At 34.6% G+C, this 144,179-nt stretch overlaps 5 protein-coding genes and 1 long non-coding RNA gene across 9 annotated transcripts; 4 read left to right on the top strand and 2 right to left on the bottom strand.

Annotated features, from left to right (window-relative positions):
- The first annotated feature begins 14,867 nt into the window (after positions 1 to 14,867).
- Positions 14,868 to 50,700, top strand: LOC128207152 (HHIP-like protein 1). 2 transcript variants are annotated; one of them, XM_052909928.1, is made up of 9 exons: positions 14,868 to 15,997; positions 23,816 to 23,901; positions 25,017 to 25,201; positions 28,963 to 29,100; positions 29,311 to 29,449; positions 30,623 to 30,765; positions 32,371 to 32,452; positions 34,981 to 35,114; positions 50,384 to 50,700. In XM_052909928.1, the coding sequence occupies exons 1-9, from the start codon at positions 14,951 to 14,953 to the stop codon at positions 50,656 to 50,658; spliced, it is 2,229 nt and encodes a 742-aa protein (XP_052765888.1). In that variant the 5' UTR covers positions 14,868 to 14,950; the 3' UTR covers positions 50,659 to 50,700. The 2 variants fall into 2 exon arrangements, with proteins under 2 accessions (XP_052765888.1, XP_052765889.1); XM_052909929.1 differs by lacking the exon at positions 50,384 to 50,700 and adding an exon at positions 43,461 to 45,203.
- Positions 50,701 to 56,058: 5,358 nt separating this feature from the next.
- LOC128208703 (saccharopine dehydrogenase-like oxidoreductase) lies at positions 56,059 to 85,884 on the bottom strand. The gene is made up of 10 exons (XM_052912250.1): positions 85,843 to 85,884; positions 85,146 to 85,226; positions 84,417 to 84,546; positions 84,161 to 84,210; positions 83,423 to 83,553; positions 82,432 to 82,546; positions 60,670 to 60,789; positions 58,989 to 59,045; positions 57,824 to 58,029; positions 56,059 to 57,378 (listed from the first exon to the last, which is right to left on the bottom strand). Exons 1-10 carry the CDS (start codon positions 85,882 to 85,884, stop codon positions 57,270 to 57,272), a joined length of 1,041 nt encoding a protein of 346 aa, XP_052768210.1. The 3' UTR covers positions 56,059 to 57,269.
- Positions 85,885 to 86,798: 914 nt separating this feature from the next.
- LOC128209488 (DNA-directed RNA polymerase II subunit RPB9-like) lies at positions 86,799 to 92,058 on the top strand. The gene is made up of 5 exons (XM_052913535.1): positions 86,799 to 86,910; positions 87,258 to 87,312; positions 89,579 to 89,652; positions 90,385 to 90,511; positions 91,439 to 92,058. The coding sequence occupies exons 1-5, from the start codon at positions 86,846 to 86,848 to the stop codon at positions 91,499 to 91,501; spliced, it is 384 nt and encodes a 127-aa protein (XP_052769495.1). The 5' UTR covers positions 86,799 to 86,845; the 3' UTR covers positions 91,502 to 92,058.
- Positions 92,059 to 93,171: 1,113 nt separating this feature from the next.
- Positions 93,172 to 103,452, bottom strand: LOC128209560 (uncharacterized). Its single transcript, XR_008257019.1, has 2 exons — positions 103,173 to 103,452; positions 93,172 to 100,262 (listed from the first exon to the last, which is right to left on the bottom strand). It is a non-coding gene; the product is annotated as an uncharacterized LOC128209560 (long non-coding RNA).
- Positions 103,453 to 111,111: 7,659 nt separating this feature from the next.
- LOC128209229 (endoplasmic reticulum membrane-associated RNA degradation protein-like) lies at positions 111,112 to 143,499 on the top strand. Of its 3 annotated transcripts, XM_052913170.1 has the most exons (31): positions 111,112 to 111,197; positions 111,406 to 111,611; positions 112,020 to 112,174; positions 112,910 to 113,011; positions 113,264 to 113,356; positions 113,611 to 113,708; positions 116,058 to 116,179; positions 118,138 to 118,252; positions 119,077 to 119,179; positions 119,429 to 119,458; positions 120,042 to 120,110; positions 120,269 to 120,436; positions 120,996 to 121,076; positions 121,322 to 121,392; positions 121,932 to 122,042; positions 122,221 to 122,308; positions 122,783 to 122,955; positions 123,421 to 123,537; positions 124,495 to 124,578; positions 125,075 to 125,184; positions 132,958 to 133,112; positions 133,795 to 133,851; positions 134,537 to 134,605; positions 137,256 to 137,319; positions 137,952 to 138,032; positions 138,286 to 138,356; positions 139,030 to 139,141; positions 139,279 to 139,366; positions 141,393 to 141,565; positions 142,015 to 142,052; positions 143,159 to 143,499. In XM_052913170.1, exons 2-25 carry the CDS (start codon positions 111,455 to 111,457, stop codon positions 137,984 to 137,986), a joined length of 2,427 nt encoding a protein of 808 aa, XP_052769130.1. In that variant the 5' UTR covers positions 111,112 to 111,197; positions 111,406 to 111,454; the 3' UTR covers positions 137,987 to 138,032; positions 138,286 to 138,356; positions 139,030 to 139,141; positions 139,279 to 139,366; positions 141,393 to 141,565; positions 142,015 to 142,052; positions 143,159 to 143,499. The 3 variants fall into 3 exon arrangements, with proteins under 3 accessions (XP_052769130.1, XP_052769131.1, XP_052769132.1); XM_052913171.1 differs by lacking the exon at positions 133,795 to 133,851 and having other exon boundaries at positions 137,952 to 138,356; XM_052913172.1 differs by lacking the exons at positions 134,537 to 134,605; positions 137,256 to 137,319; positions 137,952 to 138,032; ... (4 more) ...; positions 142,015 to 142,052; positions 143,159 to 143,499 and having other exon boundaries at positions 133,750 to 133,931.
- On the top strand, positions 127,307 to 129,897 carry LOC128209231 (uncharacterized). The gene has a single exon (XM_052913173.1). The coding sequence runs from the start codon at positions 127,451 to 127,453 to the stop codon at positions 128,720 to 128,722; it is 1,272 nt and encodes a 423-aa protein (XP_052769133.1). The 5' UTR covers positions 127,307 to 127,450; the 3' UTR covers positions 128,723 to 129,897.
- Positions 143,500 to 144,179: the final 680 nt, after the last annotated feature.

The following is a 144,179-nucleotide window of genomic DNA, read 5'->3' as shown; positions in this document are numbered from 1 at the left end:
ATGAAGAGACTTAAGTGAAAGGTCCCCGCAACGATACATACGAAAAATAGACTCACAGTTATTACCTCTAAAACCAAGAGTTTTGAGTTTAGAGGTAGATTTTCTCGACACGAATTCACTCTTGTAATGCTATTTTTAACGTTGATAGAGTCTGAATATAAGTACCTAGAAGTGTTATTTGCTAGAATTGGCTCTTTTTGTAAAGCTTAAGAATATAGTGCAAAGCAAGCTACAAAAGCCACGTTAAGTTTGTTCACAAAAGCAAAACAATTATGTATATATATTGCCTTACAAAATGATGTTTTAAAGAAAAATGAACAAACGATTACAATATATGTATAGTGAAGTGCGTAGCTACGGAAATAATCATATATTAGAAAAAGTACTGTTATTTTTTTAAGTATGTATTGAATATGTTAAGCAGTATACTAAAGTGTATGGTTTATTGCGATACCAGTGTAAAGCGATTGCAAATGGAAATTGATACTCAAACGATCAGTTATAGGTCAAAGCTAATAGTCCCACATTACCCATACTCAACTCCCAGTGTTGATATATTTTGGTATGCTTAGTAGATACATGTATATGCATGATGATAGAAAAAAACAATGGATAAAACACATATAAAATATATCTGTAAACTGTTGTATGATTAATATTTGGGATAATCATAAATTCACAAGCACTATTACGCCAATAAACGAGGTTTATGATTAATATTTTGGCTACTGAACTTGTTTCTGTAATTTTTCACATACATATTCAAAGGTCCGGTCAAATGAAACTATATGATTTATAAATAAATGATTGGTATTCTACTTTAAATACATTAAGAAAGTAGCTATAGACTGTATAAAAAAGCTTCCAATTGGAAGAATATTTAGTAAAAAAAACTGCATTTTTGGAAATATTTAGTAAAGTTAAAACAAAAAAATAATCGACTACCATCTGAAGTAGGAAGCTGGAATAATATACAACTAAATGAAAGGAAATGTGGACATTGTGATAAAAACAGTATTGGTGAAGAATTCCATAATGTACTAGAATGTAGCTTTTTACAGAATACAGAATAAGATTTATCGAGAGAAAATTATAGAAATATCCTAATGGTTTGAAATTTAAAGAAATTATGAAAAACATTGAAAAAGATAATACAAAATCATATAAATATGTAAATTCATTAAGAGTGTAACACTATGTCCTCCTCCATAAGTAAATATTGTTTGAACAGAAATAATAAGTTTCAAAAATGTAGTAAGTATTAGAAACTCTGAAAAAATATATGTACTATTATGTCCAATATGTTTGTAATGCCTCATTTTGCTTGTATTCTATCTTTTATCCATGCGCATTTTGTCCTGCATTTCATGATATTAGTGATTTTTAATAAACTTGGAAATTTCTTTCAGAACAATACATCTAGAAATAGTGGTTCTGGTAAAACAAACACGCCCATTCACATGTTACTTAAGCCATTAATTTATTATAATAAAATAATTAATTTCAATGCAATTGTATTGAATAATCACAATTAATACCTGTTACAGAAAGGGATTGTGATCAACAGAAGGAAATACTATTAGTCGATTATGTTTTAGAAAACAAATATAAACGACATAATTTATTATGTTATTCGGGACATGCATCAAAATAACTGTGCCTGTTTATCTTCCCAGTCATATTACAAGACACAACCAGACCTGAGATAACCCGCCCACAAAATAGTCATTTAAAAATAGTCTGACTGGTTTTACTTAAAGTGCAGTGAGGCAAAAACCTTGTATAAAAATGTTTTGTATGTACTAAACTGTAACAAAAAATGGTGATAACAGGCTTTTTATGTTAGACTACAGACTATCCTACTAGCGTTTGGTTAAGCGAAAACGTAGACAATATGAAAATAAAAATTAAGAAATAAAAAGGCTAAGATATTCTAAGCCTCGTGCTTGGATATAAATAACAAATGTTTGTATGGGAGATTTTGACAATTATTTTTCATCATTGCAAAATGATAAACCTTCTGCTGAAAACTATGAGGCAGGCGATTTTACAATCATGATTTTGAAAACTTAAATCGCAGGTTTGAGGAACTGGATAATTTTGGGCAGAAAATTATGACGTACTGAGCGATTCTCAATTTGGATTTCGCAAGGGTCGGTCTACATCAGATGCAGTTTTTGTTTTCAATGCAATTGTGCAAAATATGTTAAATGATAAACAAAGATTGGATTTTTCCTTCATTGATATGAAACGCGCATTGATAGTGCTAGCTTAAATAGCTTCTGGTTAAAGTTATATACATGTAGATCAGGAGTTGATGGAAAAATGCTCGGAATTGATAAGAATATGTATGCAATTGTCAATTCATGTGTAAAAAATGAAGCTGTCCGAATATTTTGATTGTGCCGTCGGCCTTAAGCAACGGGAGCTAATGTCCCAAATACAATTGGCCCTTTTCATTGATAACTTTACGTTACATGAATATTGTGTTAAATGGGGCCTAGAAGTTATTTAAGATAAAACAAAGGTCTTGGCTTTTCGTATTAAGGAAACTACGTAATAATAAAAAATGGTTATACGACAATAAATACCTTTAAACGGTTGATATTATTTATTACCTTGGTCAAATAGTTTGACGCTTTGTACGTATCACCTTGAATTATGGATGTGCAGTGTGGGGTTTTTCCATATCAAAAGAAGCGTATTCACTTAATATTTGGCAAAAATATACAAGGGGTTAAAACGAGCTCATGCAATATGGCCGTTTCTGGTGAATTAGGTAGATATCCATTATATGTACATAGATATGCTAGAATAATAAACTTTTGGTGAAAGACTATTTCAGATAGCATTATTATAAATAAGCTATACAATGATATGTTAGGCAGTCTTGCTAATCGTAATAATTGGTTTAATGATGTAAAGACTTTGTCAAATGTTGTTTTTTCTTATGTGTGGATAAACCAAAACTATGTTAATATGTTTCATATTGTGTTTAAGAATAGAGTGCTCGATGAATTTAAACAGTTATGGTCTGAAATGTTCACAACAGTAATACCCTATGTATATATATATAATAATAATAATAATATATACCTTAAGGGATTTGGAATCGAATTATATCTAGATGTTTTACACTCAAAAATAAGAATGGCTTTGTCTAAGCTAAGATTGTCGTCAAATATACTACATATTGAAATAGGCCGATATAGCCGTAATATTATTGATTTGTCCTTATAGTTATTTGCCATGTTTCACTGTTGCCATATTTAGTATTTGGCATGTCATGTTTTGTCAAGAGACTGTTATGTGTACAACAATAAACAAACTCTGTCTGACTGCCTCTCCAATTTTAAGAAAGTGGTTCTCAAATTTCATAAAATAACACAACTATAGAGGTGATTGGTATTTGTATTTCACAATAGTGCATACAATTGAAAATACAAGAATGTACTTAACTATGACGGAAACTTAAGAATAACAAAAAAATACATAAATGGGTTGAATTTTAAATAAGAACACAAAATACGAAAAAAATGATACTAAATTATGAATACATAAATACATAGCACAATGTAGATATAACTATATCAATATAAACATTTTGGCCATAATAAATATAATAACTTTTTAATGACACATTTTAAAGGTATAGATGAATAGCGCATAATATTTACAATAAATGTATTTACTGATATAAAAATAAAACATATATTAACTCATAACACAACGTACACTTTATTGTAACCCATTCATTTATATTATCTTTAGTTTTACTAAATGGGAAGCAACATCAACATTATGGCATTCTGTCTATTTCGCCAGTTTGCAGCTACTAATGATCCTTTACTCACGGTAAACCATTGGACGTGCTAGTGTTGACTTTCGCATCGGATATTTTGTTTTAACAGTTGCAGTAGTGTCTCTCCTGATTTCTGGTTTTCAGGCTGTACATGTAGCCATTGACAACTAGAGTTTTTTCTGCTATTCTTTATGAACCGTATATTTACTAGCGATTGCCATTTTAGGTGGGTTACGGATGCTGAGGAGACTGACCATCTTTATATACTATGTGTAATAATGACTTACAGTTAGTGACCCTTTCTTGGTGTCCAGCTGTTAATTATCGGAAATGTTAACTTAATTGGGACTCATCATAATTGTTTTTAGACTTTTGTACGTTTAGATATGCATTGAAAACATGTGACAAAAATATAGTTATATTATACAATCAGTATTTTTTAAACAGGATGAAACACGATACTAGTATCTGAAAAAATAAAGTGAGAAAAAGAAACGGTTTGGAAAGTGGGAACAAACCGATTTTATTTATTGAGGGAAGCTACATGAAGTTGAAATGTTTTGTTATGTTTTATACTAATTTCTGGCGTTTATTGGTATTTTGAATTATTTTCGTATAACCCCTTTTTGAAAAGATTGTTTGTTACGCCGCTACCCGTGGGACTGGGGCAGAGTATGTCATTTCATGTTTCGGTTTGTTGAGAAATACTTCTCAGAGTTTATCTTATTGATATCATTTAGTCGTGTTTTAGTGCAAACATTTTAATAAGTGAACAAATAAAAGATATTCCCAAAGCAATAAATCGTCAACCTCTCGTTTACCTATTGCCTATCCCAGTGATGTTAAAGAATTCAATCGCATATTAAAATGGTTTAAAGAGAATGAAAAATAAAAAGAATATATTGACATGAACCAAAATAAACAAAATGAAGAAACATAAGACAAATGAGAATCTTAACAAATATCAGATGAGTATGAAGGACAAAAAGAAGAAGAAATTGGAGTAGTAACAGAAGAAGAAACTGATTGAAAAAAAATATTGAAGAAGAATTGATAGCAGTACTAGGTCACAACGATGGTATTGAAAAAGATGTGATTGAACATTATAAATTACCCTTCTTATCTACACTATTGTCCAAATACGATAAAGAAAAATGGAGAGAAAAACAAAACAAAACAAATCGTTAAAAACTTGTTGGTAATGATTTAAAAAGTTTATCTCAGGATATTGCTTGGTATAGAAACAAATGCAGCAGAAACTACTACATTTGCAAATTTTAAACCACTAAAAGTAGGTGATAATTTAAAAAATGAAATAATTAAAAGAAATGATTAATCTTCACCATAGCTTTTAACAGCATGAAAATAAAAAAAAATAGCAAAGGTCTTACAAAAACTACAAATGGTGAACAATATATCGGTTTATCAATTTACATTTCTAAACAAGTTAACAATAATAAATTAATTGCTAAAACAGCGACAATGTTGTATTAAATGTAAAAGTTTATTCTGATTTGATTGATCTATTAACAAACAAATTTATTCCAAACAATGATTATTCGAAATAAGCCTAACATATGTTTAAAAGATTAAACACAACTCTTTGGAATGTAACCACTAAAAGTAAGTAAAACTTAATCTAATTTGCAAATATGACATTATTTTTCTTTTTGAACCTTGGGGAAATAAAAATTCTAATTTTGAATTAAGTGGCTTTAAATGTTTCAATTTATTTAGAAAATTTCAAAATCGTCGAGCGAAGAGAAATAGTGGCGAGGTTGTAATTTATATCCGCAATAATATTTCAAAAGGTGTAAATATTGTCAAAAAACATTTTGATACCATTGTTTGGTTAAAATTGGACAAAACGTATTTTAAACTTGCTGATTTATATCTTGCCAGGTGTGTATATTTGGGTCGAGAGTTTCCCTGCATATAATTTTATTAATAAAGATTTATTTGATATTGTTCAAAATGATAATTAGTTATTATCAAATGCTTGGTAAAACTATGTTAATAGGTGATTGGAATGCGAGGGTCGGAAACGGGGACAAAAGGGATTGCATTGATTGTGATCGTTTTGTGCACAGTATTGATGATGACGAGTATTGTCCGGATTGGCCCATTGTTCGCCGTTCACAAGACCAAATTTGTAACGGTCATGGTATTAAATTATTAAACTTATATAAATCATGTTCAATTCGCATTGCTAATGGTAGACTAAGTAATGATTTTTATAATGGGGATTTCACATTACGTATGTTCAACAGGTGTTATCGACTATTTACTGTTAAGTGACCATGATTTTAATTTGGCACATAATTTTACCATTGGTGTATTTAACGAGTGGTCAGATCATTCCCCGATTTATTTTAGCGTGTATACCTATTGGTCATGATCTAATATATAATTCTCACGAATATGTCAAATCTAGTATTCGATGGAATGATGCACTTTGTGACTCTTTTAGATGCAATATTATTGCAAAATTGCCCGTTTTCAACTCTATTGTAAATGATGTTACATTTGATAGTCGTATTGCAGTTAATGATTGTATAAAAACATTTACACATGTCATTAATTCTGTAGCAGAGCCATTGTATCCGATAAGCCTATTGTTGATCAAGGCGTATGTAAAAAGGCTGACTGGTTTGATGAAGAATGATTTAATGCTTAACGTCTGTATATCAATGCACTGAATAAATATAATAGTTGTAAAAATGAAATAAATAGGCGATCATTTTGTGAAAATAAAAAGCTTTATAAATGCCTTGTTAAAAAGAAGAAAAGACGTTGTAACATTAATAAGATAAAGGCAATTGAAAAGCTAAGGCACTGTTAACCAAAATATTTTTTAGGCATTTCAGTAAAATGAAATCTAATAATGATTACAGCACTGATGAATTCTTTTGCTTTTTTCAACTTTGAACGATGATATGCCAACTTGCATCAAATGTAAATGCAGAGAAGTTCTGTAATAATCATGATTTTGATAATAATGATTGTATTTTTGAAGAGCTTGATGCTCCAACCACTGTGCAGGAAATTGAAAATATAACAAAAGTATTAAAGAAAAATAAAGCTTTCGCCGGTGACAAATTGTTTAAAGAATACTTCGTTGCAACTATTGATGTTTTATCGTCTTATTTGGTAGACATTTTTAACGGTATTCTTCATACCGGGGGTTTTCCCGACCAATGCATGGAAGGTTTTATAGTTCCTTTGTTTAAGAAAAATGACCCCCTTGATGTAAATAATTATAGAGGTATTACGCTTGTCAGTTGTTTCTCTAAAAAATTCAGGAATACTTAATAAACGTATTACAGATTGGGCTAAAAATAATAATATTATAAGTGATGCCCAATTCGGTTTTAGAAAAGGTCGCCCAACAGTTGATGCATTTTTGTGCTGAATGCTGCTATAAGTAAATGTTTGAATGAAAATAAACGCTTAGCCTGTGAATTTATAGAAAGCCTTTGATAGTATTTATAGAAATGGTCTTTGGGTTAAGTTATATAATGTAGGTGTTCGTGGAAAAACGTTGAAAAATATGCGCGATATGTACTCCAAGGTAAGAGCACGTGTTAATAAGTGTAGCTCATTTTCTGATTTCTTTAAATGTTTTGTAGGCTTAAAGCAAGGTGAAGTCATGTCTCCGATATTGTTTTCTTTATTTTTAGAAGATCTAGAGTGGTATTCATTTGATAGTATTGATTCAGGTATTACTTTAGAAGAAATATCTTTCATATTATGTTATTTGCAGATGATATGGTTATAATGGGACAATCTCCAGAAGATTTGCAAAAAAAGCTTAAATTTGTTGAATTCATATTGTAAATGTTGGGGATTAGAAGTAAATCCAGATAAAAGTAAAATAGTTGTGTTTAGAAAACGAGGTCCTATTAAAATTATTGAAAAATGGACTTACAATGGCTGTAACTTAGAAGTTGTTGATAATTTCAAATTATCTTGGAACGGTATTTAGTTATACTGGAAGTTTTATATTGAATCAATCGACACTTGCTGGTTAAGGTTTAAAGGCTTCTTAATGTCCTTCTTTCAAATGTTAAAAATAAGCCTTTAAAACCAAGTACAGTATGTCAACTGTTTGATGCATTTGTCTCATCAGTTCTTAATTACGTTTGCGAAATTTGGGGATTTGGAAAAAATAAGGAAATCGAAAGGGTTCATCTGTAGTTTTGTAAATTATTGTTATTATTAACATGTTAAACAGTCCACATCGACAGTGTCAATTTATGGTGAACTAGGAGGATATCCATTGTATATAACAAGACATACACGAATTATAAAATTTTGGTGTAAAACACTAAATAGCGATAATATTATCGTAAATACATTGTATAATAATCTTTTATCAGATTGTGCGAAAGGGAAAACTACTTGGGCTAGTAATTTAAAACTGTTGCTTAACACAACTGGTTTTTCAAATGTGTGGATAAACCCTAGCTGTGTCGATGTGAACAGGTTCTATTTAGTTTTAAAAGAACGCCTTATTGATCAATTTAAACAATCTTGGTATAATTATATACATAACAGCCCAGTCTTGTGTACTTACAAACATTTTAAAACTTCTTTCGAACGCTTGTATCTGGATACATTTTCTTCAAAGTATCGAATTCCTCTTACTAAACTGAGACCCTCGTCTCACCAGTTACGTATTGAAACTGGGCGTAATTGAAATAACATTGATCATCATGAACGTTATTGCACCATATGTAATAATGGTGACATTGAAGATGAGTTTCATTTTGTTTGTGTGTGTGATGTATATGATAATTTATATAGAATGTATTTGAGAAGAAAATATATCGTTAGGCCTAGCATGATCAAATTTATTGATCTTATGCAAGGTACGAATTATTCCGAACAGCTTAATTTGTGCAAATTTATTTCTAAAGCATTTGAACATCGTCATAACATTGTAAATATTGTTTGTTGATCTTTATTGAAGGTTTACATTTTGGCTTTTTTGCATACCATAATATACCTTTAAAAATCTAGCTTTCATCATGAAAATTATTATATAAATATTTACTAATTAGTTGTTAGGCCATCCTCACTGTGTAAGTGAAATGTTAGTGAAATGTAAAAGTATCTAATGTTAAAGTTTCATGTTAAAAGATTGATTATAAGTTCTTTTCTCATGTCTGAGATTTCAAACCAATCATGTTATCGTTTTATATATGTTTAATTGAATGTATTATATTTATCATGTATTGAGGAGCATTTGTGTTAAAGTTACTTAATAAATAAGTTGAATCTTCAATCTTGAATCTAATATTCTTAAGGTGGATGCAGAAAGAATTTGTACAATAATCGGGATGAATTATTTGACTTTATAGAATTAACTGTAGATTTGAATGCTGCAGGAAATAATAGTTTGCATGTGATTATTGCAATTATTGACGAATTATTAAAGTTGGTGGCAATCACGGCGGATAAACATCAAGACGTTTATAAAAAAAGAATGTATAATGGCATCATATTGCATAAAAGAGAAACAAAAGCTTACACAATTATTAAATCCTTAGTATGTCTTTTCTAAAAAATAATCCGTTGCCGTTTTTTAATGAGAAAGGTAGAGAAAAGACATCCATAAAGCGATTTCTTCATTGCTTTCTTAAAAATTAAACTTACCGTGAAATAAGAACTGTGGACCAATTTTGAGGGAAATAAAATAAGCAAAGATTGCATATAATTTGATTGTCACACCAGTTATTAATGCAAAGTATAATGTAGGTCTGTGACAAAACGGTAACAACCCCCTCACCCTCCCCCCCCCCCCCCCCCCCGGAAAAATGACTATAACAAGGTAGATTTGTTAGAGTCCAAGTAAGCTGATACATTAGCAAATGATTTACACAAACCAATTAAATGAACATTTCGAAGCAGACGAGTTATTTTTATTGATGAAATATGGTCAGGAGGTTTGGTTGACATGCAAGGCTTTTCTGCATTTAAACAAAATAACAAATGTTTATTAATAATCATTGGCAAAGTTAATATGCGTGGATAATACCATCAAAATATAAAACAGGTATATCTATTTTACTTTATTAAAGTGTCTTTAAAAAATGGCTTTCCAAAAGTTATATTGATATATGCCGGTTCCCAGTCTTAGTGCGTCCCATAACTACCTTCTAATTGTAACAGCCATTAAAAGTAAGTCAATGTGCTTGTTTTACCCAAATAGTGGGTCCCCAGACGTTGAGGGTCAAATTTTGTCAAGGTGACCATAAGTTGGAAGTTATTCGGCGGTACCGAGTGATATCCCTGAATGTCCCCTACATGCCAATACCCGGTCTTGGGGGGAGGGGGGTCACATCGCCTCCTTCTGGTCGTAACAGTTACCCAAAGTAGTTAAATGTGGTTGTTTACCCAAAAGCGGATCCCCAAACGTTTATGGTCGATTTTGGTCAAGCTGACCCCAGAATGGAAGTTATTTGGGTGTAAGGTGATAGCTATAGATATCCTCTACAAACCTTTTCCCGGTTTTAGGGCGTCACATCGCCTCCTACTAGTCGTACATGAAACCGATAGTAAGTCAATATGCATGTATTACCCAAATAACGGGCCCCTGACGTTTTGGATCAATTTTGGTCAAGCTGATCAAAGATTTAAGTTATTGGGCATTGCTAGGTGATAATCCTGGATGTCCCCTACATTCAAGCACCTTGTCTTAGAGCGTCACCTGCGTCATTCTGGTCGTAACAGCAATCTGAAGTGCATGCTTAACTCAAATAAGGGTTCGTAAGACGTTGGAGTTAATTTTTGTGAAGCTGATCCCAGGATGGAAGTTATTTGGCGGTGTAAGCGATAACCATAGATGTCTTCTGTATGCCAGTACTTGATCTAAGGGCGTCATGTCGCCTCCTTCTGGTCGTACCAGAAGCCAAACGTATGTCAATGTACATGTTTTATCCAAATAATCAGCCCCAGACGTTTATGGTGGAGTTTTGCAAACCTGACCCAAGATTAAAGTTAATGGGCGGTGCTAAATGCCGTCGTCACCTACATGTCAGTACCTGTTCTAAAGGCGTCACATCACCTCATTCTGGTCATACTGCTAACCCAAAGTAGTCCAATGAGCTTGTGTTACCCAATTACGGGATCCAACGCCGTTTTTGGTCAATTTTGGTCAAGCTGACCTGAATATGGATGTTATTATGCGTTTTAGGTGAAAACCCTGGGTGTCCCTTCCATGTCAGTACCCGGTATTTGGGCATCACATTGCCTCCTTTTAGCCGAAACATACAACCAAAGAAAGTTAATTTGCTTTCTGTACGTAAATAGAGGTTGCCAAGACGTTGAGGTCAATTTGGTCAAGCTCACCACAAGATGTAAGTTACTGAGTGGTGCTAGGTGATAGCCATAGATGTCCACTTCATGCCAGTACCCGGTCTTGTGGCGTCACATCGCCTCCTTCTGGTCGTTCCAGCAGCCCAAAGTAGGTCAGTGTGCTTGTTTTACCCAAATAGGGGATCCTGGACGTTGGGGGTCGATTTTGGTCAAACTCACCCCAAGATGGAAGTTATTGAGCGGTGCTAGGTGATAGCTCTGGATGTCCCCTACATGCCAGTACCCGGTCTTGGGGCAGTCACATCGCCTCCTTCTGGTCGTTCCAGCAACCCAAAGTAGGTCAGTGTGCTTGTTTTACCCAAATAGGGGGCCCTGGACGTTGGGGTCGATTTTTGCCAAGCTCACCCCAAGATGGAAGTTATTGAGCGGTGCTAGGTGATAGTCCTGGATATCCCCTACATGCCAGTACCCGGTCTTGGGGCGTCACATCGCCTCCTTCTGGTCAGTTCCAGCAACCCAAAGTAGGTCAGTGTGCTTGTTTTACCCAAATAGGGGGTCCTGGACGTTTGGGGTCGATTTTGGTTAAGCTCAAGCCAAGATGGAAGTTATTGAGCGGTGCTAGGTGATAGTCCTGGATGTTCCCATCATGTCAGTACCCGGTCTTTGGGCGTCACATCGCCTCCTTCTGGTCGTTCCAGCAACCCAAAGTAGGTCAGTGTGCTTGTTTTACCCAAATAGGGGGTCCTGGACGTTGGGGGTCGATTTTGGTCAAGCTCACCCCAAGATGGAAGTTATTGAGCGGTGCTAGGTGATAGCCCTGGATGTCCCCTTCATGTCAGTACCCGGTCTTGGGGCGTCACATCGCCTCCTTCTGGTCGTTCCAGCAACCCACAGTAGTTCAGTGTGCTTGTTTTACCCAAATAGGGGGTCCTGGACGTTGGGGTCGATTTTTGCCAAGCTCACCCCAAGATGGAAGTTATTGAGCGGTGCTAGGTGATAGCTCCTGGATGTCCCCTACATGCCAGTACCCGGTCTTGGGGCGTCACATCGCCTCCTTCTGGTCGTTCCAGCAACCCAAAGTAGGTCAGTGTGCTTGTTTTACCCAAATAGGGGGTCCTGGACGTTGGGGGTCGATTTTGGTCCAAGCTCACCCCAAGATGGAAGTTATTGAGCGGTGCTAGGTGATAGTCCTGGATGTCCCCTACATGCCAGTACCCGGTCTTGGGGCGTCACATCGCCTCCTTCTGGTCGTACAGCAACCCAAAGTAGGTCAGTGTGCTTGTTTTACCCAAATAGGGGGTCCTGGACGTTGGGGGTCGATTTTGGTCAAGCTCACCCAAGATGGAAGTTATTGAGCGGTGCTAGGTGATAGTCCTGGATGTTCCCCTACATGTCAGTACCCGGTCTTGGGGCGTCACATCGCCTCCTTCTGGTCGTTACAGCAACCCAAAGTAGGTCAGTGTGCTTGTTTTACCCAAATAGGGGGTCCTGGACGTTGGGGGTCGATTTTGGTCAAGCTCACCCCAAGATGGAAGTTATTGAGCGGTGCTAGGTGATAGCCCTGGATGTCCCCTACATGCCAGTACCCGGTCTTGGGGCGTCACATCGCCTCCTTCTGGTCGTTACAGCAACCCACAGTAGGTCCAGTGTGCTTGTTTTACCCAAATAGGGGGTCCTGGACGTTGGGGTCGATTTTTGCCAAGCTCACCCCAAGATGGAAGTTATTGGGCGGTGCTAGGTGATAGTCCTGGATGTTCTCTTCATGTCAGTACCCGGTCTTGGGGCGTCACATCGCCTCCTTCTGGTCGTTCCAGCAACCCAAAGTAGGTCAGTGTGCTTGCTTTACCCAAATAGGGGGTCCTGGACGTTGGGGGTCGATTTTGGTCAAGCTCACCCCAAGATGGAAGTTATTGAGCGGTGCTAGATGATAGTTCCTGGATGTCTCCTACATGCCAGTACCCGGTCTTAGGGCGTCACATCGCCTCCTTCTGGTCGTTCCAGCAACCCAAAGTAGATCAGTGTGCTTTTTTTACCCAAATAGGGGGCCCTGGACGTTGGGGGTCGATTTTGGTCAAGCTCACCCCAAGATGGAAGTTATTGGGCGGTGCTAGGTGATAGCCCTCTATGTCCCCTTCATGTCATGTACCCGGTCTTGGGGCGTCACATCGCCTCCTTCTGGTCGTATTAGCAACCCAAAGTAGGTCAATGTGCTTGTTTTAACCAAATATGAGTTTCCCATACGTTTAAGTTAATTGTGTTTAGGCTGAATCTAAGATGGAAGTCATGCGGCACTGCTAGGTGATAGCCCAGATGTCCATTTTATGCCAGTTACCTGTCTTATGGCGTTACATCGCCTCCTTTTGGTCGTACCATCAACCCAAAGTAGATTAATGTGTTTGTTTAACTCAATCAAAAGGGCCCAAGAGGTTGGGGTCAATTTATTCAAGCTGACCCTAAGATGGAAGTCATTTGTTGGTGCCAGTTCATAGCCATTGCCAGTACCCTGTCTTAGAGCGTCAAATTGCCTCTTTCTGGTCGTAACAAGGGGTCCCAAGGATTTAGGTGCGGCATCTTGCTGTCGTACTAACAACACAATTTCCTTAATTTCTTTGCCATGCACTGACCCCGTCTTGGAGGATACATATGGTCTTCCTAACCCCAGTACTACGCTTATTAAATGATTACAGGGAATAGTTTTTTTAAAGGGTCTGCGTCGTATGCTTACCCTGTCTTCTGGAGTCTTTATTTGATCAGCATGAATCTTAGATAATTACACTATCAACAAAGCGGGATTTTTTCTTTCAAAAAAACGCGTTGCCACCGCGGGAGAGAATGCGTCATCGCGGAATATCGCAACGATATATTCCACGGCAGCCAACGCGGTGGTGCGCGTCATCACCGCAATCATCTGCTGTTACTGCTGTTTCTGCGTACGACTTAATTCCGTATAAATGCACGCGGCAAATCGCCGTAATTCGGCAAAACCGAGATGTTTAGGTATTTGTGGTACAAATAGAATAGAAGAAGTAGATTAAACCGTGCTCGCGGACAGGATTTTACTTGATTGCTAGGGTAAACAATCGCATTGCTCTTATATAAATACTGACTAAACAACCAGAATGCAACTCATAGTAAAACGATTGAAGAACGTTGGTTAAATATTTTGATACCAAATTTTACGAGAACGCTATTCATATTATACATATTTTTACTTAATATAGCGGGTGTTTCGGATTCAAAACCAAATACCAAATATTATAAAGTACAGTATTTATTTGGGGAAAGGGGGTAAACTGTGCCAGTAATAATATTTTAAAAAGCTGATGTAATATTTTAAATGTTTATGTTATCTGGGGCCAAAAATAAATCCAATTTAAATTATTCCCCATGTGTTATCAACATATTAGCTGGTTATCCCGGATACTATTTAGCCGCGGGTAGCCTCTACTGAGTACTGTAGTACATATTAATTCTATGGTTTACTTTTGTTCGTACTGGTTCTTTTTGATTATGTTTCATCGTGTTTTATTTATATAAACCATTTGCGTTAATGATATTTTCTTTGAAACATTGTTGTTGTGTGGTTGCCAGTTTTTATTGGCTGCTGGAAAATAGTAGATTCCTTTCACATTTCGTGTTTCGTGGTAAAAGTACTTATTGGCTGCTAAGTCCCTTATTGGCTGCTGTACTTATTGGCTGCTGCTATTGGCTGCTAGCTTGCTGTCAGTGATTCGGTTCACTGCAAGTCAAGTCTTGCGATGTAGGCTTATAATTTAGAAAGCTGGTGTTTGTGTGTGTCAGTGTTTATATAACACGCAATCCGTCAACATGGGACGCGCGTGCAGAAAATTAAATGTTATCTGGTGTTCTGGATTGTTGTTCTTGGTTTTGATAGTCGCTAAGATAAAATGCCATCCTCAATGTTTGGATTCTAGACCACCTTTTAAAGGGACAGGTTTAACATTTTGCTCGCAGTATCAGGACTATGGATGCTGTACTAGTCAAGACGATGTGCAACTGAAAGAAAGATATGATAGAATACAACAACTTATTCCTCCGGAAAACCAGCAGGTTTGGACTGATTGCTCAGAGTATGCCAAAACTTTTGTCTGTCAAGAATGCTCTCCTTATGCTGCTCATATTTTTGATGCCGAACAAACCACCAAAGATATTGTCGTTAAACCGAGAGCCTTTCCTGGTCTATGTAAAAACTACTGCAGCACTTTCTATCAAAAATGCAAAGATTTTGTGAAATATTACATGGATGAGGCTGGTAGCGGCTATATGGAAGAAGCTTTGAGATTAACCGAAGCTTTATCAAGTCAGATGGAATTTTGTACAAATGGCACCAAGTTGATTGATAATGACTATTGCTTTCCGGAGCTTCTAACAAACCCAATACTTAATGGGAACATTACGATTGAAAAAGTAACTCAAGAAGGATGTTTATGTTTGGAGCCTATGAGTACAGTTTTTTATAGAAATCCTATTTTTCTGAAGCATGCAAATGACAGTTCTAAAAGAATGTTTGTTGGCGAACAGATAGGGCTGGTGCATATAATGTACCCAGATGGTCGTGTATTGGAGGAACCATTCTTAGATATAACATACGATATCAAAACAACAAGCTCTAAGGGCGATGAAAGAGGAATGCTTGGAATGGCATTTCATCCAAACTATATCAATAATGGGTTATTTTACATTTATTATTCAACTCACATAAGTGATTATGAACAGATTCAGAGCGGAGCAGACCATAAAATAAGGATTGAAGAATTTAAGGTTCGGGATGACAATCCTAACAGTGTTAACTCCAGTTACAGCAGAGTCATCTTGGAGGTCTATGAACCATATTGGAACCATAATGGGGGAGAGGTAATCACAGACATTTTTTTAATGTTATTAAGCTTTATTGCAAAAACACCTCTATGCTTTGTTTATCAATTTAAGGCATTTTCACCTGAACAAACTATGGCCCGGTTTTGCAGACACCTGGCCCCAATATCACAAAAGTTATTGAGTCATTTCTCAATCTCAACTCATTTAACCTCATAGCTGCATAACATGATTCAAAAGTTTATATGATTTCGTTTACTCATTCTTAAAGCTCATTATCTTATAGATTATGTTGAAAACAATATTTGGTCAAATTGTGCTTTAGAAATAAAAGTAATATTCTTACGAATATTGAGCAATGATGTTACTGAAAAAGAAAAACATGAATCCACAAGAGATTGTGTTTTTAAAATGAGTTAAACAGTAGCAAATTTATATACTGTATATATAAATGTGGAAAAATGAGTTGAGCTTGAATTTGAGATATGACAAGAATTTTTGTGATATTGGTGCGTCAACTATGCTGTACAGTGTATGTCTCCCTTCTATAAATACAAATCTCAAAAAAAAAATCATGCACCTATCATTATGGTTTGCCTTACCTAGTGATAATGTGCATACATTTCTGGTGATTTTTTTTTTATCTGGCATAAAAAAGGTCGACATCAGGAAAATGACTGTCCCTGCCATAATGAAGCCCTGTGCTAGCATTACTAGAGGATACTGTGGTGTTTTCAACTGAATAATGGGTTGAAATTCGCAATTCCTAAAAGTTCATGTTTTTCCCAAAAATTCAACTCAAATGTCACAATTCCCCAAAAATTAAATCAGATGAGGCTTTGCTTTTTTGTTTGAAATAAACTCACTACTGCATTGTATGGTTAATTCACTATTTTAGGCATTTTATTTCTATTTTTACAAGTCTAAAGGCCCCATTCACAAAAAATGGAAATAACCCACTGCATATACAGTTTATCCTACTTGTAAGGCCTAAAAAAAAAATACATTCGGTTCGGGTTACCCGACCCTACCTACGGAATAGGCGCGGACCCTACCGTTTTTATAGTCAGTTTGAAAAAAAAAAAAACTAAAAAAAAAATTAGTTGCTTTTCAATATGTAGTTTAAACCTTAAATGCTTATACAGAAGATAACTTTATAACTTTAACACCATTATCCAATGATGAAAATGATATTCTTATATAAAGCCTAATAAAAAAAAATAAAAAAAGCCTACCTACCCTACCTATTTTTGAAAAGGATGTAACCCTAACCAATATTTTTTTTTTTAGGCCTAAGTACCCATTCTCAAAACTAATATATTATTTTTATCATGCTACTGTCCACACTCTTAAAAAATAATGCAGTGTTGTTGTTTTTGTCCTGAAAATTTCAACCCCAAATGCTAAAAACACTTTCTTAAATGTTATAATCAAATTACCAATTTTGAATGTCTTTGTCAATTAAAAAGGTACCAAATGGACTGAAATTGGTTATGTATAATGGAGGTGATTTTGCATTCTTAAACCATTATCACATTTTTTCAGTTTTCCTGTTTTATATTTTTTTAAATCTGCCACTCTCATGAAATTGAATGTTTCGACAACTTTTGTTGTTGTCTTGGAACGAGCCATTTTTTGAAAAATTGCATGGAAACCAGTGAAATAAGACTGCTGACTAAAAAATCAGATCACAGGTTTTCATGTTTATGTTCAAAATTGATGGTTTATCATTTTTCTTAAAGTATTATTAACCCTTTCAGCCATTAATTTAACGATTGGTGACAACAACCCGAGATGGTAAAGAAAGTGTCTGAAGTGAAAATGATCACGAAATAAGAATTCTGTAGGGATAGTGATATTAAGTACTGCAATGTGTGCATGAACATGCATGTACTTTGATAAGGTACATGGTTGTTTTACAACAATACAAAGCTAATATTGTGCGCACTGTTTTCCCATTTAAGAAAGCACCATGCCCCTATTTTGGACCACCCTGCCCTTTTTTTGGCCCAGCCTGCCCTGTTTAATTCCTGGATAAAACACTATCATTAAACATTAATTATAGAAAGGTAATATAAAAGTCTGGAATCTGATCTTTTGCCAGCAGCATCACATGATAATAGATATTTACGCAAAAAATTGGCTCATTCCAAGACAAAAAATAAAAAAAAGTTGTAAAACTCTGTAGGAGTGCAGTTTTAAATCATTCTTGTTAATTGCCATGCAAGTCAAAATGAGGCATCGATCCCAATCAGAATTGCCCTGGCCCCATTCCCAAAATTCTAAAAAAAGCACACACACTGATCTGTTAACAATGATTCAAATATAAATGTGGCCAGTTAACACTATGTTAAAATCATTGGCAGTTAAAGTTTCATGAGGATCTTTATAGTTATGCCGTAGGAAAAGAAGCTGATGTTAGTATTGACATTAATTGATTTACACTTGAGATTTATTAAGTGAAATGATTGGATACATGTACATGTAGGTTATTGTTCATGTATTATAAATTAAACTAAATTATTCCTATAGAGCAACAGTGACCATATGAATAAGTTTGATTAATTTGTTATACATGAATTTGAACCTAGCAATGTTATGACTAACAAGTATCCTTAAAGATCATTTAGCCTATTAAATTATTTGATACAATCATGTAGCAAATAACCAGAATGGAGTGCATGGTTGGCTCTGATTGGCTTGTTTTTAAACGATTAAATATAAATAATTATATGCACATGATGTCAGTATAATATTCAATTGTGATTTAATTAAAGTTAATTAAACTGAGGTCCACCAATTGTTTTACAAATCTAGTCTTATGTTATAATTATATGACAAGAAATACCCATGGGGGCAAATTTTCCCCACCCCCAGACTTTTGGCTTATTTCTCCCGAAGGGTATAATTTACCAAAGCATGTATTTCTTGTCATATAATTGCAACATAGGAAAGGCTTGATATAGCGTTTATATGTACATATTATATGCTTCTGAAGTAAATTTGCCAACGGGGGGGGGGGGGGGGGGGGGAATTTGCCCTCAAGAGTAAATCTTGTCATGTAAGTACAAAAATAAACATATTCCATGACATCAAATTCAGTCCCAATTTGTTAAACATTTATTAGTCATCAAAGCTAAAAACAATCATAATAACTGGATAGAACTAGCAGGATCCTGAACAAAGCGTAAATTCAGGTTCACTTTAAAGGGACTTGCTCGCTTATATGTTGGCAACATTTTTTTCACCTTTCTCGAAATTGAGTTATATTGCGTACATTTTTTTAGCAAACACCTGAGAGATACTGATTTAAAACTATAATTATGAAGATTAACCCTTAACAAAATTAATTTAAACAAAGAATTTCTGTCACAGTTTAAATAATTATTAACAATACTGTGCACTGACTGTGAAGCTGTAATTTAAACTTTTGATAATGTTTTATTGTTTTTTAATGTTTTAAAAAATCATTGTTTTCCATTTTTTACTCATAATATAAAAAATGATATCTGACTATATAAAACATGAACGAGTCCCTTTAACTGTTAGACTCATGATGTGCGTTGTAATGATTTTGCAAAATCAAATGTCCTATGTCAGCTAACCATGTCAAGCAAAAAACAATTTGTCGTTTATCAATTTACTAATTATAGCATTGACGTGGATAATTACTTACGACGTAACATGGTTGCACTCATTCATTAACTTTGGCAGACGTGATCCAAGTCAGCTTTGTAATTATTGGTTTACGAACTTGTACATTCATTTGTCAATACGTGTCTATGCTTAGAACAGTTACATGTATAATTAATGATGTATATTCTGAGCCTTTGAGAAATAAAAATCAACCATTGCTCATTGACAATAGTTGATATATATATATTGCAAACAAGACTGTGAAAAACGCTGCAAAAAAATCAATATTTGGTTTTAGAAACTGCAAATAAACATAAACACTTAGAAAGCTCCACATGCATAATTTATTATTATAACTTCTTTAGTAAGAGTGGAATTGTTAAAGAAATGGATACTGGTAATTAATGCAAATATTCAACTGTTTGTAGTAGACATTTATATAGATTATAATTGTTATAGTTATGGTACCCGCTACACCTGAGTTATATTTAGATTATACATGAGCCCTTTAGCGAAAAAGTATAATATGAATTATTGAATCAGAAGTATTGGTTGGGGTGATCATGCAATTTTGTACCACGTTGTCAACGACTCTGTTCAATAACAGCACCCAGTATAAGGGGAAAGCTTTCTTAATTATCAGCACAGTAGTTATATAATGGTTAATTAATCACTGCCATTCTATTTGTAAATGTTTCATTATGGGAGTTTATTTGTAGACAAAAAAGAAAACAACACTTCCAATGCACAGACTACTTTTAAGGAGTAAGACCCACTTTCCCTTCGTGGATATAGACATTTATATAGATTGTATATTATAATGGTTTATTACCGCCATTCTATTAGTTATAACGTTTCATTATCGGAGTTTATTTGTAGACTAAAAACAACAACAACACCTTCGAACGTATAGAACACTCAACGAGTAAGACCAACTTTCCATTTCCCTTCGTGGATTTTCTCTATCGCGGGCAACACAATGAATTTATCGACTGTCCGCGTTCCTCGGGGTTCGAATTTAAGGCCCTCGGAGGGTGATCAGTCGACAAAGTTCAAATATGCTATTAAAACTTATTGACATGCTAGAATATTTATAGAAAAAAGTTTCATCATTCTATTATTTTCTAAACTGTCACATTTCAAATTTACATTTGTATCTGTTCATTGTGTACTTCAATACAGAAATCCTCTCATTGAACAGAAATTATCACAGATTTATTTTGAAGTTATCAAGATTACTGGGTTACAAAAAGCCTTAAAATATATGATTTAAAGCAAAGCCTCATGCGTTGACTGAATACAAAACAATGGCTTTTTTACAAGCTTGGGCTATATTCAGGCTTGTAATAATTTGATGATGGATTTGTTTATTATAATTTTGTGGCCTCACAGGGTTTTCAAAAAGTTGCTGAATTTGTATCAGTAGGCCGAAACCATTAAGTACAAAAAACTTAACCAGCTATTCTCAGTTCAAAGTACAAAGTCAAGTGTCTCAAGTGTGTAATACTTTATTTTGATGATGTTCTGAAGATTTACAGTAAGCTTGGGATGCATAATAAAATTCAATGTATACCTCTACAGGTCTTTATTCAAGGTTTGTTATAGGGCCCAATAAATTGGTTTGGCTAGGGCAGGCCTTTTTTGCCCATATCTGGGAAAAAGACCTTAGAAATATTAGGAAAATTTGCGTCGCGAAATATACCATTTTGAGAAAAATAACCCCTTTACATAATACATTGGGATATTTTACAGTTATAGATCATGTTTTCCTGTCTCAAGCAAATGAGGAAATTATTAAATATAAATTTCTTTTCCCTTTCAAAGGATCTTAAATAGCTGAAAATATCATTCTGTGTAAGTTTGGATATCAATTGCAATAAATCATGACAGTTAATTATCTGAATGTGATGAAAAATGATTTCCAAATTCAATAATCCCCAAATCTTTACATCACACAATTCATTAGAATGTTGAATAATTACAGATAAAGGCTTTCATTTTATTATCATATTGTACATATTTTATTGCTTTTCAATATGTAGTTTAAACCTTAAATGCTTATACAGAAGATAACTTTTACACCATTATCCAATGATGAAAATGACATTCTTATATAAATCCTAATAAAAAAAAATAAAAAAAAAATAAAAAGCCTACCTACCATACCTATTTTTGAAAAGGATGTAACCCTAACCAAACATTTTTTTTAGGCCTAGGCAATAAGCCTATATATTTCCAATAATAAAACTTAGGATAAGAACGATCTTGAGTACCGTAAATAGCTTTCCTTTTATAAATAATGTAAATTCAAGCCAACTCTACACTTTTGTGCTTCATATTTTCAAATAAACTATTTTCATATATACAGAGTACCCTTTTTGTTAAAGATATTTATGTTATTTATAGCAGTTAAGACCACTAACCGTGAACAATAAATTAAGATTTTGCACCTGACTATAAATGTGTATTTCAAAATTGTGCCATTGTGATTATGATTTCATTATTAAGTCATGCGTTCATTTCATGCTTAATGCTTGAATTGTGATTGCTCTCGTACCCTATTTCTGCCCAGCCCCTCAAAACTTTCAATAAATTGGCACTGAGATGAGGCCCGTCATGTGTAGGGGGTGCTGGTCGGCTTCTGTTCCTGCCCTGGGGGGAGGGGCAGTGAACCCTGTTTTGCTCCATACTATATGAATCCTGCATGCATACCTGATAGGTTGAACATCTGAGGGCCAGTATTCAATATTGATCTTACCCTTTTCCTTGCCTCAAGGGTTCCTTTCACAGGATTGGTCAGCTAAATATACAGGCCAATCAAAACACTTAGTTTCTTATCTTAAATTAAAGTTCAATCTAGTAAGTTGCATATATGGAATACCAGATCGTTAAGTTTATGTTCTAATTTTTTACCGTATCTATTTTTCTCATCTATTATGCAAAACCACCCTCTTACATTATGAAACTCAAACTATTTAAAGCTTTCAATATCATGATGTGGCAGTAATAATGTTCTAGTCACGTACTTGTCCATATTAAAAGCAGTTTAATACATGTTTATAATAATATCAAAACCATATCAGATTACGTCTGTGTTCTTCTTTAAAATTATTTAAGGTTATCCATGCAATACAATGTCATATTTATACTAACAATTGCTTCTTTGAAGTATGTATTTTTTTGTTTCAAATACTTGTAATGTTTTCACCCAGAGCTTCGTATCATATAGGCATTATGTTATTTTAAAGAAACAAATAAATAGAATTGCTACGTAATCATTGCACAATTTTTATTTATTACCTCCCTTAGATATATCATATCATAGTGCACCAGTCAATTGTAACCAAGCCCCCCCCCCCGCCCCAGGTCTAGGGGTATACCAGGGAAAGCGGTGGTTTTGTTTTCGCACTGAAAATAGCTGGAAATGGGCCTTACCTAGGATGTCCCCGGCGTGCGGAGGTATTTGGTGTGGATTTTACTAGCAGTTTGTCCCTGCAGGGTGGGTTTTTTATCTGGGATTGGCTGGACTGAAAGTAAAAGTCCCCCCCTATTGGTGAAAATTGACTGGTGCAATTAATAGCACCATCATTATTGAAATGATGTTATACAAAAATCTATGCAAAAAAATATATTATATTAAATCAATGTAAATTTAACATAGTAATAATCTAAATGTCAATATATTGTATCTAAATGCGCTAACTCATCTTTGCATCCTAATGATGGATGGTTTACCTTAAAGAAACACGCATGGGGGAAATTCAATCCAATAATCATGAAGGTAAAGGGTAGGTATAGGTTAATGTTCAAAAATGCACGTTTTAGGTTTTGTTTATATTTTGTTAATTAAGTTATGTCACGTTTACAAAATATTTGTCAATATGTTTGTGTTTATTTATCATTAATTATAACATAATATTTATCATGAATGATTGATTAATGTTTCAATTTACATAGAAAAACCTCATGCCTTTTTATGAAAGGAAAATAATCTTCATAATTTAAACAATGAAAATCGAAATTCAAACTATGTAGAAATTGATACCGGGTAATCCTTGTAGCAATTTATGATCAGTGCAAAATCTGGCTAAAATCTTTCCTGTGCAAATGGCCTATTGTGGATGTCATATGTGTGTCCAACAGTATCATTAAATTTCCTCCAGGACTGAGGAGTGTGATCTTTTATGTTTTTAATTAAAAAATGGTAATGAATTATTTCAGATTTTGTTTGGAGACGATGGGTACATGTATTTGTTTATCGGGGACGGAGGGATGGCTGGAGATCCGCTCAACTCCGGCCAAGACTTGTATGTATCTATAAAAAATCCATCAGTCTTATTAGTAGTCAAAATTAGCGTAATGCCTGCACTGGTAAAATGCTTTCCGCTCTTGCTCAAGTTCTGGCTTTTGTGCATCAGGGCTTGTTCAAAAATGTTATGGCAAGCAGTAATAACATTCATATTCATGCTTCACATCCAAAATACTAATTTCGATGACTTTTTGACTTCATGATGAAAAAAAAAAAGCATACGTTTTAGCAAATGAAATTGTAAAAGGCAGTCATTAAATTATTAAGTACCAAGGCTTAATCATTAAGAATTTTGCAGGGTTTTAAATGTTGCCTAGCTACTGCCAGTCATTCGATACACAATTCCTGCATCAGGATTTGCGATGAAAATGTATCAGACAATGAGGCTTCATTCTAAGACATTTGAATAACCTGAAGTTTCTATGGTGAAACAGTACTGCTTAGTCTCACCAAACAGATTTATTGTAGAGATAAGAAATACCAAGGACACTGGAACCAAGAAATAAGAAATACGGGACACTCAAACCAGAAATAAGTAATACGGGACACTCAAACCAAGAAATAAGTTATACGGGACACTCGAACCAAGAAATAAGTAATACGGGGCACTCGAACCAAGAAATAAGTAATACGGGACACTCGAACCAAGAAATAAGTAATACGGGACACTCAAACCAAGAAATAAATAATACGGGACACTCAAACCAAGAAATAAGTAATACGGGACACTCGAACCAAGAAATAAGTAATACGGGACACTCGAACCAAGAAATAAGTTATACGGGACACTCGAACCAAGAAATAAGTTATACGGGACACTCGAACCAAGTTATGGAAATTGTACAATGATTGCTTCAGCACATTTGAATAATTTCAATCATGAAGGTAGTGAGTGACATTACTGATTTGTACCTCATTGTCAAGGACAACGCTGAATAACTGGCATTTGGTATAAATGAAAAGCCTTCAATTTATGGGTACATGCATGCAAGTAACTGGACCTTTAAGTGCCACCCCTTTGTTACAATTCCAATAAAGGAGAAAACAAAAGAAACACTCTCTAATTTGGTAGATTTAGACATAACACACAGCAACGCTTTCATAACTTTTCAGGAATTCTCTGCTCGGGAAAGTACTGCGTATAGATGTGGACAATGTAGACTATGTTAGACGTACAGAGTACAGCATTCCACCAGACAATCCGTTCGTCAACGACATAAGGGCTTTGCCTGAAGTTTATGCATACGGTGTCCGAAACATTTGGAGGTGTGGAAAAGACCGAGGGGACCCTATCACTAGTAAGTTTGTTTTTTTTTATTAGAATTCAAGATTTTGTACTTGTATATTCAAAGTCCGCTGGCTCGATATTCGAGGCTTACAGGCCAAAATACTTTCAGCCACACAATTACTGAACCAAATGGGAATTCTTACATATAGTATAAAGAGTTTAAAAAAATCAGTACTTTTCATCAAGTTTCGAGCCAATGAAGAAATCAAGCTAAGAGATATAGAGCCAACAGGTTTTAACTAACAAGAAATAAAACAAAAAACTTCTTGTTTGAGTTACCCACCCCTACCTTATAAAAAGGTGTCTACGTGACTGTTTTTTGTACTCAATTGGTTAAAAAGATCAGTTTTTTGTGCATGTGTTTTACTATGAAGTTTAAGAAGCTTAACCTGAAAATTACTTTTGCACCAATTCCCAATTATGACAATAAAATTCTAACAAAGCCTTATAAGAAATCCACCTACCTACCCTACCTTTTTTTGGACAAGATGTAACCTTGAACCACAAAATAAATTTTCTTTGGCCTTTTTATAGTTCATTTTTTGTCTGTCCGACCTTGTGTCCATCCATCCTACCCTTGTCTAGAGAAACACTTCAAAACTACTGATGAGTTTTAATAAAACTTCAAACATAGACAGAGGGCAATATGGACAAGTGCAGTGGCCAAGAACCATAATCCTAGCTTCAGTCATTGAATTGTCTCCCCCTTTCACTTAACAGTATGCATTTAAGCTGGATTCTCACAGATTTACAATTTTGACAACTTTATTTTTATCTTTTGTCTTTAAATGAGATATTAAGAATGCACAGCTAATTAAATTCTCACTTTTTTTAATCATATTGCAGCCATTTTAACAAAGACGCTATAACTAAGTATTTTAATATCAACTTGTGTTAAACATTTTGTTATGGGGCCAATTGTATTAAACTGGATCAATTATCCGCAGGTAATCTTTTTATTAGTTTGAATATGCAAGCATTTTAATTGGTTAACGGATTATTGGATAAATAATGACCAATCATTGAACATTTCGACTACTTTTAACCAAACCTAAAAATAGCTGTTTTTTTTATAGAATTGGCTGTGAGTCACTAACTATATTGAAAGTGTTATTTAAAAATTTAAACTGTCTGTGTTGAACATTCCCAATAAAACAGTTTGCTTTAAGATTGATAATAATGTTACTAATGGATTTACCAATCATCAATTTGATCACTGATAAGATGTTCCTTCCTACAATTGAATCTAGAGTAGAATACCCATCATCAAAGTAGTGCTTAATGAATCAAAATATTTATTAGCATATAATCCACATTGTCACTTTATTTTATAAGGTTAAGTCATTTTGAAGGACCCAAGGCTCACTGTTTTGAATAAAGATAAACATTTAATGCATACTAAAGGTTATCAAATATTTCATTTAAGATAGATAATTCTTTTTCGATTTTCTTGTCTTTACTTAAAAGTTAACTACCTGACAGAATAAAACTTTGCATCTTGTTTAAGAAATTATTTCACATGCTTTTCGATGAAATATCATATAATTTTCACTTACGTTATTTTTTACGGCAGGGAGAGGTATGAATTCTAAGTGTTATTGAGCATTCACTTATAATGCTGTGTTGAATCTTTTAAATGACATCATGACTTTAAATGCTTCCCTGACATGTGATTTTCCAAATAACAATAAATTTGTCATTAAGAAAGACAAAGAAAATTTGTTGAGTTTTGATGTAAGATCAAAATAAATTCCACTTGCTGATCACAGGAAGCAATACTTTCATAATATTTGATGGCGCAGCAAATATTCTCTAAACAATCATCATCATTCATTACAACACCCCTCAGGTTTTCCCTTTATGAACTTGATTTTATAACCTAATTGACTTGGATAATTAACCTGTTTCTAAAGATAAAATGGCAAAAAACATGTGGAATATCAATTTGATCTTTGTTCTATTTTCTTATCATTAAAACCTGGTAAATATAATCTCTAATCAAAGATTACTGAATGAGTCTGATGCACTTACCTTATTACACTTTGATTGGTTCCAAAAAAGATGATACTATATCAAAATTAGCTATGTAAGTTGATTAGCATTTGTTGATATGATAAACATGTAAGTACCTGCTCTATTTGTGTAAATGATATTTTATTTATATTTTTCATGCTATGCAACTAGATCAAATTATTATGATTTATGAAGTTATGTGTATTTTGAGCTGGTGACCTAAAATAAGGTGTTTACTTAAAAAAAGTTGTGTTAACTTAAGCAGAGCTGTACAAAGTTATCTGGAATAAATCTTATTTCAAACAGAAGAGTTCATCAAAGCTTAGCATGCATGATCTTACAATCAATTTAGATGTCAATAGAATCTAAGAAGTAAATAGTTCTACCTTGTTCCAGAAATTAATCAGATATTTCACAGCTTCAAGCACCTCTTTTATGATGAAATGGTGATAAAACTTGATGAGGCACTAATTTCTAGAGATATGAAACCGTAATTGATGAACTTTCTATTCATGTTTTTCTTTGATAAGGTCAAAACAGGTATTTAGCATTTGACCTATATAGTTTACTGAGGGCCTTTTTATCAAGATTACGAGGGGTGATTTTGTTCTCTATCGATATGGTACATTGTAGATGCGGAACCGGTATTGAAGAAGATTGGCAATATCAGTACAGCTTCAGTATACATGTAGATGGTGTCTCTTAGGTACAAAATTTCTCCTAGGATTATTGATAAAACAGCCTCACCCCTTCTCCCCCACCACCAACCACACATGAATCTTGAGATCTGAAGAATTGTGTAAGCTCTTTTAAGTATCTTTACTATAATGACTCTATTTTAATTAACAAGCAAATACAACATGGGTTATTATTTTTTTACCAAAAACTGTCTAGGTTAATCATAAAATATTTGTCATGGCATGTGGGCCTTTTTATACCCCCACAAACAAACTTTGAGGGGGTATATAGGAGTGAGCTTGTCGGTCGGTCTGTCGGTTGGTCTGTCGGTTTTCATGGTTTACGGACGATAACTCATGAAAGGCTAGACAGATTTCAACAATTTTTGGTACAGAGGTGTAACATCAGAAGATAAAGGTCAAGTTCTATATTGGGGCTGGTGGGGCCAAGGTCAAGGTCACTGTTACTAAAAATAGAAAAACGGTTTCTGGACGATAACTCATGAAATGCTAGTTTTTCTTGTCAGTAGTGTAACTTCTAAATTACTCAACAGATTTAAACAAAACAATACATGCATGATAAAAGAAGATGCAGTGTGCAGTAACCTTGGAATTATGACCTCTTTTCAAAGGAATGGTTTGCCTTTCCTGTGTCCAGGCGGCATTTGGGGGTATTCGTCACTCCTGTGACAGCTCTAGTTGTTGTTGTAGTTGTTGTAGTTTAGTTTCATCTTGATATATTTTACAAGTATTGTGAAGAAAGTATATCAACTTATGCTCTTAGTAACTCTTGTCGGTATGATGTTGCGCAAGAGTGTGGTCTTGTGATATTGTGAAAATCAGAGAACCAGGAGAAAACCCATTTGTCAGGCTTGGTGACCACCAAGCAAACTTACTTGCACCCAGGCCAGAAATGAAATTCAGGTTGCTTTTGTGAAAAGCGAGTGCGCCAACCACAGGCTAACCAGACCTTGTTGTAATATTGTTGAGTTATTTCCCTTGGCAACAGGACAGAAATAAGTCACTGTGCTTATATTTATTATGCCAGTTATATGGGAATAAAAGAAACTATTTTTTGCAGAATTTGGAAAAGGTCGCATTGTTTGCGGAGATGTTGGGCAGAGTGCCAGAGAAGAAATTGATTTGATAGAGAAGGGAGCTAACTATGGGTGGAAGAAAATGGAGGGTACAGCCCCTTACTGCTCTGCATGTAAATATGGTAGGTAGTGCTTGTTTCATTATTCTAAACCTAAATAAGTTAATATTTCTGAAATAATTGCAGTTATTGGAGAGCTTATTTAAGATTGAATAAGAGATAAGATGTGTACTGGAAATTAATATTTGAAACAATATATATTGAAACAAGAACATGGTGTTAAATTATACATGTGTTTTATTAATATCAGTTATTCCTTTTGCTACATTTCAGCATCAGGAGGAAATGTGACAGCCCCCATCTGGGATTATCCACATTCCTTTGGAAAGTCTGTGACCGGGGGCCATTTTTATCGCGGTTGCCAAAGCCCAAATCTCCAGGGCTACTACATATATGGGGATTTTATGAGTGGGTATGTGGTTTTAAGTGTTTTTAGTTGATTGAATCTAGATTGAAAATTTAATGTATAATGCGAAAAGAAACGTTTGATGTTGGTTTAAAAAAATAACTTTATTGATGTTTAGACCAAAAGGTCTTTTTCAAATTCTTTTTCAAGAAATTATTGAAAATTACTTTTTGGCCGAACTAAAGGGTTTGTATAGATTTATTTGACGAGTAAGGAATAGCAGTGATAAAATAGGAGAAAATATAAATATTTCCAAAATTTCTGTTTTGTACGAAAGTGATTGCATAGTCTGTTATTTTCATTACAAACAGGCAGTCAGTGCGTTTGATACTGGTTAATGTTTTTAACAGATACAGACTGGTTTTTCAATCATCAATTTCTTTGACACTAATTAATTCATTAAACCTCTTCTGCCTTTTCAATCATCTGTTGTTTTTACGGACAGGAAACCTACAGAGAAACTTAATTATATGCCTGCATAATCGTGCAGAAATTGTCTGTGTCATAGGTGTGGCACATTTGTATAAAAAACACAGCATTAATGGACTCATTCATGTTTGTTATAGTCAGACAGCTTAAAAAATTAAAAACTCATTTATTTATTAGCTATCCTGGCCCACTTTTGACCATGAGTACAATTTTGCAAACACATTAATGTTGTGCTTAGATGACCTTGACTGTGACCTTTTGACCTACTTTCTTATTTTTGAAGCTACAGCAATGGAATTTGGACCTTGTCTACAGTTTTGATAATAAATATCAATGTTGTCCTCTGATGACCTTCACTGTGACCTTTTTACCTGCTTTCTTATTTTTGAAGCTGTAGCAATGAAATTTACACCTTCTCTACAGATTTGATAGTAAATATCAATGTTGTCCCCTGATGACCTAAACTGTGTCCTGTTGACCTACTTTCTTTCGTTTTAAGCTACAGCACTGAAATTTGGACCATGTGTACAATTTTGAAAACAAATATCAATGTTGTCCTCAGGTGACCTTTACTGTGACCATTTGACCTACTGCAAGAAAATATGGGATACAAATGTATGGAAATTAAGAAGAAAAAAGTCCAAATAATAAATGCTTATGAATGAATTTGATGTAAAATATCAAGCACAAGAAGTGCTTAACAACTTCTTTTATATTAATAAGTTGACACTGAGACCATGAATTTTTCAGGCGTCTTTTCCGTCTTCTCCACCATGCCAACAATGACACGTGGACAAACAAGGAACTGAAGATGTGTGCTTCGAATGTCTGTGTACCCCCTCTCGTCAACGACTACGCCACCAGCATCATATCATTTGGCGAGGATGAGGAGGGTGGGTATAAAATGTTATTTGGATTCTAAAGAACTTAAATTGGGTGTTTCTGATATCTGTAACCACTGCTGATGACAAACTTTTATACCAGCATCATATCAGCAAGGATGAGGATGGTAGGTCTATAAAATTGGTATATAAGGATTATATGTATACTTTGTTTGGAAGTTTGGAAGATAGGCATAATTATATAAATCTGACCAAAGGGCACGAGTGGGGGATCCAGAAACGAGCCTGAAAGGAAATTGGGAAAGATGTTTTGAAGGGAGAGAATCAGAAAAATGGCTACTCTTTCAGTGTGCTTTAAACTTGAATTGTCAGAGGTGTAACACAATTTACAATAGAATTACGGAACAGATTTATCTAAATTTTGTCATAAATGATCTTTAGTATATAAGCCTTCATTTCTTAATATATTAACTTCCATTTTAGTCTTGAAATGTGCATGTCCGAAAAAATGTTTTTGCCATCTGCTACAAAATTTGAAGTTGCTTCATGGTGAATGGCAGGCACTTGATTGGCTGAGAGCTATTTACAGGGTTGTTGTTGTATAAGTCGTAATAACAACACCTGTGATAACATCGTTTTACATACTATCTAAGTGTTTTTACATCAAATGTTTAAACGCCTCCCTCTATTTAAGATATGGCCTTAAAAAACACTTCTAGTTTTGGTTGCCTGACCTGAGGCTGCCTACGAAATAACGACCCACCCTGCGGTTTTAAAGTCTGTCAGTTTTTTTGTCTTTTTTTGTGTATTTTAATATCTACAGGTAGTTTAAAAAGTTTGATACTGCATACTTCATTTACGCCCTTCCCCAATGATGACAATAAAGTTCTAGCATAAAGCCTAACAAAAAAACAAAAATGAAAAAAATATTCTTCCTACCAAACCTGTTTTTGGCCAAGATGTAACCTTAACCAAACATATTATTTTTGCTTATGCTTAAATGCTTTCCACCTAGTATTTCACTGAAACAATCTCAATCTTAATCTAAAAGTTTTTAATTCAGTGGAAGTACATGTGTATATGCTACCATATCTGCAGTTTTCTGCATTTTGACTAAGATGTTGTAATACGTTCTGTAGGTACTTATATTTTTGATGATTTTATAGGCTCCTTTGATTGTATTCATCAAATTTGCATTGTGGTAAAGTTCATGTTGTATTAAACCTATCAAAAAAAAGTTGTTTAAAGTGACACTCATATTTAAAATCAACAAATACACATGTATAACAGACATTAATTTTGAGTGATAAGGCTTTTTTAACTACTTACTAAATAATGCATTTATGGAAAATATTAATTACTGATAACAAGATTGTAACAGTGTATTTAATAGCTGTAAATGCACACTCAGGTATTAAATGACTGGTGGGTCCTAAATGATTTACAGTGATCATCTATCATCGCATAAGGTAGAAATACTGTGTTTTCTGCACCTTTCTTTCCAATTAGACAAAGTATCCTTCATTAGAACCATTATTTTCGATATTAATTAATTCCTTTTCGGTAAATTAAAACAACTGTATTAATTGTGGTACATGTACATCTTATTTGGGAGTATGAGTGCATCTTTAATATAAATATTTTTTACCATTTCAGGGGAGGTGTACATGCTGTCAACCGACTATGCCTCCACAACTGTTCGTGCCGGAACTGTTTACAAGATTGTCGACCCCATCAGGTAAGCTTATTGCAGTGGTAAAGTTGTTTTTCGTGTCCTCATTGTTGATAGAATGCTGTACTTCTTATCTTTTATTAACCAGGTTTTCACATAGTGAAACCTGATTATTAGAATGACGAACGTTAATGTTCGGCCGGGCGGCCGGCATCAAACTCACCTATGAAACTGAATAACTTTAGTAAGGGTTGACATATCTTGACCAAACTTGGTCTATAGAAAGAGTTTTGGGGTACCTTTCATGGGATTGTGTTTGGGGTCCCTAGGGTCAAGGTCAAGGTCACTGTAACTAAAAATAGAAAAATAGTTGAAACTGAATAACTTTAGTTAGGGATGACATACATTGACTGAACTTGGTCTATAGGAAGAGTTTATATTGACCTATCATGGGATTGCATTTGGGGTCCCTAGGGTCAAGGTCAAGGTCACTGTTACTAAAAATTGAAAAACGGTTGAAACTGATTAACTTTAGTTAGGGATGACATATCTTGACTTAACTTGGTCTATAGGAAGAGTTTATGGAGACCTTTTATGGGATTGTGTTTGGGGTCCCTAGGTTCAAGGTCAAGGTCACTGTTGCTAAAAATAGAAAAACGTTTGAAATTGAATTACTTTAGTTAGGGTAGACATATCTTGACTAAACTTGGTCTATAGGAAGAGTTTATGGATACCTTTCATGGGATTGCATTAAGGGTCCCTAGAGTCAAGGTCAAGGTCACTGTTACTAAAAATAGAAAAACTAAATAACTTTTGTTAGGGTTGACATAACTTGACTAAACTTGGTCTATAGGAAGAGTTTATGGATACCTTTCATGGGATTGCGTTTGGGGTCCCTAGGGTCAAGGTCACTGTTACTAAAATTAGGAAAACAGTTGAATCTGAATATCTTTAGTCAGGGTCCACATATTTTGACCAAATCAGGTATAAAGGAAGAGTTTATGGATACCTTTAATGGGATTGCGTTTGGTGTCCCTAGATTCAAGGTCAAGGTCACTGTTACTAAAAATAGAATAATGGTTGAAACTGAATAACTTAAGTTAGGGTTGACAAATCCTGACCCAACTTGGTATAAAGGAAGAGTTTATGGATACCTTTCAATGGATTACATTTGGGGTCCCTAGGGTCAAGGTCACTGTTACTAAAAATAGAAAAACAGACACAGCCTGAAGTTCTTCTGTTAATCATTAAAAACCTGGTTTCGTCGCATTGCGGCGTTTCTTGTTTTTGTAAATTTCTAAAGGCATTTTGGATTGTAGTACTCATGCACATGAAATATTTCACTATTCATTTGCACAGTCATCAGCAACCTGATTTTTAGCTCGACTTTTCGAAGAATATGGAGAGCTATACTACTCACCCTGGTGTCGGCATTGGCGTCACATCTTGGTTAAGGTTTTGCATGTAAGTCATTATCTCATTAAATAGATCATTTATTGCATTGAAACTTTGGATATGTATTCCCAACTATCTAACCTACTAAATTAATGAAGATAACAATTATTTGAATATAATGCAAAAAATGGGCCTTTATTATTTGACTTAGAAATTCTGGTTAAGGTTTTGCATGTAAGCACACATAGGTTAATATCTCAGCAACTACTTAATGTATTGCATTGAGACTTAATACAATGGTACTCAACCATCTAATCTACTTAAATAACCAAGTTAGAAAACTCTAGTCTGCATTAAATTCAAATAATGGTCCTTTTTTATTCGACAAAGAAATTCTGGTTAAGGTTTTTCATGTAACCACTTTTAAGTCAATACCTCAGCGAATACATCATGTATTACATTGAAACTTTGTACACAGGCTCCCAACCATTCAACCTTCTTAAATAATGAAGTAAGATAACTCTATCTTCTATATTTTATAATGTTTGCCCCTTTATTATGCGAATTATAAATTCTGGTTAAGGTTTTGCATGTTAGCACACATAGGTTAATATCTCAGCAACTACTTGATGTATTGCATTGAGACTTTATACAATGGTACTCAACCACCCAACCTACTTGAACAACTAAGTTAGATAACTGTATTTTGCAAATAATGGCCTTTTATTATTGGAATATTATAATATAACCTATAATCCTTTAATGTATTGCATGCTATTTCCATCAAATCTGTATTTCATTAAAGGCTGAATGTTTTTGAATTTTACACAAATCTTTGCAGGCATCATTCTAATCTAATTTTACATTGATCCATGCATGTTTTCGCCAAAACTTTTCGATCCTTACACTGAAAAGCTGCGGAATAGTCGAGCACGCTGTCTCTATGACAGCTCTTGTTTCAGTTCTCAGTTATCACAATTAGAATATTGGATGAACAACTCTGATTCCTTATACTTTTGCTTGCCATCAACAAATGTAAACAATCTTCTACATAAAATTAATTATATGAGCATGTCGTTAAAGCAGTTCACCAGGCTTGTGCTTATTTTGGCCACTGTGTCCAGTATTTGCATATGTAAGTGTTTTTATCGTATCTTATTTTTCAAACTGTTTGACTCTCTATTTTTCAACCACATAAGACGTGGAAATCCACAGGACTGCAAAGGATATGATGTCCAGACTCCACCAACAATAACTACGCCTCAAGAAAACACACCTCAAAAAACCACAGCTACGGTCAGCCATGCTCCATCCACTATCCCCCCTGTGGCTGGTATGTTGTCTTCATGCCTGTTTGCATGGGTACTGGCTTGTACAGTAGGGCACTGGCTTTGACAGGAGGTTGCTCTGGTGCATCATGGGATATGAGCTAAAAAGGTTATTGTCAACTATGTTTATGTTTTAAGGTAAGGAAGGTACTGTGAATGAATTAAACTGCTTAAAAAAATTAATATGATATCTGTTCAATAAAAGAACCGGAGTCCTCTTCTTTTGAACTACTGCTATTATTTTTTCTAAGGTGCAATTTATTTACAATATATGTGATACACTTGTCAATTTTTTTCAAAACATAGAAGTACAATTCCTAAATGAATGGATTTTTACAGACATTGCTCAGATTTGGCAGAGTTTTACATTTGGCAAAGCCCTTAACCTGTCTTGCCCAGGGACTTTCACAAGAATACAATGAAAAATACATGGACAAGCCCAGTAGTGGAATATTAAAAGATAAATCCTGTTTTGGGACACAAGGCAAGGGCCCAAGCGACAATGAACTGTAGACACATACAAATTAACATCACATTAACAAATACAAACACCAAAAGCAAACTGACATCACATACACAAATACAAACACCAAAAGCAAATTAACATCACATACACAAATACAAACACCAAAAACAAACTAACATCACATACACAAATACAAACACCAAAAGCAAACTAACATCACATACACAAATACAAACACCAAAAACAAACTGACATCACATACACAAATACAAACACCAAAAACAAACTGACATCACATACACAAATACAAACACCAAAAACAAACTAACATCACATTAACAAATACAAACACCAAAAACAAACTGACATCACATACACAAATATACACATCAAAAACAAACTTACACCACACACACACACATACAAATATCACAAAAAACATACCCTCATCAAAATTGCATGAACCTTACTTTTATTGATAGAATTTAGGCAAAAATATTTTTCAATTTGTATGAATTATTCCTTAGGGCATACCTGCTTGTGTATATGTGTGTATATCTGAAAAATAAATGCAATAAAGTATTTAGATTAACAAAATAGCACATGTATGTTGTTGGAAAGCACTTTATATATACACTAACTAAATATATGACTTGAATTTTAATGATGTAGCTAGGCAAGAGAAAAAAATAATTGTGGATTCTCATCCAAAAAAAATACAACCCCTGCTTTAATTCTTTTTAAGGATAAACAAATTGCCTTTGTCGTGTAGTTGAGGTCAAAATATAAACTTTTGTGGTGAAAAAGTTAAGTAAAATCAACCCATCTCCCAATTTTTGGTTTGTCTGTTTTTTCAAATAAGAAAGGTTGCTTTAACGTCATAGCCTTGGTCACTGTTATTGTCAGAGTTCATTATATTTGACCCTGGCCATAACTTCAGAACCACTTAAGATGTACATATGAAACTTAATACACATGTTACCTGTCAGTGACAATAGGAACATGTTTATCAAGATCCATAACTATGGGTTAAATAAAAATTGAGTTATGCCTTTTTATCAGCTGAAATTAACAAACAACAAATGAGCTTTGAAATCCCCTTTGTCGATTGCTGTATGTTTTTCCATTTAAGTCCAGATGAGAATCTAAAAATTATTTTGTTCAAGCTAAAAATATGTTCTGAAAATTGAGGTATCCAGTGTTCAGTAAAATGTGAATTGTTGAGGCCTAGTGACCCCAAAATATGATGTTGGTACATTTGATAGGATTTTTATCAGAAACATGCTTTTTTAGCCTTGAAAGATTGCAAAGTTGCTGATTATTGTGGAAGTATAAAACAAAATTACATTTTTTTTGTCATTTATATTTGTTCAGTTATCAGCAAGAAATGCCCTTTTAAATGATAACAAATTATACCAACAATCATAGGTTCACCTGGTATCATCCAAAATTTATAGTTATTGCCTATTGATTGGTTAAAAGAAAAACTGATTATTTAAACATTGGAACCTTATAAATGCATTTTTTTGGCTTGCATGATAAATTATGGTTTGGCTTAAATATTGTAGTTGCTATAATTAACCAAAAAAAACACATTTTAACAGGTGATAACTCTACAACAGAAGACCATCAGATATCCACCAACAGTGCTGATCTTACAAGTATTACAACAAATTTGGTGTCAACTACTACAATTTCGAGTATCATTTCGAAGTCAACTTCGACAATTCTGAATATTAGTTCAACTGCTACTATTCAAATTAATAACACAAGTCCAGCTTCCTCAAGCAGCGAGAGTTTGCCAAATACACATACAACAGAACATGATCTAGTTAAAAATACTGCACAAGAATCAGGTACTACTGTAAGAACAAAAACAACAGTATATTCTCCAGTGAGTTCAGCCAGTTTGATGAAATTTACCCTGAACTCAAGTGGACCAATGTTAATCATACATGTATTTATTTGTTTCTATATTTACAATAATGGTCATATTGATGGAATACTGACAATTGACTAGCATACTTAATGAAAAAAAACACCCTTTAGAATCTCGTATTCGGGGGGGGGGGGCATTAACAATATGTTGAAGTACTAATTCAACTGAAACATTGTTCACATATTTCACATATTACCAGTCATAATTTGCACATGTGTAGCAAAGTTCCTAACAATGGATTGAATAATTACCAAATTATGCCCCTCGTCGGACTTATTTAATAATTAAAAATATTTTGATGTTATTCTACAGAATCATTGATCACATATTACGAGTCACAATGTGTTCATGTATAGCAAGACCCATTACAATGGATTAAATTATTTTCAAATTATGCCCCTTGTTGGACTAAGAAAAACAACAATCAAGTACTGGCATTTTTTGCCTCACAGCAAGCATGTTACAATCATTTATAAACCGTCAGTGGCCTTTATTGATCATTAAAGTTAAGAATTGAATTTCTACATGTATATGTGCAAGTTTTGTCAATATATTTTGCACCATATATTTTGGAGTATTTATTTTAAATTGGAGAAATTGACTTTCAAAAAGTCATGCATCAAAGTGGCATTTTCAGCAGCTTGATTTGCTTGGTTATGTATGTATTAGGACAATTTTTTATATGGTTGCAGTTGGTGCAGGATTGTTTGTTATTGTTTTTTTACTGCATTCAAAGGCCAAACAAAAATAAAGTTGTGGTTCCTGTTACATGGTTAGAAATAATCAGGCTAGGTTGGTAGGGAAACCATATTATTAAGGCAGTTTTTTTTATTGTCTACAAAAATGTATGTATACTGTTTTATTGTTAACATTAATATAATGTCCCCTAGAATCTTACATCATACAAATAAACTTTATATCTATATATGTGTACATATTTTTACTCTTACAAAAAACAGAATAAGGGTTATGACTAAATAAAAAGGTATATCAGGGAAATGTGTCCACAAAGTTATTGGTGTTTGGCCTTATGAATTAGCAATAACAGCTGGTGTTGTTTTGAAAAATGTTTTACAAATTTTAAATGTCTTGTATAGCTTTTATATTCATATTTGTAGTTTCATGTTTTAATTTATATTAAGACTGGCATGTATATTTTGCTTCTTTGTATATTTTGCATTATATGTGGTACCAGATTATGATCCACAAAAATACTATGTCTTTCAAATGGTTACTAGGTTTTCTTATCAGGAATATTAATCTCTATTTTTTTAGTATCTAATATTTACACATTATTATAGGTACATGTAGATTTGTAACAGGTTCATATTTAATGATGGAGACATCAGGGCAAGCTCATTTGAGCGACATTCTAAAATATTCACAAATGGCAACATTTTGTGGACTGCTGATGCAAGTATTGTAAGATTTTAATAGAAATGAAAAAGGGATTCTCTCAAAGTTTGGAAAGTAGCAACAATTGGTAGGCTGAAATGCAAGTAATGGCAGTTGTAGATAGAAGTCAAAGTTAACTTACTGAAGGCATGCACCATTAAGAAAAAAATTGCTATATGTTTTCAAAAATAATGTCTTTGAAGTCATATACTTATGAACTGTGTTAGACACACAATTTGGCAAAGGTCATAGAGGGACAAATGCATAGCTGATAAAATTACAACACTTTCAATGCAAGTACATGACAATTTTTTTAAACTGCAGGACTGGTGCTTTTGCTAAATCTGATATTTGTTTCCCGTCAATATTGATCATGTTGTCTGGAATATCAAGAATTGCTATATTTTGGCCTTGCAAGATCAACATCAATGTGAAAGATCAATATTTATAGTGTTTTAATTGTTATTAATTGATAAAGCAACTTGGTACAAATCTATGACAGGATCCCTTTAAGTCAAATATATGTTAACTGCAGTTTATTCTCTTTTTTACCATACATCATTATTACGTATTATATTTGTTATTCATTAGCTCGACTATTCGAAGAATAAGGAGAGCTATCCTAGTCACCCGAGCGTTGGCATCGGCGTCGGCGTAAACACTTATGTTTAAGTTTTTGTAAGAGTTTTGTACCACCTCAAATATTTTCAAAGTCCATTGACATCTGGCTTTGAAACTTTGCACACTTGTTCACCATCATGCCCCCAACCTGTACACAGGAGAAGGTAACTCTATCAAGCATTTTGACAAAATTACGCACCTTTTCTACTTAGAATTTACGTTAAAGTTTGCGTACCACCTCAAATATTTTCAGGTCCATTGACATCTGGCTTTGAAACTTTGCACTATTGTTCACCAGCATGCCCCATACCTGTACACAGGAGGAGGTAACTCTATCAAGCATTTTGACATAAAAATGCCCCTTTTACGACTAAGAATTTACGTTAAAGTTTGCGTACCACCTCAAATATTTTCAAAGTCTATAGACATATGGCTTTGAAACTTTCCACACTTGTTCACCATCATGCCCCCAACCTGTACACAGGTGGAGGTTACTCTATTAAGCATTTTGACAAAATTATGCCCCCTTTTTTACTTAGAATTTACGTTAAAGTTTGCGTACCACCTCAAAAAAATTCAAAATCCATTGACATAGGGCTTTGAAACTTCCCATGCTTGTTTACCATCATGCCCCCAACCTGTACACAGGAGGAGGTAACTGTATCAAGCATTTTGACAGAATTATGCTCCTTTTTCGACTTAGAATTTACATTAAAGTTTGCGTACCACCTCAAATATTTTCAAAGTCCATTGACATCTGGCTTTGAAACTTTGCACACTTGTTCACCATCATGCCCCCAACCTGTACACAGGAGAAGGTAACTCTATCAAGCATTTTGACAAAATTATGCACCTTTTCTACTTAGAATTTACGTTAAAGTTTGCGTACCACCTCAAATATTTTCAAAGTCTATAGACATATGGCTTTGAAACTTTCCACACTTGTTCACCATCATGCCCCCAACCTGTACACAGGTGGAGGTTACTCTATTAAGCATTTTGACAAAATTATGCCCCCTTTTTTACTTAGAATTTACATTAAAGTTTGCGTACCACCTCAAAAAAATTCAAAGTCCATTGACATAGGGCTTTGAAACTTCCCATGCTTGTTTACCATCATGCCCTCAACCTGTACACAGGAGGAGGTAACTGTATCAAGCATTTTCACAGAATTATGCTCCTTTTTCGACTTAGAATTTACATTAAAGTTTGCGTACCACCTCAAATATTTTCAAAGTCCATTGACATCTGGCTTTGAAACTTTGCACACTTGTTCACCATCATGCCCCCAACCTGTACACAGGAGAAGGTAACTCTATCAAGCATTTTGACAAAATTATGCACCTTTTCTACTTAGAATTTACGTTAAAGTTTGCGTACCACCTCAAATATTTTCAGGTCCATTGACATCTGGCTTTGAAACTTTGCACTATTGTTCACCATCATGCCCCATACCTGTACACAGGAGGAGGTAACTCTATCAAGCATTTTGACAAAAAAATGCCCCTTTTACGACTAAGAATTTACGTTAAAGTTTGCGTACCACCCCAAATATTTTCAAAGTCTATAGACATATGGCTTTGAAACTTTCCACACTTGTTCACCATCATGCCCCCAACCTGTACACAGGTGGAGGTTACTCTATTAAGCATTTTGACAAAATTATGCCCCCTTTTTTACTTAGAATTTACATTAAAGTTTGCGTACCACCTCAAAAAAATTCAAAGTCCATTGACATAGGGCTTTGAAACTTCCCATGCTTGTTTACCATCATGCCCCCAACCTGTACACAGGAGGAGGTAACTGTATCAATCATTTTGACAGAATTATGCTCCTTTTTCGACTTAGAATTTACATTAAAGTTTGCGTACCACCTCAAATATTTTCAAATTCAATTTATGTAAATATCTCAGCACATCATGTATTGAATTGAAATCTAGTCTAACAGTGATCCATGCATGTTTCGCCGAAACATTTCAATCCATGCACCAAAAAGCGGCGGAATAGTCGAGCGCGCTGTCTCTGTGACAGCTCTTATTACAGTTATACCCATGTCTAATTAATTCCAATATCCCAAAACTGTCTCCCTTTTGTATATTTCTCTTTCATGTATATATTTATTACTTGATGCTGAAACGTATTTACTATGTTTGCTATGTGAGTAAGTTTAGTTTAAATTATCTGTTTATAAATAAATACATTTATTATATTGGGTTTCTAACACTAACAATTGTCAATCTTGAACAATAACAGGCAATCTGTTTGGGTATGAGTGGATCATCCCCAAAGCATGGTAAAGGGGCTTAAATCCCGTATGGAATTGTTTCAAAAGTCAATTTTTTTTCACACCTCAGTTAAGTTGATCCAAATATTTGGCCATGCTGGAAATCCTTGTCTTGCCCTCAGGCAAAGATAAAAAAAGTACTCGCATGGAACTACATGTACTTTTTTTATTGTCATCACGCGATTAACTCCCTTATTGAAGACCGCGGACTGTAGCGCCATGGAACTCTTGTTTTGTGGCATTACTTAGAATCAAAATAAATCATTTCTAGCTTGAATGGCACCCAAATAAGGTTTTACATGCTGTATTCAAGAAACAATGCTGCACTCTTATCAGAACTATTTAAAGAATGCTTTAACTATTGCTATATTTTGAATCACTGCGCGCATATCTATAACAACCACAAATTATTACATATCTTTACGCAAATTATTTTCACTACGCACAAAAGAGTTCCAGCAAAATAACACATTTTTCAAACTTCATTTTGTTTGACTGAGGTGTGAGAAAAAGCATCTACCATGTCTGCGGGTGTAAGATAGGTTCATCCCAACCCTCACGAACGGTGTTCTGCGGAAACTCGGTAGTACTCGTTTCTGCACCCAACGCTCTGGTTTGGATGAGCCCATCTTACACATGCAGCTTTGGAAGATACTTATAATCACAGCATACTTCCGACTGTTTTTGATACAAATGTCTTGAGTAAAATCAATATTTACAACTGGACAATAGTCTGAAGTTAAAAGCTTACATTTGTACCTTAACTTTAGAACCCTTGTTATTATATTGTTTTTATATACTTTACTATACACTTTACTATACACTTGGGTAACTTTTTTCCATCTTCACTGTTACCAACTTTTTCAATGACAAGCTTGTCTGTTTTTTCGTAAGAAAATAATTTAGGAATTAGCAAACAATTAATAATTTGTTTGGTGTTTTGCGACTGACTCACAAAAATGATCACCGCCCGCAATTAGTATTATTTTGGCTTGTGTGGTCATTGTTTTACATTTGTTATGTACATTTTAGGAGGCAAGGAAGTAAAAATGAATGAGAAAAAACATACCCACAACTTAAACTATGGGTTTGGGAGATACCAAACAATTTATAAACTGTGGCGTTGTCATTGTGGTGCATCAACGGTAATGTTGGCAGAAAATAAACACCATTCAAATTACTCTTACGTTAACATGGTTCAAATGATATTAGGTACATTTTGACCTTTTGGTATGAAACCCCATTACTCTAAAATGCTGTTATAGAGTTATTCCTGTTGCTCAACTGAAAAAACAACAACAGACAAGCAATGACAATAACTAGTGCAAACTCCACACAAAAGTTATTTTTCTTTGTGGTACAGTAAATTGCTTCTGTAACACAAATTATGCGAAGATGATAAAAATAACATGATGCAATTCATTGATTATTTTTTTTTATTTTTTATTTTTTTTGTGGGCGGGGGGGGGGGGGGTAATTTGATCTATGAAACCAACCTTATTTGGTTAAACTTGAATTAAATATTTAATAAAATTGAATGTGTGAAAAATATTTTTAAAGAAATCTCTGCTTGCCAAGGAAGATCACTGCAACTTGCGGTGCTTCTTTTCACACTTACTTGACTTTCTTCCTTACTTTTTGCTTAGCCTCCACTGCCCCTCCATCTTTACCTCCTCCAGTCATGACGACGCCTCCGCCTGTACCCACGACAACGCAGCGACAGGTGTCCGTGTCATATGAGACTATTTTGAAATTGATCCGCCAATGGATGGCTAGGATAAGTCCAAATTTCGGGAATGAAAATACTGTTTTCAGAATCGCAAATGTAAAACCATAAGTTTTGGCTTTATTCAAAATGACGAGCATAGCATTTATTTAAGTTTTTAAAATGAAATCAGATTTTTTTCTTTTAATATAAAATTGTGTTAATTCCTATTTTGTTTACAACAAACAAATGTTTATAATATGTTATTGTCTCTTTTCTTTTCCCTTCTTGAGGTACTTTTTCAGAAATTATTTGTTTGGGCACATTAAACAAGGTTTCAGATTTGTTAGACCTTTACTTAATCTTCATTAGTATTTTTTTAAAGGTATTAAGTTTGCAACCAAGGGTGGAATTTGATATTGGTCATATTTGGATCTAAGAACAATGTAGCCAATCAGATTGCGTGGTATAAATAACCGACCAATCCAATGACTTAAGACAATGCTGTTTAATGGATTGACTTAAGTTGTATATTGAATGCCACCCCTTAATTTGATTTGCTAAATAAACCTTCCTGCAACTAAATAAACCAATCAACTGTAAGGTACAGCATACATTTTTGTAATATTTGCTTTTGAAATGTTGATTATTTTTTTCAAATGTAAAATACCGAAGTGCATGTGAATGATTTAATTTCTCTTTATCATAAATGTCAAAGTGTATTATCAAAGGTTATAATGATTACACAAATGTAGATTGTTTGTCAAACATTAAATAAAAAAAATAAAAGGAAATGTTTAAATGATAACCTTAATTATTTTTGTAATTTTAATTGAGGTGAATATTAAAATAACATGTTGACACACTTGTTGTACTTATAATTTTGAACAGCCATGATTCAGCTGGGAGTTCAAAACACAATAAATTGTTTAATGTGATTCAAAAAATTTAAAACACAATAAAATGTTTGAAATTAATCAGAAAATTTAAAACACAATAAATTGTTTGACATGAATCAGAAAATTTAAAACACAATAAATTGTTTAACATGAATCAGAAAATTTAAAACAATGAATTGTTTAACATGAATCAGAAAATTTAAAACACAATATTTTTTTCAACATGAATAAGAAAGTGATGGTTGGACACAAACACGACTGTTACTATGTTCCAGCACTGTTATTTTTTAATTGTACAGGTAGTTTATCAAACAACACATTCTACATCGTAAATATTAAATGACAAACAAGGCTGTATAACAGAAATGTTCCACAAACTATTCATTGTTGTTTGTTTGTTTATTTAATTCTTACGTTAAGTGCTTTATTATTTAGTACGAAGTAAAAGGTTTATCCCTCAATGTTTATGTTTGTGTTTCATTTTTATGTATTGATTTTAAATATTAGAATAATTTTATATGATTGTGAAAAAAGTTCAACAAATTTCTACGCAATAATAATTGATGTGTGACTACAAATACATATCATTTTACGCATGTTAAAAACTGTTTTTATGTCTTGAGTTTTTGAATCAGTCCGTCTTCTTGAGTCTATTAGATATTCGATCTTTGTATAACACGGCATGAGCATTTGTTACAGATTTGATTGAAAATGGGTTATGTTTTAGATTAGAATTGGCATGTTTAGCATGGTTTGTTAAGATCCGATAATAAATCTAATCATACCGAGTGTTCTGTTTTGGTTGGTTTGCTTTGTGATGATGAATGGCTTATGTACACTAATACGAGTATAATATGCATTATGTCTGATCTTAGGCATCCAATCTTGTAAGCTAAGGTCTGTGAAGATCGACAAAAAGAATCTACATAAAATTGACTCACTCTAAAAATTGATGGTTATGGATGAAATTATGAGATTGATTTAGTTAGCTTTTATGATGGACAAGGGGAGAAGGAAACAATGAAAATACAATGAAACAAGCACAGCAGTCCAACAATCCAAATTAACCCTGTTTCGAGGCACAAGGTAAGGCCAAACGACACTAGATGAGAGACCAGTCATTTAAACTGAAAATATCTTGTTAGCGAAGTGGTAAGCGCTTTCGCTTCATACCAAAAACATTGAAAAATAATGGATGTTTATGTAATGACCTTTATTCGTGTCTGACCTTGACATTTGACCTACGGACATGACAATCGTTTTTGTTAAGTTTTTTTATAATCAGTCAATGCCTTGCCTGGTTACAACTTAGGCACGCCAACATCCAATTAATTTGATCAGTAATGCTTAAATCCGACCTTCACCTTTGACCTACAAATAATGACTTACAAGCAACACATTGTTAAGTCATGCTGGAAATCTTATTTCAAAGTTATTTACTTCTTAAGTAAGGAAAAGTTACAGCACACACAGACCAAAATACAATGAATTTTGACAAATAACCGGCAATCTTAACCGTTGACATACATACATAACTCTTTCACGGAAACATTTTCTTACCATCTAGTGATCATTTGTGCCAAGTTAATTTTTAACCCCCCCCCCCCTCCTATGCAACATGGACAAGCAAAATATAAGGCATTTGGAACATTGATCATTATGGAGGTCATTTCTGATATGCTTTTAAAATTATCTCGAATAAAAATGGTTGACGCTGCTCGCCCGGCCACATAGAAATTCTTACCTTCATGTTTTGATATAAATGCTACAAACTATGTAAACATATGAAGACATATCAAGAAAACTTTAAAAAATATCCCGAAATCAATGCATGTGTATGTAATGTAGTTTGTATCTAAGGGTATTTCTAAAGGCATATTTAAAACTGGTTATAATATTGTCTTAGCTCTACTATTCGAAAATAAGGAGTGTTTACTACTCCCCCACCGTCGGCGTCTGGTTCGAATTTTAGGGCAAGTTGGCATTTTCACTTAAAACTCAAATACCCTTCATTCAAATCACTAAATACTTCACAGTAATTCAGGACCATCACACAATGAGGTAACATTTTCAAAATATCTTTAATGCAAATGATGGCCACAAGTTGACTTAGGAACTTCGCTTAAAGTTCTAGGACACATTGCGTCGGGTTAAAGTTGTCGGGTAGGTTGGGATTTCCTCTTATTACTTTATATACCCTTCATTCAATAAACTACATATATCACCCAGTTGTTTTTGGTCATCACTCAATTTTGAAGATCCGTTAAAACCATGTTATTAGAATAACGTACATCGTGTTTCGGTCGGTCCGGCGGTAGGGCAGCGTCAAACTCGACAATAGTGTTGAATAGTAAGTTTTTTCATAAAGTGATAAAACTGCGTTTTGGGCCAGTAGGGTCAAGGTCACTGTTACTTAAAAAAAGGGTGACATATTGGGACCAAACCTGGTATAAAGGGAGAGTTTATGGAGATATTTCATTGGATTGCGTTTGGGGCCCCTGGGGTCAAGGTCACTGCTATTTTAAATATATTACCGTTTATTACTGATTAACCTATGTTAGGGTTGACCTATTGTAACCAAACTTGGTATTTAGGACTTCCATATGACCATAATGGCCAAGGACAAGGTAACTGTTACTAAAATTAGAAAAAGAACGGACGAAAATGAATCTCACAAAAAGCTTTAAGGCTGATGAAATTCTGTTTACCATTGAAAACTTGGTTTCGTCACATTGCGAGGTTTCTTGTTTACTTTTTAATTTCACCTTTTTAATTGCGTGTGCAGTGTGTGTATACCCCGACATTTATTGCGTCAAATATGCTTCGTCAGTGGCAATATTTTGCTTCGAATGATGCCTTATAACATTCGAAGCAAAATACTGCATTCCGACGAAGCATTTTTGATGTGATTTATCACGTGGTATACACACACTGTTCTGACAGTCACAAATATAACAACAATTTATTTTCATTTCTAAGACAAAGAGACGTCAAGTCGAGCGCACTATATAACGACAGCTCTTTTTGAAGTCCTACTTACAAATTTTTACAATATTGAAAAACTACTTGAACAAATACCCACTAAGAGCTTGGTTCTCAATACCGAAGTGATGATTATACATGACCATTGTGAAGCTTTCTTGAGTAAAATTATCACTGCAGTACCATAGTAGCGATATTGACAATAACTAGTCTATTTAGGTACCGATAGTAACGATATTGACAATAACTAGTCTAGTTATGTACTGACAGTAACGAAATAGACAATAACTAGTCTAGTAAGCTACTGATAGTAACGAAATTGACAATTACTAGTCTAGTCAGCTACTGATAGTAACGATATCGACAATAACTAGTCTAGTTATGTACTGACAGTAACGAAATTGACAATAACTAGTCTAGTCAGCTACTGATAGTAACGATATTGACAATAACTAGTCTAGTTATGTACTGACAGTAACGAAATCGACCAGAACTAGTCTAGTCAGGTACTGATAGTAACGATATTGACAATAACTACTCTAGTTAGGTACTGACAGTAACGAAATTGACAATTACTAGTCTAGTCAGCTACTGACAGTAACGATATTGACAATAACTAGTCTAGTTAGGTACTGATAGTAACGATATTGACAATAACTAGTCTAGTAAGCTACTGATAGTAACGAAATTGATAATAACTAGTCTAGTCAGCTACTGATAGTAACGATATCGACAATAACTAGTCTAGTTATGTACTGACAGTAACGATATTGACAATAACTAGTCTAGTCAGCTACTGACAGTAACGATATTGACAATAACTAGTCTAGTTATGTACTGACAGTAACGAAATCGACAATAACTAGTCTAGTCAGGTACTGATAGTAACGATATTGACAATAACTACTCTAGTTAGGTACTGACAGTAACGAAATTGACAATTACTAGTCTTGTCAGCTACTGACAGTAACGATATTGACAATAACTAGTCTAGTTAGGTACTGATAGTAACGATATTGACAATAACTAGTCTAGTTCGGTACTGACAGTAACGATATTGACAATAACTAGTCTAGTCAGCTACTGATAGTAACGAAATTGACAATAACCAGTCTAGTCAGCTTCTGATAGTAACGAAATTGACAATAACTAGTCTAGTCAGCTATTGATAGCAACGATATTTACAATAACTAGTCTAGTTAGGTACTGATAGTAACGATATTGACAATAACTAGTCTAGTTAGGTACTGATAGTAACGATATTGACAATAACTAGTCTAGTTAGGTACTGATAGTAACGATATTGACAATAACTAGTCCAGTCAGCTACTGACAGTAACGATATTGACAATAACTAGTCTAGTCAGCTACTGATAGTAACGATATTGACAATAACCAGTCTAGTCAGCTACTGATAGTAACGAAATTGACAATAACGAGTCTAATCAGCTACTGATAGTAACGATATTGACAATAACGAGTCTAGTTAGATACTGAGAGAAACGATATTGACAATAACCAGTCTAGTCAGCTACTGATAGCAACGAAATTGACAATAACTAGTCGAGTCAGCTACTGACAGTAACGATATTGACAATAACTAGTCGAGTTAGGTACTGATAGTAACGATATTGACAATAACTAGTCTAGTTAGGTACTGACAGTAACGAAATTGACAATTACTAGTCTAGTCAGCTACTGACAGTAACGAAATTGACAATTACTAGTCTAGTCAGCTACTGACAGTAACGATATTGACAATAACTAGTCTAGTTAGGTACCGATAGTAACGATATTGACAATAACTAGTCTAGTTATGTACTGACAGTAACGATATTGACAATAACTAGTCTAGTCAGCTACTGATAGTAACGATATTGACAATAACTAGTCTAGTTATGTACTGACAGTAACGATATTGACAATAACTAGTCTAGTTATGTACTGACAGTAACGATATTGACAATAACTAGTCTAGTTATGTACTGACAGTAACGATATTGACAATTACTAGTCTAGTCAGCTACTGACAGTAACGATATTGACAATAACTAGTCTAGTTATGTACTGACAGTAACGGTATTGACAATAACTAGTCTAGTTATGTACTGACAGTAACGATATTGACAATAACTAGTCTAGTAAGCTACTGATAGTAACGAAATTGATAATAACTAGTCTAGTCAGCTCCTGATAGTAACGATATCGACAATAACTAGTCTAGTTATGTACTGACAGTAACGATATTGACAATAACTAGTCTAGTCAGCTACTGACAGTAACGAAATTGACAATTACTAGTCTAGTCAGCTACTGACAGTAACGATATTGACAATAACTAGTCTAGTTAGGTACTGATAGTAACGATATTGACAATAACTAGTCTAGTTCGGTACTGACAGTAACGATATTGACAATAACCAGTCTAGTCAGCTACTGATAGCAACGAAATTGACAATAACTAGTCGAGTCAGCTACTGACAGTAACGATATTGACAATAACTAGTCGAATTAGGTACTGATAGTAACGATATTGACAATAACTAGTCGAGTCAGCTACTGATAGTAACGATATTGACAATAACTAGTCTAGTTATGTACTGACAGTAACGATATTGACAATAACTAGTCTAGTCAGCTACTGACAGTAACGATAATGACAATAACTAGTCTAGTAAGGTACCGATAGTAATGATATTGACAATAACTAGTCTAGTTAGGTACTGATAGTAACGATATTGACAATGCTAGTATATTAAGGTACCGACAGTTATATTATTTACAATAACTAGTCTAATAAGGTTCTGATAGTAACGATTTTGAAAAATAAACATTTTAGTTATATTATGTTTGTCACGATATTGACAAGTTATGTACTGATTGTAGCGATTACAACAATGTCTAGTCTAGTTAGGTAATGCTTATAAAAATAGTGATGAAAGTAACTGCAGTCAGAGAAATACCGTCAACATTTGCATTACAGTACCTGCACCAAGAATATCCAACTACCTCGATTATTATCGACAGAAGGCGAAACATGACCTTCGTAATAAACGCAGAAAAATCCAACAAGAGTTTGAAGAGGAAAGATCTTGGAGAAGAACGAATTTGGTAACATTTAGGGAAAATCCGCCCCTTCGCGACACAGAAACACAAGGTCAGGCAGGATTGGTTCTTCACGGTGTAAATGTTCACAGATGTACCAGTCGACCAAGTGTTTGGTGCTCTCTTAACAGGCTTGTGCCTCGAACTCCATAGAATACATACGTAAAACAATTCAGAGGTTGTACTTGTACAATTTCACTGGTGTTTGTTAGCTTGTAAATAATAGACAAAAGAAAAAAACAACACAATATGGTTAATGTGTTTGTTGTTGTTTATTTAGTCTGATATTGACCAAATTCCATTTTATCAAAGGAAAACAACTCGCAGTTTTGTGATCTCCTATAGAACCTGCATGTTTTGCCTTTTCTTTAAAAACACATTAACTTAATGTCATATCATGTGGATGTATATGTGTTTCAAGGTATCATGCTATAATTTCAACAACACCATATAAGTGTTAATAGCGAAAAAGTAAACAATAATACTTATATGGATTTATTGTACTCGTAACGTGTGACAAAAATTTAAACTGATTTTCGCTCATCACTGAACGTTTAAAGGGACTAGACACTTGCATGAAAAGATAAAATTGTCGAAAAGTGACATAAAACTGACATTGTTAAGTACAACGCATTGAATTTTATTACTGATGTATCACATCGCTTACGACGCAGTTTTTGCGCATTTTCCAATTCGAAATTTACTGGGGATGTCTAAGAAGTAAATCCCAGTAAGTTTAAATACCACCGGTATATATAATCTGTACTCATAAACGGGGAAACAAAGATAATACAGCTACATGATTGTTGCGTTTATTATTTCAATAACAAATAATGTAATATCGGCTTCATACTAGCTCGCATTTAAAACCCTATGCCTGTTTTGGGGAAATACTATATTTGCCGTTTTTTGGACCATCTGGTATCTAGTACCTTTGAATGGTCAGTTATTACATGGCTTTACTCCTGACCCAAGTGGACCCCAAACCACCATGGTATCACTGTTGCATAATATTTAGCTTATCGGTAGGTCAACAGCCATGTCCAGTGTGCCCCTTTTGCCCAGCGAGGTGGCGCTCAAATGCTCTCTGAACAATAAATACTGTTTCAATGACTGCTTCTCCCAGTACACAAGTACTGAGATGACTGACTACCCTGATGATGGACATGATGGTTCTAGACAACCAAGCTGCAATCATGAATATTACACATTTTTATATAATATACTCGCGCATAAACCAAAGTCGATGCATATTTTCACACTTATTCAAATGCGCAACGGAAATGATGATGACTCTTTTACCGTAGCATACTGCATAAAAGAGCCCGATAAATACCAAATTGCCCAAAAGGTACGCTAATGAGTCCGAAGTAAGGTAAGTAACCAAGTTAAATAGTAATCTTGCATGTAATACAAGTGATGTCCCTTTATTATATTGTGTTATGTTTGAGTGGGGAAATGAATAAGCGACATGTCTCTGTGTTAATTGTTAATATTATGAATCCATTTGTTGTATATTTCATAGATCTATAAAGGATTATGGATGACAAACAATGTTCACAATATTCATTAAACTTTTTATAAATGTACAAAGGTTACAAATTAATGTAAAAACACAAATATCTACACCAATTAAACTAGTTAAGTAATTAAATCACCCAAAAGGTAGTCTATTGTATAACTTAAACTCTCCATTTGTATATAAATATGTTTTCTAATACATGTGTTCTAATGGGTAAGTCATTTTGGATATATATATAATATCTTCAGTACTGAAAACAAATTATATTAAATTACTAACTTATTCACTTTAGAACCAGTGTACCAATATCTGACTACAATTATATATAGGGTACTTACTTGTCAGGAAAATATAGTTTGTGCATTAAAAAAGTGAAGTATGAAATATTTCTTCCATTTAAAGGATACAGACTATTGTAAGGATATAAACTAGCCCAACGTGGCTTCTTATGAAAAGTTTATTACTTCGATGATCGCTTATTTAACTTTAGTATGCACCAATTCTGGTATATTTTCAAAAAAGTTTCATTACCAGATGTTATTTAAACAACCTTTTGTTTATAGATGAACTTAATGTTAAACTATTCATAATATTTTGGGCTGATATTTTGTGAAGTATAATTTGTTCGTGTCTGAAATTGAGCTGTTAGACGTTTCGCATGTTGCTGACGTCACTCCCACGCTATTACATGCAATCAAAAGTACACAACCCGATGAAATTATATTAAATTTAAATAAACAAATATATAAGTTTCAGATAAATAAAATACGAGATGCTTTATTTTCATTTTAATTTTTACAAGTTCATCAATATAAATTTGTTCTGAATATACCTTTATTGAGACCACTTTTCTAAGAACAACTTGATATGACAACTTATCATCGAAGATTCTCATGGGCAGTTTTTCTATAAATATGAACATACATGGAACAACTTGAGAATAAACTTCCTTTCTGAATTTCAAGTATTGTCATATACATTTATTTCCTTACATTGTTATATTCCATAGTGCTTTTAAAGTACCTCTTAGCAGTTCCTAGTAGCTCTAAGTAGTTTCTAGTACCTCTTAGTAGTTCCTAATAGCTCTTTGTAGTTCCTAGTAGCTCTAAGTAGTTCCTAGTAGCTCTTTGTAGTTCCTAGTAAATCTAAGTAGTTCTTGGTAGCTCTAAGTAGTTCCTAGTAGCTACTAAATCAGTATTAGTGGGTTTTTCTGAACAGGACTGTCCCACTGCAAAATATTTTGTATAATGATTATCTATCAAAATACTATATAAATCCAATTCCAACAACAATATTCTTCCTAAGTTTTGACTTTTGTATTTTGACTGTGTTGATTTTTCTGCAAAAAAGGTTTCAAAAACATTAAGTCAATATTTGGAAACGCTTTACCATTAAAATAGTTCCATACATTTAAAAATATATGAAACTTAATCGCTCTACCATTAAAATAGTTCCATGCATTTGAAAATATATGAAACTTAATCGTTCTACCATTAAAATAGTTCCATACATTTGAAAATATATGAAACTTAATCGCTCTACCATTAAAATAGTTCCATACATTTGAAAATATATGAAACTTAATCGCTCTACCATTAAAATAGTTCCATACATTTGAAAATATATGAAACTTAATTGCTCTACCATTAAAATAGTTGGAAACTTAATCGCTCTACAATTAAAATAGTTCCATACATTTGAAAATATATGGAAATTAAACGATTTACTATTATGAATAGTGACAGACATTTGCAAAATCGTAGCAATCATATTGAAATGAATCGCTTAACCATTAAAACTAGTTCCAGACATTTAAAAAAATAAATGGAAATGAAACGCGTTAAGATTAGAAATATATTTTCCAAATTAAGTTATAGGTTCGTTTTCTTTGACTGTCAGGTAAGCTTTGGTCTCATCCGACCCACGTTGGCGTAGCGCACACGTGTGTAAATTGTACCTGCGAGCAGTCACATCACCTGCGTACGGTCTACGAAGAAAATGCATTTTTTTTAGTTTACTTGAGTAGTACCTGGCGCGCAGGTGCTACGCAGGCAAGACAAAGGGGGCAGTGGTGATCAAGTGGTCAGTGCGTTGGAAGTACGTGGTTGCTACGTGGGTTGCACTCGGTTCTATTCTCCAGCTTATACCCAGCAAATAACGGAAAAAAACTACGTACCCCACGTACCACTCACACACCAGCCACGCGATAGTCCTGACAAAACATCGCTGACCAAGACTTAACATTGCATGTCCATTTTTTTCTAAATGTCAGAAAATTAATGCTAATAAAAAGAGGGGGGTCAGGTAGCTAAAAATCACTAGCGTAGTGCGCGCGGCCAACCTGCGGATGGCCATGTTCAACCCCTATATCTGCATGGACCCCTCGCTGCGCCTACGCGGGTCGGATGAGACCACGGCCTTAAGCGCCAACCTTGGCCTAGCTAGAAACCAGGAAAAAAATAGATCATGTTTCAAATGTTAATTGAAAAAGCCCTCTTAGTACAAATTTTCGTAAATATTATGTGCCGTCCCAGGCCAACAGTGCATAATATGTGTACCTCAGTGCATGTATATAATGTTTCACAAGAATGTGCAGTATCATTCAGTCAACGTTCTACCCCTCTAAAATGGTTCAAGTTTACATTTTGGTATTTAAAGTTTAACAAGGTGTTGATTTTAAATTCAAATAGTAAGCGCACGTGTTAAAAACGCTGGGAAAAACATGTCAGAAATCCCGTATCGTTACGCCCAAGAGGTTTCGAAAACTCTGTCATTTTGAAGATATTTGATCACATTTCCGTTTTAAAGCTTTCGTCTCCCATGCAACGAGTAGAATGTATAACTTCATGCAACAATGTTTGGGTAAGCAGTATGACAATGTAATATTAAAGGGTATAGACCAGAGTATTGCAAGCAGTTGCCGATGTTTTTCTGTTCGTTAAGTTGATCAGGGGAAACAACTTAACATGTTTTCCAGTCAGAGTTGTTAGGTGTCTTGTAAGTTTCTTCATGGTCTTCCTTGCGTGATTGGTGAACAGGAATAATGTATGATAAAGACATAGCAATGTAGTAATGTATTTACTACAAACAAAACACGCCAAGCGGGTGCAAAACCATTTTTCTATTTAACAGCTGATCAAGGGTCATAACTAAACATTGTATTTCAGTCAGAGTTGTGTGTTTTGTGAGTGGCTGGTAGGGTTAATCAAGGGAAATAACTGGACTTCTATTTCAGTCAGAGTAAGATGTCATGTAAGTTGCCTCACGATTTTCATTGCATGATTTGCGAGCAAGAATAATCTATATTAAAGCAATCGCAATGTAGTTATTAATATATGATAAACAAGTGCAGTTCAAGTGGGTGCAAAACGCTTTATCCCGTTTAACACAGATCAAGGGAATAACTCAACATGTTTTTCAGTCAGAGTTTTGTGTCTTGTAATTTGCTACATGATCTTCATTGCATGATTTTTGAGCAGCTAGAATACTGTATGATAAATAATAGCAATGTAGTAATTTATATACTATTGACAAGTGCACTCCAAGCGGGTGCAAAACCATTCTTCTATTTTTAACAGCAGATCAAGGGTCATAACTCAACATTGTATTTCAGTCAAAGTATTATGCCATGTGAGTTGCTACAAGATCTTCATGGCATGATTCGCGAGCGTAAATAATGTATTATAAAGCCATAATAATGTAGTAGTTTATATAGTAGAAACAAGTGCATTTCTCTATTTAACAGCTGATCAAGGGTCATATCTCAATATGTATTTCGGTAAGAGTTATTTTTCTTGTGAGTGGCTGGTAGGGTTTATACGTTGAAAGCATTTGTTTGACTTCAAAGCCAGTATAATCGAATACGTTGTATCTGGCGAGTGTGTGCATATTGCCAATTTCATGTGCGATATAAGTTAAATGTTAATACCTTCAAAATGATCAACTAGCTAAAACATGTTTTCAAGTCATGGTCAACTCTGATTCCAACCCATGCTATTAAATTACATTTGTTCATAAACTGAAACAATAAGAACTGTTTTCTTTTATATTCTTTGTAGCGATACATCAACAGTTGCAAGTCACAAATAAGCTAATAAATGTAAAAGTAAGAACAATCGTTATTTAGAAAGTCATATACAGTAATAAACAAACGAATACATGTACAAATAAGGAAGCAATGTTCAATGCAAAGAATTACAACAATAATGTTCCTACCTTATACAAAGAAAACAATGTAAAATTTGACACTATGCATTTTTTGTGTATATATCGAAGTTATACTACCGAAAAATAATTCTTATAAGCCAAATGGTTGATATCAATCAGGTCTTCTGCTATTCTGAATTGCTATTTTCAGGGTTTGGGCATGTAATTTAATATGTTTCAGTTATTCACAATAACAAACGAATAATATTAACATGTTTATACACAAGTGTGCATCCAATCTTCAATTAAACTAATAAGATACACATTATTGAAACACTTACTTAAATGTACATTTATATTAAATTAAATACTTGTCACACATGGGTGCCTCCATTCTATTTTTAGCCACAGAAAACTGGGACTCGGTGTTTTCCACTTACATCATAATTATCATGTGACTTATTACATGTAAATACTAGCAATTATCTTTGGCTTTATCAAAAATATACATGTAGTAAATAGTGTTACTTAGACAATGTAGATTAAGAAAACTTTTGAATAACGACTTTTGATTGCCCATATTATTTGAATGTACAGGTAGCTTATATCATAACTCAAGGTAAATAATCAGAAAGCTTTTGAATTACGGTGTGACTTTTGATTGCAAAAATTTATAGAATATACAGATAGTTAATATCACATATATTAGTATAATTATATATAGTATATACATATAATAGTATACAGGTACCTTATAGTGTACCTCAAAGTACAGGTTGAGAAAGCTTTACAAATTATGACTTATCAATCCAAAGAGGCTCAGTTATTTTACTTAAGTATTATATACATACTCTTCATTGTTTTTTACACAAAGGCATGTCATAGCTTGTATAAAAAAAAGTTTACATACAAAATTCTCACTTATGTCATGGCGAATGACATTAGATGGGAAAGATAAAACTAGTGTTGATATTGAGGTCCCAGCTATTGTTCACAGAGGGACCAGAATTTGGGCCCAGCTATTGTTCACAGAGGGACGATAATTTTGGCCCAGTTATTGTTCACAAAGGGACAATAATTTGGGCCCATCTATTGTTCACAGTGAGAATTGTTCCTTCACAACTTCAAACTTGATGTTGTTTTTGATGAGTCGTTCAATCAGACTTGTTTCTCGGAAAAGCATGGCTGTTGTGTACACACCACCCCTGAAAGATATTTAAAATACATAACAAACTAATCTCTTGTAAGGTCTTAATGGCATCTATTAGCCTGTATATAAAAATAGTATGTATAGAAATTACAAGATTTTATTACTTTTTACTTTTTGCTTTGTCTTAGAAAATAAAATATTAAAAAATACAACAATATTTGGACTTCCCCCTTAATTGAAAACAAGATTGTAACGGTGTATTTAATAACTAAAATGCACAAATGTTAAGTGACTGGTGGGTCCTAAAATATTTACAGCGATCAACGATAGTCTCATAAGGTAGACAAATCGTGTCATATGCACCTTTCTTTCAAATGAATCTCTGTATCCTTTATAAGAACCATTGATTTCGATACTTTTTATCATTTCTAATATATTTAAACAGTTGCATAAATTGTGGTACTGCTCATTTGGTAGTTAGAACACAGCTTTAATCATACCTAAATTTGTCTTGGGAGATTTCTTTCAGCAGAGTACAGGCACACTGAACCATTACAATGGGCGTGGCAACATATCCCGCTTCCGGGCCCGACACCCGCACAATCATCTGGGTGTCAGGGGCTGTGTCATGCTCTGTGTCGGCATCAGGAAGCTTTTCCTTCCAACCCTTGCCGACCACTGTGATGCTAAATGTTCCTGTCTCCATCTGTTGGGGAATCACCAATCAGTTTTTTATTACAAGAGAACACCAGAGAGATAACAACTCTTGTCCAACAATCTTATTTTAATAGTAAAAAAAAATGTTATAAATTTCGACAACCAGATCAGCCAATATAACGGACATTGCTGCACATTCTAATGAAGTTACAGCCGTGGTCCTTCTGATATAAGGCAAACTCTATGAGCATTATATATTGATAAGCATGACAGACCAGAAAGCTACGATTAATGTGAGGTCATGTTCTACATTCAAAATTGACCCTCACAACAATACAACATTAATCAATCTTTGGAAACTGTTCAAGGATCGGTGTTAAATGTTGATAAATCATGGTGTAATATTTTTTTCACCAAATAAAATTGAAGATAAATGCCACAGACAGACTGTCCAAAGAAGGGAAACATCTCTGGTTACCCATGCTAACTAACTTACCTGATAGATTTACTACATGTACATTTCTCACCAACAGACATGAAACAGATCATCATCATCATCATCATCATCATCATCATCATCATCATTATCATAATCATCAATGAATAATGTCCTGTTATCCGACCAACATGAAAAATGTAAAAAATATGACCACAGGAGAAGCTTAAAAACAGGTTCATGTCGCCATTTTTATAAGATAGTTCATTTGAACTCTTTATTAATTGTGGCATAATAAACGTTATAGTTAGGCAGGCTCTGATTTCATTAGACGGAATCTAGGCCCAAACCTTCACTCTATAACTTGCATATTATACACGTGAGGCCTTGTAAATGGATGTATTTTATAATGAATTTGAACTCAACTATTAATTTTCTACCTTCGTAATGCACAAGATAAGGAAACATTTAATTTATTGGATATATAGTCATATTCACTATGACCCTTTGTTTCTATAACTATATCACTGAAATGATCATATCCCTCATTGGCTACCAATATCCCATTTTACCTGTTTCTTTGAAGGTCCTCCTTGTTTGAACACACCAAAGGTAAATATGTGTGGATACTGTGGAAAGAAAATGAAATAATTAATGACCAGCCTTAATCATAACATATTTTTACACGAGTACTATCTATACATACATAGGATAGGATATAAATACAGCTGACTAACCAAGTATTTTTCTTTCAGTAAAAACAGGGATCTGACTCAATAGTTATAAAAGCTGGAGATATGGGCTTTGCTATACAAGTGCATATGTCTCTGGCAACATGGGTATACAAATTTTAAAACCTAATTTAAAATCTTCGACAACAATTCCAACGATGATAAAACCAATATTACACTAGAACTGTAAGCCAAAGGCTAACGAATACCCCCCAACCCTTCCCTGTCTAGGTTGTTTGCCCTGGCACAAAGGAGTAGGCCACCAAAGCGAATATTGTAACAAATTTAAGGCCTGTATGCACCTAACTTCAGGACTTTTGATGGTCTTTTTAAGGACAAAATCAATTAAAGGTCTTTTTAAGGCCATGCAAACATTCTGATTAATACAGGTGCACCAAATCACATATTCAACAGTTCATATCATGGTCATTGACATCTGAAAGTTTGAAAAAGATTTATAGAAAAAATGAGAAAAAATGACCAAGGATTAGGCTAGACAAAGCTGTATAATTTTTGCCTATTTTAACTTATTCAGGGGCCATAATTGGAGACATGATCATGTGATTCCAACCACAATCACAGGGGCAAATGTTCTCACCATGGCTAAAAGTTTGAAAAAGATTCATTCAAAAATGACGAAGGAGTAGGACGAACAAAACTAATTTTACCCAATTTAACTCATTAAGGGGCCACAACTCCACTCAGGATCATGTGACTCCCACCAAATTCATGGAGGCAAAGGTTTACATCATGGCCATTAATATTTGAAAGTTTGAAAAAGATTTGCTCAATAGCTTCAAAGAAGAATCCTGGACAAAGCTAATTTTGCCCAATTTAACTCATTAAGGGGCCACAACTCCACTCAGGATCATGCGACTCTGACCAAATCCACGGAGGCACAGGTTTACATCATGGTCATTAATATTTGAAAGTTTGAAAAAGATTTGTTCAATAACGACAAAGATGAATCCCGGACAAAAAAAAACGGACGGACAGACGGACAGACGGACAGACAGACAGACGGACAGACGGACAACCCGATTCCAGTATACCCCCCCCCCCAAACTTTGTTTTGGGGGGTATAATAATAGTTTGATGACATGCATATAAATCTTAATGAAAAAATTGGTCAGATTGAACGTTGCAAATTCAGGTCATCTAAAGAACTTAGAATACAACCTCATTTGCCGACACATTGTCCACACAAAATCGGATTTTAAACACCTGTGATAGTTAAAGGTTGAGCCTGAAACTTAATGATTGCCTATCTGCAATTTCATTCGCTGTAAATTTAGGTTGTATTCTAAGACAACATCTTAACCCTTTCCTTTAAAACACATACAAGGTAAGAAATGAATTGCTTAATATCTACCTTAGACAGGGAATGTTGACAGTGCTGTATTTCAAAAAATGTGTCAAATAGAACTCCTCTAATCGTTCATGCTTAATTTGAGCTAATCCAACACAAAGTTGCAGCTTTACGCCATGCTGCACAGTGTACTTACAGCTTAAGACTACTTACTTTCAGAATGAGAGCTCGTCCAAAGCTGAACTTTGCCAAGATGCCAACGATGAGTCCAAACAGCAGGGTGACCGCCAGATAGAAGAAATTCGGAACACAGGCATAAGCTGCCACTTCAAACTGGAAAAAAACAAACAGTAACGAACAGTATACCTTAATGTATACATATAATCTGTTTTAAGTTGTCATAAAATACACATATTTATGTAACAAGTTCAAGAAATATTTATTAAGTGAGCCTTTAGCATGAAAACTAACAAAGGGCAATAACTCTAAAACTAAGAAAGCAAGAGTTACTGTTAATATGCACTGCACTTGCACTCCATGAAATCTATCTACATATCGCGGGCTTAGCGCAAAACGGTTGTAACTGACATTTTTAAAATTGTTCAGGAGAGCATAAAACCTGATTTATTTTCCTAGTTCTTATCATTTTCACTTTGTTTTTTTTTATTAAAGCTTTATATTTGTGTACTTTTCATGAATAAATCACAATAACATTTTTTTGCATTCAATTTCTAAAAGAGATATTTGTAAAACAGTCAGTTACAACCATTTTGCACAAAAAAATGAGGAATTTTCTAAATTTATTTTTGCGCAAAAGGGTTGTAACAGTCAGTTACAACTGTTTTGCCTGAAAAATTGAAGATATTTCTAAATACATTTTGCGCAAAAGGGTTGTAACTGAATCTTTGTTATTAAAATTTCTTTGACAGCTTTAAGATATTTGACTTTAAAGCACCATTACTTGCAATGTAAATTATACTTAAATACATCAACTGAGGATAATAGCTATGATATTTTCCACTTTTTTTTGAAAATTTAGTTGTGTATAGAACATCTTATATTCTATGAATATTTTTGTTAATATACTAAGCACAAACAGGGGTTTGGGTAAAATTTTAGTTTAATATCACATTTATAATACATAAAAAACAATTAAATTATTATATATATGAAAGACAATTGAATAATAAATTTATTTAAACAACAACAATATATACTGCAGTTATCTTCAACATCATATTTTAAGTTAATAATCAGCTTAATTCAAACTGTTAATGATGAATATCAGCATTTTGTAAGTACAATTGTGAAGAAAATAGCAATTTCATTCACTAATTAAGATATGCATGTATATTTCTTATTTCTAGTTTTTAAGTTAAAATGATATCCAGAAACATTTTTATAAGTCATCATAGCATACTCATGACATATCAGCTCTTATAATGACCATCAATCTGTACAAAATATACAAGAACTTGAAATTTAAAATAATCATTTAGTAAAATCATAGGTAATAAATGAAAGCTATTTTAAAATTGACAATGACCAAATCCGGTCCCAAACCTTATATCTGGATGAAATCATTTAAGGGCTAAGATATTTCCAAAGCTCATAAATATCAGACTTCCATCTTCCAGTACTGCTTTACTCAGCACAAATTCCATCTACTTGCCCCATGAATATCAGAACTTTCCATCTACTCTTAACAAATCCTTAACCCTAGCATAATTTCCATCTTCTTGGCTCATGAATATCAGAATACTTTCCATCCACACTAAACATCATTAACACTAGGATGATTTCTATCTATTTGGCTAATGAATATCAGAATACTTTCCATCTACACTAAACATCATTAACACCAGCATGATTTCTATCTATTTGGCTCATGATAATCAGAATGACTTCAATCTACTTTCAACAAATCTATTAACCCCAGCATGATTTCCATCTAAATGGCTAATGAATATCAGAATTACTTCCATCTTCTCGAAAGAAATTATTAACCCCAGCATGATTCCAACCATAGGCTTATGAATATCAGAATACTTGTCATCTACTCTTAAACCAGTCATCAACCCCAGCACAATATCCATGTTAGCTCATGAATATCATAATTACTTCCATCTGGTACTCTAAACAAATTAACCCCAGCACAATTTCATTCTAACTGGCTCATGAATATCAAAATGTCTTCTATCTTCTCGAAACAAATCTTTAACCCCAGCATAATTTCCATCTACTTGGCTCATGAATATCAGAAAGTCTTCAATCTTCTCAAATAATTAACCCAAACATGATTTCCATCTACTTGGCTTATGAATATCAGAATACTTTCCATCTACTCTTAAACAAATCATTAACCCCAGCATGTTTTCCATCTAATTGGCTCATGAATTTCAGAATAACTTCCATCCATTCAAAAAAATCATTAACCCCAGCATGAATTCCATTAACTTAGTTTATGAAAATTAGAATGATTTCCATCAGATCTGATTTCTATCTATTTTTTATCCAGTAGTTACTTGTAGTAGTGACCAGTAGTAACCATCATGACAACCATAACAATGATTATTTTATGACGCTATTTCGGTGTCGGACTACAACCCGACGACGGCACAGCGAAGATTGCTAGAGGGGGTCGTCCCTGTGATATTATAAGATGACAAGTACCCAAATCAGACTTCCGATGTTTATTGTCCAAGGTTAAATGACAACCTGGACTGGAAAGTCATGGGTTTAAATACTAAATTTGAGTTTAAGTTGCCAACAACTGGCACTGTCATCTTAAGTGTTTTACTCGGCTAAGGATTAAGAGTTTCCTTTAGATAATCTTTGTTTCTTTGATCTAATATATGCTTATCACAACTTGCATAGGTGTTGAAGCCTTATTCTTATGATTAGCAAAACCATAGAACAAAAAAGGTGCTAAAATGTAGTGACAACAGTCAAAAATAAGAATTAAGTGTTTGCTTAAGAAATTACTGAAGTTATGCAAGTTGCAAATATGATGACAAAAATACAAAATATAATATATAATGTTTATAATATCAAGTTATGATATTGTAAGTTATCTGAGTCAATTCTATATCAATAGACAATCATTTCTATACTAAATATGATAGGCCAATTTTAAGTTTAAATTTTTATTTTTTATTGTACTTAAAACATTATTATTTAATATTTTGCAACAAAATATAATGCAAAAAGAATGATCATAATAGTTACACCAAATACCTACTATTTTACAACTATTCATACTGCCTACCCAGTCAGTTAGAAACACCAGCATGGCTTAACTGACATCGCTTATGAATACCAAAATGACTTAAATTGAGTTACTTCTTCGCCAGTCATAAACACACCAGCATGACTTCAAACTGTATAGCTCATGAATATCAGAATTACTTTACATAGGTACTTCTCGAAATTTATAAACACCAGCATGAACTTGACTACGGAGTTCATGAATATTCAAATGATCAATAGATCTACTTCTTCCTAGTCAAAATCATTAGCATGACTTCAAACACCAGAGTTCTTGAATATCAAAATGACTTCACTAGATCTTCGCTAGTCATAAACACCACAATGGCTTGAAACTATATAGCTCATGAACTTCAGAATGGCTTGAAACTATATAGCTCATGAACATCAGAATGGCTTGAAACTATATAGCTCATGAACATCAGAATGGCTTGAAACTATATAGCTCATGAACATCAGAATGGCTTGAAACTATATAGCTCATGAACATCAGAATGGCTTGAAACTATATAGCTCATGAACATCAGAATGGCTTGAAACTATATAGCTCATGAACATCAGAATGGCTTGAAACTATATAGCTCATGAACATCAGAATGGCATGAAACTATATAGCTCATGAACATCAGAATTTCATCCATAAGATTTGATTCAATCTTCAGAACTCACGAATGTCGAAATGACTTCAATAGATCTACTTTTTTGCTATTGAAGATCATTCAATCAAGCGAAAGCTCATGAATATCACATGAACAAAAAGAAAGAAGGAACTTATTTTTGACTCAGAGAGTGTCAAGAAATGCAAAAAATCGGTTGCAAAATAGCTTCCATTGGATAAAGTTTTCCGCTGGAAATAAGCGTGTTATAGGATACGAAATATTCAGTTAAAGTATATAACATTCTTCTAGAATTGGTAGGGGAATTAATTTGTGTTTTCACCAATAATGATGTACCTTAATAATTAGATCAATTGCCTTTGGTTTTCATTAGTTTATAAAAGTTATGATTCTGTGTACAAAACATGTCAATATTGCCAAAATATAAAATTTTAACATGCAAATTTATTTTACCATAAAAAGCCCACGAAATATAAATAAATAATTAATATTTACAAATAAAAACTACTAAGAGAAACAATATTCTTGTAAAACACACACATTCTTTTCCTGTTTTAAAATCATATCCGAACTTTACACAGAAAACTAAATAAAATTTTAAAAAGGGATATTTAATTTTAAACTTAAATTTACTTTCCTAATCATATTTTTTTCTTAAGCAAGAGCCTAAAGATACTATCAAATTCTTCAATTCTTTTTCCTAAATATATGACTTTTTAATCTTATCGGACAATATATCATACACATTATTAATATAAATGAATAAATAGGACTAAAGGAATAAAACATGAGATATTGTTCGTAATTGTGATGTTTAAACATGCATTTTTTTCATTTTATTGGGAGTTTATTTTAAAAACAAATCATTTTTCATCAATATGACTGTCTCTCCTCAAAAACAATGTTAAATAATCATGATGTAATCAATGATGTCATCATGATATTGGAGTTACATCCCATCCCAATGGTTTATTGATTCAAAGTTTTCTGTGCAAAACAGTTGTAAGTGCAGTTACAACTGTTTTGCGCTAAAATAAATTGCCATTTTCAGATCGAGGGCTCAACGCAATACTGTCGTAACTCCATTTTTCAAAATTGTTCAGGAGAAGGAAAAAACTTTCTTAATTTATTTCTGTTGGATATATTTGAAGTATTTAAACATAACAATGCTGTACTGTATGTTAGTTTGAAACCAAAAAATATCTTATCTTCAAACATTGAACACAAAAGATGAATTTGATGAAAATTTGACTTACTACAGTTTTCCACCTCAAAAGTCAGATTTCATCAAAGTATATAATTATGCAACAGTGTCGTAACTCGACTTACAACAGTTTTCCACCTGATATTATTTCAATTTGAGAAAATATATTTATGCAACACTGTAGCACTTTTTGTCTTTGTCATTATTAATGAGAAATATGGTTTATAATTAAACAGATAATAGACAACTAAGGCTGATCCTTTACCACTAGGCCACGAAGACAGTTTAAGCTTTAACAAAGCATATAGATTCATGATTTAAACATAAATTCAAAACAGCTATAGTTAACATCATTTTCGCAAAGCTGTAAAGCACATTTTCAATACTAATATAATCATTCAATTTTGAAATAATGTACATTTATTTTATATTTGTTACTTTATAACAATCATTCCCTTATTTAACTGACAAAATTGGCAAATTTCTTGATAATTCCATCTGACTGCCCAATTAAATTTCATTAAAAAAAATGTCAGCAAAAATGTTTTTAAAACTATCAGAAAAAATGACCTTCAAAGGAATCTAATAATTACAATATTGACCATTGTTTTCAAATATTTGGTTTGTTTCCACGAAGGGGAAATTCTTATTAATACACACAAGTTCACTTGTCCTTATAGCTCTACTCAACTGGTTCAGAAACACTTCAGGTCATTACCAGAAAATATGTTTTAGCCAAAGCAGCATTCCACCAAGTCAAACAAGAAAAACAAATTAACTTTTTTTTTCGGATAACTTTTTAAAAAAACTATTTTCAGACTATACAATGTGCAGAATGCATGTGTTTTAAGCATCAATACAAAACAATCAAGTTTTCTTATTTGCGATGACTACCCGGACCATTGTCACTGTAGTGTCCTATGGGAGTAGGAGGAAAAAGGGGTTGTGGACATCTAAAATGATTTGCTTTATGCACAAGCTTAACAAATCTGTTTATTACATTGGTCGGTTTTTAAATTGGGCTTTGACTTTCATTAGCTAATGAAATTTCTCCTTTGTCAACAAGATAAACTAATGGTATATCATCATCTTCTTAAAAAAAGCCCCACTTCATCATCAACATCAGCATCATTGCCAACCACATCAGCATCATAACCATTAACATCTCCCCCATCAACATCATTGCCATCAACCACATCAGCATCATAACAATTAACACCTCCCCCATCATCATCATTGTTGCCATCAACCCCATCAACAGCATTCCCACCAACCACATCAGCATCATAACCATTAACATCAACCCCATCAACATCTTTGCCTTCAACCACATCAGCATCATAACCATTAACACCAACCCCATCAACAACATTTCCATCAACCACATCAGCATCATAACCATTAACATCTCCCCCATCATCAGCATCATAACCATTAACATCTCCCCCATCATCAGCATCATAACCATTAACATCAACCCCATCAACATCATTGCCATCAACCACATCAGCATCATAACCATTAACATCTCCCCAATCAACCACATCAGCATCATAACCATGAACATCAACCCCATCAACAGCATTGCCATCAACCACATCAGCATCATAACCACGTACATCAACCCCATCAACAGCATTGCCTTCAACCACATCAGCATCATAACCATTAACATCTCCCCCATCAACCATATCAGCATCATAACCATTAACATCAACCCCATCAACAGCATTGCCATCAACCACATCAGCATCATAACCATTAACATCTCCCCCATCAACCATATCAGCATCATAACCATTAACATCAACCCCATCAACAGCATTGCCATCAATCACATCAGCAGCATAACCATTAACACCTCCCCTATCAACATCATTGCCATCAAACCCATCAACAGCATTCCCACCAACATTATTTCAATCAACAACATTACTATTCATACCATTTCCTTCAACATCACAAATCTCAACATCACCCCAATCAACATCACCATCATAACCATCTACATCAGCTCCCTCAATATCATGCCCATCAATGCTGTCATTCATGATGTAAACTGTAACATCATCATTGAACCAGCTCTCACAAACATCTACATTATTTTCACAAGCATCTCTATTCAAATCAAATGTTTGAAAGAATTCTGAACTGTTATTTAAGTCTGTCATTGCTTCATTTCGAAGCAACGCATCTAAAATGTAGCTGTCTGTGTCCTCATCATCTATAAAACCTCATTCTTCACTGCTGACGTCTGATACATCTGACACTTCCTGAGCCATGCCTTAGCAAACATGCTCATGAGCTAAATAGGGTTTGCAAGTTATTTCTCCCTCCTTCATCTCACTAAACCCCGACCAATCTGAATCAGTATCTTCTTCAGTATCCATTTCATTTTGACATTAAGTACTTCAAACAGTACATTTCCACTTGTCCCAGGCTCAAGAGACTCGGCTAACTGGTCAATAAACTATGTCATGCTCTCAATATCTGCATGGCCTATCAGGACAGCTGACCCATCACATACTGGCATTCCTTTATTGGACCTACTATGGGGATCAAAAAAGAAGATGCTTTGTCTTTTTTTTTATGATTGCACATGTGTATGCTGGACTGGAACACCCCATGGTAAATATGCATTTGGAAAAATCGAATTCTAATGTATCTGCTAGGGCATCTTATAGAGACCAAAAGGGAACTGTGGAACTTTTTCTATCTCAACTTCCATGCAGTGAATGTTCCTTTACAATGTTAACAAAGGCCAGAACATCAGGAATGTCATCAGTTAACCACTATAGCCTTTTCAAATTGACATCCCTATAAAGTTTGTCACCACCACGTGTTTGTGTGGTTTATTTTATTCACCCATAATTAAAATTTCATCCATCGTTTTCTCATTCCAGTTTGTTGGTTGAATTGTATAGGATGTTACTAATGCGCACACCAAATTTGCTACACATTGTGTACCTCTGCTACAAAACACTTTGCTTCCTTGATGCCTTGTAGCTTTTGCTAAGAGCACGATGTGAAATCTAAAGATTGATAACAAAAAAATGACAAAAACTTATTTGAATTAGCATTATTTGATTCCCAACCATTTTTACTTATCAAATTCAGGGAGCAAAAATTCTTATCCAAATCACAATATTTTGCCTTAAAGCTGCACTCTCACCGATTAAACATTTTGACAACTTTTTTATTTTTTGTCTTGGAACGAGCCATTTTTTTGCAAAAATCCATGGCAACAAGTAATATGAGACTACTGACAAAAATATAAATCACAGATTTTTATATTTCAGTTAAAAAAAAAGGTTTTATGCAGTTTTCTTAAACCGTTAGTAACGGTTTAAGCCATTAAACATTAATTTTTGAACGGAAATATGCAAATCTGCGATCTGATCCTTTGCCAGCAATCTTTTATCATCGGGTTTGCAGATATTAACGCAAAAATTTGCTCTTTCCAAGACAAAAAATAAAAAAAGTTGTAAAAATGGGAAATCTGTAAAAGTGCAGCTTTAAGTATTTTTTTCTACAAATATTAGTTTTCCAATACCACATTAAAAATGCAAGCTAATTGAACTACTATAATATAGAAGTATAGTAAGACTCATTTATTTATCAAAATGCTACCATAAATATCCTTTAAGTTTGATAAATAAGTTATGGAAAAAGTCAGTTTTATTAGGATAAGACTTCATTCACTTAAGATGCTAATGCAATAACTTAAATCGCCTCAGAATATCAAATATTAAGGTAATCATTTAACTTCTTTAAGCACAAGTTACAATACATAACTAGGATAAGGAATAGTTCATAAGTACTTAAAAAACAAAAACAAATAAAAACACTTTAAAACTGTTATCTTCAGATGTGGCCTAAATAAATCTTCAAAATTCGTTGGATTTCATAATTTTTAACATGTACATGTATATATTTACTGTTGTTGTTTTCTTTTCTGAGAAAAGTGACATCACAGCACTATTACATCATTAGTATGACATCATTTTGTTGAAATTCATTGAGTTACTACAGTGTTGCACAGTTTTTTAAATCAAACTTGGCATAGTTTCCAGTGCAACACTGTATGTAACTCAAGTTACGACAGTGTTGCATAAATGAAAATAGTCAATTTAAGATACGACTTTTGGACAACTTTTCATTTTAAGTACTTAAAAATCAATATTTTTCAAAAATATTTTTATTACAGATGGAAAACTGTTAAAGCATGTAAAAAAATGCAAAAACATCATTTTGTGAAAAAAAATGGAGTTACGACACTATTGCGTTGAGCCCTCGAGATACAAACTTTTGACAAATATGGCTTTATATACATTTATCCTTATTACAGAGCTATTTTTTTGGGATATTATGGAGGCTTGTAAAAAAGGTTAAAAAATATGAAAATATCACCTTTGGAAAAAAAGTCAGTTACAACCGTTTTGCGCTAAGCCCGCGATATGAAGTTTCAAGTTGATAACTCTTATATTCTACAAGATATGGCCTGGACAAAACTTAAAACATGAAAATTAACCAAGGGCAATAACTCTGAAAATATGAAAGCAAGAGTAACAGTTCTTAAGCAATGCTCTTGCCCTCCATGAGATCTATCTACATATATAATTTGAAGATGACACCACTCATAGTTTACGAGATATGCCCCGGACGAGTGAAAACGGGACTCGACCACCACTGCCGCGGACAAAAGTAACCCCTTAACCCCTATATGTCGCCTAGTCAGGCGACTCAAAAATTAATGTACTTGATCATTGCTTCACTTAGTATGCTGCAATTATTAACATGGACCTTGTGCAACTAACAATGAAAACTATATACATGTTTGCATTATATTTCATCGGGTGACTTAGCGTCATTCCAATTGTCATAAGTCAATCTGTTTTAAGTGAGAATTATGTAAGAATAACCTTTTTGTTTTACATTAGACGCTTTATTCAAGGTGGAGTATGACCAGTTTTAGCAAACAATGCAAATTATCGATCAAGAATTCTTTAATGTGATTTAGAACAAATGAATGTATTAGTATAAGAATTTAGTATATCACCGTGTGAATCAAACATTATGTTTAAATGTATGGCAGTCATTTTTGAAAACAGCAACACCCTTTGTTTGAAAGCAATGTGATACAATGTAGATCTATGGAAAATCGAAGCATAATCTTACACCAAGATTAAAACAAATACAGGCTAGATTACATTAAGCGGGGAAAATTATGTCACTTTACGGTGCAGTTGGCTATTATACAAGTAGCAATCTAAACTTGGGGTTATATACTGAGTGCTTTAAAATTGGTTATCAGATAGCTTTAAATGCTTATTATGAATTAGTTGTAAATTAGTCATCATTGCTGTGTCATTAACTTATGAAAAGTTTTGTCTTTTTAATGATTTACTAATATTACTACAGGATTGATCATAAGTTCAGATACTACACAAAAATTCTATTCAAGAGACATTTTGTACTTATTGACCAATCATACAGTATCAAAAGAAATCAATGTACAGGTGTTATTTCATTTTCAAATCAAACCTGTGATAACATTTGGCCATTGACAATTTAAAACATCTAGACAAAACAATTGCATTATAAGTGCCTCATATGTGAAGGTCAGTGAAAGGCAAAAGTGTGTGTGTGCGTGTGTGCGTGTCTGTGTGTGTTTGGGGGGGGGGCGTTCGCGCGTGTGGGTGCGCATTACCGCACGTGTGGGTGGGCGTGTTTATCTGTTTGGCAGTTAGCATTTCAGTTTGTCGGCCTTACGTTGTTGCAAACATTTGTTGAGCAAACTACTTCTGCGAACAGATTGAATGGATTGTTGCAACAAATTACAAAGAAGCAAGTGCCTTGAACATTTGTGTTAGTTGCATGATCAATTCATTTTATCGCCATGGCGATAGGTGTTTTAGGTTTAATTCCACATATTATAAGAGATTTGTCTGAAACTTAGTACACAGGCTCACCATGAAGTATATTAGTGTCTGACATTGGTCTCATAAATTGCGGCAATGTGGTTTAAATTAACTTGCCCTTGTAGTTGATCTACACATTTACGGCTATAATATGAGTGGCGCAAACTACTTCCACAGTTTAGAAGAGTTGTTTCTATGCTTTGTACACTTGCTCACCTTGGGTTCGAGTGCTAAATAAAGTTTCAATCAGTTTCAGCAAAGCCATGTAAGAGAAATGTGCCCCTTAACTTAGATTAATTCACAGATTATTATTGAAGTTTCTGGAGCAAGCGACTTCTACAATTTAAGAGAGATTGCTCTTAAACTTGATTCATCTTGTAACATGACAGAGTGTACTAGTACACTCTACTACGGTTTGGTGTATTTTCAATGAGATCTTGTACTTATAATTTTTGATTATCAATATTTAGTCTACGCACAAGAGAGTGTTTACCACTTTACAATATTAACGTCATCTACCCACAAGATTATATTGTCTGTTTAAAGACTTCTTTTTGTGGCAACATTTTTTTCTTAGAAATAAGTGAACAATTTTCTAAAATGTTGTTCTTCATCTTTCACTATTAAGTGGGGTTGCATACAATTAAAACACACAAATAAAATAAAGTTTTACATCTGTAAACATGTATTACCGGTTAGTGGTGAAATAACACATTAAGGCAATGCAATAACACGTTTAAAAGTAGCAGTTATGTTTGAATGTAAAAACTTTTTGAGTGTTCTGGCTACATGCCAAATTGAGACATTGTTATGTATCTTCAATGATCTGCTGTAGCACATCTAAGCATTGCATGTTATGAAACATGGTTAAGGCTGTGTCAATGTGGATATCAGCTTTGTAAAAACTGATGTAGGATCCTGGCTGCATGCCAGATGGAGACATTGTCTCTGTCATAGATTTCCATTGATCTGTTGTAGCACATCCAAGCCAGGTCCAGCCTGTTCTGAAGTTCATAGCAGTGGCCCAGCATGTTGTGGGCTGTGTCAATGTGGCCATGTGGTGTTCCCATTGTATACTCATGTAGGTTATGTAGGGCTGTTTGTGCTCTCCTAGGTTGGTGTAGCTCCCAGTATGTGAGATGCTGTAAGTAACAAAGGAATGGAACACAGTCAGTGACCACATTGTTCTTCCACTTGTCATGAGGTAATAGGTCTTCACCTTCTATACTTCTCAGCATTTCAAATGCAAGATGTTGTGGAATACAGTTTATTTCTTCCTTTGTGAAGGATATACAAATCATTGTGTATTTCTTCCGCATCTCTGTGTTTGAGTTGACTATCAACTTTTTCTTATACTCAGTGCTTGGTTCTCGGCATTTCCTTCCAAAATGTCCACAGTACTGAAACACTTCTGGTCCCAGCAGTCCTTCACAGAAAGTCAGTACTTCTGCAGCTTCCTCATACTGCCCTCTGCAGTACAACATGGAGGCAAATTTCAACCTACTGGACATACGGTCCGAGTCAAGAGACCGCTGGTACCAGTTGAAGATATCCTGTGTGATTCGTTGTCCAAGATAGATGCACCTTGAAGCCAGCATGGAAGCAAGGGTGCTGCATAGGAATGGGGTCAGCATAGAAACTACTTCCTGTTCAAGGTCACTTGATGAATCAGACATACTCTGTAGAATGAAATAGTGCCTTTCAATGTCATCAGTTGAACAATCAGTTATCAATTTATTTAAATCAATAGTCAAATAAGCTAATTCACGAAACAGTATTTTCTGTAGAACATCACTACAGTTTTGAGTTATTGTGCCCACATGCTCATATGATACATTTTCAAGATTTGACCATTGAAGCAATCTCACATCAATATTGTCCATATGAATGCGAAACAAACACTGCAGTTTTGTGTTGATGAGATGTGAAATAATGCTGCATAGGTTTGCAAGTTCCCAATTATGCAACTTTCCAACAAACAGATTAACTCCAGATATTGTGAAATGGGGACAGTATTTTTGTTTAAACCATCTTTTCAGTGTTGTCAGAAGAAGACACACACATTTCACAATATTGTTTTCCCTCCATATTTCTGTAGGATAGTTTTCTATTGTAAATAGCATTGCTGTTTTAATATGAAATGTGCTGAATCTGTCACCAAACAAAGGTTTGAAACACGTTTTTCTCAATATTTTTGTCAGTGTATATACCTTCACTTGAACCGTGTTAAAATCAAACATTAAAAGCCGTTCCATTAATGAAGTTGAAAACCTCCACTGCCATCTTGAATAAGGGTAACTTGTTAACTTTGAAGGGATCATTAATGCTTTAGATCTACACAATGATTGTTTAGATGGGCTCTCTGTGTAGCCCTGTGGCACTAAGAATACTCCAGTCTCCCTGGCACTGGCCAATGTTTCAGGTCTTGGCCAGTGTCCAGGGCGTGTTCTGTGGAACATGAACTTGCATTCTTCTGGCAGTTTGCTACAATGGTATCCATTGACTATGTCAAACCTTTCATAATATGACATTGATGGGCCATGTCTTATTATTTCACCATATTCACTTCGTTGCTGTGCAAAGTCCTGGATTTTGACTCTTGTATTAGTCAATATTATTCTCCCTTCCCCATCTAGAACATCATCAGGACCTACTGCTTGTACTTCTGGCAGTGGACAGTCACTTCTCAGTCTCTGCAAGTAGCAGTGTTGAGGAGGAGTGAACTCATTCTTTAACACCAGCAGATTTGGCTTTCCATACTGCCAGGTTGCCAAGTTAAGAGCCACATGTTTACTGTTATCACAATCCAAGAAGTCAGTGTCAGATTCCATCCCAGGTGTTGTGGTGCCTTCACTCTGACTGCCAAATATGTATGAAGGTATATTCATATCACTTAACAAGCAACCAACATTTTCCATAGTCTCAATCCTCAAATGTGTTCTCCTCCTCCTTCTTATCATCCTTCTGTTGACCCCTATATCCCCCATCACCCGGGACAGCCGCAGTGAAAACAGTCTCTCACTCTCCCTATCACTATCCATAGCTTGATGTTTTAAACTTAGTTTATAAGAGTCCAGCAGCAAGGCACATAAAATCAAAAAATTTATTTCATGTTCATCATGTTGCTGACAAAATGTAAACTATTAATTCAGAAAGGTCTACTTTCTTTTTTAAACACAATATTTAACCCATCCCACTTCATTGGCTGTTAACCATATACTGGAGAGGATCAATTATTTACATTGAAATCATAGTTTCTTATTTGCCATTGAAATTTACTTTACGGTTCAGAATTTAAACAATCTTGTACATGTCTATATATACATCTGTCAAAAAGGAAGCATTTAAGCATAGTAACTGTTATGTATGTTATCATTTAAAGTGCATGTGTGTAGGTCTTTCTTTACATACAAATCATATTTTTTATTTGCCATTCAAATTTATTAGACCTGGTACCATATATTTTCAATATATTGTAAAAAAAATACTTATTGGTCATCTTTATCTCAATTTCAGCTTTTCTTCTTTAAAGTATATGACCTACAATTACTTATATGACACCCCATATTATTTTTAAACACATATGTCATTTCATGTCCAATTTTAGTTGAAATCATTGGCAAAAATACCAATTACAACATGTAAAAATTAATTATATTAAAATAATTTTAGTCATGTATCTAATATAAAATACACCAGCAAGCAATAATAGCTTTTTAATTAATTAAAAATTAAAATGGCAAAATAAATTAACATTGTTAATAAAAAACTAGCTTATATGTTGGTCAGATTATTAAGAACATAATTTTATTGCAAGTATTAAATGTAAAATTAAAAATTTACTAAATTTAAAGAAACATGTACATTTATCAACTTCCCATTTAAAATTTGAAAAAAAAAACTAATTTATATTGGTGTTTACCCATATACTTCCATCAAACTTGGCAGCGACAGCGAAAACAGTCATCCCTACCCAATACCACGATTATAACAGGCAGCGATAGTGAAAACAGTCATCCCTACACCAATACCCCCGTCATACCAGGTAGAAACAGCGAAAACAGTCATCCTTACTCCCCTACCCCTATCATACCAGGCAGTGACAGTGAAAACAGTCATCCCTACACCAATACCCCCATCATACCAGGCAGCAACAGTGAAAACAGTCACCCATACCCCAATACCCCCATCATACCAGGCAGCAACAGTGAAAACTGTCATCCCTACCGCAATACCCCCATCATACCGGGCAGCAACAGTGAAAACAGTCATCCCTACACCAATACCCCCATCATACCAGGTAGAAACAGCGAAAACAGTCATCCTTACCCCCCTACCCCTATCATACCAGGCAGCAACAGTGAAAACAGTCACCCATACCCAAATACCCCCATCATACCAGGCAGAAACAGGGAAAAAAGTCACACCTCCCCCAATAGCCCCATCATACCAGGCAGCAACAGTGAAAACAGTCACCTATACTCCAATACCCCTATCATACCGGGCAGCAACAGTGAAAACAGTCACCCATACCCCAATAGCCCCATCATACCAGGCAGCAACAGTGAAAACAGTCACCTATACTCCAATACCCCTATCATACCAGGCAGCAACAGGGAAAAAAGTCACCCATACCCCAATAGCCCCATCATACCAGGCAGCAACAGTGAAAACAGTCACCTATACTCCAATACCCCTATCATACTGGGCAGCAACAGTGAAAACAGTCACCCATACCCCAATAGCCCCATCATACCAGGCAGCAACAGTGAAAACTATCATCCCTACCCCAATACTCCCATCATACCAGGCAGCAACAGTGAAAACAGTCACCCATACCCCAATACCCCCATCATACCAGGCAGAAACAGGGAAAAAAGTCACACCTCCCCCAATAGCCCCATCATACCAGGCAGCAACAGGGAAAAAAGTCACACCTCCCCCAATAGCCCCATCATACCAGGCAGAAACAGGGAAAAAAGTCACACCTCCCCCAATAGCCCCATCATACCAGGCAGCAACAGGGAAAAAAGTCACACCTCCCCCAATAGCCCCATCATACCAGGCAGAAACAGGGAAAAAAGTCACACCTCCCCCAATAGCCCCATCATACCAGGCAGCAACAGGGAAAAAAGTCACACCTCCCCCAATACCCCCATCATACAAGGCAGAAACAGGGAAAAAAGTCACACCTCCCCCAATACCCCCATCATACCAGGCAGCAACAGGGAAAAAAGTCACACCTCCCCCAATACCCCCATCATACCAGGCAGAAACAGGGAAAAAAATCACACCTCCCCCAATAGCCCCATCATACCAGGCAGAAACAGGGAAAACAGTCACCCATACCCCAATACCCCCATCATACCAGGCAGCAACAGGGAAAAAAGTCACACCTCCCCCAATAGCCTGATCATACCAGGCAGTGACAGTGAAAACAGTCAACCATACCCAATACCACCATTATAACAGGCAGAAACAGGGAAAACAGTCATCCCTACCCAAATACCCCAGTCATACTGGGCAGCAAAAGTACAAACAGTCACCCCTATTCATGATTTATTTTAAAATGGGTTAAATTTATGGAATTAATAGTTCCTTTAAGATGTATATTGCATTTATATATCATGTAGTGGATTATTGTTTACTTTTTTATTCAAAATATACACATGTTTAAATCAAGCATTTATTTGACTTCATTTCTGATACATAAACTACTTGTGTGTAAGATCATGAGTTTCAAAAGGGCGCCGACTATATTTGATATTACTTTAGAAATATTCCAACTTAGGGACTAGTTCATAAATTGCAGAACAATGCTTTCAATAGTTTCCACGTTGCATAATAAAATATGAAGTTTAGTTTGTTTTAAAAAACTTTACACTTTAATTGATAATGAAACCTTAAATCATAATAGCCCTGCTTATCATTTTGAAAATTTTGATTTTAAATACCAACTCGGCCATCTCCGAGATAGATACAGGCCGAGGTGTTCCGATTGATACCAAATAGATGAAGGTTACACGCTACTATTAAAATATCCTTTATGTTTGTAAACCTCCTACGCAGTAATCTCCCTTGGTGACAGCAAAAATGCCGAGTTTTGAAAAATTAACCTTGAGCTAAATTGTTTGTTTTGAAAATGTCATTCGAAAGAATGAACTCCAGATAATTCCCCTTTGATGTTTAGTTTTTTTTATCCCCGTTCTATATACTCATATGAGTGAAATGTGTTACAAAAACTTAAACAAAACAAAATATAAAGCAAGGAATTCACATAACATGCCGGTACAAATAAAAGGTGAATTTCATGCTATTGAAATCTATGTATTAGACCATTGACTCTATTTCATCCGAAGAAACGTATGTATATTTTTGTTATAATTTAGTTTTAACCGGAGGATTAGCTTGGGGAAAAACAGAATATCTATAATTCCGGGCTTAAACTATTGTTAACCATAATGACCTTCGAGCATATGTACACCCAACATGTTTTTGGTTATCAGCATGCACCTTTTTCTTCTACTTTCATTGCGCCGAATTGATGCTATGCATCAACTTTTTTCTTGTTGTTAAATGAGATCATATTTCAAATCTTGTATTCAAATTATTTTAAGTATAATAGGCATGCCCGTAATGTATATAATGATCTGGTTTCAAAGGGAATTCCCCATACTTGTTGCCTATTAATAAGTTGAAATGAATGCAAGATTTTAGAATGCTGGCTTATTTCTGATCTTTGTACATACAAAATTGCTTTTGGTTTGTGCTCTTTCAATCTTTGGAAAAACAAAGATTCCAGCCTTAACGATTCACCGAGTGGTTTTCAACATTTTTAAACGTGACTGGGATCAGATAGAAATTAAGACCTCTTGCAAATAATACAATGATGATTTTTTTAAATACATTTTCCCAATTAAAGGGTTATAATTATGCAGTGCCAAAGAGGAAGTTTATCATACTTACGGATATTATGCCTTTTTAGAGAGTTTCTATAGTCAAAGGGTGATAACTCTCGAGTAACTTGAGCAATATGGCTGTGTGCCAAATTTTCCAAGTTATGATGTCCATACACATTCTGATCAAATTTGGTGATGATTTAACAAAGACTTCTAAAGTTATTGATCGTACAAGACTGAAATTAGGTTATTTCTATAATCAAATGGCCATCATCTTCAATTGCAGACATGTGAACTCTACCGGCAGTATGTAAAATCAACAGTATGTGAGACCCACTACCGCTCTACTGCTCATCCGGCGGAAACTACCGCTCTTGATAAAAATAATCTGATCAATTTTTGGCCTTAAAATTTCATTTGAAAACTCTCAATATATATCAACCATGCCTAAATACCGCATAATCTGTCATTTTAAGAAAATGGTGCAATAAACAACCTGTCAAATAACTTGTTTGAACTTAACCTAGGCCGAGATCGTTGCTGAGTTACATCACTCAGAACCACCGGCATCCTACTATTCAGCATTCTTTGTTAATTGGCATCCTACTATTCGAAAATTAACATACACAATTTTGCAGTCGTCTACTCTAGACCTGTTTGGCAGTCTGATTATCAAGAGCTCTACTTAATATAAACTTGAGATTTCACTAGCCAGACGTAAAACATCGATATTTGACAAGACCCTGAACAAATTTAGTCATGACGTATTTAAAACGTATTTTCGTAATGTCTAAAAATATGAACAACCATCAAATTTTTGTTAACATTATGTCCATCATTGTTTTTGACTTAAAAATTAGAAAGGGATTAAGAAATTCTATCGCTTTTGAACCCAATCTACCGACTTGTAGACCCAAATGTACCTCTCTGTCATTGCCAGAGGTTCAAATGTCTGCAACTGACCTAGGCAATATGGCTTGATTTAACTTATGCCATATATTATGGCCATCCACATTCTGACCTAATTTGGTGATAAGTGGACAAATGCTCCTCAAGACACAAAACATACTGGACTCTAATGATTCAACGCCCTTACACTGCAGGTGAAACTATATGTCCTGTTCTATGAATGCAGGTGAAACTATATGTCCTGTTCTATGAATGCAGGTGAAACTATATGTCCTGTTCTATGAATGCAGGTGAAACTATATGTCCTGTTCTATGAATGCAGGTGAAACTATATGTCCTGTTCTATGAATGCAGGTGAAACTATATGTCCTGTTCTATGAATGCAGGTGAAACTATATATCCTGTTCTATGAATGCAGGTGAAACTATATGTCCTGTTCTATGGATGCAGGTGAAACTATATGTCCTGTTCTATGAATGCAGGTGAAACTATGTGTCCTGTTCTATGAATGCAGGTGAAACCATATGTCCTGTTCTATTATTATATTATTATATTATTAGACCAGATTTGTTGAGCGCCCTTTTCATAAAAAAATACGTTCAAGGGCGCTTTACAATTAAACATGTGACATATCGCAGATATGTGGAAATCACCAAAAGTGACATATTTTAACATATTAAACCAATTCAAGTGAAACTCATATGTTGTCAAAAAAAACACACACACATAAAGTGTCTAAAAATGCTATATGCAATAAAATAAGCATAAAAAAGTAAAATAAGAATAAGAAATCAACAACATGAAACCAAATATATATATATACATATATATATACAGTTACTGTAGTTCTGTATCGTAAAAATAAGTAGGGATAAAAACAGCCACAGTTGTTATCTATACGTTGTAGCAAGTTTTGAAAAGTTGTGTTTTGAGAGCTCTTTTGAATGAATTAAGTGATGATTCTTTTCTGAGAGTGTCCGGGAGAGAATTCCATAGTTTTGCGGCAGCAACTTTGAAACTCCTATCACCGTAAGAGACCAGTCGACATTTTTGTGGCATGCAGGTGAAACTATATGTCCTGTTCTATGAATGCAGGTGAAACTATATGTCCTGTTCTATGAATGCAGGTGAAACTATATGTCCTGTTCTATGAATGCAGGAGAAACTATATGTCCTGTTCTATGAATGCAGGTGAAACTATATGTCCAATTCTATGAATGCAGGTGAAACTATATGTCCCATTCTATGAAAGCAGGTGAAACTATATGTCCCGTTCTATGAATACAGGTGAAACTATATGTCCAATTCTATGAATGCAGGTGAAACTATATGTCCCGTTCTATGAATGCAGGTGAAACTATATGTCCCGTTCTATGAAAGCAGGTGAAACAATATGTCCCGTTCTATGAATACACGTGAAACTATAGGTCCAATTCTATGAATGCAGGTGATACTATATGTCCCATTCTATGAATACAGGTGAAACTATATGTCCAATTCTATGAATACAGGTGATACTATATGTCCCGTTCAATGAAAGCAGGTGAAACTATATGTCCCGTTCTATGAATACAGGTGAAACTATATGTCCAATTCTATGAATACAGGTGAAACTATATGTCCAATTCTATGAATGCAGGTGAAACTATATGTCCCATTCTATGAATGCAGGTGAAACTATATGTCCCGTTCTATGAAAGTAGGTGAAACTATATGTCCCGTTCTATGAAAGTAGGTGAAACTATATGTCCAGTTCTATGAAAGTAGGTGAAACTATATGTCCCGTTCTATGAATACAGGTGAAACTATATGTCCAATTCTATGAATGCAGGTGAAACTATATGTCCCAAGCTATGAATGCAGATAAAACTATATGTCCCATTCTAAGAACAGGCATAGAAAAGTTCCATGAACAGACCTATAAAAATGCTAAAACATATTATACATATTCAAAGAGAACAAAATGTTGTTGTACTTTTTGTTATAATTCTATTCCAGAATTTTATATTGTTCTTTTCATAAACACAATAAAAGTCCAAAAGCGCTTAATTATTTATGAATCTCATGCATAAACATGCCACTCATTTCATCTAGTCAGTTATCCTTTACTATTTTTTAAATAATATGAATGGATAAAGCTTGATGTAACCGAAGCGAACCACAAAGCGTGTCTTTTCTCCCTCGACAATAAAGGGCATAATTGACACATATAGAAGCAAGAATTGTGGGCCTGCTACACATAGGCACATTCTCACTGGTAAGTGTGTACAAAGTTCCATGTGAATATCTTGGATGGTCATTAACTTACAGCCAAGTTTTTGCAATGCTATCTCAGCTTTTACAAGACAATAATAAAACAAACAACTTTTTTTGGCCTTTATGTTCATAAAGAGTTATGTAACCTTATTGTGTGAAAGCCTTGAGCAACTGTGTGTCCATGGAGTCAATGATTTTTGAGATCAGAGTTAAAACCCAAAAATATTGTAAAACCAAATCAAATGCCAAAATTTATTCACGATTATATGGAGTTATGTAACCTAATTGAGTTATAGTCTTGAACAACTGCGTGATGTATGAAGTCCATTCACGGCATTGAATGAACAGTATGTGTGATCTGAGTTAAAATCCCTATTTGCCCCAAAATTTTAACCAACCTATCTTAGACAGTCAATGGCCTTGATTCGTATAAAGGATGATATGGAGTTATGTAACCTAGTTGTGTGATGGTTGTGAATTACTGTGTGAAGTATGAAGTTCATTGAATTAACTGTATTTGAGATCTCAGAAAAAAATCCCTACTTGCCCTTAAACTTTAACCAAACTTTCTTAGTCCATCAAGGGAAATAATTTTTGTTTAGGTTTACATGGAGTTATGATACCTATAATTCTTTGATGGCAGTCAACAATTGTGTAAAGTATAAAGTCAATTGAATAAGGGTATATAAGTTATAAATAAAAAAAAATCCCTAAAATTTTAAGCAGACTAGATGTTCCCATAAACCTTAACTGAAGTTCTGAAGTCAATCAGGGACCATAACTTGAATGTAGAAGGATATGGAGTTATGTAACCTTATTGTTAAATGGTCATGAACAACTGTGTGAAGTATGAAGTACAAAGTAACTTAGATTACATCTTGAACAGTAAAACATAAACATACCGGTCTTTGCAGATTAACTTCATAGTTGTATCTGACGCTTCTGTTCACGATTGCTCGATCGCTGCCTTGGAATATCAGACACCATTTCTGAATATCTGGCATGAAACCAGCCATCCTGTTAATAAATGCACATGTATTTTTACAGTATATATCATAAAAATTATAAAACTGTGTCCAAGATTAACCTCATTATGTAGCCTTGGGCTGGATTTAAGAGTTAGTTTTGTATGGGTCCACGTTAACATATGGGCTAACGATTAAACTAACATTTATTGCAATGTACAGTTTTTCAGTTTGACACAATCATTCAATAATGGTCGTCTTTCTTTGAGTTGACAAAATTTGCAAAAGCCTGAAAGCTTTACACAGAGGGATACATGTTTTACGAATCTGCAACAGTTTAAGTGAGGATTTTGTGTCTGAGCTGCAAGATTGGTGCAAAATGTTTTGAAAAATAGATATTTTGGAATCTGTTTTCACCTGGTAGGTAGTATATATTACATAATATGTTCACCTCCCAGAGTGTACGGCTTGCAAGCTATAAATTGTGATAATGGTCAATTAAGCCTTAAACTCTCCTATGCCAAAATGGAGATCTCACCTATTTTTAAGCAGGAACTTGCTTAGTATTTTTATTTTCAGCCGCTTTATTAGCTGTAACTTTTAGCCGCCATTTTGCAGCTCAGACAAAAAAACTCTGCAAGTTGTAATATGTTTACTGCCTTGACAGTGGTAAAATGCCTTTGCAGACAAATTATGTATGTCATATAGGAGAGCTAGTTAACAACAAATGCCAAGCTCTAATTTAAATTAAGGCATGTTCATCCAATGATGGTCACCATTGTAAGTTGACAAAATGGGGTTTTATTTACATTTACATTCACCTTGGCTTACAAATGAATGTCAAAATGAAAATGGTGATAATTTTTAATAAAGCCTGAAGCACTCCTGTGCCAACATGTAACATAGTTATTATAAGTTGAGACCTCACCTAGTTTTAAGCGGGTATTTGCTCCTTGGCAGACGGTTTTGGTAGAGAGATTTGCGCAGTGGTTTCAGCTCGGCCGCGTGGGCAAATCCATGCAGGGCACTTTCCAGGGTTGTCACATTGCCAGCCAGACCCTGAATGGATGATATACATGTATAGTGAGTATGAATCTCTTAACAAGTTTTAAGGTGGAAACAAGAGCTATGACGAAAAAAAACTTGACTGGGGCTAGTCTGTTTTGATGTAGAACAAATATTATAAATTACGGGGTTAGTAGGTGACCTGATATGGGATAATCGGGGCAAAGGAACCCATATCGGGTGGTAGTGAAGCTTGAACACAAATATGGTTTCTGTGCCCCGTATATCCCCTATAACATATATATCACATTGACAACCTGTTTACATGTTTAAATGTTTCATATATTCATCGGAATCAGAAAATATACGCCATTTTGGTTCCATATAATTTTGGTGAGCCAATATGGAAAAATATGGGTTCGCCGTGTGACCAGTCCTGGACCAATGGCATTGCGTCATTTATGTTGGAAACATGATACATATATATGTATAGAGAAATATAAAATCATATTCTTCTTTTACTATTTGTTTAAGCAATATTATATCTTAATTCTTTACCATACATTATTATTGGAGACATTATGCATGCAACCTTTTGATTTTTAAGCAAACTATCAGCAATCTTTATTCAAACCAAAATTCAAAATGCCTTAAGCCTTACATCTGGCCCAGCTTCCAACGAAATGAACAGTTCAACAGAATTCAGATCTCCTGCAAAAAAAGCATGCAAAAATGTACATAATGCAATATAAAGCAAAATTTATATTTTTAAAATTACTGGCAAAGCAAAATCAAAGGTTTCAGGTTACGGGGTAATTGTCAAACTGATTGGAAAACCCATAATATAGAAAACAAGCAGAACCAAACAACACAATTGTAATCAGAGTGATCACTTACTAAATTTTAGCAACTATTACCTTTAAACTGTTCAGTTGCAAAGGCTACACCCATATCTGCGGGCACGCTGTCAAACCCACATGCCCCTACGATGTAAACACCTGCCTCCCGGGCTTTTCCACTGTACAGTAGCTGCATCTTCTCAAGGTACTGAAGCATTATTCAATTATTTCACATCTATGAAACAGTTGCTTTTAAAAGGACTCCCTCATTGAGTTTAGGTTAACAGTTTGTGCAGAAATAAAGCATTTCCATCATATTTTTAAAATAAATAAAAGAAGGTCTGATATGAACTTTTGATGGTGTTTTATCATTGAAACATATGTTTTCTTCAAAATTCACGCATTATTTTTTCCAATGTCTGACACTAAAATTACAGAACAAGTCCCTTTAAATAGGCAAAAAAAAATCAGATACATTTCAATTTTCACATTCATCTAGTCCTTTGTGTATACAAAAGTTTACATTCATATTGTATAACAGTAAAGGAGTTATGACCTCTTTTTTCAATTTCAATTTTGTGTTCCGATTGGATAAGTATGACATCATTTAACCCCTAAAATATGACATGACTAATATCAGCTACTCAAGAAAAAATGTGATACATCCTTTATTGACAACCATCATACCAATTATCAAGCCCCAGGGTAATTTTTGTACATGTACCTTGCAATAAACAATGGACTTCAGCTGCAGTTGAGAAAGTTGTAAATAAAACACATTTGAAATAGAGCGCAAGAGCAGTTTACCTGAGGTTCCCCACTGATATCAACATGATGGGCACCATTTTCTATGCAGGCTTTAACTACATCTTCACCATGGAAACGATACTGAAAGAATTATTATAAATAAACATACATGTACTGCTAGTTCATGTGGCTAAAAGACCAATAAAATATTTGATCATTTGAGTTCCAAATAAATCAATGATAGCTTCTTGTAGGTAGTATAATGTGTCTAAATCATGCAATCTTACTTGATTCCTGTTTTATGATATAACAACTTAACACTAGTCAAACATTAGACATACAAAAGCATTATTGGGTTAAATAAACTTTGAATCAGTAGTTTCAAACTACATGTATGCTAATCAATTGACAAGCAAGTGCCAAATTATAATAATGCACCAGTCAATTGTAACCACTGCCCCCCTAGGTCTGGGGAATACCAGGAACTTTGACTTTCAGTCCACCTTCTCCCTGGTAAAATCACCGCGCTGAGGGAAAAAACTGCTGGTAAAAATCCCCGCCAAATGCCCCCGCTCCCCGGACACATCCTAGGTAAGGCCCATTCCGCGCTATTTTCACCGGGAAAAACAAAACCACCGATTCACTAGAAACTGCAGAGCCACCTGAAGGTAAAAGCACGGCCCATTTCCCCCCAATATAACCCCTGACTTTGGGGGGCCACGGTTACAATATACTAGTGCATAATCCAGAGACTTACAGGGCCTACACAGTTGAGAACCACTTTTGCTTTTTCGCACATATCTTCCAAGGAAGAAGCATTCTTCACATCAGCAATGATGATGGGGGTTTCCTCTAATTCTTTGCCTAAAACATGAAGAATAAGGAAAGTAACAAATGGTTAATAAAGGTATGCCAAAAGGCCATTGTAATATACCCATGTCACTTTGGCGCAAACTTCTAAAGAAAAGTTTGACAATTAAGACTGATCTTGAAATTAAATTATATTGAAAATTGGATTAAAGTATTTAAAAATAATTAGAGTAGTAATTTATGCTTGTCCAATGATGTGAAATTCCTTAGCATGTAACATTTAATGACTGATCTGTACTCTCTTATTCTTTTGAGGATATTTATTTAGAAACATGCATAATTCATGCAGTTTAACAGGGACACTAGACAAAACACTTGTGATCTGTTTTACCTATCCTTTGTGACGATTCCGTCAAGACTTTCTGCAGCTTTTCCATGGACCTTCCTGCAACTGCAAACTTGAGTTTTTCTTGGTCTGCAACTCTTGCTACTTCGTCGACAACAAACTGCCCCGTAAACCCGGTGGCACCCAAAACCACAAAGTCATATCTCTCGTCAGACATGTTTTTCGTTTATCCGCTACCTGGTCAAGGCTACACAATTGCGCGTTTAAATGTTTGCTTGCTATTTTATTGAATGACTCACGTATACGGCCCACGGATACAGACGTGTAGCTCGCCGGCTGGAACCTGGAGAAATCGCTTACGTTCACAAGTTGACGTAAAAAAGATGTCAAGATCGGTAAACCACAACAAAGCACAAATTCTGCTGATGATCAATGAAATAATACTTACATATCGTGATACTTTCTTCATCTGTGGGTGCCTGTTCCACAAAGTTGAATTATTAATTAATGTACTTTTTATAAATCTCGTAAGCGACATTATTTACCCGGAAGTGGACATTTCTGTTTTGTTTTGGGGAAAGGAGAACACTTAATTGAAGTTAAAATGGATCTATATGATCAACACGATGATGGTCCTGGATTCGTTGGAATCAAGTTTTGTAAAGAATGGTATTCATTGAGTTTGTGTCACATATTTGTGAAGATTATTAGCCACTGATTGCCATGTCACACAATTTCGCGATACGTCATATCATATGTGTTGTCTATTGATCAATTGTAAAGTAATATTTATGCGCAGAATAGTAATTTTTGCATATATATATAAGATATATTTTTCTTTGGTTGACATATTGTTTTGACTTCTGCTTTGGTTGTTTTATATGTACATTTATATACTAAATGAAAAGGTATTGTTCTTAATAAAATATTGCACAACGGTCTCATTTAGTTAAATTAGTCAGTATATTTTAGTCAGTATTTATTATACATATATAGGTTTGTACATTTTATTTTAGCAATAACATGCTGTATCCAAAGGAAGATAAAGAGAGCAGGAATCTTCTGTATGCTGTAAGTATTTTAATTAAGAATTATCAAGTTATCCCTAGATACATTGTATGTATATTAAAACACAGTAAGTACTAAATAAAGCACATCAGAACACCCAGAATGTATCAGATTGCACCATGGCTTTGAAAAAAAAAACGAGGGGGCATGCCCCTGGATCCCCCTAGCACAATTATGAATCAACATAAATAGAATGCTAGCTACGCTCCTGATATGTGACTGATATTACTTCAAATTCAATAAATATATTAGTACATATACAATAAAACTGCGATCGCTCGAGGTCGCCAGGGACCGAGTCAAAACCTCGAGGGAACCGATGTTTCGAACGACCCGATTTTCAATTTTCCAGTTTGATATGAAATATCTTTCAGTGTATTTTAAGTTTGAAGTCGTCAAACAGACTGTTTACTAAGACACCGATTATGTGTTGCTTTGTGGAAATCGCTAATATGTTCAAAGGTTGACGTAAACTAATGAAAAACGCAAAAGAAAAACAATAAATAACAATAATGAATAAATAGAAATGTTAATTTTAACCAAAAAGCACATTTTCGTAACAAGCAACATTTGAATGACAGTACATATTGTGGCATTAGTTAGATTTAAGTTTCCCAAAATCAAGGATTGTTGATTGGCGCATCTTGTCGGTTTCGCGAAACTGTTCAATGGTAATGTGACATGACAGAGTACAGAGCGTCTGAAGATCACGGTCAGCATCGGCAGTGAATTCAAAGAACCTTCTGACCACATCTAAAGCATTAACTTCTTGTCATTAACTTCTCATAATTTATATCTCAAATGCCCATATCAACTAATATCATTGTATTGTTTTATGCAATAAACTATGGAACTGGAACTGGAAATATCGGTCACAGTTAACAGTGAAAAACGGTTTTTCACACCTTACGCGGTACATCATTAGGGTACCGTTTTTTTCCATTAAAATTCAATTTTCAAAACTTATCGGTCTTTTCATAATTTTGATTATGAAACAATTGAAGTGTGCAGATTCAATAATCGATAACTTTCTGTTCCAGTCATGTAGGCGCTTGCAATATCCATAAACCCGGGTCTCCGGATCGCCGTTCACTGTACCGATCAATTTGTTACCGATCAATTTTGTGTTTTCTTACAGTTTATAGTTTTGTTATTAAACGTAACTATTATATTTTGTTTCATAATAAATACGTAATAATAAACAATAAGCCGAATATAGATAATAACAGATGTTTCATTTCTTTCACAATGAATTTACCACATATTTTAATATGTTATAGATCTATCGTGCACGATGTGTTTGAGCACATAAATGAAATGACACTGTTTCACTATTAAAACCGCAGTACAGTAAAAAAATATATTCAGTTTACAAAATAAAATTTAACATTTTTTGTTGGATATGGCATTCCACTTTTTTGCAAAAAACTGTACAGTAGCCCGGGTGTTTGACTTTTATTAAGGGAGATCAGTGCGTTGGAGAATTTTAAAGCATTCACTGACAAGGAGCGAAATATAATGTGTTTGATTCATTTGTTTTTAGTTCAATATGTGCTAGTCAACATATGATATCATCATATCTATGAATTATTTAAGCAGTTTGCTGTTTTGAATAAAAATGTTCCAATTCGAAACAATATTATTAATACACAAAAATATCGCGGTACGTATCGCGATACGCTGCTCTTGTATTGCGATATACCGCGATACGGTCTTGGCGTATCATGGCAGCCCTACAGTCAATGCAGCGTGGGTATATTTTATATGAAAATAGGAGGAAAAAAGTTCGGACCAAGCTCCGACCTCGAGGGAACGCCGGTTCTCGAACGACCGCTTGTTTGAGGGAACGCAGTTTCACTGTAGTTATAATTATTTAGATCTTTCTGAAAAAGGTCTAGAAATGATCTATTTTGCAAAGTTTAAAGACCAAAAATGTTTTAAGTTTTAGTTAATTTTAGTTTTACATATTTTCTTTTTACTCTTAAAACATATCAATAATATTTATTGGGTTGTTACAAGAAAAAAACTTCATGGGTTTTGCCTCTAGACTAGTTTATTTACAGTTGTTAAATAGCAGTTTGATCATTGCTTAATTCATGAACAGTATCAACAATAATATGAGCCCCAAATTGCCTTAATGGTACATCAAAAAACCCTAACTAGGTTAAATGTTTATAATGAAGACTAAAGAGATACATGTACTGAATTAAAGAGTAAGACCATTTGAAAATGTTAAGCATATATATTTGAAATACATTTTCTTTTTCAGTGCAGAAACTGTGACTACCAACAAATTGCAGAAAACCCTTGCATATATGTGAACAAAATCACTCATGAAGTGGAGTAAGTATTGTTTAACTGTCACATATTTTGCCTATTAACCAAGGGCTTCCACTTAGAATTTGAGAATGGAATTTTGAACTTCATTGCCATGAATTTTGGAAGTTTTTTTAAGTATGGTTTAAATCTCATAAACACTTAGAACATTTCTGTTTATTCTGATAAGAATTCAAATAATGTGCAACCAAAATTTATTTCAATCAATTCTTTTTAATACGGAATTCTACGGCCATAAAGTAGCATTGACGCTACTAAGGTTTTGATATACATGTATCTTCACATTTCGAAGTTTTACCCAAAATAATGGAAGTTTTTATTAATAAATATATCTTTCAAGGACTCAATTTTGGAAGTTTAAGTCCATTTTAGGGAGTAATATACTTATAAACTTCGATTAATGTCTGCCTTAAGGCCTGCTTAAATAGATATTCAGTTACAAATCTAGGGGTGTTGGCAGTAATATTTTAACTAAAGGAAATTAAAGAATGACTCACATTTTCTTAGGTCTTGCTGGCAGTTCTTCTCTTGGGGAAAATGTAACAACATATTGGTTGTTAATATTTAAAATTTTAATCAATGAATTTAATGGGTTTTTTTGTCTAATACTAATCATATTTTGTTTTTGGATAAACTGAAGGCATCATTTTTATAATCAAGATCTTTTGAAAGCATATAGGCGCTGATATTTTATAAACTGTGACAGGTTAGTTGTAAATGTAAAACTATGTTTTATAGTGAGCTGACCCAGATTATCGGTGATGTTATCGCTGACCCTACACTGCCTCGGACAGATGACCATCCATGTCCAAGATGCGGTCACAAGGAATCCGTCTTCTTCCAGTCTCACAGTACCCGTGCTGAGGTTTGTTTGTTAATCCAATCTTAATATGGTATGGATTACATTCATGGATTATGAAACAAGTTAAACAAAATTGTGCCTTAGTGTTTTTACAAGGCTTTTTAAATTACCCTTTTGATGGGCTGAGCTGCCATATATTATATATGGCTCCACAATCGGGAATTTAAAAAAAAATGTTTTTAAGACTGTAGTTTAATGTTGATGAAAATATAAGGGTATAAGTCATTTTTTCCAAAAAAAATGGGAAAAACAGCCTTAACAAAGGACTCATTTTAAACCAATGTTTATATGAGAATATAAGAGGTGTGTGGGTGGGAGTGTGGGGGGGGGAGGGGGTGCATCCCAAATTTCCTATGCGCTATTAACTCATGACAAAGATGATATGTCAGATATATATGACTAAGGTGCCCTTTGATGAAAGTGTAGACAGTGACACACTTCAGTTGTGCCCTTTTTCGAAAACAAACTAATGACTTTGTTTTTCTTGTTAGTCATTCTAAAATGCTGTCCAGGCTTCTTTTTTTTTAATGATGCATGTCCAGGCAACCATCATTAAAAAAAGCCTGGACGGCATTTTAGAATGACTATTTTTCTTGTTAGAAACAATAAATTGCTATGGTAAATCATGTTATTCTAGCTTCAAAAACTGTCTTAAAGAATGTCTCAGTGACAACCTGCAAAACCCACCGGTTGCCATTCCAGAAGTTAAATGAATGTGCTGGTCTGGTTTGCAGATTGTTGATTTTAGTCTGGAACTTTACCTTTAATTTTTTTTTAAGAAAATCGTCTTTGACTTTTCAGGATGATTTAAAAGTTTGATTATTTAGCTTTTGAGCTTAAGGCATGTATTTGGCTTTTAATTTATGATAATAATCTATTATGAATTAAGGCTTAAATTGAAGGTTCAAATGAGCTTTGTGTTTTTTACAGGAGGGAATGCGGCTCTACTATGTGTGTACTAACAGCCAATGTATTCATCGCTGGACTGAATGATCGCTTTGTGGATATTTGTATTGTTCATTATTCCTCACAGACAGTTTCATTTTAGCATTTGTCATGTTGTTTTCTAATCTGTAATGATAATAATTACATAAGTTGTGATTTTTGGTATTGAAAATGAGGACTGTCATTTAATTGTAAAATGTGTCCTATTTTTTACTATTTTGTTTTATTGTTTTCATCACCGATAGTAGTAAAATTGAAATGAAACAATTTTTGGAATGGAAAGAAACAAAACAAATTCCATTTTCATTGAGCCAATTAAAAAAAAATTACATGTAAAACGTGTTGTAGTCCTGTTTTGTTGGTGTATTAAAATAAAAATGAAAGGTTTTGGTTCCAGAATGGTATTCTTGTAGTGAATTGTTTTTTTTGTGACGATATGATCTGGGCAGTGAAGGAGAGTACATGTAATATCACAAAAGATCATAATGCATGAAAGGTAGATCAGAGGCTTTAGGGGTCAACTTTTCATTAGAAGTTCATTTTTAAAACTGTGAGTGCAATTTCATGTAAATAAACATATTCTGATGTAGAATAATGAAACTGAATTATATTGTTTGTATTTATTACTCCTTGTGATCAACAGATCGCCCATTTTATCAGTAGATCCAAGGTCAAGGACACAGTCAAATTTAGAGAAAATGGACTCATGATTTTATATATCATGCTTGTCTTGGTACACAGTAGTCAAATTTAGCACAAGCCTGCAAGCCCTGCACTTGTACAATGGTTTTGGGCTTTAAAAAAATCTGGAATTTATGAAGCAGGGCCTGTATTTTTTATTTTATGTTGAGCAAAAAAGTAAGTATGCAGCTTGTTCATCCATCAGTCTAATTTCAAGTCTGAGTAGGAGTTGGTTGGTGGATAGGAAACAGGTCTTGCAACTCGCCTCTGGTGTTGGACATTTTGTCTTTGTATAGCATCATAAATGGATTTTCAAAATTGACAGACACAACTGAAGCACGAACAAACAACATACGATTGTCCAGTTAGCGCTCATTGGCCCATTTTCACAAATATAGCGAGTCTGAGTTTGACTCTGGCTCATTAATTTTGTTGTAATATTAAAATGCTTTTACAGGAGTAAATATGGTCAAAAGTGCTGTAACTGTTATAAATAATATGTCCTACAATCGGTCATGCATCTTTTGTCAAAATTAGTCATGGCATAGATATTTTGGAAAATTTAAGTATGCAGTTTTTTTTAGCCTTCCATCTTAATCTCTGATGTAAGTGAACACAGCCCCAGCTGAACACTGAAGTATCCTTGGTTTGATTCCCTCCATGTATTTTAGATTGGTTGATGCTAACCAAGTGGGAAGAGAGAGTTTTCAACGGCCACACCAGTTACCCCCACAACATGAGATCCCACGCTCACAAAACATCGTGCCAACCAGCATCACTTAACATATGTTTTTATACAGTCGAATCCTGTTGGCTTGAACACTGTGACCGGCAAAAACACCTTAAGCCTATGAAAATTCGAGCCAAGCATGATTGTTTACCTACAGTAAAAAGCAATCGGTTACAGTTTACATCAAATTCGAGCCAATGAGGATTTCGGACCAAGCGATTTTGAGCTTTTGAGATTCGACTGTACCTTTCTTCCCGATCATTGTAAAATACATTATTAGATAAAGTTTAAACTAACAACTCGTTCAAGCGATTGAAGATTTATTTATCCATGAAGAAAGCGGCATGATGCATATAGTTACAGATGACAAAAAAACACTGTTCAAATGAACGACAATCTTATCCTTAGCAAACAATAAGTTTAACACCAGTATGGCATAGAACATGAAGCAGCAACATAAGTAATATCTATGTTTAGTATATATTCATAAATCATAATCTATATAAGGAAATTCAATGTAACAAACACAACTCTGTGATAATGATATCAATTCACTGTTCCTAAATTCTTTACATACAAGTCCATTCATAATTGTTTGACATACTGAAATATTCACTTTTCACTTTATCACTCGAAATAAAGCTAACCTGTACAGTCATGAGCAGCTTCAAAGTTTATTTATATGTTATGAATACAATTCATTTTCATTTATTGATAATATTCCTTATGTACATGCAGCAAGCTTATGTCAGTGGTTTCTAACAGCTGTTAAATGTCAATCTTGAAAAAAGGGAGTCTGTTTTGGTATGAGAGATTAATGCCTATAGCAGGGTCAAGAGGCTTAGACCCCTTTGAAATTGTTTATATTTATTTAAAGATATTTCCTACTGCTTTTGATGTACATTTCTGAGCTAAAAATAGTATTTACAACTGAATTGTACGAAGTCAAAAGCTCTCAATTTTCAGAATTAATCCTGGATTTAAGAAACCCATATAAATATAGATGGACAGTCCTGGCTCCAATTTCTCGAAACTCATTAAGTCCCTTATAACAGGGTTAAGCTAAGCTCACTATTTTTGTTTTTCAATAATTTGCATAATATTTACTTCTTTAAGAGTTTTTATACCTTGAATAGGAATTATGATTATGATGATCGCAATTTACCATTTTTCATGTATCAAAATTCAATTTCAGTATGTATTTTATCTAATTCAAATAAGCTACTTAAGCCTAGCTGTTAAGCTTAAGAAGTTTCGAGAAATTGGGGCCTGTTGTTTAAGAAACCTGTAGTGAATATGACTGGCTTCACTTCTAACCGAGAGCATGTCTTCTGAAACTCAGTATAAATACGTGTTCGTTTAAACAACATACTTATTATGCCTGACCCTGATCCATTATCTACACGTGGACTACCCCAATAGCACAAAAAAAAGTTTTATAATTAAACATGATTTTTTTGGTATCATATAATAGTAGATATTAATGACATAGTAACAGTTGCATTTATGTACAGTGTATTCAGTTGCACACGTTTACACTGCATTAAAATGGGATTTTAATAAAGTACTTAAGGCTCTAAAGATGATGGAAATTAGGACAGACGTGGTTTTGTTTTCCAGTCTTATTTGATCAGAAACAATATTATATAGACACTTAAGGGAAAATTAAACACAATAATGCATGCGTTACAGACGTGTAATCATAAAGAACTATTTGTAATTTCACCCGAATCCTTCATATAATAAGTCTTTATTCTAAGCTTTTTCCCCCCTTAGTGGGGGCTACAAGATACACTAGTTGACCATTAAATAAATTTTAAACAAGCACTAATGATATAAACTAAATTCTACATTCTACAGTTGCTGTCTGCGTAAACTGAAGATAAAATAAACTTCATTTTGAGTCCGCTAGACATAATATAGTCCACTTACAACAGCATCTAATATAAATACATGTAATTTATGTATGACTAAATGAGAAATACCAGAAACAACTTAAAGTAATATAATTCAAAAGAATTTCACAGCATTGTTAATCATTTATAGTTGTAAAGATATAAATTAATTAAGTATTTTCAATACCTTGTAATATAAAGAAAAACAACAAGTGTAAATAAAAATAGTGTAACACATTTATACCCTACTTTTGTAGTGTTAATATTGCACAGTTGTCTAACTTGGTTAACCTAAAAACACTTAGCTGAAATGTACTGAATTGAAATCGAAGAAGCAATTAAATGTTCTAGAGATTAAGTTATTTATAATCGAGGTTGCGAAACACTTCTTGTACGAGTACTTGTAGACTACTTTTAGTGCACAATGCTTAAATGCCAAATTCCTGAAGACTATCCCAGGGGATTTTGACATATTTTTTCCCAGAAAAAAAGGGGGATTTTGACTTCCCCCAGAATTCCAGGGAATTTTGTCATTTTTCCCCAGAAAAAAGGGGGATTTTGACCTTTTTTTCCCCAGAATTCCAGGGGATTTTGACCTTTCTTTCCCAGAATTCCAGGGGATTTGGACATTTCTTTCCCAGAATTCCAGGGGATTTGGACATTTCTTTCCCAGAATTCCAGGGGATTTGGACATTTCTTTCCAAGAATTCCAGGGCATTTTGACATTTTTTTACCAGAATTCCAGGGCATTTTGACATTCTCTTTCCCAAAATTTCAGGGGATTTTGACATTTTTTTACCAGAATTCCAGGGCATTTTAACATGTTTTTCCCCAGAATTCCAGGCGATTCTGACATTAGACCAGTGAATTTTGATCAATCAACACAGTGCTACTGAGGGAGCATGATTTTTACCAGAATTATCTTATTTATACTTTTGCATAAATTGCTCTAATTTTTGGAGACCCTGTGATTAGTACATGCCATTTACAAATATTATGTACTTGCAGAAAGAACTATTTCATGGAAAATTATTTGTTTGGTCAACAGAATGGGTTATGCAATTATCAGTAAGCCTTCAAGTTGATTCAATTCTTTTTTCTGCAAATGACTTTGAGCGAAGTTTAAATATTAATTTGCAAAGTGACTTAAAACGTGACTGCATTTTTTATGTACATAGAGCTACAAGTAAATGTTCACATTGTGTTTCGCAACTTAACAACTTAATCTTGTATACATTTTTTCTATAGCAAGTACACAACATATATATATATATATATATGAATATATTAATTATTTAATCAATTTTGAGCCAGAAAACAACCTTTTTGTGATAACAATAGGATACAAATTAGGTTATTTCTTTGGTTGTATGAAATAAAATAGTTTAGGCACTTTCTGTGCAGCTTACATCGAGAAAATAGAAAAAAATACATATTGTGCGTCTGAACTTGTTGACTGCCACAAAAACATAAATGTTGACTGCAGCCACACAATTAGGAAGTCATAATTCAGGTTGATGCATTTATCTATAGGATCATTTGGTTGTAAAATTAAGCAGGATACAACATTTTTTAGGTAACCATTAGCAAGCAAGGCAATTTCAACGACATGATGTACAATAGTAAGAGACAGTAGACAAAAAAATTGTTTATGCAACTTTATTTAAGAGTGGTCATGTACACAGGAATGATACAATCCAAAATCAATCCTGAAATCTCAGTCATCGAAATTAGACTTTTGGATGAACTAGCCCGAAATCTTATACTAATGCTTGGCATCAAATTTTTGAACTAGCCCTACTATTTAACAGTCCAGGGCTTGCAGGCATGTGTTTATTTCTACCACCTAAATCTGTTTAAATGCTAGCATTGAGTCATAAAGTTGGTTAATATGCTGTATGTTTGCATCAAAATTTTAAGCAGTACGTAGAAATGAATGTTAAGGGTCTTGGAAACAATATTTCATCAAGGATCTTAGCCCCTTCACCCTGCTTCGGGACAGAATTTCACCCTGCTTCGGGATAGAATTTCACCCTGCTTCGGGATAGAATTTCACCCTGCTTTGGGATAGAATTTCACCCTGCTTTGGGATAGAATTTCACCCTGCTTCGGGATAGAATTTCACCCTGCTTTGGGATAGAATTTCACCCTGCTTTGGGATAGAATTTCAGATTATTTTCATGTTTCCGATCATCATCCCTGTGTACAACTTCATAACCAAAGAGGAAAGAATACTTGCAAAAGTCATCACAATAAAGAGGATGATAGTCCTTAGCCAATAATAAATCATTAGTTTGAAGACAAACACATTGAATTTGACACTGAAGACTACAATTGTGGTCTTTATAATTTGAAAATATGAGGTTTAAGTGTACAATTCACATTATATGACAGATATACCACAGAAATTCGACGAGATTTAAATTTATCACAGATTTTCAGTGGCACATAAAGATTATGACAAATCTGAGATATGTACAAATTTGAAAAGAATCTGTAAGGCAAGATGCAATATGTTCTTTGATTTCGCTTCCACGACCTAGATAGATATACTGTGTTGGTGAGAGTCGACAAATATTTTAATTTAAACAAGCTTGGTCAAGAATACAAAATCAAAATAAATAATCTCATTTTTAAATATAAGGATTAAAATCATTTCGGTCAAGCTCATTTTGCAGTTTGGTCGTGGGAAAAGAAAATTAATATTTTATTTCAGGCCTTTAACCTTGCGTTATTTGATGATGTGTATGAAAAACACCCTGTATAAATTAAAATTAGCATGTGTCACTATTAACTTATATTTTTATTCGTCTATAACATTTCTACATAAATATTTTTAATCTATAATAAATAAAAAGTTAAACTACATAACACCAATCCAAAATATTTTTAATTACCATATTGTTTGAAGCGTATTCATCATCTTATAAGCAAAAAAATTCAAATACCTACACGATTATTTTTACATTGATGTTCAAAAGCGTCAATTTTTATCAACAGAAAATCGGTACAGTGAATATGGCTTTCATCATGCACTTTCATATCAAATTTTCAATGGATGATGATATGTTAGGACAGATAATGCACAGAAAATTATTCAGGTCAAGTATGATTTCATTTAAAAAAAAAATGAATTTCATGATCTTTCTGAAATGGACTGGGGAGCAATTGTCGAGAAACATACGGTGAAATCATTAATGTTCGTGGGCATGAAATTTCGTGGTTTGCCGAAAAAAAACAATTTCGTGGGTACTTGAATTCGTGGATTTTCATATTTGAAAAAAAAATCGAAGATGCGATTGTGCTAGATCGTCTGCATAATATCCACGCGCTGGCCCGTGATTTCCGTCTTCTACGTCACTCGGTTTATGACACTCGCTAATGTGGTACGACATGCCAATTAGTGCATATACCCATGTCACTTATTGATTTAATTGGGAATAAAGGTAATAAAAGAAGATGTACCCTGATCATAAATACAGAAAGGGGAAGCCATTGAATGCCAATACAGAATTTTGCAAACTGTGAAAACACCGAAAAGGTGCGTATATTGTCACGTTCGGTGCTTAGTAACCTTCAATGTACTAGTAATCGATTAATTATTTCATTAAATAAAAAAATCGAGTACAGACACTCATCACGCACATCTTGTAAACTTGGAGATTTTCATTAACAGCACACGTTTAAACACGTGCTTATAACTGTCATTTGCTGCATAAAACACATTTAATTGATTTGGTTCATTATTATTATTAAAGGCAGTTATAATATATTAACAGAATAATGATCGTAAGTTATACAGTGAGACAGGTTTTAACACTGTATACTGCGACCTCTGTAAATAATATACTAGAGTATGTACATAACAAGGCAATTGAAAAAGTGAATAAAGGGTTTATATTTCGTTGGATCTTGAATTCGTGGATCACCCAACCCACGAAAACCACGAACATTAATGCCCCACGAACATTAATGATTTCACAGTAACATGATCTATAGCACACAGGCAGTGATTAGAATATTCTATGACGATTAACCCCATACTATCTGCAGTACAATTCCGTACTCAATGGATATTGCTTATGAAACTTACCACTTAAAGGGACTAGACACCAGATGATACCATTGCAAGAAATAGAAAATTGATGAAAACTTAAATAAATTGATTCAATGTATTAAAACTTACTGATGTAACACATTTTTGCATATTTTTTCCGATTTGAAATTTACTGGCTTCGTCTACCACGTAAATCCGAGCAAATTTTAAAATAGCGTCAATATATGCAACTGTTTTTATCGCATGCAAAATATACACACTTTAAACTGGGAAACCATTATATGCTAATTTTAAACAGGTTAGACAGTGACAAAATAGCCTTTGAATCGCGTGAAATTATGTATTATATTGGGACCATCAGCTGTCTAGTCCCTTAAATACCAAATTAAAATAAAGATTTTCTAAATTCATTTGCAACACATGTTGAAGTCCTTAAATTTAATGCCAAACAACAACATGCCTGAGCAACATATAACTAAATCAGTACATGTAATAAGTCATAAATCATAAACAGAAACTTATATCGCAACAGTTTGTGACAATAATCAATAACATATATATATCAAAATTCATGTTTCCAGGTTAATGGCGTAACTGCACGATTTTGTACACAAGACAGAACAAAACAAAATGATGCGTAAAAATGAGCCAACTAAGTAACAGGCATTATTGTATCCTCTAACAAAAGAATAAATGTAACAAAATATACATAAAATTGTTATGTTCCTTGCAATAGAAACAAATCTGAACTAAAATTGCCATACCCGAATTTTTTGGTCCCAATACAGGTTGAAAATTACCAATTAAGTAAATAAAACTAAATGTTTCATAGCCCTTACAGTTGTTTCATCGATTAATTTCTAGACAATTTCAAACCATAATTATATCACTGATTAATTAGTATTCAAAAATCAGAAGTCCAGTGTTTTCTATTTAATGTGGTTGAATATATGTATTTTAAACATCAAAATGATTTATTTGACGCTATTTTCTATGATAAAAGAATTTTTTCCTTTGCATAGTGGACATAAATATGGCATTTCTACATGCATTTATTGGTTAACATGACATGGACCACTTATAAAATCTGTAACAATGTCACACAGAATCTGTTTCACAATTAGAATAGAACACTAATAAAATTTGTAACAGTGTCACACAGAATCTGTAACACAATTAACAAAATCTGTAACAATGTAAAGGGCCTGTGCAATTTCCATAAACCAGTTACCTACACACAACTCATTCAGGTGCATTTAAACAGCAGAATTTTCTAGCTCATTCACAAATTGGGATCATAACATTCCAGAGTTTACAAACGTCTTTAGATTCAGAAAAAAAATTGTCCTCGTTTTAACAGGTGGTCACTAGCTAATTGTTGTCATGGTAACCATATCACACAGATGTTCCTGTTCCTGCTTCGTTTAAGCTACTCTGGGAAGACGCCTGAAACACAATAAAAAGAAAACATTAAACACTGCGTTTTAAAATATGAAAAAATCGAAGTTTCTTGTTCATGATAAATATACTACCTTGCTAAATGCACATAACACTGATATTAGGAAAATACTCTGAAAGTAAACGAACTAAGTTCAAAGCAACATAATATTTGATACACAGTGGGATAATTTACATGATTGTGCACTTAAAATCATGCTGATATCTATCGAACTCATGTCTGCCAATCTCAAGACGCGACAAAGGAAAAAGAATTTACATAGGAACCGAAGACATGAAACAAAAGAATGAACAAGAGAATCACATATATATAGTTCCCAGGTTTGACTGGTTTTCTCAATAGATCAATTTAGGTCATAACTTAAGAATTGTGTGACCCAAAGTAAGTGATTTGCTATAATAAATATGCACTGTAATTGTTAAAGAGTGGACCAAGTTTCATGTGAATTTCTTGATTTCCTTGACCTCATTTGTGCTTAAAGGCTATGCCGAAATGTTGACTTGAACAGAAATTTTAAATGGGTAAAACACAACACTAAACTGACCAGCTTAAATCAACAGAAGTTTTCTGTCTCCAGATCATATCAGAACCTAACTAGACATGAAACTTTTGTTGACCGTATATAAATCAAAATTGCACTGGACTCGTACAATGGCAGACATGAGCATGTTAGCTTTATAATATCAAGTGCTAGCAATGAATCTCCTCCCATCTTCAAGCTGCTTGCTCTGAAAGTCCAAAATACATTTCCCACAAGTATTCTAGGCTAACTGCCACTCAAACTATCCAGATCACAAGGTCATTATTGTCTGTATCATTCAAAAGCATGTCTCATTTCAACAACTCTTAAATTCTGTATCATGATAAAAATGCAAACATCTTTAAAAATGGTAAAAGCAAAATCAGCAGTCATTATCAACACACAAAGTTTATCAAGAGACATAACTCTACCAGAACTACCCTCAATGTGGTTTGGCTCACTTCAATTACTAGGTTGCATATATTATCACATTTGAACATGTGTACCAAGTTTCAATTGAATATGCAAACACTTGTCTGTTACCCTAAGTTTATCCAGAGACCATAACTTGACCAGGAATTGCCTTCAATGTGGTTTGGCTCACATCAAATACTAGGTTGCATATTGTCACATTTGAACATGTGTACCAAGTTTCAAATGAATATGCTAACACTTGTCCATTCCTCTCTGGTTACCAAGGGCCATAACTCCACATGAACACTTCTTTAATACAAAGTGGGTACTAGTATGCATATTTTTAAATATGAACTTGTGTACCAAGTTTCAAATGAACATCATGAACAGTTTTTTTAAAAGAACCAAAATAAAAAAGCCACAAGGACAAGTAAACGAAACAAAGGCTATAACGATACTTCTGTTGTTGTTTTTGTTAAAGAACTGTGAAGCTTATCATTAAGTAAATTTACAATTTCAATGTTTGCCACTATGAGAAAAACTTTAAGTTTTACTTTTAGTAAGAATCAATTTTAAAGGAAGATAAGAAAAAACTTTTCAACCTAACATAAAGTATAACAAAAAAATATGCCATATCATAACAGAATAAAGTGCCCCAAATAAACTTGCTTGTGCTAGATGTAGACAAAATATAACCTTGTGATCAGTTGAAAATAGCATGCACAATCACCTTAAAAGTGTTCTGTTCTGTTCTGTTCAAAACTATGTAATTCCATAATCAACATGACGCAAACTTGAGCCTCACAGGGCCTCGTCAGTTGAATAGTTAAAGGTTGTTAGTCAGAGATGTCAATTAATCCGTTGGATTATGCACCTTTGTACATTTATTTATTGATGATAATCAATTGAATGCGTCCTGTTAATTAAAAATTATTATCAAAACAAAAACATTCCTGTGTTGTTAATTTTTTTTATATATATAGATGTAAAAGAGCATTTGCAATTCAGCTGCAAAAATGAAAATCGAATGTTAAAAATATAAAGCATTAATATTTGCAATCTTCGCTAATTGTCAAGAATATAGTAACTGTTGCTCTTTTTAAGTAAAAAGTGTGTGCTTCACCAAGCAAGTTTGACTTGAAAAAGTGATATACCTGACCCCTGACTCAGATCTAAAATCATATGAAGGTCAGTGAAAATTAATCTTACCTACAAAATGACAATTTCTTAAATGATTAAAGTGGCACTCTCACAGATTTAACGTGTTGACAAATTTTAATTTTTTGTCTTGGAAAGAGCCAATTTGCGTTATTATCTTAAAACCAGTGATATTATTGACTGCTGACAAAAGATCAGATTGCAGTTTTTCATAGTTACGTTTAAAAATAAATAATATATGTCTAAAAGCGTTAGTAACGCTTTAGGAAAATGCATAAAACATATTTTTTTGGACAGAAATATGAAAACCTAGACATGCAGACACATAAAAGCACATTTTAAGAAAATATTGGCATGTTGCTGGTAAACTTCTGATATAAACCTTGAAAACAGATTATTTTCCAACAGAACGTAGTTAAAGGGGCTAGACACCAGATCGGCAAATACATAATAATAATATTTCCACAAAAGGAGCCAAAATTGTCAATAGGAGCTAGTATGAGGCTGAGGATACATCATATTTCAAGATTTAAGTAATTAACTTTGTTGCTGTCTTGTAGCTTGTTTTAAACTAAGAGCATAATGGTTGCCCAGATATATAATAATGTGTAGATTTAATTTGCAAGTGAAAGTCACTTTATTAGTACAGATACATATATACCGACTCTTAAGAGTGGGCCACAAGCTGGTTTGGATACTGGATTCATTCTTTTTTGATTCTATGATATTGTTTTTCAATTATAATTGTAAGCTGAAATTTTCTAAAGACAAAACGTTCTGTTATTTATGCTGTAAGCTGACTTACCGGATATCCCATCATTGTGTGTGTCTTGCCAGAGCCTGTCTGCCCGTACGCGAACACGCAGGCGTTAAACCCGCCGAACGCATTGTGGAGAACCTGTGCACCAAGATCATTGAAGACCTGAAATAGTTTGTAATCACACATTGCCGAGGGTTGAATATTTTAAAGAGAAATTTAACAATACTTTTGGAATTTTATATGAGTACATGGGCGGATTCAGGAATTGACGTTAGAGGGGGCGTAACTTAGGGGCGCATCCTTTTGACATGCGCCCCTCTCTCAGAACCGAAAGTATATGGTATAAACTGTTTGCATAGGGATTTGGGATTACTCCATCAAGAAAATTTGAACAATTTGTAGTCGGAAATGATAATGAGCGTATTACTTTTTTTTTCTCCAATATTGACATAAAAAGTAAACTTGGACTATTTTAGAGGGGTTGTGCGCCTGGTGAGCCCCCCCCCTCTAAATCAACTATGAGAGTTGATTAAATGTTATTGTTTTTTTACACATTAGCGTGATACAATCCATTTTGGCACTTTTGTTTTCCCGTCCTTTACAGGACTCAGTCATGCCTACCATAGGGTAAGACAGTAAATAAAAATTAATTTTGTGAAATGTGAACAAAATAGTTGTAACAATGATAAAACGTCATCACATGTCCAAATAAAAGCTGCGCCGTTTACATTTATTGTAAAATGTAACTAAAAGATGAAATGCTCTTTTCTGCCGAGAGGCGTACCGTGTCGTTATGTAGTAATGCATTTGAAAATGGAATGATTTTAGGCTTAAAATTACAAAATTCTGTTTAAATAAGTATCTGACAGTTACAGTTTGGGCTTTTGTTCAGCAATTATAGCAAGTAAAGTCCATCAATTTTATCAATGTTTGAAAATAAAATTAATTATCGTCAGTATAAAATATGTGGACAAGTCTCTTTTTCATATTTTTTTTTACTAAAAATATATTTACCGAGGACAGCATCCATTCAATGCAGATTAAAACGACAAAATTTGCAAAATGTTAGGGAAAACAATTATATACATTGTTATTGCTGAAGTAACTGTGCATGATACTGTTTTATGTCATAAAATAGGCTTATTTCCATACAAAATAATTCCGATCTCTACAAAAAGAATTTCAAGTAAAGCCTTAATTTTAAGCTACACTCACATCCCGGATCAAAAGATATCTCAATCTGGGATGATCATAGGTGAATTTAAGTCTAACAGTTGCAAAACATAGTCACAGACCCAACATTTTTAGGCACCAGTCAACAGATGAATAATCGTTGGAGCAACATGGAGCAACATGGAGCCAACACTGCGGTACCACCACGGCATCCATCCGTGTTCATCTGTCTTTTGCCCATTATTAACTGTGTATGGTCCGGAGTGCTCCAGGATCCTTGTTCAACACGACATGCCGGATCGCCAAGGATCAACACTTTGTCACTACGGACTCACCCTGTTCCAACAGGGTTGCTACACGGACTGTCCTGGACTACCCCAAATTGAAAACTCCTCCTGGACAGTCCGTGACGTCTGAATAGCATTTATTTGTAATTTTAATATTACCAGGGTGGTGTCCCAGACCATCCAGGACCAGTGTCAGACAAGCCCAGATCCAATGCGGATCTTACACACTAAACTGACTAAATCCTTAGGATTGGCCAAATTTAAGTCGGGGATGATCCTTAACAGTACGGAAGGTCAATGTGACTGGGGCTTTAAGTGTAGAACAATGATATACAAATAGGTATCCCTTCAGAACAAAAGCTACATTCAACTGACAACAAATTGGTTAATAATTCATCAATAATCACCACTGATCAATTAAATTACAACTGGTAAGCGTGATCTCTAAACACAGTATGATGAAAACCTTCACATGGAAAAGAATAAAATTTCAAAAAAGAATACCTAATAATTACAGAAGTCTCATTTTAAAGGCTTTGTAATGACAATATTGAATAGAATATTAAACTGTTTAGGTCATCATTAAAAAAAATGTTGGTTTGCTGTGCTCCGACCGACTCATCGAAATAAACCCCGACTCAATCTTTTTTATCGCTACCGCTGCCGTTTTTTGTTTGTTTTGTTTTTGAAATTTTTATTCTTTTATTATTTTTTTGTTGTTGTCTCATTTCGTTTCTTTGGGTCAATTTTGCGTTTGGTCCTTTGATGCTCTACAGACTACAACCGTGTTGTACTGCCAATTTGCAAACCCTGCAATGGTTCTCTGGTTGAATTCTCAGTGCTGTTATCTAAAATATGCATGCCCCTTACATCAGACTTAGGGTCATATAGATTTGCCTTTGTCGTCTGTAAAAAAGAAAAAAAAATCCCTCCCTACCTACCCACCCCAAAAATTGTGGGTAGGAGCACCGCAAACCAACATTTTTTTTATTGATGGCCTTAATAATACATTTCTGTTCCAACTGAGAATTATGAATCATACTAGGATTGTCATGTTCAATTATGTAATACAATCAATTTTCAATCACATGAAAATATCTATTGATTGAGAATGAGACCGGATATTTTAATGACGTCAAGTTTAAAATTAATGACTCAGTCACATAGCCCGGCCGATGAGGTTCCGATGAGCCAGCGATGCGATTTTCACCGAACACCGGCCGGACACCGGCCGGACATCTGTGGCGTTTGTTGCTTAAAACCGCATCGGTGGCAGCTCGGTGAAATTTTAACTTCGGAGCTAAATTTCACCGGGCTCTCACCGAGCTCCCTCATCGCAGCCCCATCGTAACCACATCGGAAAACACGTCGGCCGGTGCACGGCCGAGTATCGGCCGGTGTCCCGTGCATCTGAGACAACCAGAGGACGAGGTTTTTTTAACGGACACTGGCCGAGCTCCGACCGAGCTCCGGCCGATGTGGGACAGAGCCTTGGAAAGTATAGTACCGGTGGCTGACCGATGTAAGGGACACCGGCCGATGCTCGGCCGGAACTCGGCCGGAACTCGGCCGTTACCCGGCCGGATATCTCTGCTAGTATATATACTGTTCGCTCCTGTCTGTGTACAGCATTCAGCAAGTTGTATCCACACGATTCACTCTTGACAGACTTTATAAACAGGATGCCAAAATTAGTCAAGGAAAGTGATGGAGATGAGAAGAATTGCGGCAAGAAGAGGCAGCAGCCAGCTAGCAGCAAGAAAAAGGGCCAGAAGAAGCAGAAGACGCTAGCAGTGAAGACCAGAAAATCTCCCCGAAAGAGGATACAAGAGGAAGAAGGCGGTGCCAGTGGTACGGAGGGGGAGCAATCAGAGATATCCGATGCTGAGTCCATGGCGTCCCGGGCGTCCCAGGCGTCCCAGGCGTCAAAGTCGTCGCAGTACAAGCCCACGTCCTCGTCCAAGTCCAAGTCCAAGTCCAAGTCCTCGTCGGCGTCTGCGTCGCGGCGAGCCGTTGGTGTGCCGATAGAGGAGATCACCCAAGACCAGATGCAAAATCTTGCCATGGCACACTCCCGGCAGGACTGCAAAAGTAATTCTTGAGGTATGCGCGCAGTTCTTTGCCTGGTCCGGTCAATCTTGGTTCGTTCCCTGCTGCTTGCACATCTTCGAGCACGGCTTGGTCTCGCCATGCACCCGCGATGAACTGGCCCTGCTCATCTTCCCGGTCGAGATCGGCATTCTGAATGTTGGGGTAACGAGTCCTCATGAGGTTGTGTAGGGTCATGCAGGCCATGACGGTCTTAGTAACTGTCGACGGTCTCATTCCCAGGGTTGTTAGAAGACTTATGAAGCGATTGGCAAGTATACCAAACGCATTTTCAACCACACGGCGTGCCCTGGAACACCGGTAATTGAAGATCCGCTCGTCCCGTGCCAGGTGACGATGAGGGTAGGGCTTTAACATGTATTGCCGAAGGGGGAAGGCGTCGTCTCCGACCATGTAGTAGGGTGTGTCCCGGTCGTCATTAGGCAGGGAATCCGGTTGGGGGAGTCCGATCGTTCCCTCACGAAGACCTGGCTCTAGCCGCGACCGGTTAAAGATGTCGGCATCGGAACACGACCCTGGTGACCCCACATCCACCCAGATGAACTTGTAGTTCGAGTCTACCACCGCAAGCATGACGATAGAAAAGAAGCCTTTATAGTTGTAGTAGAGTGAGCCACTCTTGGGGGGCTTCTTGATTGCGACGTGCTTCCCATCGATCGCGCCACAACAGTGGGGGAAGTTCCACCTGTCTCCGAATCCCTCGGCCACCGGGCGCCATTCATCTTCTGTCTGGGGAGTGGCCCACATCTCATCCTCGTATACGTCGTAGATGGCCTGACACACCTCGGGCTGAAAAGGGCGATGGTGTTGTGTGGGACACGAAACGCAATCTCAAGATCGTGGTACCTGCTTCCGGTCGCCAAAAACCTCAAGGTGATTGCCAGCTTCAGCCCAGGGTCCAAGGGGGTTCGATGCCTGCAACAGAAGAAGATGAAATATGATTAAACCTTAGCAAGAATATAATGTTTGGAGGGAATTTTGTTTGCAAAATACGGATTAACTTACGTTGTACTCTTGGTAATGCGGGGGCCAACTCGGTTAAGCAACTCATAGTACATCTGTGGCTCCATGTGGCGGAAGGCTTTGAAGTCGGCAGCGTGCTCGGCCTCGAGTTCCTTCATTAGAGTATCGTACTGGCCGAAAAGGGGTCTGCGTAGGATCCACTCTCGCACCCACCAGCGTCTTTCTCTTCTGCGGGCCCTCTGTCGCTCCCTCTCGGCGGCTTCTAGTATTGCCGCCAGGTTCAGGTTGTACTGGAACCTTGCTTGAGCCAGTTCGTGTTCGAGCAGTGCCATTTGAAGTCTCCTCGGTGCAGCCATAGTGATGAACTGACAATGTCAGGTAGGAAGAACGGAATAGCTCGGCACCCAAGTCCGTGTTACATCGGACGAGCATCGGCCGGTCATTGTTCAGAGCCCGTTAACAACCCGGCCGGCGATCATACGGTGTCCTGTTACCTGCTCGGGTACCGGCCATATTCCTTCCGATGTCCGGCCGACCTCCGGCCGGTAGTTGCTGCCACATCGGCAGAAAAAAAAACTCATTTTGAGACAGACTCCGTACGGTCACCGGCCGGTGTTCGGTCGGTCGCCTGAAGATGTCCGGACGGAGTCCGTTCACGTCACCGAGCTCTGCTTCCGATGAGGAGAGCTCGGTGGCACCAAAAAAATCCACCGAGCTCTACCGATGCCGGACATCGGCCGGGCTATGTGACTGGGCCATAACCCACTATTCTTCCTACATGTGTATTGGACTGTGCTTTGTAAATGGCGGGAAAAGCAAATTATCACGTGCATTTCATGTAAATGATGACCAGAATAAATAATGTTTTTTAATGAAAAAATCCTCAGTACAAATAATAGTAAAAATAATAAGCTAATAATAAGAAAGTTTGACAAAAGTCATTGTTCAAACCTGAAGTACAACTGCTATATAATAGCTGCACTCTCACAGATATACAATTTTTACCATTTTTTTTTTATTTTTTTGTCCTGGAAAGAGCAAATTTTTGGGTAAACATCTTCAAACCAATGATATAAAATTGCTGACAAAAATCAGATCGTTGTTTGTCATATTTCCGTTCGAAAATTAATGTTTTATGGCTTAAACCGTTACTAACGGGTTAAGAAAAATGCATAAAACATCAATTTTCGATCTTAAATATACTAATCTGCGATTGAATTTTTTGTCAGCAGTCTTATATAACTGGATTCCATGGATTTTTGCTCGTTCCAAGACAAAAAATAAAAATAAATATCAAAACGTGCAATCTGTGAGAGTGCAGCTTTAATGCTCTGAATGTTATACATGACCATATAAATACATGGCCATATTAACCATATCTCCGTGATGGATGAAGCTATTACTCTTCGTCATGAGTACGCGGTATTCAATGGCGTATTAAGGAGTACTACGTCTCGGGACGATGGAAGTACGCGGGTACACAGAGACTTGAATGTATGATGCAGATACTCATGATTGCCACAATTCGGGACTGATCCATGCATTAGTGTTAGAGGCAGCCAAACATCAGAGGGCAATTTTTATATACATCCACTCGCTAAGAAACGAATGATCTGTATGTGTTTGTTAAAAGAAAATCGACATCGGCATTAAAATGACGTGTGTGATATTGACATTAAATACCTGACGCGATGATTAAATTTATATAGCCGGTGCCCCCCCCCCCCACAACGCCCCCCCCCCCCCACACCCACACACACGCACACGCACACGCGCACGCACACTCCCCTCTCACTAGTGTTAAACAACTATTTTACATAAATCGCCGTATTTGGTGCGCTGGATATGAAATGCGCCGCCATACAATGCACTCACCAAGTTAGACCCACTTTTCGTTTTCGTCCGCAGATTTTCGTTTTCGCAGCCAAATCAAAACAAATTATCGACTGCCCGCGTTTCAGGGACTTTGTAGTTCCGGCCCTCGACAGCTAATCAGTCGATCGAAGTATTACAGTCGCGAATATATGATACCCTTCGTTGTTGTGGCGCTGCTGCTGCTGCTGCTTCTGCTGGTGCTTATCGCGCTTTCGTCATCGTATTGTCGCGTTCTCACCATTGTGGTTTCGTGATTTCGCGTTTTCATTATCGAAAATCGTGTTTCAGATTTACACATTCATAGGCGATTGCCCTAACGGCATTCCGTATTATTAATGATAAAAAACACACACAAAAACTATATTATTTGTGTACAAAAAAACCACACGAATGAATAGCTACGTGGCCACATTTTTTCCAGTTAAATACTTGATTGTTTTAATCATTTATGTCAAAATGTTTAACTTTGTATTCATTATCTGGATCAGTAGTAGTGGGGTTGGGAGGAGTTGATCACCCTTGCAACCCTATTTTTGTTTCAAGGGAACTGTTTATATCAAAATGGTAAAATGCGAACATTTCACCAGAATGCGCCATGTAAGGCTAATAAAGATATTAAGCGTTTTGGTGTGGTCCCATAGAACATCTTTCACAATTTAGAGCCCATGTTTTTGTCTAATGTGAAAGGGGCTACACCGACCCGAGTTAAATCAGACAGAGAGACAAGATGCGCTTGTCGGGGTGTTCCGGCGGGATGGTATTCGGTCACCGGTTTCCAACGCGTCAAGGTATGACCACATTCGTGACATTTCGTACTTTTCAACGTACCCCAACGTACCTACCGGTACGGGAATGAAATCTCGACTATTTCTCCGGAACCACAAATGATAGGATTTTGGTTCTGGTCTTGAAATCTAGCACTCTCGATTACCTACGCTACGCCACCGTCGGTGCATTTCTGACGTCATTGCGTCACCGTTTCCATCCGCCTACAAGCCTATTTCACACTCTAAAATGCAGCGAAAAATGCCTAAAACTGGGTTGGGCGGTGACGAAGATATATCAGCATCCCTGCACTTGCCGCGGCTGGGACCAATTTTGCCATTTAGGGGACGCTCTAACCTACAAGATGCGCCTGTGTTCGGGGTGATATTTGGTCACCGGTTTCCAACACGTCAAAGTATGACCATCGAGTCATCTCATTTGGCTTATCACTTTTGACCAGACGGATTCCCGGTTTGAAATCGTGGAATCAGCAAAATAAACTAGCATAGCACGAACCATGTTCGTTGATTTGCATGTATTTATAAATATTATATAGTCAGAAAAGAGGTTGAAGCTCTACACAACATTCCTTTTAATCCGACAGTTCCGATTTTAAATAGCAGTCATTATATACATTAACGCACGCGCATGCTTTTATTATTTATTTCCTTGTTTTCGGACTACTTAATAAAAGTCATTCATGTAGCTGTAATGTCAAGGGGATGTTACTACGCCACGCATAAAATTAGTGGACTGTAATCGTACTACGAGTAGTTACCTCCCGTAATTAAAAAACTGACATTGATATTAGTAAACAAACCATTCTTATAAAGTGGAACATATTCAATATTTGTTTTATTATACTGTTCCTTTAAATCATGGAATGTTTTGTAATTTGGTAAGGATGTTTTTAAAATCCTATTTATGTAGTTATTCACTTGTCGCTACGTATAAATAATAAACAGTGTCAGTTAGATACAAAAGTCTAAGATAATAGACGTCCAACATATAACTATGGTTAAAAGGTATGATACTATGTTTATTATTCATTTAGAATATAAGATAAACAGTCTGATTAAAATCATATCCTAAATACACTCATGCAGGCACTGAAGATGGAGTACTTTACTCAGATTGGATGTTGAAGAACATCTCATGGATGGAATCTCTCTGACATTGCCGGTTGTGGAGACCTGCTTGTCCAGTTATGTCAACAATCTGATCACTAAGTTAGCTTTCACTGAAGCATGCGATGATAATGCACTGAATGAAGGATTTCTAGACTTCAAGTATATCTGTAGTATGCTTTCAGGTAATAGTTATTCTAAATTCAATTATTAAAAACATTGGAAATCAGACTTGAAGCAAAATCGGCTTGAATGGGCAAAAGAAACTAAGTGTACCTTTTTATGTACCAGAAGGGAATCTTATAAAACTTTGAGAAGCTGTCCACAGGTTAAATTTTGCTCTTAAACATGATTTGATTGGTTAAAAATTGACCAATCAATACACATTTTGGATAACTTTGACCAAACCAAAAACTCAACCAGTTTTTTTACAAATGGCTGCTGTAGGCTATAATCAGTATATTATAAAGTAATCTTCTTGAACAACTTTAAGGTGAAAAATCAATAAAGTGTTTTAAACGTTATAAACATTTGCAATATTTCATTGTGTAACGAACTAACACACTGAATTGTAGATTTATAATCACGTACAGGTAACGCAGAGGATGAGCCAAGTGTATACTTTCCAGCCTGTGTGACCAGTTTAGCTCCAATTCTTACCTCAGTAGAAAATCTTGTGGGAAAGATTGGTCCGCAGAACTTCCTTGATACTTACCTTCCATATGTATCCTGGACTGGAAAACAACAGGTAAGATCGCTGAGCCAGTTTCATTCAAGGATCTTACATGTAGTCTGAACTTTAATTTTCTTAAATTCGTATAAATGTCACAGATGGAAACAGTATATTATTTATGATTTCCTAAACTTATTTTAATTATGTTCATGTTCAATCTCTTGTGGCAAAACTGGCATATAAAAGCCTATACTATAACACACATAGTCCATGTGTTTCCTGGACTGGAAAGCAACAGGTATTTGAATAATGCGCATGTTCAATCTCTTTTGACAAAAATGACATATAAAAGTCTATCCCATTACAAACATAGTCCATGTGGCTTACATTATATAAACATATACAAACGACATACTATGGGCTGAACTTCAATAAATACTGGTATACAGAAAAATTAACGAAAAAGTAACACAAGGATCATTTCAATTTACGATTTAGATCTACTTATATCGTTATTAAAGCAGATCCCTGGCACTTGAAATTCAGAGGGCATCCCCATTTTGTTCAGCTCATAAAAAGGAGAATTTTTTTAGGGAGAAAACAAAAAGATTCTAATTTATGGTACCAGGTTATAATCATATCTTTATTAATTGTATCATTTAAAAGCTGAATGATTACACAATTACATCTTAATTTTTTAAAATGTTACAAAAACTCCAAACAATCTAAACTTATCTGAATTATATATAGATTTTAAAATGAAGTTTTATTCTATTGTAACAATATCTGTATCAAACAATGCCATGTCAGGTACTGGCGGAAATATGGCGCGACATGTTTACTCACAACCCTGTGAATGAAGTCACTGCCCTGCTGGTCTCCTCAGCTGTTCTTGAGAGAGCTCTCGGGGATGTAAGACTGATTAGTAAACTTAATATTCGTTCTGAGTATTATTTTTCAATACAATTATAAGATGAGATGTACTAAACAATGGGCTGTTTATTCAAGGCTTTGTTAAAGTTACAAAGTGATTAAAGGCATAGTTGTTAACTTTAAACGGGAAAAAATTGCTGCATTATAATTCATTTTGTATCCATAATCATCATGTTTATTGTATGATGTCCAAAGTATAGTTTGACTATTTGTTCATATGTTTACTTTCAGGTGTATATGTTGAAAGGGCCAGCCCCGTGTCCGTCCATGCTGAAAGATCTGCTTGTAACAGAGCAGCTGAAGGAAATTCTTGGAGAACACGTGGTAATTTTTTTTACTTAATCAATTACAAATCATACTATAAGAAATACCATTAAATGTCACCACATAGTAATGTAACCTATTGTCAAACCTCCTGGGAATTGCCAATAAACGCATTGTTGTTTTAACGTAACCCAAATGTTCAAAGTTTCGAGTAGCCAATAAACAAATGGTGTTTTTACGTAATCTAAGTGTTCAAAGTTTTGAGTAGGCAATGCGCCTAGATTAACTGTAAGTAAATGTGTTCTTATTTCCAGATGTGCATACTCCGGCTGGTAATGGGTCCTCCAACCTCTCTTAACCTCCGAAATGTTGCATGGCATGGTTTTCCCTTTCCGGGAGAAATACCAGCAAGGTTTGTGAAAATGTCACAATAACATCTGAATATAAAGTTCTCTCAATTTTACCATGATGAATACAATTTTTTAGCTCTACTGGCCAAAGGCCAGAAGAGCTTATGCGATGGTAATGTGTACGTAGTATGTGCATCCGTGCGTCCGTGCGGTCGTGCGTTCGTGCGTCTGTAAACAATTGCTTGTGAACACGATACAGTCTTCAGTTTTGATTGTATCTCGATGAAACTTGTACAGTATTTAGATATCCATTAGAGCTGGGTTCCTTTCGAAAACCAGCCAGATCCGCCCATGCATGCCTAGATTATGGCCCTTGATAGTATAAAAAAATGCTATTGTGTAAACAATTGGTTGTAAACAATTGGTTGTGAACACGATACAGTCTTCAGTTTTTATTGTATCTCAATGAAACTTGTACAGTATCTAGATATCCATTAGAGCTCGGTTCCTTTCGAAAACCAGCCAGATCCGCCCATGAATGCCTAGATTATGGGCCATGAAAGTTTTAAAGAAATGCTCTCTATTTTTAGCCAGGTCTGCATGAGCGAATTCTATTTTTAGCCAAGTTTACATGTACATGTAAATTCAAGTCTAGAGTTAAGGGAGACAATTTGCAAGTCTAGGATTTTGAGAGACAATTTGCTTTTTGCTTCTGCAGCTGATTTTGTGAATTACTCTGCCTTGTTCTTGTTGAAAGCTCAAAGGCCATTTTTTAGCTTTAAGTTCTGTAGTTTGCGCATTTATATTAACAAAATTGGTTGTGAATGTTTAAGTTATGCACCTGGTGTCATTACTGGCCACACCCAGGGTTCACAGGTTTGGTAAACATAAATCTGGAAAGGTTTGAAAATCTTTTTGTGTGTTCGTGCATCCATCTCAGCACAATTGATTGTGAATGTTTGTTCAAATTGATCAATGTTGTCCTAGGATGCCCTTGACTTTGACCTTTTGACCAACTTTTTTTTAACTTTTAAAACTACAGAAATTTTTACTATGAGTACAGTTTTTTTTTTGTCAGATGACTTTTACTTGGCACATATTAAAATAGTTCATGGAACTAATCTGCTTACAATACTTTCTGGGCTCAGATGTTGAACGTGCTACGTTTTCAGGTAAGCCAAACACAAAACATAAACCATTATAATGTCTGTTGCCTTTTACCCATACATACATGCTCTGGATTGATATGACCACAAAAGCCATGCCAGTAGAGCATAGGCCCTTTTGGGCCTCTTGTTTAGCTTTAAGTTCTGTAGTTTGCACATTCATCTTAACAAAATTGGTTGTGAATGTTTAAGTTATGCACCTGGTGTCATTACTGGCCACACCCAGGGTTCACAGGTTTGGTAAACATAAATCTGAAAAGGTTTGAAAATCTTTTTGTGTGTTCGTGCATCCATCTCAGCACAATTGATTGTGAATGTTTGTTCAAATTGATCAATGTTGTCCTAGGATGCCCTTGACTTTGACCTTTTGACCAACTTTTTTTAACTTTTAAAACTACAGAATTTTTTTACTATGAGTACAGTTTTGAAAGCATTTTTTTGTCAGATGACTTTTACTTTGCACATATTAAAATAGTTCATGCAACTAATCTGCTTACAATACTTTCTGGGCTCAGATGTTGAACGTGCTACGTTTTCAGGTAACCCAAACACAAAACATAAAGTATATGTCTGTTGCCTTTTACCCATACATACATGCTCTGGATTGATATGACCATAAAAGCCATGCCAGTAGAGCATAGGCCCTTTTGGGCCTCTTGTTTGATAATCTATTGCAGTTTGGTCACATGATAGACCAAGTGCTCTTTTGCTATATTAATCGGTACATACTATTTTACCATGTGAGTTCCAGCAGTAAAACGTTAGTATAAAAATGATTAATGTGGGTGCTTTCATTGTGATATATTATACGAATTAAACAATTATATCAAAATAAACAGAGACATTATAAGTTGTCATTTTAGCTTGTCTGTTTTAGTACAAATAACCTTGGCGTTGCCTTAGTCATTCTTGTGGAAAAACTTGAACCTTGGCCATACCTCAATAAACCCTAAAGGTATTTAAATGAAACTTGGTACAAGTGTTGTCAGAGGCAATATGAACATGTTCACCAAGGTCATACTTTAAGCTTTAGTAGTTGTAGAGTTCTTCCTCCTTTTCAACTTCAAACTTCAGATGAAGTTTGGGCTCGCCCTGGGACGCTCTTGTTTTCATACCACTGTTTTAATAAGTGTATTTGAGCCCTCTAATAAAGATAAGTGTATTATGCGTATGAATTGAAATATTGTACAAGATAAATGAAAAGAAAGAACACTCAAATGCTTCAACACACTTGTATGCCTCCAGGTGTATTTGGTTCCTGATACTACTGGTACCCAGCATAGGTCGAGTGTTGGAAGAGAGGCTGGTCCCAGTGCTGATGTTACACCGGGAACCTGTGGTCTTTCCTCGCACCAAACTTATTACAGGTATCTAGCAAGTTTAAGGGACTTTTTTAATTGTAGCACAAAATTCATTTTGGGCATACACTTGTAATGCGAGTGTAGAGGATTTTGTAACACAAATAAACATCTTGGATAAACATGTAGAGCAAGTTGAGGGGACTTTTCAACTCAAAACTTATCTCAGGTATACATGTAAAGAGAGCATAGGGAAATATGTGACCTAAAACTCAACTCAGACATAAATGAAAACCATGTTGTGGGGACAGCTCATATAGCAGAATGAGTAAAAAACAACTCAGGAATACATGTAGTGCAAGTTGGGGTTACTTTATAACACAAAACTCATCTTGGGTATACATGTAGAGCAAGAGCAAGTTGAGGGGATTTTGTAACAATAAACTCATCGTGGGTTTACATGTTGAGTAAGTTGCGGAGATTTTGTAACACAGAACTCATTTTGCGTACACATGTAAATGAAGCTGAGAGGTCTTTATAACATAAACCTTTCTTCAGTATAATTATATAACAAAACTTCCTCATCGGTATACATGTAACTCAAGGTGAGGGGTCTTAAAAACATAAAATTCATCATAAATGTGAAGTAAATTGAGGGGTCTTTATAACACAAAACTCACCGTGGGTATACATGTAGAGCAACTTGAGAGGGCTATAAAACACAAAAATCATTTTTGGTATACATGGTTGAGGGGTCTTAAAATCATAAAACTCATCATGGGTATACATGTAAATCAAGTTGAGGGGTCTTAAAATCATAAAACTCATCTTGGGTATACATGTAAATCAAGTTGAGGGGTCTTAAAATCATAAAACTCATCTTGGGTATACATGTAGAGCAAGTTCAGTGGACTTTGTAACTTAAAACTCATCTTGGGTTTACATGTAGAGCAAGTTCAGTGGACTTTGTAACTCAAAACTCATCTTGGCTATACATGTACAGCAAGTTCAGTGGACTTTGTAACTCAAAACTCATCTTGGGTTTACATGCATAGCAAGTTTAGGGGACTTTGTAACTCAAAACTCATCTTGGGTTTACATGCATAGCAAGTTTAGGGGACTTTGTAACTCAAAACTCATCTTGGGTTTACATGCATAGCAAGTTTAGGGGACTTTGTAACATAAAACTCATCTTGGGTTTTATGCATAGCAAGTTTAGGGGACTTTGTAACATAAAACTCATCTTGGGTTTTATGCATAGCAAGTTTAGGGGACTTTGTAACATAAAACTGTCTCAGTTGTACATGTAGGTCAAGTGGAGGGGAACTCGTGATGTGATGGCAGCTGTTATGATTTAGTGATTATGATTTGACCTGTCTGCCATCACATCTGACCCTTCCGAATGGATCTTGGATGTAAATGAGTTTTTAGTTTTAATTATTGTTTTATTATCTGCCATTCTGTATCAAGCTATTCCTTTTAAAGTGAAACTCTTATTCAAAATCAATACTTACACATGTATAACAAAAAAAGATTTTGAGTAAACCTGAAACTACTTACTAAATAATGCATTTTTGGAAATTATTAATTACTGATAACAAGATTGTAACCGTAGATTCTTTAGATGAAAACGCAATATATTAAATGATTAGTTAGTGCTAAAAGATTTACTGTGAAATACTAGCAATTGTTTTTTTTTGTTGAAAATATTTTTAGTGAGTAAGTGTGCATCTTTAAATGAATTTCAGTAATTTAATACTTCTCTTGTCCAGTTCTCAAGTACGTGCAGTGGTTAGAACACTCGTTTTTCACCAAGAGTTTCAAGGTTTATATTCACTGGTCAAGTGGGATTCCACCGGATACTCTGGTTTTCCCTACAACACTAGATCACACGCGTTACATCGTGCAAATATGCGTGAATGCTATAATGCTGTAATAACTTGTTTTAAAATAGTTCTGGTTTTGACTAATAATATACAAAGACAATCTCTCCTTTGTATTTGAGAAATGTTAATGGTGTATTTCAGAGGTTGATATTTTGTCTAGCAAGGACCTCATTGAGGCTGTAAAAGACACCCAATTTTCATCCTGGGACACAAGAATGTTTTGGACAAATATCACCAGTTTATATACCCAAGAAAGGTACAAGGAATGGGAATTGCTCTCCTTGTATTTTATTATGAGCGCTTGGTGCTGAACCTTCTTCATAATAATTATCAAGTCAATAGTTACTCTTCCAAAATAACATCAATATGTACTGTGCAATGTATACCTGGTATTGTTTGAGTTAAAGTAATGATATACTTTTTTTATTTGTATTTTAAACCAATAATCAAGCATTTTTGACTGGAATGGGATATGGAAGGTTTATTCTTGCATACCGGACGTATGTTACGGTCATGTGACCAGTGCTGGAAAAACCCATCTTACATACCTCACTTCTTTTTTCTTTTATTGTATGATTTATGAAAAGTATATTATGCCATTTCAATAAAGCGCATTCAAATATATATGTTAGCAAGACTTTTTATTAAAATTGAAAATAAATAATCGTAAAAAACGCTATTTTAGTTATTTAAAATTACTGCGCTCTATGACGTAAGTGAACAACGTCGCACGCGCTTTTTGGTGTAATTGTACAAAAGTTTGTTTTCTACGTCATTTATTCCACAAATTGATAAATTTAGGTATGCAAGAAAAAATATCAATCATGTTTTTCCGGTCCGTATCGACAGATCCGACCCTCATGCACGCTGCGTGGCCGGTAACTCTGCAAGCCTCGTTACCAATTTTTCTATCTGTACCAAACACATGATAGATACTTATAAGATAAAACTGTATGAATGAAGAATCCTTAAAATGGCTAAAATAATTTAATACCATTATTGTATGTTGGTTCTTTATCTATAAGTATTATTGACTTTGATCAATACTTAAGTTAATGATTAACGTCATGTTCATCTTAGGTATGGTGAATGTACCGCTCTTCTACTCTACTACCTAGAGCAAGGTCTACGGCTTGTGTTTGCTACTGCCAACAACTGCGAGAACAGAATTTTGACTGCTGAGGTATGAACAAACTTAGTTGCATTTATTGGTAGGCCTAAATATATGGTAAAGTTAAGTAGATTCTTTTCCCATTATTATCTTGTTTATTGTTGAAATAAATTTCAATTTATTAAGAGGTTATAGGCATGATTGCCTGGATGCATTAAAACTTGTTGTAGTTATTGTTGCATGCAGACTGTTTGAAACATATGACCAATTCTTTTATATATTTAACATACATTTTTTTTTAAACTATTCATCTTTTTCCAGGCAACGACATTATACACTACATTTGATGAGGTAATAGAGAATAACATCTGAACGTATTGTGAGTACTTACTTGTATTGTAACTCGAAACCGTGTACTTGTAATTTGTAAACTGCATTTGGAAGAAGGCAGTAACTCCTACATGTGCATACAGTCATACTTTAAATTTAGTAGTTCCTCTTAATATTCATACTTGTGAACAACTTCCGTATTATAATTATTTCTAAGCATGTGCATATGCGCCCTATTGAGGCACTGTGTGATTCTGGCAAGTGTTATAACATTGGGCCGATTGTTTAGAATTTTGTTAAAGTTAACAACCATATTTATGACATCATTGGTCACTTGAAAAAAGTGAAATATTAAATGACGTTCTCATATCATTGAATACAAACAACTACAGCTGAAAATGAAAAAGTTGTTATAAATATTGTTTAAAAATACAGCAGATCACAAGTGTTTACATTAAACCTTAAGAGCAGTAAAACTTTGGAAGTTAAAAACGATTACGTTAACAATGTTGTTAACTTTAACATAGTTTATTACAATAATCTGTCTACGTTTGAACAAAAATTAATGAATAAATTTTATGTTTCTTTTTCTTATTTTGTTTAGATGTTAGATCCTTTTCTCCCTGATGGGTCTGAAAACCGACTGAGGATGGTTATAGGAGAAGAGATATTGGTAAGAAACACATGATTGCAGTGTTCGGAAACTTGTTTTAAGCTTTGTGGATTTAGGTTGGCTGATCATCCTCTAGTTTAAGTTACAAAATATAAAAAAACACACTTTCCCTTACTTGATGTGCATGTGATGATTTTTTTCTTCTTTTCTCCAAACAGGAAATAATCCTTGACCACCTGACCTACCCGGGCGGCCCTAGGGTGAGGGACCGTTTGAGTCACGGTGAAGCATGCTGGGAAAGGTTTCCATGGCAACTCACACGTAACCTGGCAACTATCTGTGTGGCACTGTCAGCCATGTTTGTAAAGGATGGGAAACATATTCATGTGAGTAACAATCTGTTATTAAGTTAATTTTGTTGTTTTCCCTTTATTGTCTTAATGTACCCTGCGTAGCAGGCAGACTCAGAGTGCTTATGTTGTCATTGTTACCTGCAGCATCATCCACGGAGTCAAACATTCATTACAATCTCTTACCTAAACTTTTCTTCTTCAACTTTAATAATAATACAATCTAAGCAGCAATACTAATTATTGGCATAGAATATCTCGACTGAGTTTGATTACCAATCAGATCATTGTAGGCACTCTAAGAGTTATTACCCTTTAATTGTCAAAAATTTACTAATGAATGGTAACAGTCCTGACAGGAGGTGAAGTTTTTGTTTCAAAGTTCTCATGAAAATAACATGTATCTAGCTGACCTGTAGTGATACAAACCGAACCTCAAACTATTATTATTACATGAAATAATACATGTCAAGTCCTGTTGTAAATCTTGCTAGAAATGTTCATGATCACACAACAACATGAATTTTACAATTAAGGGCTCAATGTGTAGTGCATGTTAGAATATTGTATTTATAACACAATGTTTTGTTTTCAGAACAAATGTGTAACCATACTTCATGAGGATATTAAGTCATACAGTGTCCAGTTTCATAGAATAAGCCTGTTAAAGAAGGAGGTGTGTTTGTTTTTAGTCTTCATTCATATAAGAAAGGCATGCATTGATAATACATTGTAATTTTAACATAGAAGCAGTTTGCATAAATTGAAGACATGTATAAATATTATGTGTATGTTTCAATAGTAAAGTAATAAAAATTGATAAAACAAACAATAATAATAATAATACCAACTGAAACTGTTTTAAATTGCTTTGAATATTTCATTATTTCACTATGGGCTGTAAATAATCTTTTTTGTTAGATATCTACCTTCTTTAAGAAAGCATCTGAGACAGATTCCATGATTTTACTGCAGCCTGACCTTAGTGAAAGGTTTGTATATTTGTTATGTTATTAATATATTAGAACATGAAACTAATTTTTAAATAATGTGAAATGTTACTTACCCATAGACGATAGCTGACTGAAAATTGAATTGTGCTGAGGTCTAGTAGCTGACTGGTTACTTAATGCAGCCTAGGTATAGTAGTTGACTGGTTTCCTTATTTATGCTAAAGTCTAACTAACAGGTAACTTAACTATGCTTAGAACTTGTTGTTGATTTGTTCCTTAACCATGCTAATATCTTGCCTTTGTTTCATCTGGTATTTATTCTGATAAAATCTACCAAGAAACAATTCTATGTTATTTCGACTGCAATTGAAATGTTGCCCAGATAGTTGCATTTACCATCTACAGACAGAAGTGCTTTACACAAAGATAAATACAAATATTTAAAAAACACATTATTATGTTCCAATGCCCCTGACGCATTGAATATTTAAATATCACTGTCAAGGCGTCCATTTGTGTGCGTGCGTCTGTCCTTTCGTTCATTTTTATCATTTAATAATTGATTTGGCAATTTTCAGAAAGCCAAACGATCCTTTCCAGTCTACAGATGAAGCATCTTCACTTGAAGCAAAGCTCAGGGACATCGTTGCTGTTTTTGATGGACATTGGGCATATGTGGGCTCAAAATGGTAGGGAACTTTTCGACTATCATGTTTTTAATTTAAAGCTATTTCACTTCTTTCAATACTATGATAATTTTACGTCTTCTAGTTCTTGCCAATTAAGTTTTCAGGGTGAGTTGTAATTTTACGTTGAAATCGATTTATAGATACAAAAGATACAATGGCTGTCACATATTTTTTTCAGTTTTCAATATTGTGACCTCCATCATTTGAAATCAACAGTTGATGAAATTTTGCAGCAAAAGATACATACCCTGTACAGAAACTCGAAGGTAAATTATATATGTGTAATTCTGGTTTGAAAATTTACATTTGACAAATGTCTTAGGATTTGTTTAAGAACCTGTGTCCACATGGACTTAAATGTGGTAAGTGCATATAATAAACATGCAAATTGAATCATTTCTTCGACAAGGTGCTAAAATATTATTAATGTAGAAAAGGGTTATTCCAACTGTAATTGTATTCAGAACTTTTAAGAATACACAAGAGTCAAACTCCCGAATCTAAACAAAGAACAAAAACGTTTTTAAACCTTACTGGTTAAACTTATTTAGAAGATATGTTCTTGAATGTTACACTACATTTTGATTTTCATTATTTTATTTTATGACGCCATTTTAACTTCGTGCAATGAAACTTTTTACGATACAACGTTAATATGATGGAATACAGACAAGTTTATTTTGGGATTCGTATTGCCGTTATATTTATGATGGGCGTAATTATAATATGTTCCTTGACAGGGTTCCAACTGTGATATTGAAAATGAGGTGCTAACACTGCTGGACCATATAGTAGATGAGTGTTTGCAAGTCATCACTCAGATGCAACAGTTTGCAACAAACAGGCAACAGCAGATGACTCTAAAACAGCTCAGGTCACGGCAGAGAGAGAACTTCAAGAAGTTCCTAGCAAGGTAGCTTAATTAGATAAGCGTTTTATGTCTGAGAGCTGTCGTTGCCACTCATGTTAGTATCATAATACACAAATTAAAACTGTGAGAAAACATTTTTACAACAGGGGCTTGAACCCACGATTGCTGGAACACTAGCATTGAGCACAACTGACTGAGCCAGCCAATCAGCAATATTTCACTCTTTCAGTTGCAAACATAAATCTTAAATAGTACTAGCAATGTGCATATTGATTTGCTGATGCTAACCGAGTGATATCAAATTCTGCAAGAATTCAAATATTACACTAGCTTGAATACTGACAATGAAGCATATTTACGATATGTGTTTCTTGCAGATTTATGATGGGTATATAATCTAAGTTAAATTGAAGCCACGATTTATAATGGTGTCATCTTCAATCCCCATTAATACAATAAATGACAACTTGTGAATTAACATAAGGTTTAAATGTATTTCTATTCCAGTGTACCATCATTGGTTGTGGGGCCGTGCACATGTGTATACATGTGTTGTTGCCAACTATATCAACTTGATGAAATAAAGGCGAGGGAAGGACCTCAATCAAACAACAAATTAATCAAGTAAGAATGTATGGGTATCCATTATGAAAAATAGTATAACAATGCATCGTTCCTGTCACTTGCCTACAATATCTGTTATGACCATAAATACTTTTACCAGAACATGCTTGTTGGCCATGTTACCTGGAACACTAGCATTGAAAGCGATCTTATAAAGATATAAAGTGATTTTTGTTGACAAGTATTAAGTTGAGAATTAACTTGTTAAAAACCCAGTGAACTTGTTGACTGTTCAAACAATTATTAAGATGTATGTAGTGTGTGTCTCCCATTTTTGTCTATCAGGATTTAAACTTGTGCCTCTAATCAGGATCGTTATATTTAGGGTTTTGTTGCTGGGCTTGTTCCTAGATCCTCCATTGTTTGCTTTGTCATATATCTCCACATGGACAGTTACTTTGCAACTAACTTGGCTTTAGATATCTAGACTGTTTTCCTTAGTGGAATGAAAGTCAATATAGAATTAGTTCATCAACCATGCTCTATTTATACCAGGTGTATTGTTCATTCATGTATTTAAAGATTTTCAATTCCATATGTTGCGGTATTACTGGCATTTTCACTTAATCAAAGTCAAAATCGTATACAAAGGGGTTCTTATGTTCAGGATTAATTCTGAAATCAGGATTTAGAGCTTTTTACATCAGACTCTGGTACAATTGTAAGAATAAATTTTGTTCAGACTTTTGCAAAAAATATACGAATTTCCTTGAAATGAATATTAATGACTTTTGAAACTATTTCAAAAGGGGTCTTCTCACCCTTAACCTGCTTTGGGCATTCATCTCTTATATTCATCAAACAGACCCGGCTATTTTTCAGGATTGACAATTGACAAGTGTTAGAAACCCTGAATATGGCCTACAGGGTACCGTTAATTGGTAATGAATAAAGATAAACCTTTGTTAAGATGATATGGAACAGTTTGTTAAGATTTAAAATTTCATTTCCTTTCAGATTCTGGAAGTCTGTGCTGAAGTTGTGTGAGAATTTACGAACATTTACGCACCATGATAAGAACAAATGGACAGAAGGGGAGGAGTTAGTTTCACACTTGACACCTTTTGTAGAATCTATTTTTAAAACCTTTCATTGATTGATATGTGTGTGCATTATGCAAATATGTGTCTTAAAATTATCTGGTAAAGCTATGTTATCTGACATCTTTAGAATGATTTTCATAGCATGGTTAATGGCACAATTCGTTATTAAGGACTATTTCACCGAGGGTAACATAAACACCCATGATGCTACCGTTTCTCTTACACTAGGAGGGTTTGCTGTTAAAAGGACTATATCAATGACCTTATTTCGGTCTAGGGGACCTTATAACGGATAATGATAACTCTTAGTAACGATACCCACCCACCAATAATAAATCAAAACACTTTTTTTTCCGAAAACAGAATTATTTTTGTAGCTTGTGCAATTGCATATAATGTACAGTTTACTGCATTGTTTTTCTCTAATTAGTAGGTACAGCAACATTAATATAATCTTCTTTTGCTCCATAAAGTTTTGGTAATTGTATTTTCAGCCCAGCCGGAACAATTTTTCAGTCGGCCGATTGTTTCCCAGTATTCGACACTCCTCGGCCATTTTTATCGACAACAACCTCGGCTGTATGCCAGTACATCAGTAGAAGTAGTTCGTATTTTTTTTAAATTATTTCATGAATTTAATGTAGTGTTATAGCTTGTTTAATTGCCAGTGAAGTGTATTATTGCAAACATGATTTAGATTCCCGAGAGTTAAGTCATTAAAAGTTTATCTGCTGAATTAAATTACTACGCGATCTACTTGCAGCGGACTTAAACATACCGATTTCTAAGAATGTACACCGTCCATATACATCAGAAGTTGTTTTCAATAAAAAGGCCGAGGAGTTCCGAATGCATATCAAACAACTCGAGTGTTAAAATATATAAAAAGCATATATGAAAACAATATTCCCCGTCATCCCTTTTCTTATTTCTTTTTAATAAAAAGGGGATGACGGGGAATATTGTTTTCAATTTAGCGATAGATGCTCAGATGATGCTCTTCAGCTTACTGTAAAGTTAGGACAGGGTGGGGCAATTTGATAGGGGTATATACCGCTACAATAGTGGTGGCAGCCGCACGGAGTTGGGAGGACGGATGGCTGCTTGTTATGGTTGACAGGACCTACAGCATTACCACTTCAACGGGTCTGGGATAAACGACAGTCTCGAAATCTTTGTCGGGAAGCCAATTTGTAGCAGGGGGTTTGATAATACCCAACGCTAATCAGAATACTGTATTATTATCCAGTATATGGAAAAGTTACATAAAATAATAAACATCAGACAGACATGTACACAAAACAATTGATGGTGCAATATAAAATAATACAATACAATACACGAGCCCCGGTCATACAATTTAAAAATACAAATCTGGCTCCATCCATCCAGCTATTACCCAGCAAACAGTATAACATGTATGAACTTCTTAAAAACAACTTATTACAAACTATAACCAAAACATAACATCGGTCCGGTGGTTAATTGCGACGTCGGACTGACATCGTGAATTCGACGTTGATGCAACATTTTGTATTTAAGTCGCCGACGTCGTGACCTAAATCCAACCTTTATCCGACGTTGATCCAATGTAATGTGTTTGTTGCGTAATTAATACAAATGAGTGTGCAACATAATTTGTAAAACAACTCACCAGACTGCTTAAAAGTATGATTAACAAATATATATTGGCTCTATGAAAAACTATAAAATGAAATGATCCGACGAAGCGAACCTTACAGTTTGGCCTCTAATTTAATTTCATCAAATAGGTTGGATAGTTACTTGTACAAAACTTCAATGAAAAACATGATGTAATTGCTGAATGATTGTCTTAAATATAGATACATGCAAATCTTGAACAAAAATTTCTCAGTTATTTAATAAGAACCATACTTTGCATTTTATGCTCTCTTTTTTTTTTATCTAACTTGGTTATTAAAGTAGGTTGGATGTTTGATTATCATTTTATAATGTTGCAATTCAATACATGAAGTCGTTGCTGAGATATTTACCTATGTGTGCTTAAATGCAAAGCTTAAACCAGAATTTCTAAGTTGAATAGTGGAGGCCAATATTAGCATAATATTCAAAATAGAGTTATCTTACTTAATCAAGTTTCAAGTAGTTTTGAGTAAGTGGCTGGACTAAGTTTGCAATTTAAAATATATAAACAAAAGAGATAACTCTGCAATAAAGTGTCCTAAAGGTATAATTATATCTATCTATGTTTTAAGTTTTGAGTACTTTTAGAGTAAGTGCCAGGACAAAATGTACATGATAAAAATGAATAACGGGGATATCTCTGAATGTGTTATAACTCTTGCTATTGGCCTAACTTTAGTTAGTAAATTTGGCTGAAGACATAGAATAATAATAAGAAGAAGAACAACTAGAGAATAATAATGACAAATACAGTTTATCTCCCTTTCAGTCGAAGGTGAGACTTAAATCATTTAAAAATCTACTTCAATATAATATATTAGAGAGTATTAATCTTACAGCGTAAAACTATTAAAATAATTGAACCAATAAGTGTTTTAACTGGTAAAACGAAAATAATAAATCATTGACTAAACTCTTAAGTATTAAATGCATACAAATATTCATTGGGGAAATTTCGCTGAATACAGATCAATATAATACCACTTTAAATTTGTATAGATCGATTTCACCATTTATCTTTTGACAATCATAATAACAAGTACCGATCGGAATAACTTAAACATGGAAGTTTGGATTTCGAGAGTAAACATTAATTGACAAGAGGTATATAATTGTACTAAGGAGAAGTACCACAAACAACTTGATTGCGTAAAACTCATTAACCCCCTCCCCCCACAACAATTCTTAGGATAATAAACTTAACTATGGATAGTGATAGGGAGAGCGAGAGACTGTTTTCCCTACGGTTGTCTCGGGTGATGGGGGATATCGGGGTCAGCAGATGGATGATTGCCAGGAGGAGGAGAACACATTTCATGATGGAGACTATCGAAAATGTTGGTCACTGGTTCAGTGATGTGAATGTAACTAAATACATATTTGGCAGTCAGAGTGAGGCCACAACAGCAACTGGGATGGCATCTGATACTGACCACTTCGAGTGTATTAAGAATGATGAGGTAATCCTTAACTGGAATAACTGGCAATATGGAAATGCAAATCTTCTGGTGTTAAAGGATGAGCTCACTCCTCCTCAACACTGCTACTTGCAGAGACTGAGAAGTGACTGCCCACTAGCAGCAGTACAAACAGAGAGCCCTGATGATGCGCTAGATGGGGAGGGGAGAGTTATACTGACTAATACATCGCTCGAAGTACAGGACATTGTGCAGCGCTTTAGTGAGTCAGGTGAAATAATTCGACATGGCCCATCAATGTCACATGATGAAATGTTTGACAATGTCCGCGTCCACCATTGTGGCCAGCTACCCCAGGAATGCCAGTTTATGTTCCACAGACCACGCCCTGGGCACTGGCCAAGACCTGACACACTAGCCAGGGCCAGGGATGTTGGAGTCTTCCTAGTGCCACAGGGATATACTGAGAGCCCAACTAAGCATTCTATGTGTAGGTCTAAAGCATTAATGGTTCCTTCAAAGTTACCCAGTTACCCTTATTCAAAATGGCAGTGGAGATTTTCAACTACACTGATGGAACGATTTCTAATGTTCGACTTTAGCCATGTTCAGGTGAAAACATATACACTCACCAAAATAATAAGAAAAAATATATCCAAGCCTTTGTACGGAGACAGATTTAGCACTTTTCATATTAAAACTGCAATGATGTTTACAATAGAAAACTATCCAGCTGAGATATGGAGGGAAGACAATATTTTGAAATGTGTATGTCTACTTTTAAAAACAATAAAAAGATGGGTTAAACGGAAACACTGTCCCCACTTTACAATCTCTGGCGTTAATCTGTTTGTGGGAAAGTTGAACTTTTGGGAGCTTCCAAAACTGTGCAGCATGATTTCACATCTCGTCAACACAAAACTGCAGTGTTTGTTCCATACTCATATGGACAATATTGGTTTGAGATTGCTTAAATGCTCAGGTTTTGAGAATGTATCACGGCAGAGTGTGAGCACAAGAACCCAGACCTGTAGTGTTGTTCTACAGAAACTATTGTAAGAAGAAATACGTGACCTTACGCTTGTTTTAGATAGATTGATAACTGATAATTCAGGTGATGACATTAAAAGTCATTTGTTTGTTCTACAGAGTATGTCAGATACCCGAAGTGACCTAGAACAGGATGTAGTTTCTCGGCTGACCCCATTCCTGTGCAGCACCCTTGCCTCCATCCTGGCTTCAAGGTGCATCGATTTGGGTCAAACAATCACACAGGATATCTTTAACTGGTACCAGCTTTAACTGGATTCAGACCTTATGTCCAGTGTGTTGAAGTTTGCCTCCATGTTGTACTGCAGATGGCACTATGAGAGAGCTGCAGAAGTACCGAGTTACTGTGAAGGGCTGCTGGAACAACTAGAATTGTGCCAGTGCTGTGGACATTATGAAAGGGCCTGCCAAGAACCAAGCACCGAGTTTGAGAACAAGTTGATCACCACCTCAAATACAGAAATGCTGAAGAAATACATAATGATTTGTATAACCTTCACAAGAGAAGAAATGAACTGTTTTCCCCAACATCTTACATTTTAAATGTTCAGGGGTATAAAAGGTGAAGACAAACTAGGTACAGCGAAGTGGAAGTACAATGTAGTCACTGATTGTATCCCATTCCTGTACTACTTACAGCATCTCAACTCCAGGGAACTACACCAACCCTGGATAGCACAAATAGCCCTTCATAACCTACACGAGTACACAATGGACACAATGGAGACAGAACATGGCCATATTGACACAGCCTTCAACATGCTGGGTCACTGTTATGAACTTCAGAACAGGCAGGACTTAGCTTGGATGTGCTACAACATCTCAATGGAAATCTATGACAGATGTAATGCGTCAATCTGGCACGCAGCCAGGCTACTTTATCAGTTCTTACAAAGCTGATAGCCATATTGACACCGCCTTGAACATGGTTGACCAATGATATGAACTTCAGATCTGACGGGACCTGGCTTGGATGTGCTACAACAAATTATTTTGATTTCATGACAGAGACAATGTATCCATGTGGCATGCAATTAGGATACTACATCAGTATTTATGTTAGAACCCGAGTCTTCTATTTTCAAATTTTATTTCTCATTTTCCTTTTAACCACAAATATATGTACATGTAAATCTTAGTTTGAATATATGTGTTTTATTTTATGTTAGAAACCAGAATAAATAGGGAAAGATACAAAACTTTTTAGAATTTGTTTGCTTAATCTTTGCAAAGGAATGCTGACACGGAAATAATTATTTTTCTTGTGGACAGGTCTTTCTGTGCATGTGGATAGATCGGGTTAAAATTCTAAACCCATCTTCATCCATGAGTAGAGCAGTCCATATAGTTTATACAGTGTAACCAAGTCTTAGTCAACTTCAAATAAAGAGCAGTATTCTCGTGTTAAATTACAGTATTCAATGTATTCACAATACAAAGTCACTAACATGATTTTCCTACATTCTTATTCAAAACAGATATGATACAGGAAAAAAATTCACATAGAACAATGGCTTTCAAAACTATACCTTTACTTTCACGTTCATAATAATGAAGACTAAATTGACATTCCACAAAAACTACAAATAAAATATAACAACTTGCATCGTGTCTGCTAGCACTGAAAACAACAGGGACAGGATCAGTAGTAAATAGGGATGGCAACGAGTACCTGAGTACTTCATCGATTGTCCGAGTACCCGAATACTATTTCACTACTCGAGTATTCGAAAAAAAATAAGTTTAACAATGACCGAATGCACGATATTCAGACGACATACAAACACCACAATCAGACAACACACTCACATACAATCCCCAAAAACCGACCACATACAAACTTACAAACCATAAAAACAGAACCAGAAATACATGAAACATGATTTTGTCGGCATATTTCCAAATCATTGAGATGTGTTCCATTGTGAGTTATCTTATATATTGGAGTTGAAGGCAATGATATCAAAATCAGCAGATCCTTAGACAAAAACTAAAAGAAATGTCAATCTATGAGAAAGCAGCTTTAACAGTCGTGGCGAAATCCTGAAAGTTCTCACTAGCCCACGGACATGACAGTCATGCGACCGAAATATTCTACAAGTCCGTGCTTAAATTTCATTGTCCGTATGTTTAAGGCACCTTAAGCTGAAAATGTTTAACACCCATATATCAGAGAAAGAAACACCAATACATTTGATGTTATCGTTTCCTAAAATCCCAAAACCACAGTTGCACCGGACAACTAAATATTATACATGTATGTAAAAAAAAAAGATATCAAATGAAGTTCCTTTTTCGATTCAATTATACTCAGACGCTTTATTTACTTTAAATGCAAATAAGATTAATCTTTTAGCAAGGGAAATACGAACTGACATGCAAATAAAACGAACTCATCAGATAAAAAGCATATTGATTTATCCCCACTTCCATTGTTTACACGACCCATAATATACTTTGATAAATGTTTATAATGACGTCCGCCGGGTACCGTACGTCAGCGCGGAATCCATTTAGGCAATCGAACTAATTTAAACAGATCTTTGGCGTTAACAGTTCATCAACCATTTCGCAAGAGTCATAGGGCTTTTTGCGAGATTGTGCCGGCTCAAATACATAAAAATATCGTTTCAGTTGACTTAAACCAAAAGAAATATCATTCCGTCCTCAGGGAGCCCGATATAGAAAAATAACTCAATCGATTTTCAGGCTTATAAATACGCAATCGGAACTCCTCGGCAAGTATCAAGATATGGCTTTCTCGAAGCTTGCCGGAGATGGCCGAGTTGTTACGATTGATAAATACGAAGAGTTACATTCAGAAATGAACCCTCATCGTGCATATAATGAATATTGCGTTGTTCGTTGCGCTGTTGGGTTTTTATGGAATTGAGTCGGGAATTAGTGTAAAAAAATCGAATAATACCTGGTTTGTTGACATTTTCATAAAGCACGTGGAATCATCTGCTCGTGACGTACGTTCCTACTATTGAATTAACTACGAAAAAAAAAGAAGAAAAAAGTTAAGGCTCTACATCAGTTCCATTCAACTTGGACATTTTCGATTTTAATTAGCATAAGGGATGCATTATCTATATTAACGCAACAGTGATAAAAGCAAAAACAAACAAATAGGTTAAAACTGACTTTCATGTAATAATGATCGGGTAAAGCTAAGAACGAGCTTAAGAATGACCACAACTGTACATTCTTTTGTTTTTGATAAGGGGGTGTAACTACGCCACGTACAAAAAAAGTGGACTGTAAGCGTGTAACGAGGTGTTACCTCCCGTTATTATAAAACTGACATTGATACTAAAGTAAACAAACAACTCTAAAGTGGAACAGATTCAATATTATTTTGAACATATAACTTATTGAAATGTTTTGCCTTTTAATAATGATGTTTCTTAAACACTTAAAATGTAGTTAGTTACTTGTAGCTGCGTATTACTAAACAGTTTATACATTAGTCTAAAATGGTTGACGTTCAATACGGGATTCTTCTAAGATTTCACTGAAGAATGCTCTGTAGACACTGTGTAATCTAGTCCAAATAATAGTACTTTGACAAAAAAAATACGATTTTTGATATGGCAAATCCTTCACGACGTTAGGGATTAGAACAATCCCGTATAACATGTCTATTCTTTTAGACTACAGTGTGGTGTTGATTACTTTATAATTGTTTATTAAACAATTTTGTATCATTTAAACGGGCTCAAGATATTTCAGTTGTTAAACTTTTTTATTTATCAACCATGGTTTATAGGTCTGTGAGTATATGTATTAGTTATTTACAATATAAGATATAAAATCATATCCTCTAATACTTTCATGCAGGCAATGAAGATGGAGTACTTATATCAAGTGAGATTAATAATTAATAACACTATTGGAAATCAGACTTGAAATAAAATAAGTTTGAATTGGCAAAAGAAAATGAGTGAACTCCATAAACTCCAGCAGAGTATTGTATAAGGCTTTGATAAGTTTTCTTTAGGTTATATTCTCCGCATTAACATTATTTGAGGGGTTAAAAGTTATCGGTTAATAAAAGACCGATCTATACACATTTTTTAACAAATGACTGTTGTAACGTTTCATTGATTTTTCACCTTAAAGTTCTTTAAGAAAGATTACTTGTATACTTAATCAATGAAACGTTATACGTTGTAAACGTTTGCAATATTACATTGTGTGTCGAACTTAAACACTGAATTGTACATTATAATCACGTACAGGTAACGCAGAGGATGAGCCAAGTTTGTACTTTCCTGCCTGCGTGACCAGTTTAGCTCCTATACTTACATCGGTAGAAAATCATGTGGAAGATATTGGACCACAGAACTTCCTTGATACTTACCTTCCATATGTTTCCTGGACTGGAAAGCAACAGGTAAGATCCCTGAGCACTGTAGTATTAAGCAAGTATCAAATGCCTTTGGGCCAGTTTCATTCAAGGATCTTACATGAAGTCGTACCTTTTTTTAATTTTTTTTTAAACTTGTATAAATGTCACAAAAGGTAACAGTATGTTATTATTCATGATTTCCTAAACTTATTTCAATTCTGTTCATGTTCAATCTCTTTTGTCAAAAATGGCATATAAAAGCCTATACTATTACACACATAGTGCTTGTGGTATACATGATATTAATATATACAAATGACATACTACGGGCTGTTCAATGTTGAATATGATGAAAATTAAGGAAACTGTAACACAAAGATCACTTCTATTTACGATGAAAGTCTACTTAGATCGTTATTGAAGCAAATCACTAGTACTTTAAATTCAAAATGCATCCCAATACTGTTCAGTCCATATAATAAGTTATTTTTAAGGGAGAAAATTTAAAGATTTTAAACTGGAACCAGGTAATAAAGAATTGTTAATGATTTGTATTATTTAAAAGCTGAATAAGTAAGAAAAAAAAACCCGGAACAATCTATACTTATCTAAAACTAGATATTTCTAAAATGTATTTTTTTTCCTATTGAAACAAAATCTGTATCAAACAATGCCATGCCAGGTACTGGCGGAAATATGGCGCGAAATGTTTACTCATAACCCTTAGGATGAAGTCACTGCCCTGCTGGTCTCCTCAGCTGTTCTTGAGAGAGCTCTCGGGGATGTAAGACTGATAAGTAAACTTAATTTTCGTTCTGAGTATTATTTATCAATAAAAGTATTGGATGAGATGTACTAAACAATGGGTCGATTATTAAAGACTTTGTTAACCTTACAAAGGCATTGTTGTTTAAAACCTTTAAAGGGTTAATGATGAATCATATATTTAGAAAAAAAAACAACTTGTATTGTAACTGATACCGTGTACTTGTAGTTTGTATACTGCAATTGAAAGGAGGCAGTAACTCCTACATGTGCAAACGGCCATACTTAAAATTAAGTAGTTCCTCTAAATCGTACTACGAACATAAAACATCCGTATTTTTGTTATTTTAAAGATATACATGTGCGCCCACTGAGGCACTGTGTGATTCTGACAAGTGTAAAACAATACATTGGGATTGTTTAGAAAATCTTGAAAATTTAGCAACACGATAAATATATCTATAAATGGTGAAATAGTTTAAGATGTACTCATATATTTAAATATATACAAGTACAGCTGAAAAAAGTATTGTTAAAACACATCAGTTCTTACAATTTCAAAACCAGTTAATATATGAACGTAAAAAACGATGGCCTTAACAAAGTTTATAAAAGATGGCTCTATGTGAGAATAACATGATAATCTGTATATGTCTGAACAAACAATACTGGATATTGTGTATGTTTCTTTTTTTGATGCCTAGATGTTAGATACTTTCCTCCTTAATGGGACAGAAAACCGACACAGGATGGTTATGGGTGAAGATATATTGGTAAGAAACACTTGATTGTAGTGTTCAGTAAACCGACTCAGGAAAGTTATAGGAGAAAATATATTGGTAAGGAACACTTGATTTCATTGCTCAGAAAACAAACTCAGGATGGTTATAGGTGAAGATATATTTGTAAGGAACACTTGATTTCATTGCTCAGAAAACTAACCCAGGATGGTTATAGGTGAAGATATATTTGTAAGGAAAACTTGATTGCATTGCTCAGAAAACCAACCCAGGATGGTCATAGGTGAAGATATATTTGCAAGGAACACTTGATTGCATTGCTCAGAAAATCAACTCAGGATGGTCATAGGTGAAGATATATTTGTAAGGAACACTTGATTGCATTGCTCAGAAAACAAACTCAGGATGGTTATAGGTGAAGATATGTTGGTAAGAAATACTTGATTGCATTGCTCAGAAAACATACTCAGGATGGTTATAGGTGAAGATATATTGGTAAGAAATACTTATTGTAGTGTTCAGAAAACCGTCTCAGGAAAGTTATAGGAGAATATATATTGGTAAGGAACACTTGATTGCATTGCCTTGAAAACCAACTCAGGATGGCTATAGAAAAAGACATAATTGTAAGAAACACTTGATTGTATTGTGCAAAAAAACGGACTCAGAAAAATCATCGGAGAAGATATATTGATAAGAAACACTTGATTACATTGCTCAGAAAACTAAGGAACACTTCCTTGCATTGCTTAGAAAACCAACTCAGGATGGTTATATGAGAAGATATGTTGGTAAGGAACACTTTATTGCATTGCTCAGAAAACCAACTAAGGATGGTCATAGGTGAAGATATATTTGTAAGGAACACTTGATTGCATTGCTCAGAAAACAAACTCAGGATGGTTATAGGTGAAGATATGTTGGTAAGAAATACTTGATTGCATTGCTCAGAAAACATACTCAGGATGGTTATAGGTGAAGATATATTGGTAAGAAATACTTATTGTAGTGTTCAGAAAACCGTCTCAGGAAAGTTATAGGAGAATATATATTGGTAAGGAACACTTGATTGCATTGCCTTGAAAACCAACTCAGGATGGCTATAGAAAAAGACATAATTGTAAGAAACACTTGATTGTATTGTGCAAAAAACGGACTCAGAAAAATCATCGGAGAAGATATATTGATAAGAAACACTTGATTACATTGCTCAGAAAACTAAGGAACACTTCCTTGCATTGCTTAGAAAACCAACTCAGGATGGTTATATGAGAAGATATGTTGGTAAGGAACACTTTATTGCATTGCTCAGAAAACCAACTTAGGATGGTCATAGGTGAAGATATATTTGTAAGGAACACTTGATTGCATTGCTCAGAAAACAAACTCAGGATGGTTATAGGTGAAGATATGTTGGTAAGAAATACTTGATTGCATTGCTCAGAAAACATACTCAGGATGGTTATAGGTGAAGATATATTGGTAAGAAATACTTATTGTAGTGTTCAGAAAACCGTCTCAGGAAAGTTATAGGAGAATATATATTGGTAAGGAACACTTGATTGCATTGCCTTGAAAACCAACTCAGGATGGCTATAGAAAAAGACATAATTGTAAGAAACACTTGATTGTATTGTGCAAAAAACGGACTCAGAAAAATCATCGGAGAAGATATATTGATAAGAAACACTTGATTACATTGCTCAGAAAACTAAGGAACACTTCCTTGCATTGCTTAGAAAACCAACTCAGGATGGTTATATGAGAAGATATATTGGTAAGGAACACTTTATTGCATTGCTCAGAAAACCAACTTAGGGTGGTTATAGAAGAAGATATATTGGAAAGAAATTTGATTGCATTGTTTAGAAAACCAACTCAGGATGGTTATAAGAGAAGACATATTGGTAAGAAATTTGATTGCATTGCTCTAAAAACCAACTCAGGATGGTTATAGGAGAAGACATATTGGTAGGAAACACTTGATTGGATTGTTCAGAAAACCAACCAAGGATGGTTATAGGAGAATATATATTGGTAAGAAACACTTGATTTCGGTGTAACGAACACTTGGTTAGAGATATGGGGCTGAGGTTGGCGGCTCATCCCCCAGACATATATTAACATCACAAATTGAGCCTTATTCCTTTTGTATTTCGGTAAAATAAAGCTATCAGTACTGGGCTTTATGCTTAGTTTTGACTGGAATTTCTAGAATTTATTAACATGTTATTTTTTATTCCAAACGAACTGTGGGAATAAGGATAGTAGAACTTCCATATTGCTATAGTAATATTAATTAAATAGTTTTATTTACTTCAAAATCTCTATTGCTACTGAGGTTTTTGTATTGTTCATGACTCAGAGCTGCCGATATGTTTTTGCTATTTTTTGAAGAAAATAAAATCCAACCTGGGTCACTCACTGAGATTGCCAACACTACACACTAGTCTGGTATCGATGATAATTTGGTATATTTTATAAGATTTAATTTTCTTTAATAAACTAATTATTAATTCGAGAAAATCATATTGAAAAAGAATGATATCGAACAAATTGACATAAATCAACGTTCACTCTAAACAATATTTTTGTTTTGAGTTCAAGACCGTAATAAATCATAAAAAAAACTCTCCCTTACATGATGTGCATGTAATTAGTTTTTCTTCTTTTCTCCGAACAGGAGATACTTCTTGACCACCTGACCTACCCGGCTGGCCCGAGGGTTAGGGACAGGTTTAGTCACGGTGAGCCATGCTGGGAAAAGTTTCCATGGCAACTCAAACGTAACCTGGCAACATCTGTGTGGTTTTGTCAGCCATGTTTGTGAAGGATGGGAAACATTTGCATATGAGTAATGATCCGGTATTAAGTGGACTTAGTATGTTTTGATTTTTTCCTCTATATTGTTTTCGTGTCCACTTCATTACATACAGACATGTAGTGAGTACGACGTCAACATCATCTGGGGCATCATCCAACTCTCTTACTTAAACTGTTCTTCTTCAGTTCTAAACGAATGATATGAAACGGGGCAGCATTGCTTAGTGTTTTAATGTCTCGACTGAGTTGGATAACCAGTCAAATTTCTAGAGGCACTCTAAGAGTTAAGGCCCTTTAAATGTAAAAAATTACCTATTGGTAAGCAACCCTGACAGGAAATTTAGTTTCTTGAACTTTTTATAAAGAGTATAAGTATTTTTACGGGAAGTGATGCAAATTAAATCTCAAACTATTATTATTACATGACAAATAATACATGTCAAGTCCTATTGTAAATCCTGCATGTTAATATCACACAGCATGATTTTTACAATTAAGGGTTCATTAGGTAGTGCATGTGAGAATTGTGTATGTATAACATAATGTTATGTTTCAGAACAAAGCTGTAACAGCACTTCATGGGGATATTAAGTCATACAGGGTCCAGTTTCACAGAATAAGCCTGTTAAAGAAGGAAGTATATTTGTTTGTTTTTCTTTATATATTGGAGAAAGGCATGCATAAATTGTTATTTTAACATAGAAGCAGTGTGTATAAATTGAAGCCATTTATGAATATTCTGTGTATGCTGCTATAATAAGGAAATAAAAATAGATAAAAAAAAGATAAAAATATAAAAATGAAACTGTTTTAATTACTTCAAGTATTATTTTTTTACCACAGGTTATAAATTAAACTTCTAATATCACTGTAATGTAATCACTTTTTAGATATCTACCTTCTTTAAGAAATAATCTGAGACAGATTCCACGATCTTACTGCAGCCTGACCTCAGTGAAAGGTTTGTATATTTATTATGCTATAAATATATTAGAACAGGAACTCAGATTAAATACTGTGATATGTTACCTGCCTGTGGAAGGTAGCTGGCTGGTTACTTTTTTATACTGAGGTATTGTAACTAACAGGTTACTTTATTATGCTGAAAGTTTTATCTGACTGTTCTTAATTATGCTGAGGTTTTGTAGCCAACTGGTTTCCTTCGTATGCTGAGGTCTAGTAGCTGGCAGCTAACTGAATTATTCTTAGAGATTTAGAAGCTGACTGGTACCTTAATTATGCTAAAGTCTAATATCTGACAGGTAAGTATGCTAAGAGGTTTACTAGCTGACTGATAACTTAACTATGCTGAGATCTTGTTGTTGATTTGTTCCTTAATCTTGTCTTTGCTTTATCAAAGGCTGGTATTTATTCTGATAAAATCTGCCAAGAAACAATTATGTTATGTTATTTCGACTGCAATTGAAATGTTGCCAAGGTAGTTGCATTTAGCATTTGCAGACAGAAGTGTTTTACGCAAAGATAACAACACATATTTAAAAGAAACATAATTATGTTCCTATGCCCCTGACGGAGTGAATATTTAAATAGCACTGTCAAGGCGTCCATTTGTGTGCGTGCGTCTGTCCTTTCGTTCATCTTTATCATATAATAATTCAATAGCAATTTTTCAGAAAGCCAGACGATCCTTTTTCAGTCTACAGATGAATTATATACCCTTGAAGCAAAACTCAGGGATATCGTTGTTGTTTTAGACCGACATTGGGCATATGTGGGCTTAAAGTGGTAAGGAACTTCCATGTTTTAAATTCAAAGCTTTTTCACTTCTTCCAGTACTGGCCCATGAAGTTTTAGGATGGTTTATAGTTTATTGTTGGAATCGATTAATAGATGAAAAAACACTCTGATAAAACTTTTTTCAGCTTTCAGTACTGTGACCTCCATAACTTGAAATCAACAGTTGATGAAATTTTGCAAGAAAAGATCCATACCCTGTACAGAAACTCAAAGGTAAATTATATATGTATGTGTAATAATATGTATTTAAAAAGTCACATCCGATAAATATCTTATGGCTTATTTAAGAAGTTGTGTCCACATGTTCTGAAATGGGATATGTTCAATATGAAATATACATAAAATATTTCATGCCAATCACTAGTCCACAGGCAATACATTATGCATGAAATTCGGCCATATCCACTCTGCTGACGTCACTTTATAATTAATATCATTGCTCGATGTTCAAATGGCGCCTTAAAACAAAAACGTGCACCATTAAGGTAGTGAGCCTAACGTGCATCATCTTACACTATGATCAGCTTGATAGTGTCTTAATGTGTATCATTTCCTGGAATCAAAAACAAAATTGAAAGGAAAATAACGTCAAATCACAAATGGAATTTAACTTTACTTACCCTACCCTCAAATTTTCAGATGGTATTAAATTTTACCGTAATATCGACGTTTTAAAGAAAAATCAACAAGTTCTAGCAATATTATGACCTGTTCTTTACTAATAATTAACTTTAACCTTTTGGGAACACTATGCTATAAAAATCAAAATGTTTTACCGTCTTAATTTTAAAATCCCTGTTATTTTTAGCCGGGCCTGTAAGTAATGAAATCTTCAAAGAAGCTAATATTTATGTGTACAAATATTTTTAATTACTTTTTTATTGGAAATACATATTAACTTCTGTAAAAAGTGTAAGCTAATGAAAAACAAATATTTGTGCTTCTGAGTGGATATGAACCTGTACATTAAAAACCTCAAAAGATTTGTAATCCTGAGCCAGTATTCAATATTGATCTTATTCTTATCCGTATACATGCCTCAGTGATTCCATTCAGCCCATTGTCAGCTTAATATACAGGCCAATCAAAACACTACTTAGTTTCTAATCTTAATTTTAAAGATGCACTCTTACTCCCAAATATGATTAACCATATTTAATACAATTGTTTTAATTTACCAAAAGAGATTAATAAATGTCGAAAACAATGGTCCTTATGAATCAATCTATGATGGTTATTGAATACGGGCCGTGCTTTTCAACTAAGACTAAAACACTAAAATTGAAGACTTTTAAGTTGAGGTTTTCATTAGGGGTCTGCTACCTTAAAATGAAATATTTTTTCCCAAATAGTGTGTCTTGATTTAAGCCAATAACTTTTATGAGAAAAGGTTTACTAGGTTTATTTTGATCCAGAATATCATATTTGATTCAAGTCGATGTTTGAAGATTTTGAAAAAAATCCACTCGAGTCGAATGCAATCGCCCAGATCAAAACGCAGTATTCATATATACATATTTTATTATATGCTTTCCGGTGATTTATAGAGATTGACACTGAAATAAATTTGATATTTTACTGTTTCAATAAGTAAATTAACATTTTCCTCTGTCTTGAAAGTTTATCCCTCTCTCACTTTCAAAACAAACTTCAGCTTGCACAGGGCTTGGAAGTAAATTAAATGATGTAATTTCCAAAATGAATTTACATTCACATACAATATGGTGTGTTTTCTGAAAAACTACAGTTAACGGTTTTTTATATCCGTACATAAAACAAAGACAACTGTTTGTTTTCAGTGTAAAATCAATATGCCACTTGTGAAATATAAATTTTGGTGTTCACATCGTTGAGATATATTACGCGCTTTCATTCAAACTAACAATAATCCTATACATAGTGAAGCATTTCTGAAATAGGGTGCTTATAGATGCTACAAAAAGGAGTATTGGTACTGAATTTATATATATGTGAGCTATAGTTTTACAAGGCCAAGTGTGATCAAAACTTACAAAAATCAACAAAAGTCAAACTCCCAAATCAAAAGGCAGTACCAATAACCCCTTTATTTTGTATCGCTACCTGGTATATTGTTTAGAAGACATGTTACATTACGTTTTAATGTTTCAGTGCAAAGATACTTGTTGTGATGTAAGGTCAGCATAGTGGAATACGGACAAGCATAATTTGTGCAGATTTATGATGCGTATAAATATAATATATTTTGTTTCCTCCGCAGCGTTCCAATTATGATATTGAAAACGAGGTGTTAACACTGCTTGACCATATAGTGGATGAGTGTTTGCAAGTCATTGCTCAGATACAACAGTTTGCCACCAACAGGCAACAACAATTGACGCTGAAACAGCTCAGGTCACGGCAGAGAGATAACTTCAAGAAGTTCTTAGCAAGGTACCTAAGAATAAATATTTCAATAATAATAATAATAATAATAATAATAATAATAATAATAATAATGTATGAAGTATTACTTCTCAAATTAGTATTCAGGTTAAAAAGGTAGACCAGTGAGGAAAAGTTCTCTTAATTACGGTTTGAACCAATGATTGCTGGAACAGTGGCACTGAGCACTACTGACAAAGCGAGCCAATCATCTAAATGTGCGCACTGTTTTAAGTTCTGGAAAAGTTTCTGCAATATAAGGAAAATCTAAGCAAGGATTTTAAGAAAATGAAAATTGTTTCATTAATTATTACCATACCATAACAAAGAAATATACCGTATACATAAATGAAAAACTATCATAGGTTTAAATGCATTTTATTCCATCATTGCTGTTGGGGCCATGTACATGTGTATATCTGTGTTGTTGGCAACTGTATCACCTTGATGGAATAAAGACGAGAGAAGGACCTCAATCTAACAGCAAATTAATCAAGTAAGGAACTGCATAATTTTATCGAAATATTTGTGTCATCAGTATCCATCAGGATTTACTATTATAAGTTCATGACCTTAATGTATCTGACCTTATACTTTTGTTCAAAATGAGATAAATGAAAGTGCTCTAAAACTGTTATCATGAAAGGGATGGTGGTTACTACCTTTATTAATTTTGAAAACAAGCTATATAGTGCCATTAAACCGGGTTTATGTTTATGTAAACTTTTTGCTTCTGAGCTTGTTTCTGTAGTTTTTCGCATTAATATTGTATCAAGTGTGAATGAATTTAAATTGACATGATTTGTGATGTTCATAAGCCAAAAAAGCACTCTTGTCTTAATTGTGATTCAGGGTTTGTAAAACTCATTCAGTCACCCTTATTCAGAAACAAGTCACATTGTTGCGCACATTTGTCTAGCCTTGGCTATATTTCCAAACCTATTTGAGATATTCAAAGTGAAACCCATAGATTTTCTAATAAAACAGTTGCACAAAAACACTTTACAACTTGCCACAAAAGGTCAGAATTTTCTTACGAAACTTGGTACACACATTACCAATGACACAATGCAGCAGCACATATATAGCAAGGCCCATAACTTTCGATTTTATCATTTTTGAGTGTTCCTGTTGTTTGGCTGAAACTGGTACATGAAAAATAGTGTTCAAAGCTTTTATTTTGTATCTTGGCCATAACTAAAAACATCGATCTTCACATGAAAACTTTGTGCATATGTAACAAGTGACAAACCATACATGTAAGATGGTCCATTTCTCCCATTTTGATATTTGTCAGGTTATGCCTTTCGATGTTTCTAAAAAAGGTTGTGCAAAATGTAAATCATTGGCCAAAACTTAAAAGCCTTTCAAGATGTTTACATAAAATACAGAACACCGATAAGAAGTAAAAGTAGATAGAATTTTATCAAGATTGTTTTCAGTTGGTACTTTTTACCAACTTAATATCACAAATTTAGTTCAAATGAGCAATCAAACTTGTATTTAATTTCCGGGATATATAAGCATGTTATTCTTTATTTGTCCATTTTTTTATTGTTTAACCTATTTGAATATTTGTTTCTACCTTCTCTGTCCTTACAGATTCTGGAAAAGTGTGATGCAGATTTGTGAAAATTTACGAACATTTACGCGCCATGACAAAAACAAATGGACAGAAGGGGCAGAGTTAGTGTACCAACTGTATGATTGCATCAGATCTAATTTGAAACAATGCTTTGATTGATATTTCGTTTATGGCATGCAAATAAATGATTGAATCAATTGTTATAAGTGTGTAGCTCATAGGGTTGTAGTATTGTTGTTTTTCTTTATCACATGGCGAAGGTTTTATTAAACTATGATTACGTGTATTGAAAAAAGCTTTTATGTTCATACGAAGGCATTACTTTCACATTCATATAACTTGTGAACAGATATTGATGAAAAATAAATGAAGTGTAACTAGATCAAACGTGCAGTTATGCTCGCAGAAGCTTGTTTATACAATTTGCATAAGCCTAGTTTTCATTAGTAATGAAGGGGAAAACATACCTGGAAATCATGTTTACCCTTGTAAGAGTTATCATAATCACAATGGAACTTGTGCAAAATGTATCTTTATAAGACCTAGATCAAGTTGATTATATGTTATGTTCGGTCATAAAGTAACCAGATCAAATAGCAACAGATCAAAACACTCCACATTAGCAGTGAAAAAGCTTGTAAGAGTATTCTCCTTTGTCAATTGGCCTCGAATCTGGATACCTGCCAGCAGTTGAAGCAACAACTAGAATAAAATTCAAACTGTTATTCTCTGAAAATCCATATAAACGTTTTACTAGGATCAAATAATTGTAATGTGTATACTTATGATAATGAACTTTTTGGAAACCACTTTTTCAATGAGTGACAAAAAAAAGATCAATTGATTAAAACAAATTTATTTCACCTTTCTTAACTATTTCTGGTGATAAAAATAGATTGAGTGGTTGCATTAATTGAAATAGACATTTTATTTTCTGAAGACACTATTGTTTTCTCAGAAAAACAAGTTAACAAACATTGGCTTTTTACTCTTTTTTTCTCATGTATATATTTTGATATCAACGGAGTTGAAAGTAAA

This window comes from Mya arenaria, chromosome 11, assembly GCF_026914265.1.
Source record: "Mya arenaria isolate MELC-2E11 chromosome 11, ASM2691426v1".
NCBI classification, from domain to species: domain Eukaryota; kingdom Metazoa; phylum Mollusca; class Bivalvia; order Myida; family Myidae; genus Mya; species Mya arenaria.
The sequence above is the reverse complement of the archived record's forward strand: the minus strand, read 5'-3'. Positions and strand labels throughout refer to the sequence as shown.

What these genes read in the sequence shown, in the direction of transcription:
- LOC128209488 (XM_052913535.1), top strand. Translation starts at nt 86,846, where the DNA reads ATGGATCTATATGATCAACACGATGATGGTCCTGGATTCGTTGGAATC. An exon ending in ATCAAGTTTTGTAAAGAATG is followed by an intron (nt 86,911 to 87,257) that starts GTATTCATTGAG and finishes ATTTTATTTTAG; the next exon opens with CAATAACATGCTGTATCCAA. An exon ending in AAAATCACTCATGAAGTGGA is followed by an intron (nt 89,653 to 90,384) that starts GTAAGTATTGTT and finishes TATGTTTTATAG; the next exon opens with TGAGCTGACCCAGATTATCG.
- LOC128209229 (XM_052913170.1), top strand. Translation starts at nt 111,455, where the DNA reads ATGGATGGAATCTCTCTGACATTGCCGGTTGTGGAGACCTGCTTGTCC. An exon ending in TTATGGGTGAAGATATATTG is followed by an intron (nt 134,606 to 137,255) that starts GTAAGAAACACT and finishes TTCTCCGAACAG; the next exon opens with GAGATACTTCTTGACCACCT. An exon ending in TAGGGACAGGTTTAGTCACG is followed by an intron (nt 137,320 to 137,951) that starts GTGAGCCATGCT and finishes GTTATGTTTCAG; the next exon opens with AACAAAGCTGTAACAGCACT.
- LOC128209231 (XM_052913173.1), top strand. Translation starts at nt 127,451, where the DNA reads ATGGATAGTGATAGGGAGAGCGAGAGACTGTTTTCCCTACGGTTGTCT.
- LOC128208703 (XM_052912250.1), bottom strand. Translation starts at nt 85,884, where the DNA reads ATGTGCGAAAAAGCAAAAGTGGTTCTCAACTGTGTAGGCCCT. An exon ending in CGTTGGAAGCTGGGCCAGAT is followed by an intron (nt 83,554 to 84,160) that starts GTAAGGCTTAAG and finishes TCATCCATTCAG; the next exon opens with GGTCTGGCTGGCAATGTGAC. An exon ending in AAGTTAATCTGCAAAGACCG is followed by an intron (nt 60,790 to 82,431) that starts GTATGTTTATGT and finishes GTTTTTTTCCAG; the next exon opens with TTTGAAGTGGCAGCTTATGC.
- LOC128207152 (XM_052909928.1), top strand. Translation starts at nt 14,951, where the DNA reads ATGGGACGCGCGTGCAGAAAATTAAATGTTATCTGGTGTTCTGGATTG. An exon ending in GGAACCATAATGGGGGAGAG is followed by an intron (nt 15,998 to 23,815) that starts GTAATCACAGAC and finishes GAATTATTTCAG; the next exon opens with ATTTTGTTTGGAGACGATGG. An exon ending in TATGGGGATTTTATGAGTGG is followed by an intron (nt 29,450 to 30,622) that starts GTATGTGGTTTT and finishes TGAATTTTTCAG; the next exon opens with GCGTCTTTTCCGTCTTCTCC.